The following is a 141,131-nucleotide window of genomic DNA, read 5'->3' on the forward strand; positions in this document are numbered from 1 at the left end:
TGCACCAGACTCCATAGAGCTTTCAGCAGGATTTAAGTGTGCCCAGCACTTGCGCTCCGCTGGAGCTTAATAATAGGGAAAGTCTTGTGTGTGACTCCTTGCCGTACGACCTGCTCGTATACGTACGGGCTTTCAAGTTATGGAAATGACCCATGGTTTATGAAATAACCTCTTCCTGTTTGCAACGATGTGGTGAAATATTGAGTCACCTCTAGCCCTTTAGCCTCCCCTGTACAGGCCCTTTGTTACTTGCTGCCTGTCCCCTAGGATTTGGGTTGATGATACTGGACAACAGCTTTGACTTGAACTTGTCTCAGTTTTATCAGTTGTGAATGAATTACAGCCTTTTTCCTAGAGAAAAGGGTTGAGCTACCTCACTGTTAATCTGAATTATAACAAGTTGCTAAAAAGCGAGCTGTGTGTAGTTTGGGTTAAATGAATGAATTCTTGATTTATGGGATTAATTACTTGCATTCACTTCAAGCTCTAGCTTTCGATTCCCCAAAGTGAGGTTAAATTGTGTCGGTGATTTAGCCCTTAACCTTTTCTCAGAGGAGGCAAACTCTGGTTTGCTTTTGTTTTTTCATGCGATGCCCATAAGATATATGTACATATATACATATACAATGGCCACAATACAGAGAGATGAGGTGTGGGAAGGTCATCCCCTAGTATCATCTTGATAAGAATATTTTTTTGCTTTGTTAAACGGAGCCAAGCTATAAAGAAAGTATGTCCTAAAGCTGTACCGCGGGTCTGTAATCAAGGCCAAATTCATTCACATCTGTGGTATTATATCCATTGATGCCCTTACTCTTACAGTCTAGTTCATAGAATCACAGAACCACAGAACCACAGGGGTGGGAAGGGCCCTCTGGAGATCACCCAGTCCCACCCCCTGCCAGAGCAGGGTCACCCAGAGCAGGTGGCACAGGAATGCCTCCAGGCGGGTTTGGGATGTCTCCAGAGACGGAGACTCCACCACCTAGCTCAACTCCTAACGTGGTTTTGGTTCCATCTGCTAAAATGAAGAATTTTATTTTTTGTGTAGTAACAAACCCCTGCCACCCAAAAGTCTATTTGCCTACGAAAATGTGCCTCACAGATCACGGTCCCCTATGAAGACCTTTTCTGCCACCTACACAAACCCTTCTGGCTTTGTAGGGCTTGCAGTGATTTGTTTGTATGCCCTAACTCGATGCCTGGAGTGTGTCCTGGCAGTAAATGCTCCTGTCCCCAACTTCTCCAGCATCTTGTAGGCAGCTTCCCACGTGGCGTATCGACTTAAAGTGGTGTCTTCCCTAAGAAGGAGACTGTTTTGTGTTGCATGTCAAGGCACCTAACTCTGCTCCCACAGCGTAATGAGCCCAGGGCCCCAAGAAGTTCTGGATCCAAGTTCTGGATTCAGCTGGAAGGTAGATGCTGCAGTGCTCCACCGGATCGTATTTCACTGCCTTTTGGAGCGAGCCCCTAATGCCACTGAAATCTCAGCAGTACGACATCTGAGCCTGGAGGGCTGAAATGGAGGAGGTGCCTGAAAACATAAATTCCTTCATCAGGTTCTTACAGTCAGATATTTTATCCTTTCTCTACAGAATATCGCAGGGCCTTAGGTAAAGTGGGATGGATGCTCCTTCCTATTCAGAGTGGCTGAGTTTAGTTTAACTTTGGCTCTGAAAACATAGCGTCTGGCTAAAGAGCTGCGTATTCCGGGGCTACACGGTCTGACGGGCGTGCTGACAAATAGCCGGGGAGCGCAGAGCTATGTTGTTGTTAATTCCTTTCTGCCAGCGAGACATTCCTGTCCGCCTCTCGGACAGTATTACAAGTCACTTACTGGTCTTGCCTGTCACTGGCCCCAGCTGATACAGCGTGAAACGGTGCGTAATCCATATACCAGTTGTATAGCCATCGTGCCTGCCTAGAACCGAGTCTTTTTTAGATCCTATCCCACACAGAAAGAGGAAAGAAGGTGGAAAGAAGGTAGAAAGAGCTAAATGACGTCAGTGGGGTAAAAGAGCCAATAATTTTCCAGATTTGAAGCGCGGTGCCTTTGGATAGTGACCATTTACATTCGCTTCGTCGAGGCACAGAATTTTGCAAAATCTTTGACAAAGAAAATATGTGTGCGACATGATGGGTTTTCCCGTGGAAGGTTTTAATGGCGATGCTCAGCTTTCCCAGGGGGATCTTACTTTCTCAGAGCAGAGATTTGTCAGCACTTACGTGATTTGGATGAACTTTCTGCCGGAATCAACGAGGAAGGAATTGAGAGGACGGGCTTCAGCAACAGGGAAATTGTGACATGCTTGAAGAGAACGCACGCTCGGAGGAGAGGCTACTCCTGTAATTCAAAAAGAAGTTTCTTATCAGCAACACGAGCTCTACTCTTTCTTGCGGCTGCCTTGTCTCTGCCTTGCAGCAGTGCTAAGGAGTTGTTTTGTCTTGTGAGAAGCCAAGGGAAAGAGATTTACTGTAGTAAGAACATCTACGCAAATGGCGTTTAAACCCCAGTCATTCTATTGAGTTGAAGTAAGACAAGCGTTAAAACCAGCGGGGACTGTAATGGTTAGAAGCCTTTGCAGTTATTGCAGGGTTTGTTTTTCTACTGACCACGTGCTGCAGCTTCTATGGCAAAGGAAGGAAGCACCTATTGGTACAGCAGCAAAAAACCGGAACGTTCATTCATTGCCCTTCTGCTGGCTGGTCACGGCTGGCTTGGGGCAGACATGTCGGTCTTCCAAGACACATCAACGGTGCAAAACCTGAGTGTATGAAAAATGCCGTTTTTTTAATACACGACGATCAATCTCAAAGCAGCGGAGGTGCTAAGCAGTGCACAGAGCGATTGTATCTTTCAGGAGTCTAACGAGCAGCCAGGAGCCCGAGAACTGACTTAAAGCAGTGATGACGCCACTTCTCTCCTTCTTCTCCTCACCCGTCCCTGAAACATCACAAGCAAAATTAAGAGCGTACCATGTATTCCCAAGCCTGAATATTCACTGACACACGAAGAGAAGAACATGGGAGGGTTTTTAAAGGCCCCTTGATAACTGGAACAAGAAAACTTGAATTGTTTAGCTGTGAGTGGAATGTCCTCTTATAAAATGCCAGACAGCCTTGTGGTTTTTAGGTCAAAAGATAACAAGGTGAACTCTTATTACTGCTTCTGTTCCTTCACAGTAAAAATCTGGAGTGCCTTAAAGATGCTGAGAACATGACAGTGATTGACAAGAAAAGAAGGGATGTAAGGAGATAGTGTGCTGGAGAAATTTTAGTTATTTTTATACAACAGAATTGATACTGATGTAGGCCTTGCGTTTGCAATCTCATCCAGAAGCCAGGGCTAAGTTTTCTCAACCGAGACCCTTACGCTCTCTGCCTTTCCCCCTGATGGAAGAACACCTAGTATGGGAAAACCCCAGAGTGACTTTAAGGAGACAGATGCTGAAAAATTAAACAGCTGCCTGAGCTTTTTATTTTTAACTTTTCCTCAGTGAAAGCACGTCTTATTTTTAGTGTGTGTGCACTGCTCGTGTGAGGCTGCTTCCGTCGTTTGTGTTACCGGATCCGTGCGCCAGCGGGTCCCCAAGCACAGGGGTTTGGATCCAGTTAGGTGTGGGCACGCCACCACATCTCCAGTGAATTATTAAGTACCCGTGGTATGGAGTTCAGAGGAGTTTTACAACAGCTGGTAGCTGATACCTGATCTGACAGAAGGTGACAACGGCACAGAGAGGCAGTAGCTGTAATCGCACTAAGTGTGTCAGTAAAAAATCAACCAAACTTATAAAGAAATTTTAACTGACAGCGTGAGTTAAAGCTGGATCTGCCTCTTGGAGAGTGGGTTAGGGCATATCTGCTCCAATGTCGTATTTATGGTGTCGTTAAGGCAGTCAGAGGAGGAGGGTGAACTGTATCTTTTACAGTGACTAAAACCGGAAAGCGCTCTGTCACGGGAGTGTTCTCCGTGAAACAGCCAGTGCTGTTTGAAAACCGCTGTCGGAGATGATTCAGCCGTCATCCGTCTACATGTTGGTTCTTCAAAAAGGTTCCGTGTGACTGCATAGTGCTGGCAAAGAACAACATCCAGGTGCTGCCGTGTATCAACAGGGAGATTTAAAGAAGATATGGCGCAGGCGTTTGTCTTACTGTACTTGGCGGAGCTGAGCACGGGTACAGTTCTTGTCTGCGTGCATCACTTAAATGGCCTAAGACCAAAATACACACTTAACATTCAACAGTCACCTATGCCCGGTAATGGCAGTGTGACGTTAACTATGTCAATAAACCATTAGCTAAATAGAAGCTGGGTTTTCTGGTTAAAAGAAAACTAGACCTTCATTAAATTCTAAGATAAGGGTAAAAAAAAGAACTACTTCTTTCATAATGTAAGCTGGTTATCTGCCGCGTTAACTTGGTGACTGGATAATTTGAATCTGCTGATCTATTGACTTGACTGAAATTGCAGCCTACGTCATATATAATATAGAGCATTGCTTTGTTCTTAATCAGTCTGGTGAAGTTGTGGGTAAATGAGGTCAGTAGTGTGCTTGATGAGATTCACGTTTGTGCACTCACCCTTTCTATGCGACACATACGTGGGACACAAGATGCGTTTACCCCATCAGACCACAACCTGGTCACAAACTCGGAAGGCAGAGGGAAGCTCTGGAGTGAGATCACCAGCCTCCTGTGTCTGTCTCCAGAGCGACCACCTACATCCCTTACATTGCCCAGGCTGGAACAACCCCCATAAAATGATCACAATAGATATCTATTCTGCAATACTGAGAACGTAGCTGTTCATAAATTATAAATAAGCTTACGGGCTATGGATTTGCTCATGTGCCTTCACTCACCTGTGTAAGTCAACACAAGACTGGCTGGAGCCCCTCTGCTATGGGGACAGGCTGAGAGCTGGGGGGGTTCAGCCTGGAGAAGAGAAGGCTCCGGGGAGACCTTCCAGCCCCTTCCAGGCCCTAAAGGGGGCTACAGGAAGGATGGGGAGGGACTCTGGATCAGGGCGTGTAACGACAGGACACGGGGTAAAGGTTTTAAACTGAAAAGAGGGCGATTTAGATTAGATATTAGGAAGAAATTCTTTGCTGTGAGGGTGGAGAGCCTGTGGCTGCCCCATCCCTGGAGGGGTTCAAGGCCAGGCTGGACGGGGCTTGGAGCAGCCTGGGCTGGTGGGAGGTGTCCCTGCCCAGGGCAGGGGGTGGGAACTGGATGATCTTTAAGGTCCCTTCCAACCCGAACCGTTCTGTGATTCTAAGACACACAATTGCCAAATACATTCAGCTGTAACGCACGCCTACCTGGACACACAGCCAGGCGGGAACAGGACAAAGCAGGCAATTACACAGAGGATGTAACCGGCTGCTGCAGGGCCAAACAGCCACAGCCATCGGGCTCACTTTTTCAGCCCGCAGGGGTAGTACCTGTTCTGCTTATTTTTCCTGTGTATCGTGTTCCCTGGAACATGATGTATGATAACACGCGGGGTGTTGTTTAGCACCAGGGCGGAAGGCTGCCTCCGTCTTGTCTTGGATGCTGCAGCCACAGTTGGGCCCGTGGAAGGGGACGAGACGCTTCTCTTTGGTGCAGTTCAGCACGATGAGTTGGGTGAACCATCTTAAGAGCAGGATGGGACAGAGAGAAACATTTGAAAGAAAGAACCTGCCCTACGAGGAGTTAGTTTAGAAAAATTCTGTTTCTCTTCTGTCTTACTTGAAGTGTTCCCTATTTTTTTAAGAAAGTATTCGTTTATGTTTTAACAAAAATTGATTTCTGAAGTTAAGAGCTTTGTGTTTTGGGACATCTGTTGCAAGGGAAAGCTGGAGGTGTGTCCACCTCAAAGATCTGCTGACTGTACCAGAGAGCCAGTATCACGATGTATGTTTATTACCTCCAAAATGAATTTGCCTGCCTTTAGGTATCTTGCAGAATTATAACGTGAATTCCTTAAGTTAATTGCCAAAAATGGCGTTCCGCTGCCCTATGCTTAATGCATTGATTTGCACACTTAAAAGGCAAGAGTAAGTTGCAGAACACAGCGATTTGAATTTAAACCCGTTGCTAAACTTTGGCCTGGAAGCATCAAGTTGCTCTCCTGATCAATCACATCTACGCGTGCTCAGTACAGAGGTAAAGAGCAATAAAAGGGCAAGGCAAAGGAGAAAGACTCGTGAAGCACGGCAGCAGAGCTAACTTGTTGGGCTAAATGAATTAATCTGATTTTTGCCCTTTTAAATGCTTGTCTCTTTTCGCAAAGTTTGCAGCATGGGCCCTTTATAACAGATGCAGAGCTTGAACAAGGCGTATTTGCCGCCCCTCTGCTTATTTACGTGCTAGTGGGCAATTTTTGCGGTATTTCACATAGTGCGAGTGAAACAAATCGGGACCTGTGTATTTCCTTATTCCTGCGATGGAAGCAGCGAGGGGGGAAAGGGCAAAAGGAGAAGCCAGAATTTCTGCTAACAGGAAGAGAAAGCAGCTAGAGAGAATTGAAAAAGATTTTATTTGGGCAACCTACTGATGTGCCCACGTACTGCTGAGTTCTGCTGCAGCTCGTCGGTATGTACACATTCGGGTTATCTGCTGTATTAAGTTGGTGACTGGATAGTCTGAACCTGCTAAGTTATTGACGTAACTGAAATTGCAGCCTTAATCATATAATATATAGAGCATCTATATACATACGGATTATCGACGGTTGATTTTATTATAAGGCTACATTCTGGCTCCTTTCACAGCACTGAAGTGGTTAATTAAACACAGAAATACACAACTTTCACCCTTTGTCTAAATATGTTTAAAATTATGCCAAACTACCCAACCACAGTATTGTCTCACAGAAACCCAACTCAGAGCAGGAACTGATGGTGACCGGGCCAGTAACCCGTCCCCGTTCCTGTCTCACTGGGCACATCTCCAGACGCTGATTCTCACACTATATCCCAATGTACCAGCTGCTCCCAAGGTAAAGAGAACAGTTTGTTAATTCATTACGGATTGTTTGTGATTGACAATATTTATTGTAAGTACTTTTTGGACAAACACGGTGCTGCAAGCTGACAGGGATATTAGGCAGCCGTATGTTCCTAAAGTGTGCAGATAAACTGTATTGGAGTTTTTTCCCTGCCGGCAACTTGGGCAAATGGATTGCAAAAGCACTTGGGAATTAGCCCAGGACTTTCATGATGGTCTTGAAGAAGAACATTGTGCATCCTTCTTTAAACATCCACGCTTAGGTCTGCCAGTGAATTGCTTTACTGTAGTGTCCATGGAGTCCTTTAGAAGTCCTCACTTCAGTTCGGCATTACTGGGGCTCAGCGGGAAAGGCGAGGGCCTTGGGCACCACCAGTAAGGGAAGAAGCCGTCGTGCTTTTATCATTTGGTCTTGCACCATCGGAGAGCGGGCTGTCAGGCACAAATCTGCCATAAGGCTCCTCTTTCAAGGCCATATTCTCTGCCCCCTGCCCCGTGTCACCCACAACAATGTGCCACCATTGCACTGATGTGATGAGCGGGGTCTACTCAAACCACCAATGAAGTGCTGGGTCACTTGTGCACGAGCCCTGAGGCAGGGTCTACCAGGGTGCCGCGGCTTCACATGCCTCACCCCACCCACCCCCCAGCCACTTTCCACCTCCTCAAAACCTCTGCCGCACAGCCAAGGTAGCTTTCCTCTTCATATATTGAAATAACTACCCTGCTACAACCAAAATAGGATGTTTTTTCCAAGAACTGTGGATGGTGGCATGTACCTGCCTCTACGAAGCTTTGGGGATGCTCTGGAGATGGATGCAGGCAGGGCATTCCAGCTTGGAAGTCCTCAAGAGCAGCATAAAAGGCGTATAATCGTGTCCTTCTGCTTATTCTGACCCTGCATAAGATGAAGCTACGTGTCATATGCTTAATATTAAATGGACTAAACAGGTCACTTGGTTTCTCTGTAATTCTTTTAATCTTCTTACAAGATACAAAATAGGCTTAAGTTAAAAACTGTTCCTTAATGTAGAGGCTGAGGGGGGCAGTTGCTCGCTTGGCTGTTTTGTGATGATGACAGGTGTCCCCTGGAGAGACTGGGTTGGCAGAGCACTGATACCGTCCTACCGGGCAGGCTTACACCTCCTTACTCAGTATCCATAAAGATTCCTGTGAGACAATTACAATCATAGCAGCAGGAAGAGTCAGACTGTAGTTAAACCTTCCAGCCCACACACAGTAACAGGAAAATCCTGTTTGAAGAATCAGGGAAGAGCCTACTCCGGGTAACAAGAGATAATGTGCTGATAATGCTGTGGTCCCCCCACCCTCTACGTGGTTACTCCGGTGTCAGTGGCTGCAAAGTCCTAGTGTTGGTCTTTACATTTTTTATATCCTTATATACAAGAGGGCTGCCCAGGGTGGGATAAGGAGAGGTGAGTTTCTTGGAAGCGTTTCTGCAGTTGAGCGAGCAACAATTTTATTCAATGACCACGCAAGCTCAGGTCACTGCAAAAATTATTGTTTTCTGACCCATGCATGGGTTTTCTTGTCCAGACGGAAAATAAGCGAGGGCAGAGATGTGTCGGCAGGGAGATGCACAGCCGCGCAAACCATCCAGCGTGGGAGTGGGAAAAGAGAGGGTGCTGGTTTAGCCCCAGTTCAAGGTCCCGTGAGCGCTAACGCTGATGGAACCCTGCTGTGTTCAGTAAGTAAGAGTTAAAATGCCATCCCGAGACCAGATTTTCTCTTCTCAAGAGAAATGCTGGGAACCTTTTGCAATACAGTACACACAAAGGTTTTTCACTGCAATATGAAGCTATCGTTGGGCTAGTCCTGTAAGCCGAACCCCCAAAACTCACACTTCCAGGCAAGTGAGAAGAGATTTTTAGCCAAGAACCACAACATTTCTTCCCAGAAAAATGCCCCGAGGAGCAGGATCGAGTTCCCTTCACAGAGCTTCCTTCTAATCTAACTGAAGAGCCAAAAAGAAAGAACACCACCCACCTTATCTACTGACTTCAGGGAAAACTACTTGCATCTCACAGTCAAACCATGCATTTTCTAATGGACAGCGTGTTTTTGTTAAAGAAAATCTGGAGCTTTGCTTTTAATTAAAAAAAACCACAAAATAAATATATATTTTTTAAATCCCTTGTAAATCTTTGCCAAAATTTCAGTTTCTTTTTTTTTTCCACAGTAGGTAACAAAACCATCAGTAATTGGCAACATCCATTTATATGAAAAAAATCTTATCAAACCAACAGAAATCCTTGTACGGGTAAGAAGATACTTGGAGAGGAAGAAAGCACTAAAGATGTCTGCTTCAGTAGGGCTTTTGTCTCACGTAACAGTCCCCTAAGCAAAGCAGCTGAAACTTCTATAGTGTTGGTGCAAAACTGGTTTTGTAACCGTGCTCCAAAAATGTTTATCGGTGATTCAGTGGCAGAACAGAGCGATGCCCCTGCAGCAGTCTGTCTCGGGCCTGCTTCCGTAACCACGTTAAGGAACAGCTCTTCCTTTTCAGAGCGTGATGTTCGCATTGCCTCTTCTTTTTTTTTTCCCCAATTGATTTTTAAAGTGCTGGTGCAAAGGTCAGATGTTTCTCTGTTAGGCAGATCCTCGCTCACTGTAAGGATGCAGTTGTGCAGGCTGTAAATTCATTATGTAAATCCCTTCCAGCATTTCTAGTGGGTTCATGTAAGATGTGTGACTCCAATACCATCAATAAGAAGCAGGATCTGATGGGCCTAGTCATCATTAACTAACAAATTAAAGACCAGCCATCTTCAGTTCCCTCAATTTGGAGCAGATAAGAAGCTATTTGTAAGCATTTGGAAAAGAACAAGAAGAGGAGTAGCAGCTACCATGGATTCATCCGGTAGAAATTATATCGGGTAGAAATTGCAATCAAATTTCTTTCTATGGTAGGCTAACAAGACTCATAAACAAGCAAAAAGCAGTAGATACCAGATATCTAGACTTCAGTGAAAATTTTGTCTCGTGGTGCATTCTCATAAACAAACTGGCTGAAACACCTACAGGGTCAGTACAAATTTGGTTTCACAAATTTTCAACGCAGAAAAGTGGCTACAGGGGTCTATCCTAATTTGTTCCATGTTTTCACTAATGATGCAGATGATGGAATAGAAAATACATGTACGAAATTTGCTGATAGTGCAAAACTGTAAAGGCTACAATATAACAGAGGATGGGATTAAAATTCAAAACAAATTTGACAATCGGAGCAACGTCTTGAAGACTGAAACTCAGTGGGGACCAGGGCAAAGTCGTACACTACGGCATGAACGATCCGACACACAGATACAGGATGAGGAGCAGTTGGCTTTCCCAAAAGGATCTGGGAAGTAAAATGGATCACAACATGCCTTCCACCCCCCCTCATGCCTTGCAACTGCCTTCTGTGGCAGAAACGGCAGTTGCGTGGCTGTGGCTGGAACAGGTCTTCACCCTGGTGTAGACCCATGTGCTGTTCAGAGTGGAGACCTAAACCAGAAGTCTAGAGCTTTTCAGTCTCTTTATAGTTTACTCCACAGAGCTGGCAGGCTAGCAACATTTCTAAAAAGAGATCTAGGAAAAGCAGATACATTCTCCCACACCAACTCCAAAACGTTTAGTAAGCTGGTGCAACGCACAGAAGCACCAAAATACAGAATATCCTGCAGCCAGACACAGCTGGGATGGGGACGGGGGAGGCAGGAGGGGCTGTAATTCGGGTGGCAGCACAGTGATCTGGCACCCACAACCTCCCCCAGATGCAGCTGACCACTAAAGAAGACGAATGACGAGTACGTGCTAAAGGACTTTTTTATTTTTACATGGATTACATACCATACAGTGTGCTTCTTATCAGACACACTGTAACGTAACAAAAAGGTCAGCCCATGACTTGAGCGGAGGCCAGGCTAGCTGCAGGCACGTTAAGCACAAATACAACCTAAATACTATTTAACTACAGGGAATTTACTAACAACGTTCTTGGGCGATTGACTTGCTAAAGGTGGCTTGCCCAAGCACTGCTGCAGACTCCCATCTATCCCATATTCGTTGATATTTGTCCCATACTTGTTGACATCCATCCCCTATTCGTTGACATCCATTCCATATTTGTTGAGAACAGTTGTGAAAGGGGATGCTGTTGTTGCAGAAGGAAGAGCTGAACTCCCAGCTCTGAAGAAGCGTGTCTGAGAGTGGGATGGATTAAATACTGAACTGGTAGTTTGCACAGTTGGGAAAAGTCAGATTGAGAAGGGTTTACAACTCGTACAGAGGGAATCCTCTCAAATTTGTGGGTAGAAGAAGTATCTTAGTAATTATACAGCTTAACGTCAAGTTTTAACGAGCCGTTCCAGCACCATGCATAAACAGAGCCTAAATGTTGTGAGTCCTTCACCGCTATGGTTACCCAGCGATATCTGTGCCAACGGCTGCTGCTACCCGGGGGTAGGGACGGCCAGGCAAATCTGAAACTCCGGGGGATATTTTCCAGGTTAATTGCACAGCGTTACGTGACTGCATGCTTTATCAGCCAGAGAGACAGCTGCCTCCTTGGAGGCTGTACTGCGGCGAGGGACAACTGGTGGAGCATGATGCGATGTGATAGGAGCGGGCTTGGTTAAACGAAGTGTCCTGCTATCTTTCTGAAAAACGGTAGACCAAGAGGCTTGGTGGTGTTGCTCCTCTCAAAAAAAAGACTGGGGTCTGAAGCACAATGTTTGAAAAATATAATATATTTTAGTAAACATACCTTTAACTCTCTAGGTATACGTTCAAGCTAATCACACTTGCTTTCCTTTGAGCCGCCAGCCTGCTTGTAGGGAAGGCACGGAGAGCAGGCCAGCAAAAACGTGAATTATTTATGTTCCTGCTGAAAGCACGAGTCTTGTCACCAGAACCTTGCTTGACTGAATGGATTTGCAGAGACGGTTTCTGTAGCAACCCAGAACTTTGCCCAGCAAAATGCCACCCAGTCACAGGTAACAAAGAACAGTAATAAATAACCACCTGGGTAGCTGAAGGTGACACAGAAGTGCCAGAGTAAAATATATCTGGGTTTTGAGTCCTTCAATCTCCCAAGACCCACCAAGATGTCATTTCAGAAGGTGAGTTGGTGACATGTCAACTCAGGTGGCAGTAAAAATCTAGCTGTGACAGCACAGGGTTTCGAAAGATTACATAAGCCTTTGTGGGAACTCGGCAAGTGCTCAGCACCAGGAACACAAAATGCTGCGGTCGGGCTCTGACCGGTAGCCCAGGTAGTTAGAGTCCGTGTAAATAAAGACGTGGTTCCCAAAAGCCTACTGTCACATCTGTGGGTGTTATATCCGCATACTGAATACTGCGTTTGATAATATTGTCCAAAATATTTCAGAGATCTTGTTTTTATGCCATGGTATTTAGTGTAGATTGACAGAAATATGTGGATTCAACAGTTTCTTCCCTATCGTTAGCCTTTGATCCTGGCTAGTTGCTGTTTGTAGTTCTTGTAAAGACGAACCCATCACAATGAAAATGTTAGAGAAATTACAAGCTGTCAGGACTATCTTGCAAAGCTTTGAAGGGCAATATAGGTTAGTACATTTGTCTAGACACTCTACACATATTTTTCAGTATGTCAGTATTTTAATTTTTCCTAATTATTCACCTATCAAATTATTTTTCCTAAATATATTCAGTTTGTCTTAAGAGTTTCTGAGGCTGTGAAACCCAAACCATATTATAGAAGTTACATTATGTGTAATTTCCTAAGTACAGAAATGTTAGTAGATGGTTCCTTCATCATGCATCTCCAGTTCAGCTCTGTTCACCGCCAGACACCCGAAGAGTAAACTGCAATATTCCGTGCTTTCCCCAGTCTGTAATTCCAGTGCTCTACACTTTGACCTTACGAACAAAACTAGGCTTTCTGCATTTGGAGTAACCTAGGTGCTTAGCTCTAAATATCTGGAGATAATCCAGTTATAAAAAGCTTACGGTTATTTGGTCAGAGGTCACCAAGGCACAACTCTAAATGCGAATACAAGTGAGGGAAGGTGCATGAGACCTGCATAACCACGGAGTAACATGACTGGCAGATGACAGAGGCCCGGTTTATATTTAAAAAGTTTTGCTGATTTAGCAATACCAGGACTATAACAACATTTAGCAATCAATACAGCTTTGCTGGGGAAAACCTGCAGAAGGAGTTTCAATGGCAGAACATCCTTTGCAGTTCTGACATAAGCAGTACATCGTTATTAAAGCAATTTAAACTGGATCCCGTCTCTAGGAGGGTTTACCAGCTCTTCTACATTGGCAAACTTTCTAGTCGAGGCTGTTCTACAAATCAGCTACTGAAGAGTGCGAGGCTGATGACAGCAGAGCTGCTTCGGAGGCTTGAGGAGAGCGTAAAGCTTTTCGCCCTTTGGGAGGAACCACAGAGAAACACTGTCTGCTTCCTTAAGTGAATCTCGGCTGGAGAACAAAGGACTTCAGCTCATATACAGAGGGGTAATTTACATCTCATTAAACCAATATTTAAAAATCTACACTGTGTTTTTTCTTTAGTGTCTGTGTTTTTCTTTTCCAAACATGCCAAAAAGGATGCATTTTCTATTATTTTTGTTCTTACTTTTGCAGAATGAAAAGCAGGAAGAACATTTCTGGTTGCCTAGAGATCCTTTTTTTTTTTTAATCCTTGCCTAGCTATAAAAGAGTTTAAAGGAATTTTATTAAACTTCCCAAGAAAATTCAGCTCAAGCACAAACAGAAGTATGAGTATTTTCAAGCAGATGCTTTGTAATGTAATAAGTTCTTGCAAGACTTCTTACCTTGATATATTTTCTCATGTAGCACTATAATTTCACAACTATCCCGCAAAACTTCTTTAATTATCGGTTGCTGGTGATTCTTGAGACAAGTGTGATACATGTAGGTTTAGTCTAGAGGCTTTTCAGTGGGTTTTATACCAGCAAAATCCCCAGCTGCATCTGTAAAAAAAAAAACCCAATTTTAACTGACAGCTATGTCAACTGGGATAAGAAGCAGTGGGACAGCGCTGCGCCAGAAACATTTCTAACTAATAATTTCAGCAAAACTATGATTTTGACAGGAGCTGGTTTCAAGAACACGTTTGAACTGCGCTTTTGCGAGCATACATAAACGCACACTCTGTATTGCTGGTACAACAAAATTCCTGTAATAATAGTCACCTTTTCATTTGAGAGCCCAAGGATAGACTCAATGGGCATTTCTGTGCCTCTCTTAATGAGCTGTTTCAAGAATTGCTTAGAGCGTGGAGTGTTCCCACAGCTCATCAGCGTGGGGGCCTCACGGGCAGCTTCTCGCTAACAGCCTGTAGACCTTGCTGAAGTACTTCTGGCTTCATACGAAGCCCAGTAAAGACAAACTCCTAATACACTAAAATACTGGATCTGCTCAGGCACGCAGGGTGTACACAGTCTGAGGGAGCTGCGTGTGTTCCGGATGGCAGCAAACTGCTTCGCCTCGTGTCAGGCTTGGTCCTCTGCTGATCAGTAAACAGCAAATCTGGTTTTGAGGGTGGCCTTGGACCACATGACATCCTCATCAAGGCAGTTTTGCTCGTATTATTGGTTTCGTTCCTGTAATTAGTATGAACGAGCATTCTAACTTACAAATATAGTTGTTTCAGGAGGAGCCAGATTTCCCCACTCCCATATTTCTCCCCTAGGAGCAGAACAATATGTACTGCTTTTGCCAAATAAACTGGGTTTACATTATGACTTGATTCCTGGTACATAATTAATATTCTTCACGGACAGTGTGTCTTCAAATAGCTGGCTAATATTTACACGGAGAAAAAGTCTTGCGGTCCCAGCTTCGGTCAGCCGGAGACAGAAACTTTAGTTTCATTTTCTTATCTTGTGGTGACACACTGTGAAGGCAAAGTGGTGCGTACAAAGTACAGCATTTCGAGGCTCACAGGAACAAACATGAACATAAAATCCAACGGACAACGAAAAGATGCTGTTGCATTTCCTGTCCCGTCTTCCCTGTTTTGAAAGCCACATTTTTCAGAAAGGGGATACGCACATGAATACAGAAACTAAAATACATTTTTATCCAGATAAAACGGCAAACAGCAGCTTTTACCAGAAATTTGCCAGGTCTCCATTTTTGCTATCTTTCTGCTATATTTACAGAATTTGCACTTTAAAAATTGTCTCACAGAATGTGTTTTTCAAGGTGGATTTTAACAAAGCATTCACCCCCGGCCTACTTTCAAATGCCAACAGTTGGCCACACTTAATAAGTAATATGCGGCAGGTAGGAAGGAATGGCTATACTCTAAAATGCTTTGCAAGCGAGTTAACTTCCAAGAGGTATCTTTGGGCAAACCTCATGACCAAGGGCTGGTTTTGTTACTTTTGACCGTACTAGCACGCTCCTGCCAGCGTAGTGAAAAGGAGAAACGCTGCTGCTGGCCCTGTTTAGACCTAAAAACACTGCTGTGAGGGGTGACCAGTTAAAAGGCACAAAACACACGGCCGTCAGAGAAGCAGGGAGGCCAGGGCCACTTGCTGAAGCAAATGAATTCGCGTCAGGTGGGGAAAATCCCGTGTCCTGGGTCAACTGGCACACCGGCCCTGCCGGCTCCTGCAGCACAACCCCCCCCGGGGGGAGGACAAGGCCGCTGAGGGGCCTCGGTGAGCACCGCAGCCTGTACCGGTGCGACTCGCTGGAACCGATTAGGACCGCTGTTTTCTCTGTGGTAGGGGGCCGCCGGCAGACGCCGCTCTCCCGGCGCCGAGAGCCCGTTCCCCGGGGATGGCGCTCCGTGAGGCGCTGAGGCGGCAGCCGGGCCCCAGGCCTGCCCGGGGAGGGGCGGTGGCGGGGGGGGGGGGGGGGGGGGGGCGGGCCACCGGCGTTGCCAGGCCAACGGCTCACCCAATAGCGAGCGAGGGGCGGGTGCACCGGCGTTGCCAGGCCGACGGCTGACCCAATAGTGAGCGAGGGGCGTGGCGGGGCTGCGGGCACAGGCGTTGCCAGGCCAACGGCTCAGCCAGTAGCGAACGGCGGGCAGGGACGCGCAGTCGCAGTTGAGGGCTTGGCGGAAAGGCGGGGGCCACCAATTAACGCTCAGGGCAGTGAGGGAAGGCGGTAGGAAGGGGCACAGCGGGTTAGGAGCAGGGGCGGAGAGAGCCGCAGCCAACGGCACGCCGAGGCGAGAGCGGGGCTTTAGGGTAGGAGCCAGTCAGAGGAGGAGGAGGGCGTGCCGAGCCAATCGCGGGCTGAGAGAGCAGGGGTGCCAGCCAATAAGGCCGCAGCCAGGGGACAAAAGGGGCTTTCCAAGCCGCCGGCCCCTTTCCCGAGAACAATTTCACATGACGCAACGGCTGGAGGAAGAGGTTTGCGAACCGTAGCCGCCGCCGCCATTTTGTGAGCGCCGAGACTCCAGCCGGCGGCGGCTGAAGAAGCGGCAGTACCGGCGGCAACAGCACCACAGCCCGCGGGAGCCGCAGCCCGGAGGATGCGGTAGAGGAGCCCAGCGGCAGCGGCGGGGGGGGCGGCATCGCTCGGCGGCGGCGGCGGCAGGGGATTCGCGGGGAGGGGGCTGTCGGTCGGTGGGTCGGGTCCTGGTGCGGGCCCCGGTCGGAGAAGCATGTCGGCCCCGGAGGGCAGCGCTGGTAGCAGCGAGGCCCGGGAGGACGCGTGCCGCGATTACCAGTCGTCGCTGGAGGACCTGACGTTCAACAGCAAGCCGCACATCAACATGCTGACCATCCTGGCCGAGGAGAACGTGCCCTTCGCCAAGGACATCGTCTCCCTGATCGAGGCGCAAATCGCCAAGGTTTTTATATTCCACCGACTACTACTCCTACCTATACTGCTGGGGGGACCGGCCGGGGCAGCGGGCTAGGGTGGCCTCGGGGGCTGAGGAAGGAAGGGCGTGGGGGAGACGGGCCCGCCGAGGGGCGCGGGCGGAGCCGGGCTGAGGAGGAGGAGGAAGGGGAGAGGGGGACAGGGAGAGACAGCGAAGGCCGGGGGGGGTGAGAAGGCCTTGAAGGGCCGGAAGGGGTGAGAGAGGGAGAGGCTCGGGGGGAGGCGGTGGTGAGGAAGGCAGCGGCGGGCGGGTATGGCTGGGCTGGGGCGGGGGGGGGAGGCAGGGGGTTCAGTGGAGGTTGAGGAGGGTGTTGGCTAATTAGGGGGCGAGCAGGGAGGGCAGGATTTGGACGGAGCAGAGGGTGTCGGGGTGTGGGGAGCGGCCCGGGGCCAGGAGGACTGGGGGAGCCGTGGGGGGGAGAAGAAGCAGGCGGAGGGAAGCGTGGCCCGGAGGGGAGCAAGGGAGCACCGGGGCGAGGCGTCGGGGGCTCCTCCTTCCATCGCGGAGCTTGAGGCTGCTGCTTCTTCTAAGCCTCCCCTCACACCCCATAGGGAGCAGGGGACTCGAGGGAGGGGGACGGCCCCCACACCACCCTGTTCGTAGTGAGGGGAGGGTTTGGGACTGCCCCCCCCCCACCCCCCCACCCCCCCCCCCCCCCCCAAAAAAAAAACAACCCAACAACAAAAAAAAGAAAAAAAAGCTGTGGGAGGGCAGCGTGGGTCGCGATTTAAACCCCGTGTAAATATGAGACACAACATGGCGGCCTGGCAGTGACTGGGCAGCGGCACCTCGCCCTTGTAGCTGGGTTTTCCCCCTACACGGAGCCAGGATTCAGTGTCTCGAATCTAGTGCCTAAACCCTTCGTATTTAGCGATTTCGACAGTAGGTGAATATTGCGACCATTAGGGATTTTGCGGAGGGTTGGGTGGGGTTTTTTTTGCGGGGGGGAGTAGTTTAAAGGAATGAAAACCAGGTTAAGTTTATAGCACGCAAATTGTCCACTTCTGAAGGGCTAAATATAATGAGTTTTAAGTACCAGTTAAGATAAGGCTATTTTCCCAGTGCGGTCCCTGTGAGATATTAATTTTTGGGGGGGTGGGCACCCTTACTTATAGAAAAGTTTGTGGGTGAAAGGTGATCATCCGCTCCGGATAGAGAAGCGTGTGTGGTGGTGATGGGGGTTGTTTTGCTCTGCCTGATTAGAGAAAATTCTGTGGGCTTGGGATAATCTGTTTGGATTTCAGGAGATCCGTGCCCTGAGTACTGCTAGCGTTGTGCGTGTGTGTTCAATTTATTTTGGCTAGAGAAGTTTATTGGTTGAGGATGGGGAAGAAGAAATTCTCCCTGACTGTAGAAACTGCAGCAGCCTGTAGGATCCTAACATGGCGTCTGAGAGGCACATGATATAAAAAGAAGGGAAAGAGGAGGCTCCCTCTGAGCCCAACCCAGGCAGTTGCTGACATCAGTCAGCCACAGCACATGGATGGGGGTTTACAGCACCTTTTTAACAGCAGCATTTTCTAGGAAAAGGGTTCTTTTTTCAGTCCCTCCCCCCTGTTCGTGCCAGTCACCCCTCCCCCGTTGTTTCCCTTGCTCCCTCTGATCTCAGGTGTTCAAAGGCTTTTTTCCTTTGGCTTTAAATCTTGTTTTATAATGGTGAGAATTGTACTATCTAATGATGGGGAGGGAAGGATCTCTTAAGTTATTTAATCTATCTTTCTATCAATGCAGGATGGCTTTTTAGTGTTCCACAGACCTCTTCCAGTCTAGTTTTAAATGCTGCCAGTGGCTGAGTTTCGCCATTCCTTGGGGAGGTGACCTCAATCTAATAGATCTCACCATTATATCTCCTAAAGGGCAGTGGATATGTATAAAATGATTTGTGATAAATATCAATGCTGTCAAATTTTTTTTTTTTCCATTTCTGGGTGATTTAGAACCTGCCCTGAAGTGTGTTTTTCTTTTTTTTAAGATGTCTTAAATCCTGTATCAATGGTTAGTTTTGCCTAGTTACTGTTTGTGACCGTGGTTTATTCAAGGCAAGTTTTTAGTTTCTGGGAAAGTGATCTCCTTTACAAAGCCACTTTTAAAAAGTGTTGCCTGGAGACAGCTTGTTTAGTGTAAAACTTGAGTGGTCTGCTTTACAATTTAATAAATGGTTCTGAAATGTGTGACTGGTATTATAAAATCTGTAAATAAAAAGTGTGAAATATGTATTTGTCTTTTTATTTACCATTGTATAGTGCAGAATTTGTTTCCAAGACCCATTTTGTATACAAGGTTGTTTTTTTAAAAAACAAATTTTTGCACAAGTTTGTGTCTTGGGGTTCAATTGCCAGATATGGTTTTAAACTTGAAATCTTTTAGGAAACTAATAAAAAAGAGCCACTCATTTCCAACAATAGCTTTCCTACATTATTTGAAGGAACAGTGGGAATTGTGTAATGAAGTCTTTAATGATGAGCTCAGAGTTAGCGTTCTTCTGTGTTCTGGTGATGATGCGGCGCCTCCTTGCCTTTTGGTTAGTGTCATGTGGGCCTCTTTCTTGCTAGGGGATGCTGTATAGACCCCCTGAAAACAAAATACATTCAAGTCTGGGGTTCCCTTTTGTGGTTATTGGAGTATGTCTTGACATAACAAACACTTCCAGAAGAGAAGGCTTAAATATTCCAACCATATTTAAGTCATGGTTCTTAAAATGTGACACCTGAGTAGCTTATATTTGAAGCAGGGTAGGCTGCTAAGCTTCTAATACTGCGCCGTAGTTTGAAGTAGGCTTCCCGACTAGATTACCATGCTTCCATGTATGATTACTTTTAACCATCTGATACATAATGAAAGTGAGCGTTAAACTTGTTACAGTGCCTTTGCTACTCAATAATTCCCCAGCGTCTCAAACTTGAAGCGTAGCTGAGCATAGTGAGCTACTTCCATACGTTGGTGAAATAGAAGACTATAACGTGCTATGTCAGGAGCTCTTGGGCATAGATACTTCTGAGACAGCTCTTTGTTTCCCTAACAGCTGACTTTAAAAGTCAGAAATGGTGCACTGTCACTTTTTATAAAGGAATGCATTCAGAACTTGGAGGAGTGTTTTTAATGTGCCATTGTGCAGACTGCTTTAAAGAAGAAACCAGTATGACACAGACATCTAATATTAAGTAGCTGTAGCCCCCACAGTCTTTGCTTTCTGAGACTAGAGAGATACCTTTTTTCTAACACCGTTGCATGTTAGCTTGTTTACAGCTCAGTATTACATCATAGTGTAAGATAGGCTTTTAATGTACTGCAATTAGTTTTAGCTAACTGAACTGCATTTTTCTGTCTTGTTATGTACAAAATACACCACCTGCCTGTTTTTACTTTTTTCAGTATGCTCAAAGGCAGTAATGTCTGTCCCCCTCCCCACTAACAAGGAATTCTGCCCTCTTCGATGCTGAGTTTCAGGTCATGGTAAATTAATACCCATTTAAGGGCAAGGAGACATTATGGTTCACCCATATAAAAGTATTGTTGACTCGGTGTCCTTCTGTGAACCACCTTAAAGGGGAAGGAATTAAACCTAAAGTTGTAAAGCAAAAGCACCTCCACACACTTGTCTGGACAATGGGGCTGTGAAGTAAGGTGTCTTAATTAACCTAGTAGCCTATCCTGTTTAAAATGGGCAGTGAGGGAAATTCTGGTTTTATCCTGAGATTTTACCGGATGGTGAATGGGACTTCTTATGAGTGGATGCTCTTCTAAGGGAATCACGGTCAACACACAGCTCGTGGTGGTGTCTTTCACGTTGTCCTCTTCAACGAGTCAGTGTACTTGCTGATGGTTTCTGGAACTTTGCCTTCTGCTTTGTGAAAGCTGATGGTGGGCATTAAAACCGCTTTGATTTGGGCCGGTAGTGCTTTGTGTACGTTTGAAGTTGCTGTAGTGGTCCAGCGTCACCACACTTCTACCACACAAACTTGCGACAAGTTTTGAAAATGGATTTAAAAGCAACCAACCAAAACCCAAACAACAAAACCCAAGCCTCCTCTTGTAGCAAAGATCTGTCCAGAGTTTGAAGACTCCCTTCGGTGAAAATCGTGGTTGCAGTTCCTGAGCTTGTCTGTGCGTTTTCCCCGTTGACTAGCTGATTGAGTTTTGTTTGGATTTTGAACTTTGTTCTGACTCGGCGTTTTTGCATGCAGTCTGGAAATCTGAACTGTCACTGTCAACAAGTGCCAAGAGAGAATGGGACTCCTTGCTCCGTCCGTTTGGATTACAATGAAATAGTTGCGACCTTTTCTGCGTGTAGTTTGTGAAAAGACTGATACGCGACGTACTGTCTACAGCTACAGAAGTTCACTGATTTGGGCTGTTTGCCAGAAGTCTCATTTGTGTTTTGTGAAATCCAGAAAAACAAATTCCTTGAAGTGCGAACGATGGTTTCTCGCTAACTTAAAGTTACTTTCTGAAGTGGGTCTTGGAAGGTTACGCTCGGTACGCTAGCGGCAATACTGTCTTGTGGGCTTCTTTTTTCTTCTTTTTTTTTTTTTCCCTTTTTCCAAAGCTTTGATAAGCAAACAAAATAACCTAAGGTGTTCCTTTTTTTGTGTGATAGACCCGCTGCGTTATACTTTGAACTGAGTATCGATTTTCCAGATTAAGTTTTTGTATACACAAAAAATCCCAAGCCAAATCCCTTGGTGTTTATAGTGGCAACCAAAAAGAGAGGTCTGTATTTCTGGGATTGGTAATCCCTTTATTTAAAAAGCTTAAAATATGTTTTTGTTTTACTAAACTTCTCAGTTTCTTCTTATTACTCCAGGCTCCTGCATCAGAGAAGCTCCCTGTTATGTACCTTATGGATTCCATTGTCAAGAATGTGGGAAGAGAATATCTTACTGCATTTACTAAAAACCTAGTTGCAACATTTATTTGTGTATTTGAAAAGGTATATACTCTTTCAGAAAAGTTCTGTATTCTAAACAAAATTTGTTCCTGGTAAAATAAATACATATTTTCACTTCTGGGTTTTCTTGGGTGGCGAACTATACAAATGGATTGTTTTTTATAAATCTCAGTACTGTATCTATACTGTGGAAGATTATTCCTGATGCTGTCAAGCATGTAAGCTACATGTCAGCTGAAAGATGCAAAGTCTCACTTAATTTGGTTCATAAAGGTCTGTAATTTTCCTATCCAGGCAAGATTTTACTAATGGTATTTTGGTTACCAAGTACTTACCTGGATGGACTTTTTGTAATGTATAGACCAACTAATTATGAATTGTAGGTTTATTTTTAAGATAGTAAATAGTCTTTATGCCAAGAATAGACTGGGAATCAGTTTCTTGCGGATTTCTCGGAGCTCCTTTCTCCTGTAGTTAGATTTGTCTGATTTACTTAATTCGCGATGTGCAAAATGAGTGCTTAAACTGTGAAGATTGAGTAGCACTGACACCTGATTCTCTCCTGGTGGTCTGTGATTTCAAAAAAATGTTGAGGGGGGGAGGGTCTTAGAATGTATTGCTATATTACATTACAAATATGTGTTTTAATTTCATTCTACGCTGAAAACGGCTGCCATATCTTCTAATTTTTGCTCTTAGTCTTTAAGCCCAGTGAGCTAATTGTGCTTATCCCTCAGTGAGAAAAATTAAAGTCCAGTTTTGGAAACGCTGGACTTGAATGGGTTTAAGTTGGATCAGAAAGGAAGGGTTAGCTTCTGTGGTTTCCTGTATGCTATAAGAAAGTGCATCTCATGTAAATGAGATGAATGGAGCTTTTGCGTATTTATCAGTATATATCAGTGAGGATCTGGGATCCCAGTATGCTTCATATGTGGTTTTCAGATGTAAAATGCATGATGAAACAAGGAATAGCTTGTAATAATGACCATAGAAGGCTTAAATCCTATATGTAGAGTAGATAGCTAGACACTTAACTTATTTTTCATTATTAAATTGCGACTATTTTACTGAGTTACATTTAGTGTTGCAGCTGAAGCTCTGGATAATAACAGATTTTCAGTTTTATAGGTTAATTGTGCACTAAGCTAACTAGAACTATTTAATTCATGTGTATTAATTAAACGTGTAAAGTGTCAGTCACTTCTAATAGCTTAATTGGTCGTGTTAAAAGATGCAAGTAGAATTCCAGCAGTGACACTGTTACAAATTTTGTTTTATCAGTAAATGGTCACTAAGGTATCTTCAGACACTTTATGATGTCAGAAAGTTTTGCCTAGCCATTTCTGCACCATTTGCGGTGAACTTCATGCCCTCTTATTGAAAAATGTATAGAGGCAACCCCCCAGTAGCTAGGTATGAATTATTTTTGTTGAAGTTCCTGCTCCTCCCCAAAAGAACCTCCAAACTTTGAGACTATTCTATGTCTTGCTGTAACATCTTAAAAATAAAACTGCAGCAAAACCCATCTACGCAGTCAGTACTTAATGATCGAATTGGCATATTGACATTAGGACAGCTGCATATATCTTGTCCTCAAATGTTTTTTGTTTATTGTTTAATTGAACAACCCAAGGTATGAACTAAATTTTGCTTTACTGTAAATTTCTAACTTACCTGTCATGAGGTAATCCAAGCTAATGGTTTGTGAGGAGATAAAGTGGGCACTGGCCGTACAAGTCTGCTTGATCTGTGGCTCACAAATGAGTCTGATTTTGCAGCTGAACTGAAATATAGTTGACTTCATTTTAGCTAATACCCTTTTTGTTGCATTTGTTGGAAAAAAAATCCTTCAGTGACTAAACAGCTGAGCAAAACACCTTTTCTGTTCACAAAGTTTGTTTCCTGATTTGTTTGTCATTGTTATACTCCCTTCAGCACAAAGACTTGAACAATGTATTGTCTCAGAGGCTGTTGCCTTTCAATATTTTTGTTACTGTATTTTTTCCACAGAAATTGAGCAAGTAAAATGAGAATTTTGGTAATGGAAAAGTTGAAAGAAAATTCTCAGAGAATGGTAATACACAATAAAACCTTCAAATGGCCTTGAAACTACAATTCCACATTTGACCTTCTGTTACTGATTCCGTTGGTATAGATGTGTGATCTGCACTGCTTATAAATGCTGTATAGCAAGTTCAATGCGTTGAAATGGCAAACTGTTGATAGAAATAGGAAATAAATTAAATCTTAAGTTCTACAGAAAAGTTTAAGAAATTGTTTTATATTAACTTATCAAGCCATAGAATTGTTTTATTGTTTTAGGTGGATGAAAATACTAGGAAAAGTTTATTTAAATTACGCTCCACATGGGATGATATTTTTCCTTTGAAGAAACTGTATGCACTTGATGTCAGAGTCAACTCATTAGATCCTGCTTGGCCAATTAAACCTCTGCCCCCAAATGTGAATACTTCTAGCATCCATGTGAATCCTAAATTTTTAAATAAATCGGTAAGTATTTATGCCTACTGTATGAACAGATGGTAATACGTGTGGTTTTCATTGTTTGTATGCTGCTTTTTGACAATTTAGTGTATTAAGAATGAAGTATCTGATCTTTGTAGACAGGTAAGAGGAGTTTCTGAATTCAGAATATTTGATGGGTTTGGGTTTTATATGTCAGAACCGTGTCCTAGATTTTGGAACATTGATGGATTAATATTAAGTGACATACACCTGTCATAGGAGGCAAATCCTAGTGGGGCAAAAGTTTTCTTATATTTTGCATTAAAATGCAATTTATAACCGCTATGCAGACTAAGTCCCAGTATTGGGTTGTGATAACAGTTAAAGGAGATGGAGTTAGTTGATTCCATCAGGATTTTAAATGTAACTTTTTTTATTCTGTTTTTAGCCAGAGGAATCTACTGCACCTACCTCTGCTGTCACTTCTGGTGCCTCTACTCCTCCAGCTGTTCCTGAAATACAAAAGAATTTGACACAGGAGCAACTGATAAGGCAGCAATTACTTGCAAAGCAAAAGCAGTTGTTAGAACTTCAGCAAAAAAAATTAGAGTTGGAGCTGGAGCAGACTAAAGCACAGTTGGTGAGTAGGATAGCTGGTGAAGCTTTTATAGTTGGGTCTCTCTTTCGGACAGGATTTGGCTATGCTGATAACTGCAGTGCATTATTCTTTTCCTCCTGTCAGGCAAGTTTAGCTATTTTAGGACTAGAGCAATGCCAGTCGATCTGTGGTTCCTGAACAGCGTTTGTTACCTAAAAAACTTAAGAATTACACTTAAAATAGAGGTAAAAAAGTGAAGTTCTTGGGTTTTTGTTTCTAACTTCTCTCCAAAACGATCCTTGTCTTCCACCTCTTCTTGGGGCTCACAGCAAGCCAGGCTTTTTCAAATAGATTTGCTGTAATAGAACAAGGAAGCCCGGTCGTTTGAAATCAAGTCAGTTTCCTTACTAGGTCAAGTTGCTTTGATGCCACCATCAGAATGCGGCGATTAAGCTGTGTTGTTTTACATCCCTAATGGAAAGTCTTGCTATGTTGACAGTTGGTCATACCAAGAGAAAGGATCTTTTAAGTGTAGAAATATGAAAATTGTATCACGTACTTAGCAGCTTAGTTGCCTTGAGCATGTGGAATATATAGAAAAACTAACACTGTAATGAGACCACGTGCCTAAGTTACGTATTGTGCAGCATTGACTTTGTAGTACTGATTTTGCATTATATTTCAACTTTTGTAACAGTACTGCATTATTTTAATGCTTGTAATTAGCAATTAATGGGTCACTTTCATTTCAATGGTTGAATCTCATAACTTTCAAGATATTTCTATTTATAGTTTTGGTTTCGAGACAAAATATGACCATCTTTGGGTAGGAGTTGTCATGCGGATTAATGCTGGATTTTTCGCTCTTTCAGGCCGTATCTCTTAGTGTTCAGCAAGGGTCATCTACTATAGCTTCAGTTCCAGCACCTTCCAAGCAACACATGTCTCCCACACCTCACATGACAGTTAAACCACCTCATCAGACTGCTGTGCAATCCGAAAAAAACAAACCATCCCCAAGTCCTCCACTTCATGATATGAAAATAGTAAATAGGGATCCTCGACTTAATCGGATGGCTCAACATTCTTCCCATGCTAAAGATCAATCTCATAGGAAAGAATTTCCACCAAACGCAACCAGTCAGTCTGATACCAAGGCAAACAAAACAACACAGGCTGAAAAGCAAAACTCAACAAAGCAAGAAAAATTGAAAGCAAGTGAAAAAACACAGAAGAAAGAACTTGACCAGTCAGAAGCAAAATCTAAATCACCATCCCCTTTGAAAAATAAGCTACCCAATACTAAAGATAGTAAAATCCAGGAATGTGAAAGCACAAAAGTGTCTGACATTAGTAAGCGGGATCCAAGACTGAAAAGACATCTTCAAGATAAGTCAGAGGGCAAAGAGGAAGAGGTGAAAGAAAAGAGGAGATGTACAGAGAAAAAAGAAAAAGAGGAACATAAGACATCTGAACATAGACCAGTAGGCAGCAGAAATAAAGTAATCAATGGTGCTGTTCAGAAACAAGATGCGACTACAGAGGAGTCAGAGAAACAGAGTGGAAAACAAGGGAGATCAAGTAATAGAAAACGGTCACGATCACGCTCTCCTAAGGCACGGTCGCCATCTACACATTCTCCAAAAAGACGAGAGAGGAGATCGCCCAAAAGAAGACTTAGGAGTTTATCTCCCACTTCATCAGCTCCTAAAATTGCAAAGATACGTCAGACAGGCCCTAAGCAATCTCATGTTGAAGAAGGCACACAAGCAGCAAGAGATGAAAGAAATTCTAATAAGAGAAATGCTAAACAAGAGGTGCGAGATCCAAGGAGAGTGAAAAAAGCCCAAGAAGACAGACCCCAAGAAACAGCAAGCCAGCATTCTACAAAAGCTTCTCCTGATCCAAAGGAGAATGCAGAAAACTGGCAAGGATCCAAATCAGGCAAGAGGTGGAAATCTGGTTGGGAAGAAAATAAAAAGTAAGTTACTATCTTTTAAACAACTTCTGTTTGAAGTCGGTGGAAATTCTACTGCTGACTTCAGAATAGTCAGCTTTAGGAGGCAATGTTCAGATTGTTAAAATTTCTAAGTTTAATTTATTTCTACTAGTGAGATACGGAAATTACGCATACTTAGATTCCAAGGTGATAGTGATGTTTTGCCATGATGAGTTCTAATAGGAATGTAACAGTTATGTCCTGAATAAAAACGTAATCTGTATTTTAAATGTATTCTTGCTTTCAGCTCACAGCAGAACGAAGAACACCAAGCGCTTGGTAAATCCCCTCACCAAAGACACCGGGAAAACTGGCCTGCTGGTAAAGGGATTTTATCACCCCGAGCACCAAAGCAGCAGCACCGGTTAAGTGTGGATGCTAATTTACAGATTCCCAAAGAACTGACATCTGCAAGCAAGAGAGAATTACTTAAGAAGGTAATATTAATGAATCTATCTTCATAGAAGTGTCCTGGGTATAGTTTTCTTTTCTTTTCTTTTTAGAAGTCTAAACTGTAACTTTATATTATAGGCCAATGAACGCTTAACATCTGGTGAAATAACACAAGATGAGTTCCTCATGGTAGCTCATCAGATACGACAGCTGTTCCAGTATCAGGAAGGAAAGCACAGATGTAATGTCTGGGATAGCCCTACAGAGGAAAAATGTGGTATGAAAAAGAAACCTCTTCTATCGGATGCAGAATTAACATACTATGAACATAAGGCTAAACTAAAAAGAACACAAGTTCAGCATTCATTGTCAAGGCTTGATCTGTTGGATCCTGATGATATTTTGGATTATCATTTGCCTGATTCATTGCTTTCTGGAATAGAATGTGAGCAAGGAAAAGCCAAACGTGGAGTACAGTTTGACAGAAAAGAACCATTTGGAGAAAGATCTAGGAGACATTCTCCTGTAAGTGGCACTAACAGACCTTTTGCTGATAACCTCTCACCACTTGAGAGTCGGCGAAGACTTGAGGAACAAAATGCTACCAAAGGAGCAAGAGGTTCTAAGAACTTCGATCCTTATGACAGCTGGGGAGAATCAGATGAATTTAGAGATGCTCTCAGACAACAGGGGAAAAGCACAACAGAGTTCCAGAAAATAGATGGTGACGCAATCTGCAGATTTGATAATCGTGAAGAAAGACAGCTTCTTGGGCAAGCTGGTATGTGGTTTTGCATTATTTTACAGCCATTAACCCCTCACTGGAATGCTGCCAATTATTCATCTGTTTGTTCTGGTTTGGTTTTTTTAGGTGTTCGAGAGGAACCAAGATCACCATTCACTGAACGTTTCAAAAGAGCTAGGTATGAAGATCCGGAGAAAGCACCGTTTCCGGAAAGCCCAGGATCAAGATTTGGAGGCATTGAAGCAAAGCAGAGGATAAGCGCACTAATGGAAGACAGACCTCTATTTGATGGCTCACCCAGACCGGCTGCTGCAAGGGTTGGGGTAGATGGACAAGGAAGTCCTTTTGTTGATGGTCCTGCTGCTGGCTCAAGTTCCCGAATTGATGGGCCACCTGGACAGGCTGCAATGAGATTTGAGGGGCCTTTGGTGGGGGCGGGTGCAGCTCAGTTTGATGGACCGTTGGCAGGAGCAGGGGCAGCTGGAGCCCTGAGATTTGATGGGCCACCAGGGCAGCTGGCAGGGGCCCTGAGGTTTGAAGGACCCCCAGGACAGGTTGGTGGAGGAGGTCCACTGAGGTTTGAGGGACCTCTTGGGCAGATAGGTGGGCCTCTGCGGTTTGACGGGCCTGCAGGGCAGCCTGTAGGTGGTCCTAGATTTGAAGGACCTGGAGTTGGTCTCAGGTTTGAGGGTCCCCGTGGTCAGCCTTCAGGTGGTCTCAGGTTTGAGGGACCTCATGGTCAACCTATGGGGCCTCGAGGTCAACCAGGGGGTGGTCTCAGGTTTGAGGGACCCCATGGTCAGCCCTTGGGGCCTCATGGTCAACCAGGGGGTGGCCTCAGGTTTGAGGGACCACATTTACAGCCATTGGGGCCCCATGGTCAACATGGAGGTGGCCTCAGATTTGAGGGGCCTCATGGTCAGCCAATGGGGCCACATGGGCCATCAGGTGGTGGGCTCAGATTTGAGGGGCCACATGGACCTTCAGGTGGTGGGCTCAGATTGGAAGGACCGCATGGTCAGCCAGGTGTAGGTCCTCGGTTGATTGATGGACCAGTACACCAGGGAGCTGGTGGACTTAGATTTGATGGTCCTCTGGGTCGGGCCGGTCCAAGATTCGATGGTTGTCATGCAGCTGGATTTGATGGTCAGCCTGGACAGCTATCTCTTTTGCAAAGATTTGATGGAATTCACGGACAGCCTGGTCCAAGATTTGAAAGGGCGCCTGGCCAACAGGCCCAACCACGATTTGATACAGCCATACCTCAAAGATTTGATGGACCTCACCAGCCAGCCTCTAGATTTGACTTGCCCCTTGGCCTTCAAGGTGCACGTTTCGAAAATGTAGCTAACCATCCTGCCTCAAGACTAGAAATGTCACCATACGGACAAGGTGGCCCGTTTGTCGAACAGGGCTACAATGGACCGTCTCATGGGATGCAGTTCCAGAGGCCTGATCTATTTGATGGTTCACCTGGACCAAATTTCAATGGGCCAGCTGGCCCAGGAGCACAGAATTTCCCACTGAGAGCAGCTGGACATTACTTTGATGAAAAAGGTCTTCAGGGTCCTCAATATGGGAACTTCAATAACATGCCAATGGGAAGTAATCAGGTAAGAATTGATTGTGTTAGACGATTTGCTTGCAGATCTGTTTTTGTGTAGAGAATTAGCAGGTTTTCTTCCTCTAAAAATGGAAGATTTTTCTGAAGAGCTGGCAGACCGGGAGCCAGTTTCAAGCTAAAAAAGTCATCCTTCTTCAGTAGTTTCTAGATAATTTAAGAAGGACATGCATTGCTGTTTTTTAAGAAGCTTTTTTTAAAGAATGAAACAAAATAGTGGATCTTTACAGTCACTTTGTAGCTCGGAATATGACAGTGAAATTAGTCTTTTTAACTTGAAAACAAAACTAGGTAATTGGAAGCCTGTGGTGTTTTCATTAAACTTGCACAGAAGTGAATTCTCTATAAAGCATGAAAAATAATGCAAGTGAATATACGTGATTAATTTTTCTAGGGGGTGTAGAATTAGAATGGGCCAAAATAATTCTGTTGTCTTTTCGCAGCTGTTAGTACTGGTGACAAGCCAGTTTTAAAGAGATATCCGTAACCTGGGGGAATTGTAAGAAAGATACGGACGTGGTTGAACTACAGTTTTTTAAAATTATCTTGACACCAGCATGCTCTACGAGTTTTGTTGTCTTTGCTGGTGCCTGTTGGAAATGCTCTTTTCAAAAGGGGAAAATGATACTGTACATCAGTGAAAACGTTGTCATTTCATTCAGTAGATTAGAGATTTTAGAGAGCATTTTTTCATTTGGGGGATAATAATTGAACATGAAGAGTTAACTGATTGTATGAAAGCGGGTAATGTGTCCTGCAAACCTCTAACAGGATAAAATTTTAAACAGTTTGAACTTTTTTTTATAGATCCAGAAAGCAGTCAATTAGGAAAAAAACCAACCATTTTTATTACAAGTGTGTTATAAAAACTGGTTTTCTATCTGAAGCTTAATGTAGCTTGTTTGCTGAAAAATCCTACTTTCAATGTGTTTTATATAGTGGATGCTGTTTCAGTTCTTAGATAAGAATTAATAGTGGCATTTGTTACTAGACATTTACCAGTTTCTCAAATTTCATAGAATCACAGAATGGTTCAGTTTGGAAGGAACCTTAAAGCCCACCCAGTGCCACCCCCTGCCCCGGGCAGGGACACCTCCCACCAGCCCAGGCTGCCCCCAGCCCCGTCCAACCTGGCCTTGAACCCCTCCAGGGATGGGGCAGCCACAGCTTCTCTGGGCAACCTGTTCCAAATTTCTTTTGATGAGCTCTGTTTCGGTGAACAGGAACAATTTAAAAGGAAGTACCGTGTTTGGAAAACGTGATTGAAGGCTTATTAGGTAGAAGAAATTTTTTTTTTTAATCATTTACCTGTTAGGCAAAATGAATATGTGTTCTGAAATTTTTCTAGTGGGAAATGAAAAAGGAGGAAACGCTACACAGTCATTTGTGGACCTTTCAATAACAAACTGACATCGGTCACTCCTGGGAGGACTTTAATACATATGAAATTATTGAGAAATGTTTAGTAGTAAATAACTTGAATGTCTGCTTTCACAGGTTTCTCTCATGTCTGCTCAACCAGGGCCTTATGGCCAAGGTCAACAGTATTTGCCAAATCCTGGAAGTTTTGTTCAGAACCCTGCAGGTGTGTAACGAAATGATTAACTTCCTCTTATTTCTTTTGGATTGTTCTGTTTGTTAGTAGCCACAAAAATTACCCTTTTTAAATGTCCTGGTGTACTGGGTCTGTGTGGACTAAGGGAAGCCTCTTCAGTGAGGTGGCCGTAGGTGTGGTTTCTGTAGTACCACCTTCTCTTTGGGGGTTTCACTCAGTGAAAACTAAAGAAAACCATCAACTGTTTAACCAGGTGGTTTTGCTATGTAGTTGTGCTGGGAAAAAAAAAAAAAAGTACTTTGCTCTGCTTTTCTGGAAGGTACCAGTCTGTAGGTCTGGTTTGTGCTTGCCAGAATGCGTAAACTTTCCCAGTAATGAAAAGCTTCTAAAAAGTGGTAGATGGTTAAAGTAGGTGATGAAGTAGATTGGTCCTGGTGAAATATTCAAGCATAAACCGAGGAAAATACTACATTTTAATAAACAGTATCCAGTAGAAATCTGTGTATGGGCAGCCAGCTTAGATAGCACTTCAGAATACAGCATGAAGGAAGCTGTTGCAAGGGAAAAAATTAGCCAGGGACTAGCCGTAAAGAGGGTTGATGCAGAAGGAAAAGAGTGTTGTGAAATATGCTGATAAAAGCAAAGTAAATTTCTGATGCTAACCTTTTGTCTCCTTGCATGTCCATGTTTTTTCCTAGGAGCCCTTCCACATTCATATCCTGATAACCACCTCGGGCAGGTCGATGTCAATGAGTTGTTTGCTAAACTGCTGAAAACAGGGATCCTCAAACTGTCAAAAACTGATGCCACTTCAGCACGTATGTAGATCCATTATGTTCTAACTACTCAGTTTCTGCACAGCTGAAGTGTAAAGCTAAGTGTAAGAACTTCTGTGAAATCCTGCATGTTTTTTTAAACTGAACTTTGTTTTGGGGGAGGAAATTAGCACATGTGATGGAGTAAATTCTTAGTATCTTGTTTAATTTGTACACTTCAGCTATCCAGAGTGGTCACTTTTGTCTTTGGTGCTGTGCGTCAGTAACTTGTTCGTGATTACAGTTAGATTCTTGTCGATTTCTGAAATACTCCTGTGTCTCTGAAGACTGAATTTTAATGCCAGAGACTGAGGTGAAGCACTGTTTTCCTAAATTGAAATTCTGAATGACTTACAGTATCTTGTATGGTTTTTTTAAATTATGTTAGAAGATGACTGGCTTAGCTATTGCACATTTGTATTTTAGCATAGTCAGATTGTATTTATTAATATTTCTTTCTGATGACGTACTGAAATTTTGATAAAACGATGTCTTTATGCTTTCTAGAAGTGAATGACACATCAGCCCAACCAGCTGCTGAAGAGGAAGATGATGACCAGAATGAAGATCAAAATGTCCCAGACCTCACTAACTTCACAGTTGAAGAACTCAGACAGTGCGTATAGTAGAACAAGCTTACAGTGCAGTAAGAATAACGACAGGGTAGTATCTAATGCTTAATCCAGGGCAGCTGAGAGCTTTGTACGTCACTTGGTGGCTCAGAGGGCCTGCAGTTTTTATGTTAGCTTTGGAGAATTTGAGGGAGGAAAAAGAGGGAAAATTAACCCGAGAAGACTATATCTTTGCACAAGTTGCATTTTGTTACTTAGTCAGCAAGGTTGTAGTATGGATTGAAGTCGGTGTTTCTTCCTTTATTACTACTAATTTTACCGCCTTTGCAGTAGTTTGCAAAGCTGAGCCAAATGCAAGCATTACCGTTTTATGCACTATCAGGTGATCGTGCGTGTATCGTGCTAGTAGGCATGAAACACAACACTGGCTGTTTCTCATGAATAGTTAATATGAGCCCATTGTTTGTTATTTGACTGTTTCAATTGATTGTCTTACGAAAAAGGGAAGAATTTAGCTATATTGTGTGCTTTAACCTTGCAGTAGATTCATGCTTTTCCTCTACTCTTGTGGGCATATGAAGCTACTTTTAAGAAACGTCTCACCTTTTTTTATTCGAAGAAATGTTAAGACTATTTTTTTTCCCTTTTGTAGGCGTTATGATAGTGTAATAAATCGATTGTACACTGGAATTCAGTGTTACTCATGTGGAATGAGATTCACTACTTCACAGACAGATGTTTATGCGGATCATTTAGATTGGCATTATCGTCAGAACCGGACAGAAAAAGATGTTAGCAGAAAAATTACACACAGAAGATGGTACTACAGTTTAACGGTAAGTAACACAGAGTGTGTCGTGATAGATTACAGTCCGGATTCTTTGGTTTACTTCTGTATATGCCGTAGGATTGCAGTTGAAATCTGCATCGTCACAGGAGTTGGCCTTTGGTAAACAACGATGTCTTAGATATTTCAAGTAGTTTTCAAATGCCCCTCAAAATACAAAAGGCAATTGTATGATGAACAGTAAACAATTTGAAGCTATTGGTACTGTTTTCATCGCACTGAGAATGGAATGGAAATTGAAGGATAGTTGTTTTTCTGGAAAAAGCTTTTTTGAAGTGTAGCATTGTGAGAAAGCATGCGCTGTGCTAATACTGCATGTGAGCAGCATTTCAGTTTTAATGAGGTAAGATTTATTAAATATTGCACTCTTGGACTGTCTTTTTCTTTCCCCGGGATTTTTTTTTTTTAAAAAACATTTCTGGATATTTGTCAGTGTCTGAGTGTAAATTATAACTTTTTCCTTAGGACTGGATTGAATTTGAAGAAATAGCCGACCTAGAGGAGCGTGCAAAAAGCCAGTTTTTTGAAAAAGCTCACGAAGAGGTTGTGTTGAAGACACAAGAGGCTGCAAAAGAGAAGGAGTTTCAGAGTGTCCCTGCTGGACCGGCTGGAGCAGTTGAGGTAAGTCGCAGCTTGCCTTTATTAGCCCAGATAGTGAGAATCGTCTAATACTTCACAGAGGTTTACAGCAGTCTTCCGTGCAGTGGGCTGTATGTAGCTGAAGTCTTGTTCTCGGACCTCTGTGCAGCCACCTCGTAGGTGGCGTGTTTGTGTATGTAATGGTTGTTTCCCAGGGGCAGATGATGGTATAAATCACCTGTAGTTCAAACAAAATTTAGACTCTTTGGCATTCCATCTTTTTAGCAGAATTGAAATAGGCAAAGTGTGTTAATTTACTGAATGTTTCCACCGAAAGCAAGTGAAAACAAACAGAGCAAGTGAATTGGAAACGGTCCTTTGTCATTCAAATAATGATTGGGTTTTCTGGGTGTTTGATACTTTTACACAGATATTTCTTTTTTTGTAGTAGATAGATATTGGGACAAAGATGTATCTCAATCTTGAGGTAACCAGTAGATCTGCATTTTGGTAGATGAATTGGTGTGGTAATCAAATACCGATGTTGGTAGAATTACAATTTAGTTTTACATGGTAAGCCTCTAAGAAATTAGATATCAAACCATAAAGGCCTTTGTTTTAATTTTAAAAAGTACCTTTTGTTCTTTGTTCTCCAAGGTGATTATTTTGCACAGAAGTAGTAAAAATGTTAATTCATCTAAAAGGTCTGCCTTTTTAATCTGCGACTCCAAGTTAAGGGGAAGAGTGAAGATAATGCCATAAATAAAATTAATTAAATCCCTGTACTGGATTGTCTTACATGACAAGTAAACCAGCATTAGATTGTTACAGTGTTGTGCAGAGTCTTCCTAGCTAAAAGGACACAGCTTACATTTCTGAAGTGAGAACAGTCGTCAAGGCCAGATGGTGATTGTTGCTCAATCTGCAAACTATACTCAAATGATTTGTAATTAAAGTTTTCTAAAATTATTTTTAAAGTGTGGAGGAAAGATCGTGTTGTAGTCTTAATGTACTTACCTTCATTTAAAAGAACCTTGTTTGACTGTTACTAGGTTCTTGAACTTCATGTGTTCAGTAAATTGTTGCAATAATTTATCTCTGTTACTCCAATAACTTTTCAGAGCTGTGAAATTTGCCAAGAGCAATTTGAACAGTATTGGGATGAGGAAGAGGAAGAGTGGCACCTGAAGAATGCTATCAGAGTAGATGAAAAGGTAATCTGATCTTGTTTACGTGTGATACTTAATTTATAGTAAAAAACCCAAAGAATTATAGCAAAAAAAAAAAAAAGGGAGGGCCATGTGCTTTTTTCTTTCCTGAAGAATTCCCGTGGTAGTTTTCCTGTCCGCTAGGTACATAAATCTCTCAACCTTTGGAAGTGCATGACGTCCTGGCATCATTAGTACAGGCTCACTAGCCTTCCCTTGTACTGCAGGGCTAAAAGAAAAACAAATGTTTATATGGGTGTAGATATTGGTTCCGTTATTTCTTTACGCAGCTGTACACAAGTAATACCAAGCACTTACCAGGCTTCTGTAATTCCCAGCACGTACCAGGCTTCTGTATGATAACTTTTCCCAAAGAAACATACACAAAATCTGTCACAGTCATATTTGACACCATACTTGGCCTTTTCATACCATTATTTTTCTAGACAAATTGTGAGATACGTGTGATTGACACTGCTCTGTTCATAACCAGCAATCCTGAGGAGTGGCTGAGGAAGCTGGGATAATTTAGCCTGGAGAAGAGGAGGCTGAGGGGAGACCTCACTCTCTGCAGCTCCCTGAAAGGAGGTTGTAGAGGGCGAGGGGTTGCTCTCTTCTTCCAAGTAACAGGCGATAGGACAAGAGGAAACGGCCTCAAGTTGTGCCAGGGCAGGTTTAGGATGGATATTAGGAAAAATTTTTGCACTGAAAGGGTCATCAAGCATTGGAACAGGCTGCCCAGGGAAGCGGTTGAGGCACCATCCCTGGAGGCATTTAAAAGATGGGTAGACGTTGTGCTTAGAGATACGGTTCAGTGATGGTTCTTGTCAGTTAGGTTGATGGTTGGACTCGATGATCTGAAAGGTCCCTTCCAACCTAGGTGACTCTATGATTCTGTGATTCTATGAATTGGTTTTAATGTATTTAAATGTATAACAATTCTTTTTCAGATTTACCATCCATCTTGCTATGAAGATTACCAAAACGTAAGTGAATCCTTCTTCATGTTTTTTGAAGCGTTTTGCTTTCAGTTTGTATGCTTGGTCTCCGACTTTGCGGGGAGCAGTTGTGTTCAGAACGTGCTACCCGTTTCTCTTGCCTGTGACTAGACAAAGACTCGAAGGCCATGGGCGTGGCGAGTTCGTAATACAGAATTAGCTAAGATGTACGTCGTGTTGTGGTGTACCGCGACAGCTTGTGTGTCATAAAAGCAAAACTATGGTTTGAAAACAGGTCATGCATTTATTGTGAGTAACTTGCATAATCTTAGGAATTTGCAAAAATGGTGTTGGTGTGTGTTACACTGGTAATGCTCCGGGAGTCTCAGTTCCCCTGGGGATGGCAGGGAATAGTCTATGGTAACGTGTTAAGCATTTCTTCACTGCTTGGATGATACCTTTTCAAAGTAATTGTGAAAAAGTAATGCTATTAAAGAATAAGCTTGTTTTCTTAGGATCTTGATAAAGTAGAAGTTTGGATTTTGACTGGCTGACTATCAGTGTATTTCATTTTGAAAAAGAGCAAAAGGGAAAAAAGCTAAAAATGTTTATTTTTAATGTGTGTTAATGCTACGTTGACTTTCGCTTTGCAGACATCATCATTTGATTGCACACCATCTCCCAGCAAGACTCCTGTGGAAAATCCACTAAATATAATGTTGAACATTGTTAAACAAGAAACACAGGAGTCCTGTGACTCACCACCTAAAATCAAAGAAGAACCTGATGACACCCCTACTGCCTGTGCAGAAGAGAGCGCACCTGCATCTACAGATATTAAAACAGAGCCTGATGAGTCTGTTTAAATTAACTGAGGTATGACTACAGGTTTTTTTTTTTACAGAAGAGCTGCTGTGTTAACTCTGGAAGGCAAATACTTTTTATATGAAATAAAAATGTTCAACTGAGGCAGGGCCTCAACTGCTGTTTGGTTAATAAATACATTTTTGTATTTGAATTTCTTAATGCCTGCACAGTTTCAGGTGTCATTGTGTGAAAGTTCTGTAGATGCGTGAAAATTTAATGAAATGAAACGGTATGTGTAAAAATGTACAATTTTCACTTGTGGAAATGTAAATTATAAATAAAAGATATTTTTGCTATATATGGAGTGTAATGTTTATGCACACCATCAGATGAAGACAGTGTTTCTGTACTTTTTTCAGTTTAAATGGAATTAAAAAGAACTTTTGCTCAATAAGGTTCAGAAACATTGAAAGCAAATAACTTCCTTCAGTTATCCTGTTATTACTCAGATAACCCAGGTGGGTTACCAAGGGAAGCAGTGCAAGAACTTCTCAGCCAGCCAGCCCTACGTTTCTTTTCTTTTTAAACTTTTTTGAACAAACTTACATATCCAGATATTAAAAAACAAAACAGAAAACAACAAAAAACCCACAAAACAACAAAAAAACACAAACAAAAAAAAAAACCCAAAAAGACAGTTCTGGGTAGAAGGGGAAAATTTAACAAACCAACCGGAATGCTTGATTGTGAACACAAGTGCCAACAAACAATTAACAAACCAGGATGCCTGGTAGTTAAGTCAGTTTTAATGATTTTTCTTTTTTTCATTAGTCAAACACATAGGAACTTAATACAGCTGAACAAATTTTCTTTACGTTACAGGGGGGAATGAATGTAAGAATGCTCATTTGAAACATGATTAACTTTTTTTTTCGTTGCTTATGACTGGACTTAGATGGTAAACCAGATATCCTGAGATGTTAATATTTCTTAAATGTACTAAATAAAATTAAGCATTTATTTGAGTGTGAGTCTCTTCCTTTCAGTATTGGGTGTGTGTGGCTGGCGTGTTTGTGGGATTGGAACCAATACAACTGTGTGTTTCAGGGCAATATGCATTTAATGTTTCATTCACTTTGCTGTGTGCGTGGTGCTTATTTTTAAAGCTGCTGGGAGCAAGCGAGAAGCACTAAAAGAGCAATGTCACAGTCCCGGTGTGGTACTCCTGCGGTGAGGATACTTAGGGAGATAAGAACTCGCCCTTAGTGTGCGATCTAAGTAGAAACAATAAGCTGTGAAGGTGGTTTTGCTGTTGGCTGCAACGCTTCTTCCCATGCTCACAACCAGCTTCAAGCAGTTTTTAAGATGTGAATAATTCCTTGACTCTCGCATGACGGCTGTAGCGTGAGCGTGCCCTGCTCTAGACACCAGCCTGAAGTCTACTTTGTGACTGGAGACAGCCTAGGGGAACAAAATTACTGTGGAGGTGGATGAGGGAGAGGTCAGCTGGTGGGGTGGTGTGTGGCTGGTGGCCACGGTGTGGGGTCGGTGGCCGTGCTGCGGGAGGTACCGCTCTGCTACTTGTTGGAACTCCTTCCTGGGACAGGGATGTGGGCCTGGCCCAAGTGACACTTTGTGTCCTGCAGCACCTTAAATGTCTCTGAAATCATACAAATCGAAATTCAGACGAGACTGAGCAGAGACTTGAGGTCTTTAAATATGTAGAAGGCTGTTATAAAAAGGGAACAAATCGTACTAGGGCTAGAACAAAGAGACCTGTAAGTTGCAGCAGGAGGATTTATGTCAGCTTTCTAATGATGAGGACAGTTCAGCTCTAAGTGGACCTTGCTGGGTCTCTGCAATTATCCATGCAGGCCTGTAGATCTGATAGGGAAGGGTTCATCCTGCCTGGAAACGCAGGGTGCTTTCTTTCACCCCATGAAAGGAACCTGGCTTCCCTCTGGCGATCCACCTGGTTTCGGCCAAGGGGAATGAGGAGCGGGACCGACTGCAGGAAAAGGGTTATCAAGCATCGGAACAGGCTGCCCAGGGAAGTGGTTGAGTCGCCATCCCTGAAGGTATTCAAAACTGTGAACCCTTGGTGCCAAGAGAGGGTTACACAAACAGGCAGAGCATAAATGGGTTAAATAGCTCCTGGTCAATACATCTTGGGCAATGGAAGGGCTACGAAGCTGGTGCGGGGTCTGGAGCACAAGTCTGGTGAGGAGCGGCTGAGGGAGCTGGGGGTGTTCAGCCTGGAGAAGAGGAGGCTGAGGGGAGACCTTCTCGCTCTCTGCAGCTCCCTGAAAGGAGGGGGGAGCCAGGGGGGTCGGGCTCTTCTCTCAAGGAACAGGCGATGGGACAAGAGGAAACGGCCTCAAATTGCACCAGGGGAGGTTTAGGATGGATATTAAGAAAAGTTTCTTCACTGAAAGGGTCATCAAGCATTGGACCAGGCTGCCCAGGGAAGTGGTGGAGTCGCCATCCCTGGAGGTATTCAAAAGACTTGTAGATGTGGTGCTGGGGGACATGGTTTAGTGGTGGTTTTTGTCAGCGTCAGGTTAATGGTTGGACTCGATGATCTGAAAGGTCCCTTCCAACCTAGGCAATTCTATGGTTCTGTGATCACTGATGGTCTCAGAGATCAGAATACGTGCTGATTTGTCACGCTTCTCCCTAAGGAGTGCATGAAGACACTTAGCCCAGGGCTGCCAGAAAGGTGCCACCCAGCAGTGCAAGTTCCCCCCTCCGCCATCCTTTCCTTGCTCTCCAACCCCTCCAGCCATCCACCCGAAACTTTATTGCAGCTCATACGGATGAACCCTGCCTCCAGCTATGCCGGAGGGCGAGCGGGCTCCCCGCGCCCACCGAGGCGCCATGGCCTCCCCTCGGGCTTCCCCCGGGCCGGCCACACGCCGCCTCTCCCGCCCTGCCCGCCATTTTCCTCCCGCCGCCGCCTCCCGGGCGCCGGGGCAGCGCACACTGTGCCCATAGCAACCGGAGGAGGAGGAGGAGGGCCCAGCGAGTGAGGCAGGCTCCCCGGTGAGAGCGGCGGGCTGCCGGCCGCTTCTGCTCTGAGGAGCCGCCATGCCGACGGCCGCCGCACCGCCTCCCCCTTCTCCGGCCGGTGAGATGGGTTCGCCCGCGCTCCTTCTTCCCCTTTTCCCTCCCCTAAGGGCTGGGGGCAGCCTCCGTAGCACCCCCCCCCCCCCCCCCCGCCCCGAGCCCGGCCGTGGCGGCACCGGGCGGTCGCTTCGCCCCCACAGCGGCGCTTCTCCCGCCCGGGCCGTGAGGGGAAAAGCGCCGCGGGCGGCGGCGCCACGGCGGGGAGCGGGTCGGGGTCCGCCCGCTGCCGCGCTCCCTCGTCCTCGGCTTTCCCTCATTTATTTTGCCCAAAATCCGCAGTTTGTGACACGGGGCTCCACCGGGACCCACTCAAAATAGCCCCACAGAGGCCTGGCGGCTTGGCCTTGGCCTGCAGCGGGACTTGGCCAGGGCCGACTCGTCCTTTGGAGCTGCTGCTAAGGAGTTCTGTGTAGGATTGGGTTTGTCTGTTACAGAAACTAACCTGAAATTGCCTCTTTTTCCCTGTTCTGAGCCTTATTTTTCTTCACTTAGAATCATAGATTGGTTTGGGTTGGAAGGGGCCTTAAAGTTCATCTAGTTTCAACCCCCTCCCCTGGGCAGGGACACCTCCCGATAGACCAGGTGACTTAATTTCTTTAATTGAATTCTGGGCAGGTACTCGTCTCAAAAACAGTATTCGTCTCATCTCCTTTCTCCAAAGGAGTTTCCTCTCAGAACGTCCAATGAGCATTTGATAACAGGTTTGATAAAAAAATTACACTGAAATGATGGAACCCCATCCTTCACTTTCAAAATCAACGCATTTTGTCCAGAATTCACGTTAACAGCTGTTTGCTGAACTGCAGTCCCAAGGCAGCTGCCTTCGGCTTGTGTGTGGTGGCCTGCGCCAAGAAGCAGCGCAGCAGCACTCGGTGTCCATCTCCGTGCAGTTGTGGGTCTCCAGAAGGAGAAGGGAGACAAAATTCACTCTGCTGGTGGGCCTTGTGTTTGCTTTTCTTCTAGATAAAAAAAAAAAAAAAAAAAAAGGATTACCTTGAACTTGTTGCAGTGGAACATTGTGTAAAACACATTAGTACTTTGGCAAGTTGTGTAATTGGCCAGATCTTCCTCTGATGTAAGTCTGTATAATTGCGCTGAAGTCTGTAACCCTCACTTGGCGTAATGAGAAATGGCTCCCCTGTGGGAAAATTATGTCCTGGTGATATCGTCTCCTTAAAAAAACAACTCAAACCACAAAACATACTTAAATATTCTCTGGAAACATGAACTAGATGACCTCCTGAGGTCTCCTCCAACCTGCATTATTCTGTGTTTGTCTGCTGCGGCTGTTTGTTCATACAGCATTTTGCAGGATGGAGTCCCGGTTCCTAACTGAAGCCGCGTTGTGCAGGGCAGCGATACAACCTGCTCCGCTGGGCGAGGTGGAAGTGCAGTGATACACAGCCACAAGATCAAGTGGTGTGTTACAGCACAGGGCGTGCCGCTGTCAGCTGGGATTATTGAAACAGTTTCAGCCCTCTTTCCCTCTCTGTGGCAACCCCAAATCTGCCTGAGCACTGCTATCACGCTACAGATTACATGAAAAAGGCACTGGTAAGATGTGAAGGCTGGTTTTCATCGTATTTACTGATTATTTTGTTTTACATGTATCATGAAGATTTTCACGCAACCTCTCATTTATATTCTTTAATATTTTTTATCTCAAATTGCGTAACAATTCTAACTACTACCATTTCTTCTCCACAGGTGGAGAAGCTGAGGCACTAATACCCTAAGACCTACATTTTCATGCTTGCTTGACTTGCAAAACAGCAGCCCACCTCTTCAAGACTTTTTCTAACAGCGTGAAATCTTATGAAACAGTGTTAGCGCATTTTGATACTGGAATGATGACTACTCAAGAAGGTGATTACTAATTGTTTGAGGTTCCTCTTATGCTTGGCTATCTGAAGTTAGCCCCCTCAGCCATTAGATCTACTTGCATCACATATTTCTGTTTGCAAGTTTTGGCAAGATATCAAGATGTTGCCACGGGGTTTGGATATGTAACTCCCATTGTTTCCAGTCACGTAGTTAGTCATTGGAAAGGCCTGAAGGAGAACACGGGTTATTTGATCCCACGGCCTGGTGAAGGGTTTTTTGTTTTTTGACCCCACTGCTTCTACGTGTAGAGTTTGATTCTGTGCCACTGAGGTCAGTGAAAATATTATTGACTTTGGTGGGATCAAAATATCAGGCTGCTAACAGGGAGATGTGACAGAGCAATGCCATAGTTCTAGCAAGAGAACAACACAGGATGAGTAGCACGTTGTGTAAAGAACTACTTTTCCACAGCAGCTTTAATTCTGACATCAGCTTGTCCTGAAACTGGTCTGTGTAGCTCAGTCAAGAGCAATTACAGGGTATGCTCATTTGGTGAAGGCTCTGGTGCCCTCCAGTGTGGTACACCATGCTATGCCAAGTCCTTAGGCAGCAGCAGCAGGAGCATGGCCATGTGGAGCACCTGGGGAGTGATGGCTGAGAGCTTGTTTGCCCAAATGAGAAGCCTCGCTGGTGTTGTACTTGAAAATGTGATTAATGTAAGAGTTTGTGGTGCCCACATCTTGGAATAGAGCCAGCGTTGGGGTGGACCTGCTCTAGCATTTGCATACATAGATGGAGTAGCTGTGCTTCTTGTTGTTTTTCTTCTGGGTCTTACTCTTTTGGGCCCTTTTCTGGGGCTGGAGGGAGCATGGCTGTCTCGGGTTTTTGTATATTGCTCTGTTTCTCACAAACGGGAGAAGTGATTTAGGATTAGTGGCACAGAGTCTAGGAGAGAAACCTTATGAAATTCAACAAGGGCAAGTGTAGGGTGCTGCACCTGGGGAGGAATAACCCCACGCACCAGGACAGGTTGGGGCTGACCTGCTGGAGAGCAGCTCAGTGGAAAGAGACCTGGGAGTCCTGGGGGACAACAGGATGACCATGAGCCAGCAATGTGCCCTTGTGGCCAAAAAGGCCAATGGCATCCTGGGGTGCATCAAGAAGAGTGTGGTCAGCAGGTGGAGGGAGGTCATCCTCCCCCTCTACTCTGCCCTGGTGAGGCCGCATCTGGAGTGCTGGGTCCAGTTCTGGGCTCCCCGGTTCCAGAGGGACAGGGAACTGCTGGAGAGGGGACAGCAAAGGGCTACCAAGATGCTGAGGGGACTGGAACAGCTCTCTGATGAAGAAAGGCTGAGGGATTTGGGTCTCTTCAGTCTGGAAAAAAGATGACTGAGGGGGGACCTTATCAACGCTTATAAATACTGAAAGGGTGGGTGTCAGGAGGATGGGGCCAGGCTCTTTTCAGTGGTGCCTGGGGACAGGACAAGAGGCACAAACTTGGACAAACCTAAACATGAGGAGGAACTTCTTTGCTGTGAGGGTGGCAGAGCCCTGGCACAGGCTGCCCAGAGAGGTGGTGGAGTCTCCGTCTCTGGAGACATCCCAACCCCGCCTGGAGGCGTTCCTGTGCCACCTGCTCTGGGTGACCCTGCTCTGGCAGGGGATGGGACTGGGTGATCTCCAGAGGGCCCTTCCCACCCCTACCACTCTGTGATTCTGTGATTCCTGCTGTTATGAATCGCAGTTTCATAGGTTACTCCGAACATTTTGGTTGATTCCTGTGAAGCTGACACCCTGATGTTTCTTTGACTCATCACTTATTTTATAGCTCTTAAATGTTGCTGAACTGACTAATGCCCTTTTATTATTCCTCACTAGCTGTCAAGAAGAAGCAAAACTATACTAGTGTACATGAGGCAGTGAAAGCTGGTGATGTAGAACAGCTTGTGTCAATGATAAAAAGTGGAGCTGGCATTAATGAGGTGGATTTAGTCCACAAATTCACACCGTTGCACTGTGCTGCACACTCTGGAAGTCTGGAGGTAAAACATTTTTATAGGTTAATGTTTTCCTTCTTTGGGAGAGGCTGGACACAAAATTGCTAGCTTTCATCAAGCTAAATCAATAACCTCTGCCTGTTTTTCTCATTAAATATATTCACTAAGAACAGAAGTACAGGGTTTTAGGTTTTCATTTTATCTTTCTGAAGCCCCAGGCAGTTTATATAGTCAACGTTGCCAGATTTTACAAAATCAGTGATTTTCTTACTCTGAGCAAAATGGGCCCCATGGCCTCATGTGCCCTTCCAGACTCATGACCTTCTTTTGTCCCTATTGTGTTTTTCCCTTCTCTTGGGACACCTAGAAAATCCTGTAAGATGTGTAAAATGTTCTGCAGGTGATTGAAACAGGAGAGAAGTGATGTGAAAACATGTTCATTGTGTTTACCAGTGTCCTGTCCTGTGCCTCCTTCTCTATACAAATAGTCCTGATGATTGATACATTTTATTTGAATAAATAAAACTGTTGAATATTGATGGAGGAATCAGCAGGTGCTGGCACAAATGTTTTGAACTGCCAGGAGGACGGAGCTGCTGCATTCAGCACAATATTCGCCTTCTTGTTGCAGCGTCCTTGTACAATCTTCATAGCAATCTAACCTCGAAGCAACGAGGCCACAAATAACCATATAAAAATTCATGTCCCAAAGGAAAGAATGTAAAGTTCTTGCTAAACTCAAGAAATAATAAGTGCAATGCTGTTACAGGAATGTACAGCAACTGTCAAGAAATGCTGATCATCATGTTGTCAACCTTAAAAACAAATTGCTTACCCACCCTTTTCAGCCTCTATAAATTCTGCCATTTTTCATTCGACTCTCCTACTTTGCAATCAATGTATCAGACTTTATTGAATTATCTGTCATCTATTTGCTGCTAAGCTCTTTCGTAGAAATATTGGAGGAACCGGAGCTGTAGGCTGCCTAAAAGAAGACAATAAATCATAATAATATATAACCAAAAGTTTTAACTGGTCCTCTAGGTGGTTTTGGATAGTCCATAAAGCTTTCTATTGCAAGCAATAATATCTGCTGGAAAAAGGTGAATAAGCAAAACCAAGCTGTGGAAGGATGAGAAGAGAGATGGAATTGCGTACACCTAAGGAGCCTAATAAATTAGAGGAGGCTTTAAATTGGGTGCATTGTATTTTTCCTGCCATTAATTTTAGCTGGAATTCAAGTGAGCGTGTTTGCATTGTTTTTTCCAATGCTTTTACCTCACGCTGTGTGAATACTCTCACAGATTACATTTTAAATTTGGGAGAGTAAAATTAAGAAGCCATACTGTAAATCAATGCTAGGGTCTGAATTAGTAGGTTATTTGCATTTTTTGTACTCTTGGGTGAAACCTGGAAAGTATAGCTTACCTGTAACTTCCTAATGCACAAGTCTCTGGCTAAGGCATGCCATGGGGTGTCATATTTCCGTAATGACGTATTCTGATACTGTTTTGAAATGTAACATTGACTGATAAATTAAAGCGTGCCTCAGATACAGGATAAGAATAGTTACATAAAACCCTTTGGTTCTGGTTGAGCAGTGCCTTCACTGGTTGCTCTGGCACGGAGCCGATACAGCGCAGGTGACTGTCAGAGGCTGGACAGCAGCTCACCTTGCGGCTATCCGAGGTCAGGATGCTTGCATGCAGGTACGTGTAAATCTTCACTCTCAAGAGAAAGTAAGTAGGGCAGAACTTCAGTTTGGACAAGTTCGCTATGAAGATCAGCTGAGAGCGCTCCTAATGGAGCTATGAGTATCTCATCTCGACGTCTTTACATCTGGAATCAAGTCACTCTTGTTAAAACCAGTGAACTCATTTGCGCTGTCCGTGCAAACAGATTTGTTTTGCGTAGTGTCATTGCCTTGAGGCCAGCCCAGCGTTGATCATCTGCTGATCATCTCAAGTCATCCTGTGTCATGGGTTAACCCCAGCTGGCAACTAGGGCCACGCAGCCGCCTGTGCATTTTTCCCCCTTCCCTGAGAAGGGCAGGGAGAAGAGGGAGAAAGAGAGGGGAAAGGGGAAAAAAACCTTGTGGGCTGAGATAAAGGCAGTTTAATAATAATAGAATATACAAGACACAAGTGACTTGCATTACCCAGTAAATTGGTGAACTGGCACCGTCCCGAGGAGAGATCGCGAGTACCCCCCTTCCCCTGGCTAACCCCATTTATATACTAAGCATGACGACTGCGGTGCGGAACATTCCGTTGGCCATTCCATCATACTATCCATACTCCTTATCAGCTTCTATGGGAAGCTGGAAAAAGTCCTTGAAAAATATAAACATCATCTGGCAACAACTGAAATGATATGCATTATTGACATTTCTTTCATACCAAATCTGAAACACAGCAACCATTAGAAAAAAAAAAAATTAACTATCCCAGCTGAAACCAGGACATCCTGCTTGGCAGTGTTTGCTTTTTCAGCTTGTGAACTGAACTTCGGCTTTGTGTTTCTTTTAGGCTTTGTTAAAAAATGGAGCAAACGCAGAAGCTCAAGATGATCGTGGATGCACTCCGTCCCACTTAGCTGCAGCCCACGGGCAGTCTTACACCTTACAGACCCTGCTGCGGAGTGGAGCGGTGAGAGACTTTTACCCACGGTTCCCTAGCGCAGGGCCAAAGTCTGACATCTTTTTCCAAACAAAACACTCCCTAGATTAAACTGAGATTTAGGACTATAGATTAATTACTGTTGGCACGTTCTTGTTGGTGAATTTATTTTTAGGGTAAATTTCCATTTTTTTATTGTAATGTACACTAGAGAAATGATCCAAAAATCTACAGAGAATCAATAACGTGAGTAAGCGACATCCACTGAGGATGTCATTAAGTGAAGATCAGGCCCTGCGGTGGTTGGGATTTTTTGCAATTGTACAAATCTTCTATAGTAAAGGAGATACAAACTTAAAAAAAAAGATGCATATTTAGGGAATAATGACTAATGCAGTGATAGAAGCGTGTCTAAAAATGCACCTTTTATATGTGTATCGTTTAAATAAGACCAAGAACCTGTGAAAAGTACCTGTCTTGGAATGCAAACTGCATACATGGCATGGACTTTGAAAAAAGTTATTTCATTTGATTTACATAACAACACAATGAACAGCTGATTCCTGTTTATAAAATTTTTCTTGTGTCTAAGATTCATACATGAATGAATGAACCTGCTGCTTTCGTTTTAGAATGTAAATGTTTCGGACAGGAATGACTGGAAGCCTGTTCATTACGCTGCTTTTCATGGTCGCTTGGGGTGTTTGCAGCTTCTTGTTAGATGGGGAGCCTGTATAGATGATGTGGATAACAATGGAAACCTTCCAGGTATATCAGGATAAATCATATTTTTTTTAACCTTTGATTTACAGTTGTGTGATGTGATAATTGTAGTAAATTATAAGCGATGCACACCAGCAGCATTTGCTATTTGGTTCCATGCAATCAACGTAGTTATTCCATTTTTGTAATGATGGGGGAGTTTATAAAACCCAAAGTATTTATCTGTTGGTGACTGTATCCTATTCACCTCCTGCTGCTGCTGCTGGCAGGGCTCTGAGCTGATGGGTGCTGGAATAGGGAGCAGAGCGCGCTGTGTAGGTGGGCAGCATCTCATATGCGTGTGATGGGGCGCCTGTGCCAGTGGCGGTGACAGGAGGAGAAGGGTAGGTGGAGCAGGAGGCAGTTTCAGCTGCTATATGCTTCTTTTTGAATTTGTGCCAGGCTTTAATGGCTGTGCCAGTGTGATCAGATTCTGGCACGTTCCTACGCAGGTTTTTGTATCCCACTGTTTCTTAACTGATTTGGTAAAACCCTTGCTGTCATTTACCTTCAATTTCTTCATCTTGATTTCTGGAATACTGGTATTCTGTATTGTCTGTAATCTGTACTGTTTTCATAATCATGAGTGTAGTCACTTCAGCACAAAAAACAGGCAGTGTTTATTCCTTGCTCTTCATATTTTCTGCAGTGTCCCTCTGCCTACCATGCCACTGCCTCAATATCCTCTGTAAATTGAACGGTATTTTCATACCCTGTGTTCTCACTGCATCCTTTCCCTTTTAGCATTTTCCTTCTTATGCTTTGCCACATTATTTGTTCCAAATAACGCATATTTTTTTTCTGTAACTTGTTTAGAGTTATCTTTTAAAATCCCGTCTTAAATTCTTCTACCCTCTGTTAAACATCACTTTTACCTCGTAAACTGATATCTATGTTCTGTTTTGCAAACCTGGGTCTTGTTAAAGGATGGGAGGCCCTTGCATCCCAGCAGGACATCTGGTGTGTGAGCCGTAAGGGGTCATGATGACAGGCACCCTGGTGGCAGTGCAGAAGGTAGCTTTATTTGCATTTGGGAACACTTCCCTTGTAACAGAGAACCTTCTCCCTTTTATGGAGAAGTGGCAAATGCCAGCATAGTTCTTCTTAAATGCTCTCTATATACTGGTTAGTAGAAAATTGGTTTTGTTGTTATTTTGACATATACAGAAGCTTGATCCTCCAGCCTTTTTTCTGTTTCATTTGATCATATTATCATCCAAAGGAAAGAAAATGCTTTGGAACATGGCTAGTAAAAGATTAATAAAGTGGTGTGATGTACAGACCAGCTTTTCCTCGGCTTCTGAAACAGCGAAGTGAACTTAAAGCATCTTTACATATTTCAGCTTCAAGATTAGCTGCACAGTGCTATCATTTTTCCTAACATTACACTGAAAGAAATTTACTGAGGTTGCGATGCCATACATCTAAAACTTGGCTGCACCTTTTGCATGTGTGTGTTGTAGTCGAGGCTTTGATTACCTATAGCATGGTAATTTTGGGGGAGAACTGTGTCTCATTCAGTGTACTGAATAGGCTGTGTCAACATTTTGTTTTCTCTCTGTATTTGTTTTTTGGCCATATCCGTGTTTCATTTATTGCTCAGTGGTTAAGCCTGTTCTAAATACAATATTAAGTTAATTGTAGTGCAACATCTGAATTTTTCACAGGCTGTTTTTTCACTCGCCACTTTGAGAAGGGCGAATAGTGTTAGCCTCATTTTATAAAAGGCGAGATGAAACACGGAGAAGTTGGGATACCAACACCAACTACCCACTGCCTATTTGTGATGCCCGAGACCAGGTTTTTCAAAGTTCTCAGCATCACAGTACTCTCAGTCTTCAGTTTCAGCTGCAAGTGCTCAGCGTGCCTGAGGCTCACCCGGCACAGTTACGTGTTGGGCACTAGCTACTGAGAAACACGCAGATTAAAAGCCACCGATGAAATGTTCCTTTATGTGCACAGGACAGACATCTGATTAAAAACAAAGTTTCATCCCCAAAGGTGAAGTTTTATCCTTGAGATTTTAGGTATCTGAAAGTGGATTCATAAGGCTTGAGTCAGTGTTTCACCAGCTGACTAGTAATCAGTACTTAATTTTAAGGTGGTACCTCTTCTTTTTACTTCTCCCTGAGTAACTAACTCAGGGAGAAGGGAAGAAAATTAAGACAATGGGAAAACCTGCCCTGATTTCAGTGAAGCTCAGATTTTGGAGCTTTAGATTTTAGCAATCATCTGTACCTAACTGTTGTCATCGTGCCATGAAACAAATATCCATCACCTTTTGGAGCAGTTATGCTCTGTAAAGCTGTGGGTGGTTTGCAATAGAGAACCTGATGCGCCAAAAATTACCTCTTAAGTGACATGGGTTTTTTTTGGTCCTGGTTACATTGTTTATTAACTATGAATACAATGAGATTCTTATTTGGAGACAAACTAATCTTTTTGCCTATAGAACATCAGCCAGCTTTTACAGAGCTTTTTCATGGAGTGATAACATGTAATAAGCATGTTTTTTGGCAACTTCTTCCCTTTAATGGGACTAGAGAATACTAATAATTTCAAAACAATGAGCATGTGTTGTGTACCTCTTAGTTTGTTATAGGCCCAGCACTTTAGTGGTATCCAATAACTAAACCTCAGCATAGCACAAAGGACAGGAAACACTTGACCCCCACAGGGAAGCAGTCACTGCCGTGGGGAGGCGGAGCAGCCCCGCACGCAGCAACCCTCTACAGCGGATGAAGGAAAGAAAAGTAGGGCAGAAGTACTGTGAACAGAAGTCTCTGTCACGGGGCGCACCTTCAAATATTTTACCCAGTAAAGCGAATGTCGCTGTCCTCAATTTATAGGTGGGGTAACGGAGATGCAGAGGTGTGATAAAACTTGTTTGTGGTGGTCCAGTAGAGGTGGGACTAAAGGAGAAACGACCTCAACTCCTAATCAAGGAAACCCCTTGCTGGCCTTCTGTAATGACAGCGAAGTCAGACAGCTGCCGAGGAGTGACTTTTGTGTTCGTGGGGAAGATGAGACCACAGCGGCGCACTCTCCTAGCTAGTGCTCAAAGGCGTCTTGGCAGTGTTGTGTTGTCTCTTGCAGTCAGCTCGACCAGGGAATCTTCTCTGCAGATCCTGTCATTGATTCTTTTACCTCCTTTGCGTAGAGCCAAACTCTGTCCTGGGTAGGAGCTGAGCATCCCCTGTCCAACTGAGGCTGCTCCTACTTGTTGTGCCGTGTTGGATGGCTCAAGTGCTGGTAGACGAGCTCGATCTGACTAGTGGTGAGAGCACTGCTTTCTTGGTGGGCATCAGTGCTCTGCTCTAACATGCTTTGTTTCACCCTGTGCTATAGCTCATCTGGCAGCAGTGGAAGGGCACTTGCATTGCTTCAAGTTCTTGGTCAGTAAAATGGCCAGTGTCATGCACACGCTGAAAGCCAGGAATGACCACGGAGAGACTCCAAGGGACTTGGCTGAACGGTTCTATAAAGATAATATTCTGCAGTATATTGACGGTGCAGAAAAAGAGGAAGGGCATCCAGAGACACAGGAAGGTGAGCGTGGATTAAAATACTGTTAAAATAGGCATTGTAATTCTATAGAAATGCTCGATTCTGAAAACTCGTGTGAGCAGAAGTATAACATTTAAATTCCCAACATAAGGAAGAGCTGTTCCTTTCAATACTGACTACACTTACTGATAGCTAAGGCTGGGATACTCAATGTGATTTTATAAATGTCTTCGGTTTACCCATTATTGAAATAAACCATGTCACACTATGTTGAACTATGAATACCAAGTTATTCGTGTTCTTAGACTCTGGTAGACATCCAGGCAAGCTGTATAATTTTTCTGAGTTTTCAGATTTGCCTGCTCAGAATCCCTTATTCGCATTGAATAGCAACTTAGCCTGAAAATGTCCCACTGAAATTAAGGTTACTTGCTAACGAGCAATAACTACTGCCGTCAGAACAGCCAAAGGATGCAAGAGTGGCAAGGTCTGTAAGGAGAACCTTCAGCAGAGCAAGGATATGGGAACTGCACCTTCACTTCTCTACTTTTTCCAGGCACTTACTGACCCTGTCTGCTAGTCTTTGGTCATTATACATATATGTATATGTGTCAGTACTCCCCGCCTATAAAAAATAACTAGAAAAAGCAAATTGCCTGGGTAGTTTTTAAGTAAAAATTAAAATAGTTTATATATTTGGTCAGACTATGAAATTCAAAATGAGCAAATGACTCCAGTTACAAGTAATGCAACATCAACTGTAAAACAAAGGTATACTTGTTATTTCAGGGTTTACGAAATTAATCTCTTAACTCTATAAGATGCCTGTAGCCATAACCAAGACATGTTTAATCAAGTCTATAATGAACAGTGCTGGTTATGCAGCTGCATTTTAAATGATTGAGGGTGCATTAACCTGGCTAACTATGGCTATAAAGTGTCTATGCATCAGTTGCTATCAGAGAGACAAGCGGTGAGAGACAACTAAGGACATGTTTGGTGGAATTACTGGCATCCGTTTGGAAATATTATATATATTTCATTTTCAGTTTTAGCTTTCCCAGCCCATGACGCTGTTTTCAAAGGGGACTTGTTAGAGCTTAGACGATTAGTGAGAAGTGGAGTAATCAATATTAATGAGCGGGATGATAAAGGATCCACTCTCATGCACAAAGGTGAGTAATTATGATCTGTGTTTCAGCTTGTTACTGTTTGTTGCTGACTTGTTGACTTAGTTTTTCAAGTGGCTGCTCATCAGATAAACTTCATGAACAACAGCATCTCATTTCCTAAGGGCTCAAAAGGGCAACCCTTAAAAAAGAGATTTTGTGATGTATGTGTGCGTAGGTGTCACTTTAAAAACAAAATAACCAAGCTGAAGTCAAGAAAGAAGAGTTTATGTTAAAGAGAAAACAACATCGCAACTGAAAACTAAATCGTAGGGGTTTTTTTATCAGGTGAGATGTGACTTTTAGACACGCTGGCTAGCTAGGTATAAGAATGTTTTTTTCGTGGCCTAGGCTTTTATTTACTGAGCATATCAGTACAGTGGAGATGTGTTGTAAAAACCACAACAAAGCAATTTGGTAGTACGCTGTGAAGGAAAGTAAACTGCTGGTACCTAACACCTTGAGATCTGGTGGAGTGCTCGCATTACAGGAAAATGGCCCTTTTGTGTTTGAGGGTTTCACAGTAATGTTTGAAAGAATAGGAGGGGAAAGAAAGAGAGAGATACTCTCGTAATATGCTTTTAACACTTCTTTTAAACACCTTTTTGAATAGATATAAATGGTAGAATTTTAAAAAACATAATTAAACTTCTCATGAAAATTGTGTATTGATTTTAAAAGTGTTTTTTACATTCTTTCCCACCCTCTTTTATTGGAATGTGCTCACCTACAACTGTTTCATGCACAGTCTTTACGTGCAATGTTGGTGTTATGGGGAAATACTATGTCTGATTGCCATTTCAGTTCCTTATCTCAGTAAGAAAACAAATACGGCAAACATCCAAAGGGGGTGCTGTCAAGAAATGGATTTATTCTTCCTTGTGAAAAACAGCTTACAGGTTTCAGCTACACGTGCCAAATACCATCTTCCATATGTGAGACCACGTGGGACGAGCAGTAGCCCTGCCAGATCGTATGATTAGGCAAGGCTGCAGTGGAGAAGTGTTGCCTTCAGTGCCTGGCCCAAGAAATGATGTATCTGTAGCTCCAGCACAAAGCCCTGGCTTCTCTCCTCCTTGAGACAGCACCAGATGGGGGCAACTGGCTGTGTCTGATGTATGGGAGCCCGGTGTTGGAGAGAGGTGGCACTGCTTTGCTGCAAATCTGTGTCATATACGCCTTACTGTAAGAGAGTGTGAGGCAGCATTATTTGTGTGGTCCACGCTCAGTGCGTAAGACTGGGCAAGTTTTGTTTAACTCGTGTCCAGGAAGAGTTGCCTGTAAATTTCTGGAGCAAGGAAGAGGCACAAAACCACATTGTGTGATCTTCCCCAAAACTGCATGTACTCGTGTGACTTGACCATCTTGAAGTACAGGCTTCTGCTAAAATAGTATGTCCCCTGTGGTGTGTTAGTGAACCCAACCCAACGAAATAATGACAAGACGGGGACATTTTAGGTTTGAAACACTTCAGCTGTATGTAACTGACTTGTGCGCACCTTCCTTCCCTTAGCTGCTGAACAGGGGCATATCCATTGCTTACAGTGGTTGATCGAAACGGGAGCCGACTGTGACATTACAAATGACGCTGGAGAGACTCCAAAGGATGTAGCCAAGAGGTAGCAGTACATACCTTGTAGCTTTGTGGTTTATTCGCTTACTGATTATATATCAATATCATGTCAGCTTTGTGGGAATTAATCCCGATTTTCAGTGATGGAGGAAGAACAGATCAGGACCATGAATTCCAGCTCTGAGTGATAAGCAAAGCTGTACTGTAACTATAAAAGTTTTTAATTTTCACTTAATTGAATTCATTTTTTAGCAAGGTCAGACACAAAAGATGAAAACTAGCTGATCTGCAAAAGGGAAGTTGTAAGCCAGTACGCTCCATCTGTACAAAGTAAATGAGAACTAGCAAAGGCCAACCGAATTTTGCTTTAATAAAAATAATACAGTTTCTGATGAGATTCAATTAAGAAAACCTGCAAAGGCAAAGATACCTCTGGTGTCGGAGTCATTGTCGTAAGATTTCATTGAGGCAGAGCTCATGCCATCAGAATGCTACAAAAAGCAGATTAGCTGCCCATAGGTTGTGTACCATCCTGAAACCCCCTCTGATAAATGGGAACACGAAGAGTTTCAGAGAGTTTCTGTCGCATGCAGGGAGCGTGGCTGCATTTTTCCAGGTAATGGGGGATATTTCAGTGTAGGTTAACTGTTCTCTGTGCAGATTTGCCCAACTGGCAGCTGTGGAACTTTTGACACAAACAGCTGGAGACAGTGCCTCTAGTGATGAAGAACTAGATGCAAACAACGTAAAGTTTTTTGAAAGACATGGTGTGGAGGGGAGTACAGATAGCAAAGAAGATTTAACCCTGGATAAAGCAGAGAAAAGGAACGCACGCAGTAAGCACTGTCTTTCCATCGCTCCTTATTTGAAAAAGTTGGTTTAGAGACATTATAGTCCTAGTTGCACAGTTTCTGCCGACTCCTGTGACTTTTTGTTGTAAGAATGGATAGTTGACAGGCCATCTGTACCACTGGGCATTCAAACAAATTGTGGAAAATTAGAAAGCATAGCAGAGGGCAATCACAACGTAACTGTTACTCTGTTTTAATCCGTGTTGGTGAAACCATGTTGGATTGCTGCTTGTTTTTGAGATCTGTCTGCTGTGTGGGTGTCAGGCGTAGCTCAGCATTTGCTGAGCAGTGTGATTTCTGCTCTGTGTCTGTGAGACTGTTTTTCGGACTATTGTATTCCAGCATGACTGTCTTCTCCATGCACTTTACCTACCTGGAGAACTCTGTCTTACAGTAAGGGCCTACCGCAAGATTCAAGAACTTCAACGCCACCTAGAAATTGCCTACAGCAACTACAGACAGCTGGGAGGAATAACTGAAGAGGAGAAGAAGATGAAAAAGGAAGAAAGGGAAGTTGAGAAGTAAGGTTAACTTGTCCTGCTAATGTTTAACTCCGTGAGGCCCATTTTAAAGCCTTATTTAAGTCTGACTTACACTCAGGTTGTTTTGGCCATTCTGTCCTTTCCACTCACCAACTTTAGCCAGGCCAAAAAGAAACAGACTTCGGCAATTTGTCTGACCATTTCTAGACTTCTACCACCAGGATCAGCCCCCCAGCACGACACAAGTGTTTGATGGGTCCATACTTCTTGTGCAGGATTTTCTGCTGGCCTGTCAGGTTTTCCTGCAGCGTATGTGCAGCAGGTCTGAGAAGTCCTGGCTGTTTTGTTTGCGTGGAGGATGCCAAATACATGTATGCACTTTAATGAATCTGAGAAAAGACATTAGTCTTAGCATGGCTTGGATGGAAGTGCATATACAGCAGAAATTATTCAATGACCTGCTACATTTCTGTGTCAAGGGCAATATTTCTGTGCTCAAGAAGGCATTAGCTTATATACAGACACAGAAAAAAAGAAATCTCAGCAAACCTGCCCTTGCACGTGAAGCACTTTTCATAATGTCTGTCTGATTCTCAGGGTCTCCATTAAATGAAAAGGTTCTGTTAGATCAGTCAGGTGATTTGATGGGCAGACTGTCTAAGTCAAAGAAAAGCCTTTCTGTCTATCAAAGATTGAGAGCCTAAACAGTAATGCGTCATCCAGAGGACAGCCCTGTCTCCACCTCTACCTGTCAAAGATTTGGCTGCCCACTGTTCTCAGTCTCTCTAGATAAACACGTCCATTATGTGTTTGGGCCACCCCAAACCACTGTCTCTATTTGGTCACTAAGAGGAGATTGTATCCCGAGGGCTTGCATGCCGTCGAGATGACAGCAGACTTCCCCGTCTGTGTAGATCTGGAGCAGGTGATAGCTGTCACAGATTGGAATTAATTAGTTCATTTTACAACCATATATGAGCCAAGAAGCTGAGGTCAGGACTTCTTGGTTGCGGATCATCCTTTGACTCAGCCCAGGCTGAAACTTCATCTTCCTTACCTTGATATGTCTCTAATGTCGATGTCTGCATCCAAGTTACTTACCTTGAGCTCCTTTTTAGACTCCTTGGAGAGAAGTAGCCACCTTCAGGGCATAATCAGACATGTCCTTCGGGATGAGATTCATCACTTCTGGGAGTATCTCTCCTGGCTTTAAAGGAGGAGGGTGACCAGCTCAGGTGTTGATGCCTGTGTTGGAAGGTCAGAGCAATCGGTTTGCAATGATGGAAGAGTCATTGTTGACTAATGGCAGAAGTGAGAGTTCATTTTGGATAGAGCAGCTACTCAAAATCTAACAGTGTCTTTAGAGGGCTCTGATAAGGCTCTAAGGAATTTTGCTTTCTGTGACATGTGCGGCTAAACTAGAAAAATAGTGAGGATCTCTGAAGGGTTTCTTTCATCTGTGGAGGCCAGGAAGCATCCCTAGCTCCACATTGGCCTTTTGAGATGGAAATACCACTTTTTAGCGTACCTACCTGCCCTTCTTAGGCCACCCACCTGTGGATAAACTCCAAGATGCTTGTATCATATGCCAGAAAACCTCATTATTTTAGAATATTTAATGACAACACCATTTTGCTAGATGAAAGGCAGGAGTTGCCACTTGGGAAGGTTGCCGTAGATTTTGAAGATTCCTTCTTTAGACCATGTTTTCTGGCTCTAAGAGGCCTGTTGTGAACCACTGCCCAGTGCTTTGACCAGGCTGCATTGCGTGCAAAAAATTGCCACCGTGTGTGTCCCACACAGTTTTAGAGCTGTGTGTTATTAATCTGAAGATTGCAAGAAGTCAGCCTGTCCCCCTGAGCACAGATTTCCTGGCATAAGCACGGGCCGTTCTTGCAGTGTCTGATACAGCCTGGAAGCTTTGGGCTGCATGAGTCAGAAATACTTCAGTCTGGGAAATGCGGTAACTCTTGCTGGGAGCTTTTCCTGCTGTGCTGTTTGAAGCCACGGGGCAAATGTCTCCCTTTTCCTTGTACCAATCATCCATCGTTGTAGCTGTGCTAGATCATCCTGATACAGAGAAGAGCCAGCTCAATTCAGATGACTCAGTTGCCGAGGTCAGTTGCTGTTATGATAAGAATATATGTGAATTATGTCTCAGCTAACCAGTTCCAGGAATCTCAATTAATTTAGGAGCCGTCGTGGGTGTGACCGATGAGATCTTGTGCAACTGTTTATCAGACAGTGCTTCAGTTTCCCTTTAGTAAGTGTCATGCAGGCTGGCATTTGAGTATTCCTCAGCCGTGGCTAAGCCAATCAACAGCAAAGATGTAGAGGCACCACATGTAAACGAAAAAGCTGGCCCTGACTCCTCCAGAATGAGAGTTTTGTGCTCTTTCTCAGTTTCATACTAAACCTTTTGCTCCTCGGGTGCTTCTCCCTCTTCTGCAGCTGGCCATGGAGCCGGGTTACAGCCTGCCCGAGACCCTGGCGTCTGGCTGGGTGTGTGGGGAGACGTCTCCATCTCGTGGCCAGATTGCGCTGGGCACAGATGGCGGAGAAGGGAAAAGCGGCTGTTCAGAGCGGCTCCAAAAGGTCTTGAGCCAGGAGCACACGGGAGCGCACCCGGCCCAGCTGGGGTGAAGGGTGCTGCACTGCTTTCTGCTGGGTCTCAGCAAAGGCACAGGACGGTGTGGAGCAGCCAGGGCAGGTTCGGGTGTGCTTCGTGCTCTGCTCGTCTCCTCTGTTTTTGGCAGGGCTGTGAGGGAGCTGGAGGCCCAGCTGGAATATGAGCGGGTCAGGCGGGAGAAGCTGGAAAGCCAGCTGGATGATTACCGTGCTGAGATAAGCCACCTTAGAGAGAGCCTGGAGAAAACGCGCGTCCCCCCTGCTGTCCCCCTGGTGAGTGCCACACGAACTCCCCCAACGTGCGGGACAGAGGCCACTGCCCGTTGCTTGTGCATCTTTGTTCTCGCTAAGATTCCCAGGCACGGTGCTAGGAACTGCTGGAGTAAACGGCCTAGCAGCTTTTAGCTTGGGACACTGAAGTGAGCCGTAGCCTTCGTCGTGTCCTGTCAGTGTCTCTGCCGTGGAAGGGTATCAGTCTCCCTTTGTATCCTGGCAGAGAAGCACCGATATTCTTCATCTTCATATTAACAAAACCGGGAGTGGACTGATCCCCAAGTACTTCCACGCTGCATACGCAGCGACTGCCAGTTGATCTGGGCTGGTAGCTGGTATTTGGGACTGGGCTGGTGCTTCAGGAGAGGTGTGGGCACCACCTAAAGGGTTACCTGGCCTGCGGGTGTGTAGAGATCGCAACCGTGGCTTTGTGGGAGTCTGTAATACGCAAGGACACAGAGGCTTTTATCCTCTACAGTATTCTGCTTTATTACAGATTACCACAAATACCACAAAAATCACCACCAGCAAGCATACCTATGATTAATGTAGCGAATATAAATACATATATGTCAAACTACTACAAAATACTGTTAGCAATCAATAATAGAGTAGCAATCAATAATACGGTAGCAATCAACAGTAAAGCAACAGCTGATGGTATAGCCATAACCAAGTAGGTACATGCTATTACAGGGTACTACAGACTTAGCATTAGTGAAGCCAACTGATGGACAGCCTGACAGCTGACGTACTTCGGATTGCTTGCCTGTAAGGGAACGTGATGTCGGTATGAAGTGATTTAGACAGATTTCAGAAGGGGCTAAACCATCCCAAAGGGGAGGACAAACTGATCCCGGAGGGGGACACAACCATCCCCAAAAGAGGGAAGACAAACTGAACCCCAAAAGTGGGCCCAGAGAGGGACCAAGAAAATAACAGTCTCACTTGAAAGATGATCCACGTCACAGAGCGTGGAGTCAGCCAGGCGGCCCTGGTGAGAGGAAAAAAGTCGTAGAAAGTTTGTGCGGAGAATTCAGCCTCTTTAGGAAGGTATGTGCAGCACGGGAGGTTCTCGGAGAGAGGGGCCCGATTTTGGATTAAATATTAAGCCCTTTTTGTATCATAGGAGGGTGGCTAACACCACCACTGCAAGCAAACAATGGATGCTGATGTTTCTATTTCTAATTTTCTACTTTCCACCCGTAACAGCCGATAGATGATGAGGTTCCTATTATTTCAGACCATTTTTTCTTTTTTTCCAGACTATTTTCCACCTTTTCAGACAGTAAGTTGCCTTAACAGTCCCTTGGTTTTGCACTTACTGGTGGTGTCCCAGGATGCCTCTGGTTCTCAGGTACCACAGCTGTGGTTTAAAGCGGCCAGCTGCCCTTTTCAAGGATGTTTCTTGTTCCAGGCTCACAGTTCCCAGGCCGGCCGACTTACTCTCTCAGTATTTTTCGGCAGGCAGTTCCTGCTGTTCAGGTTTTCCCCTTGTAACCGGGCCGCCTTTCTGGCTGCTCACATCAGGTATCAACCCGACGTGTCAGCCCCTCGCCCCCAGCTGGCGTGGTTTGTAGCAACTGCAGCAGGGCTGGTAGGGTGTTTCTTTTGCTTCAGAACTCGCTGTTAGAACTGGTTTGTTTTCCTGCCTTTGTCCCCAGCGGGGGCAGTGAGTTGGTGGAGTACTGCAGTACAATGCTGTACTGCTGGGTGCAGCGGCTGGTTTCGGTGGGTGTTCTTGTGTGTCGTCTGCTGTCATCTTAATTAACAAGCCCGCTGACAGCAAAGATGACGCAGATACGAACTATTGATTGGCTTAGTAAGCAAAGACAGAAAAATTGTATCTTTTTAAAAAATCGAATCGTGAGGGTAGATCAGAGGTTCCCATGCTAACTCTGGGGACAGGAGAGCTGGCATTTCAGACCTTTCCCTGCTACGTGACGCCCACAAGCTGATGGGACTGCTGAGACCCTCGGGCCAGCCGGGGGCCTCCACCTTTGAAAGAAAAGCCACTTTCTGCTTCCACAGCTCAGTTTAAGACATTACCCGTTCTCCTTCCCTGGCGGGTTTAAATGGAGGCATAGAGTGCCCCATTTCTAGGGTGAAATAGTGGCTGTGGTTAGTTTTTTCACCGGTGGCAACCTTAAAAGGTCCAGTTGGGCATTAGGTTTAGTAGCTGGGACTGGAGACAACTTCTATTGAGGCAGGTTTGTTTTCAAAAACTTCTGCTCCGAGTGACTGCTACACCCAAGGGGCCTTCAAATCTTACCTCACTGTGCCTGCCCTCCCGTGCTGGCACTGCGCTCTGCCTCAGCTGCAGTTTGAGCACAATATTCTGGGGTTACTCAAAGCCATGTATTTTACATCCTGTCTTATGAGGTAGCAGGTTTCAGCGATTGCTATTTAATGGCTGCGATATCCTTTGTTTCAGGAAGCTGAGAGCGTCTCCAAGTCTTGCAAAGAGAAAAAGAAAGCAAAGAAGAAGCCAGCGGGCAGCCCTGGAGGAGTGTTTGTGAGACTGCGCTGAGGAATAAACCTCCGAGGAGGGACAGGCAGACGGAGGAGGGAGAACGGCAATATCCCAGACAACGCAAAGCGTTTGCGTACCCAGCTCCACAGATGAGCCGCGGTTCATTGTTCTATTCATTGCTCTATAGTTCGCTGAACTATTTTTTTAGTTCTCTGGGACAGAAAATATTTTTAAATCACAGCAGCAGCATTTTTTTATTTAAAAATAGAAAAAGCAGAAGGATGTCTCTTCCTGTCCAGGTAGTAGTTTAGCAACAGCTTTGCAGGCTATAAGGTGACATTTCAAGAGGTAACTGCAGCACCGGCATAGGCCCTCCCAGGCCTGAGAACAGTGTCCCCGTTTGACTAGTGCCTTAGGAGGGAAAAAAAGCACCTTAACAATCGGATAGAACCTTCAGCGTGCAACCGGAACACAGTCTGGGAGAAGCACTTCTCAGCAGCCAAGTGCCAGGTCCCTTGATTTCCATCATCAAATCATTCCTAAATGAGCCAGGAGGTAACTCCTTCATGAGGTGGCAGATGAACTGCGGCTGTGGACTTCCCAGTCCAACTCGGGGCTGAAGAGTTCATTAGGATACGGGGCATGTTGCAGGTAGAAACGGCAATACTGACCTCCCTTCCGTGCCAAGGACACAGGCCATGACTTTACGTATCAAGATTTTTCTCTCATCTGTGTGCTACTGTGAAACTCTTTTCCCTTTGAAACCCTCACCGGGCATAATATTTTGAGAGTTTTGATTTCAGTACAAAATCCTTCCATTATAAAGTTAATTTGCTCGTGCTTGAATCCTGATCTGCCCTCTCCTTAGTTACCAAAGGAAACTCAGTCTCTGAGAATTGCAAAGGTACTGAAAAAAAAAAATCACTTTGTTTTGTGTGCCCAGGCTGAGGAAGAGGCACACCAAGTGACAGCATGAGCCTTGTACCAGAGCTAAGGAGGAGAAATCCAGTCTCCAGAGCCTGCCTCGGTGCCTAGGGGAGGATGGTAGCGAGACGCTGCAGCAGATGAGGTACTTCCTACATCACCGTTGGTGCTAAATTCTCACGTAGGAACAGTGCAAAAAAGATCAACCCGAGTCATTCTGCATCCAGGGAAGGGCAACGGAGCTGGTGAGGGGTCTGGAGCACAAGTCTGGTGAGGAGCGGCTGAGGGAGCTGGGGGTGTTCAGCCTGGAGAAGAGGAGGCTGAGGGGAGACCTTCTCGCTCTCTGCAGCTCCCTGAAAGGAGGGGGGAGCTAGGGGGGTCGGGCTCTTCTCCCAAGTAGCAAGTGTTAGGATGAGAGGAAACAGCCTTAAGTTGTGCCAGGGGAGGTTTAAATTGGATATTAGGAAGAAATTTTACACTGAAAGGGTTGTCAAGCATTGGACCAGGCTGCCCAGGGCAGTGGTGGAGTCGCCCTCCCTGGAGGGATTTAAAAGACGCGTAGGTGTGGTGCTGGGGGACAGGGTGGAGTGCTGGGCTGGGGAGTGTCAGGTGAACAGTTGGACTCGATGATCTCAGGGGTCTTCTCCAACCTAAATGATTCTGTGATTTGGAGAACTTCAGAAATGGTTGTAGCTTACAAGATGGATTTGTACGTGCACCAGTTACAGCAGACACAAGTGGCTGCCGAGGAGCCGCTGAGCTCCTTGCTGCCAGCACCATCGCCTCTTGGGCACACACAGACAACCCGAAAAGCGGCCTCAGCATCCACTGTAAACACACTGTGCCTGTTTGGTCCGGTAATCTGTATTCAAGTCTCTCAGTCAGATAGCAAATAGAAGAAATTAATTTTATTTTCTTGAACAAAGATGATAAATATTTTAATGCACAGAATATAAGAATTAGCAGGATACCAGCAGGTTCAACTGTAAACGGAATAAAACTGCAATAAAAAAAAAAAATTGCCACTAATCAGTACTAAATACTCTTTACCCCATAAAGGGCCTACTCTTACTTAGAAGTTTAATCCAGGAAGATTTTTAACTCTTATTTTATTAAAAGACTCAAACCAAGCATATGCATTTGTACTCGACAACATGTAACTGCTTCCGTTTTGAAAGGCATCCGCCTGCTACGGCCCATCTCTGCAATGAGTTGTGAGGTCCTCGCAAAAACGTAGAGGGGTCATCACCAGAAGCCGGGGGGGGGGTCAGCGTGTCCCCCAGCATTACAGAACAGTCCCGAGGAGCGTGGAGATGGTAGGGAGATGACCACCACCCCGCTGGCACCACTAAGATGCTGAGTATTTCCACGTTACAAGCCAGATCCTATACCCAGAGACCCTGGGAGGGTTTATTGGCAATACTCTGCCCTGCTCGGAGGCGCTAAGAGCACTTTCTGCCCCAGGGCTGTAACGCACAGCTGGGAGCGGAGGCGTTTTCCCTTGGAAAGACAGAGTTCTCCCATTCTGTTTACCTCAGGGGTTACAGAAATTGCAAGAGATACTTAAAAAAATAAATAAATAATAAAAGTATATGGAGACATTTTAGTTCTACATGAGATTTTAAATTTATGTAAACCAGTTTTCAAGAAAAACAAGGATTCTTTAGTAAAGGCCTTGGAGTGTGCGTTTATACATAAATAAAAACCCCAAAGGGCCAGGCTTCAATCCATCAGAAAGGAGAGGAACGGACTGAAGGCGAAAATCCAGATCCTATATTTAAGACTAATTTTCTTAGATCAGAGTAGGTCTGTTGGAATCTGGCGTTATTATTCCCATAGTGGGAATACTAACTTGGGAACAGTATTCTCATTTCGAAGGCCTATCACATGTTTAATATTTCCATTTCAAGAGGAGCCGAGAGTGAGAACGTTCAATTGAGAATGTTCCGTAAGAAAACAAAACTAATTCTGAACCACTTCCTGATTTAGCATAAGGAGTGCTTTGAAATAAATACAGTATTCAGTGGAGGACAATGAAATATTACTATTTGCCTACTTTCCCCCAACGGTTTTGATCTTTAGTGTTACATATCCAGAAAACATTTTTAGCGCACAGTAAGAATATCAAAACAAGAAGGTACCACGGTTATCTACAGCGCAAACACGATCATCGGACTGATGTTGCCTGGGTGGCCTTTTCTCCATCTGTATTTGATGCAGTTATTCCGGTTAGAGCTACTTCCAGAACCTGTAAAATCCCAGTGCTATCGCTAAGCAAGTGAATACCGAAGCTGTTAAAAAAAAAATAATAAAATAATTAGCTGAATGCTAATTGTATCACCTTCTACATACAGGAAATTAACTGCAAACAGATGGAAGGACGACTGTAGAGCAGAGCCTCCTAAACTTCCCGAATTGCTGCAGGTGCGATAGAATAATTTTAGGAGACAATGACTTGTCTTAAATGTAAGATCCTGCAGCGTAGCACTGCCCAGGTGTGAGACGGGACGCGACATGCAGCAGCCCAAGGAACTGTGTTCTCAGGGACACCTCTGAACGGCTACAATGGGCTACAGGAGCTCTCCCTATTGTCACCACCTACTGGGACCGGTATCACGGGAGAGACGGCTGTGCCAGCTCTTGCAGTAGATGTGATTAAGATGATTTCCCACTGAACGAAAAGGCAATGAACTAACAATACACCCGTCTGACACGACATTAAGGCATCCAGGCAGCGCCTCTGGAGCCTGTGAGCTTTCGGATCTGTTGAGTTGCTGCTTCAGCTGGTGTCAGAATAAAGCTCATTACGTTTCCCTTTGCACTTGCTCTCACTTCCAAATATAACACGTGACTCTCTTTTCGTCCAGCTCCAATACCATAAAGATTTCAGTGGTTACATATATATTGAGAAGACAACCCCAAATCAGACTGAAGTTCGTTTGGGGGAGAGTACCAGTACCGCCACACCGGAACCGTGTGCCTGTGGAGGACTGAGTGGGAGGCAGGACTGGCCGCCAAATACCAGTCCCAAATACCAGCAGACTTTCAGGGTAACTTAAATCCGTGCCGGAGAACCGTGGGAACAACTCTGCCACGCGAATGGCTGCCCTGCAGCAAGCAGAGGTACAGTGAGACTAGATAAGGTATTCAGACTTCTTTCCTAACCTTTAAAAAAAAAAAAAAAAAATCACGTCCACGTTCCTCCTGGTGTTCTGTGCACAATCCTAGTCCAGCTGCTGCAGTGTCTGCAGGTTCCCACCTCTTCCGTGTTCTCTGTCACGTTTCTTTCACTGGGGAGGATCGGCCCCCGCCCAATCCCAGTTATCTGCTGCTACACAACCGAATTCACTTTGCACGCATTCTTGAACAAAATTCTATACACCCAAAATACAACACTGATACTCACCTCCTTGCCTGTTACGTACCTGCCAAATAACGTATCGTATCGAGTTTATTTGATTCCATGAGTGTTTTTAAGGAAGCTATTTCAGTGTCAATTTTATTACTGATTTCTGAGATAACACTGTTGGTACTTGAATCCTGGAACATTGAAAGAGAGCATGTATTTGACAATGATCTCTAGCCCTTTCACCTTTGAAAAGCCACACAAGAATACCGCGCCACCTTTCCAGCCTGTCGCTGATGTAAAATATGGAACTGGCGAGACCTCAGAATACAGAGAGCAGCATTTAATACGACCCAGAAAGAACGTTGAAGAGGGAGACAGGAAAAGAGAAAACCGAGATCGCGCAGGCTTTTGTCTCTGATATGCCAGCGCCTCCTAAAGGAGGCACTCTACGGCGCATAGACAGTACCCCTACATTTCTGCAAAAGAAAGGTGGCATTCACGAGCCACATCCAGAAAAGGGGTACAATGAGACACGTCCGTCTTTGCCTTCAGCGCCCGCTAGCAGCTTCGAGGACTTCCAGCCCTTGAACTATCTGCTTGGCTGCCGGCCCCTGACCCATCCCTCTGGAGCAGCCGATCGGCTCGTCTGTTAGTATTTGGAAGGGCAGTGTGACAGCGCCCACCCCGCCGGTAACAGCCTGCACTTAGGATACTCCGGGAGCAGGAGACAAGGCTCACGTACCTCTCTCTGCCCGAACAGTGCTCAGCGCAAATCCCACAGACCTCGGCAAGACACACGTCCAACAGACACGGGTGATGCAGCCCAGCCTTTTGCTTTACCATAGTCAAAAATCTACCGACTTTCACGACAGTTTGGGGTTTGTGTAACACGCAGCACGTAACTGTATCCCGCTCAGGAGAAGATGAGCTTTGTTTAGTACTTACTTTCTTATGAAACTCTGTCGTTGCTTCCATCAGTTTCCTCTCCTGATCCGTAAACTGTGGATGAACGATAAATCACAACTGTAGTAACGGAAAACACGACACAGCACTGACGAGGGTGTCTTCGTAGACCAGCTTACCATATCTGTCACTCTGCTCCTTTCCAGGTTTATGTCTAGCTTGCTGTCAGCTCGGATTTTACCGGTTTCATTCTTTAAAGCAAATAAAGATTATGAAAATAACTATTTACTTTCCCCAATGGGAGCGTGTAGGTACTTGCTGTTTACTTACCATTAGCTGCTGTTTCACTTGATCTAATTCAATTTTCATTTTCTAGGTGCAAAGGAGGAAAAGAAAAAACAATTTTACAAATTCAGAAAACTGCTGACCAAGTGAGTCAGTCATGCAAGCGTTACCACCGCGAGCACGCAATTACTCTTCCATAATTTTTCTCCCAGCGGAGCAATTAAGTATCCTAACTAGTGTACTCAGTCTCTACGGCCACATATAAACTGCTGGGAATTCTCCTCAAAACAAAGGAATTATTTTGTAACGATGATGATTGTGTTATTCTGAGACTAAAGACAGCAGAAAAATACCAAAATGCTATCACGTAAAAGCAAAATGTGTCTAAATCACCGATTTATTATTATTATCACCAGTTTATTACTATTATTATTAAATTGTTGCAAAGAAATGGCTGACTGCTCTCCCTGCATTGTATGGTTAACAGTGACCAGACTCTACCAGAATCCCCTTAAATAAAAATACAGAAGACAATTCTAAGATGTGTAGATTATTTTTTTCTTTATAGCAGAACTGAGCAAGTCTCATCACGTGAAACATATCTTTTACGTGATCACAGAAGTTGTAATCTACAAACACTTCAAACTCTGATAAAAGTAGCCATGATTACTTTTACATTCGTATTTTGTTCCACAAAAATGTACAACTGGTATAACCCAACATACATTACGATTGAACTTCATTAAAGCTTAATTAAAAATATTTATTAGTACCTCATTCTCTGCTCTCAAGTTTGCAAATTCGCTTTTCTCCAGGATGACCATATCTTTTCGAATGGAGTCCAGATGTGCCATGATCTGCTGTAAAGTTATTTCCTTTGAAGCAATAAAACACGTCAGTGATTAAGGTGCCCTCTTTCTGCTAAGTACAGGACAGTTAAAGATTTTTAGGTCTGAAATTATGACATTAGCTACGGCAAAGGACAAAACCAGGAAGACTCTCGCAACAAGAAAGTTACAGAAAACACAGGATTTTATAGCTGAAATTTGTTTGAAAGACTCAGGAGGTTTTGGTTTTGTACTTTTTCTGGTGCTTTAATACACTAACTCTGAATTTAAGCAAAAAAGCCAGAGTATTAGTCCAAGTAGCTATGAAATGAAATAGACCCGAAACTTCAGGTTAGTCCTTCATTCTCTTGGATTTTCAAGGAGCGTTCAGTAGCCTGTGAAACAGTAACTGTTGGTTTGAATCCAGTTCCGAAGGCAGCACTTCCATTTCTTGCCCACAAAGTCATCAAAAGCCAAGGATTCAGTGATACAAATATCACACCGTCCTCTCAGCGCTGTGAGGCAGACTCGTAAAAGACTGCTGAAAAGCAACGAAAAAAGCCTTCCTGGTGTTTGGACTTCAACTGCTATTTATAAACTACAGAGCGAAAAAAGAGAAAAGAAAATAAAGGGAGAACCTTTGTATTTCAGAATCTCAAAAGCAGTACTCCTTTAGCAAGGAGGAGGAGGTTATCCTCCTATTTAGCACAGGAAGCGACATATCTCTGCGGGATTCTGCTTTTAAAGCTGAGCGCCAGCAAAACGAAGAGCTCTCATTCAGAGCACAGTCAAACAGTATTTCTCAGATCCTATGTTGAACTGAATTTGTTAAAACGTGCCCTGATCCAGCTCCCACTGAAGTCTGACTACTTCGCTGAACACAATGATGTTTTCACAGTTCCTGGGAGAACCCCAGTTGTATTTACACTGAGGAGCCAACTTGCCTCATCCCTTCTTAAAACATCCAGCGTCAACACTGACTACACTGTGAAAACCAGGGTTTCTGCCTAACCCAACTCCATGCAAATTATATTCGGGATACTGACTTTCTTTACATATAATAGGGTCTCCAAACAGGAAGATTTCCACTTCGATGAAAAAATTAGAGGGACAAAAGTTCTCTTCTTCTGAGATTCACAGAAAAAAGTTCAATAACTTTTATTAAGAATAAATGCCAGTAAGATAAAAATGTGTTGGAAGTAAGGCTCAGCAGTTTAAAAAACCAGCAACGAATGCGCAATTGCATTAACTCGTTGAAGAAGAATGGCATGTAATTTCAGCTTGCGCAGCCTTCCTGGGTAATTATTAAAACCATTACTGTGCATCAGAGCTTTATTATCCCGGCCCAGATGTCTGGCCCACGAGAAAAACTGAAGTTCTTTTTATTTTGGCAATTTGTTAAAAGCGAAACTCGTCACCACCTCTATTACCAACAGAAAAACCAGCCGTGCTGCTTCACTGATTCACTGCCTCCAGACACGGCCACAAACGTGAACTTGAGTCTCCAACGGAAGGAGACGCCTCGATGCTTTGCTGGAGTGCAGGCTGAGGGGCTGAGCTGAGCAGCACGAACTGCGAGGTTTATACCAACGATGAAATAATTCGCTTCTGTCCCCAAGGGCACACGACACACCACAGATTACATCCAGCCGGCTAAAATCCCGTCCTCCTAAATCAAGGTGGCTCTGCCCACTCTGCCTGCTGGGAACAGTTCCTGGCTCTGTACTTTCATATAAATTGTGCCCGGGTCAGGGACACGGAGCTGGCACAAGGCAAAAAAATCAAACCAAGGCACCGCAACGGCTCTGGACAACCGTGTGGTGGTGTGTGCCCTCACCCTGACCATGTTTAGCTTTTACTACAGATGTAGCTTTGGAGACTGAAACGCAGAATAAAATAATGGAAAAGTTTTAATAGTTTTTAGTTTAAGAATAGGAAAACAGAAAAAATACGCTGTATCTCAGACCTGAGTTGACATTTTTAGTAAAGACAGACACTGACGGGTGGGTTCGTTATCTCTCAGGAACCCCACCTTGAGCATCTCTTCTGCCCTCTGCTGTAAAGCACAGTTAAAAGTGTGGCGTCACCTCAGAGCTTTTCAGCAGCAAACGAAGCAATCTCTGCCCTGCATTTATACATTGGGGCTGCATTTGGAAAACACTCCTGTGAGATGAAAGGTGTAAGGTATTACTATTCTTAATACCACCTTGAAACTTAGGGAACCTATCTCAGTGAAGCGCTTATAGTACTACAGAGCTGCTCACTCGTCTTGTAAATACACGACTATGAGCCGTTATAGCTAGACAATGCTGCGTACGTACACCATACATTACTTCTTACCTGCTGAGCCTGCGTAACCATATCCTTATAGACTGTGTCTAAGCTGACATTCGACAGGGTTATCAATGCTGACACGATGGTCTCCGCTTGCTCCTTCCCAAAGCCTAGAAGACAGTTGAAGGATTACAAGTTAAAGTACTATTAGAAAGCTGGATGAAGAGATGAGCAAGAGGCACACGATTAACTAGGACGCTCAAGTGCCACTACAGTGGCAACGGGAGTCAGACGGCTACTGAAAACTGTCAGCGAGGAGCCAGTCACTGTGACTTTGAACTAGAAAAAACAGACGTAACGCTGCAGAAATCTGAAGCACGTTAACTTTCAATACACTGAAATAGTCCAAGCATGCAGCTGACAGGAGGACCAAATTTCTGCACATTGTTTAACCTTGTTGCCTTATAAAAATAATTCAGCAAAATTTTACTTTATAATGAACTTTTGCAAGTTCCGTTAAAACCAAACTTACCTCGAGCTACGTAGCATGCATCCTAGAGAAGAAAATGAAAAGCTGTGCATATACTGAAATGGTTCTGCACAGGTATGAACACACGCAAAACTGACTGTAAAAACTGCTGCATCCATTGCCTGCAGAATGAATGCAAACTGGGATTTTTGCTTTCTGATGATAAAAATTACACTTTGTCCACTTCACCCCACAAGTTCTAAAGGAACTCGAAGAAGAAATAGCTGAATTAGTACCGGGGACAAGTAACGTCTCACAGACAACCTCGGTTACCCAAGGACTGGAAACTGGCAAATAGAATGCTAGTTTTTAAAAACAGTTGCAGAAGGGACGCAGGGAACTACCAGCTGACAAGTCTGACGCGCATGAAAAGAAACAAACATTGTTAGTGGACTATTAGGAGTCTTCCAACTATTAATACGTATTATTATTAGACCCAAATAGTGAAAAAAATCCTAACCTCAGATTGTATAAAGCTCCTACTGTCACTCAGAAGAAAGATCTTGCGATTTTACAAGATAGTTGCTAGCGTGATGAAGCTATCAGCTCAATGCTTAGTAGGGATCATAAAGCAAACCAAAGCCTTAGGAATTACTAAGGAAAGGAGCGGAGGACAAAACAGATGCAACATTATGTCACTGTCCAAAGGCACAGGACAGTCAGTTGCCAAACAGTGCCGGCAGCTCTGTTCCCTCCCCTTTGAAACAGGTTGTGATAGACGTGGAAAAGATTCACAGAAGGGCATCAGGAATGATCAAAAGCGTGGAAAAGTTAGTGGTCAAGGAAAAATTCAGCTAGGACTCTTCTGTTTGGAAAAGAATCACGGAGGTATATGACGGAAGTTTACATAGTCATGAGTGGCATGAGAGATCAGATGGTCATTCCCTCTTCCCACAAAAGCGCTGAGCGGGCATCAAATTAACCTCATGGAAGCCAAGTTCTGCCTAAACAAAAGGAATGGATACCCGTAACTCCATGAGAAAGGACGCTCTGCGTACTAATCAGGCTATAGTGGTTCAGGGACTGAATAAGCTTATGAAAAGAATTCCACTGAAGGTTATTAAAAACTCACACCTGATCCAAAATACCTTGAGGGTGAGAACAGTTGGAGGCTTGCTTGGCAAGTACAAGAGTATGTGTCACAGGCATCTGCCCCATTTTAACACTCTTCTGCAGGCACTGACTCACAGCTGCTGCCAGGAGACAGAACCCAGGGCCACACGGACCTTTCATCGGACTTCAGACAGCCCCGCTCACAAACTAAAAGCGCAGTATGCTACTGCAAGTATTTCTAGTTAGAGACAAACACCTTAAGTTACTATTAGCAGGCTAGCAGAAGGAACTTCTACTAAAGCTTCATTTTTGCTAGAAAACAGTTCTTTAACTGGTATTGTTACTTTAAATTTCTTGAGTATATTATATTCCTTGGCGGGAAGACACTACATAAACTTGCCTTACAAATAAGGTTAAGTTGACCTATCAGTTTATTTGTACTGAAGCATCAAACTATCAGATGCCTCTCCTTCGCCAGCCACCTCAAGAGGCTGCCAAAACATTTTATAGCACAGCGTTTTGGTACTTCGAGAAAATTGATAGCACTCAAAATTTTTGTACTTTTAACTAAAAGTTTTCCTTTTAATTATTTATCAGGTATCACTTACCATGGGCTTCCAGATCCTGGACTAATGCGTGGGTATCAAAAGTCACCTTCCTCTGCTCCAGGGGAGTGATATCAACTCTTCTGACATCATATGACTTCCTAATGAGCGTGGCAGCAAAACCTGGAAGGGACAACATGTGACTTAAACTTAACTGGATTCGTTCATCATGCGATACGATAATTTTTATTTCTTTCATCACAGCAAAGCTGCATGGATGTTGCAACAAAGAGCTGGATCCTTTTGATAGCTTGGTTACAGCACACGTCAGAAACCATCAGTCCCTTTTCTGTAGGAAACCTATACTAACTAGGACTTGTATATCAATCTTAAGTACATTTGTAAACTAGGAAGCTGTACGTCCTGATACACTAAAATTAAAACCACCATAACCAATTGTTTTGTAATATTTGAGAAACATAACTTAAATCACGTTCCTACTTTTAAAACATCAGCAGTTCTAACACACAGCTAATTTCTGCTGGTTACAGCTAACATCATTCATCTGGTTCTTCACAGAATCCCTCCACCACGTTCTTCTTACACTTTCTTCTATCACGACCCCTTCCAGCAAGGAGAGTGCCACCTGTAAAGATAAAGCTACAGAGTTGGGTTTTTTTTTTTTTTTAGAAAGTTATGCAAATGTAATGTTCAGAATGAATTTGTTTGTTCACCAGAAAAGTAATGGGGAAACAAAGCAATACGATGTTTGTACCCAGTACTGCAGAGGGAGGTATTAGTTAAAGATCCACCCTATTTATTACAGGAATGCCTTCCCACCAGATGTTTCGCCACTTCTCCTACTTTATTTGAAATATATTTTCCCTTCATCATATCTTTGTGGGGCCTTGCATGTTATAGATTCTGTTCTGATAGATTCTTTGTTATCTAAAAAGCCCTGTTACTTCTAAATCCATGCTTATTTGAAACCTTTCTGTAGGCTCTCTGCCTCAACCAAAATGTTGTTCTGTATCTTATCTAGACCTTTACACAAAAGCTTTATATCATTTGAACAACAGGGAAGTCATATTGTGCCACTGCTAGACAAATCAAATTATGTGCTACCTTGTATCTACTCTAAAGAAATGACTGTAACTAAGACAGCTGTAGTATCCAAACCAAAGTCTGTATAAGAAATTAGATTAAAGAGTCAAAGGAAAGATCTGTATTTAAGTGCATGAACATTGAATACTATGCACAAATAATTTAAAATAATTCTAAAACTTATGGTGGAAGAAAATGTTCTTTTTTGGCTGAGCCACGACAGCTTTTAAACACAGAGCTTTCTGTCCTCCAAATGCGTTAGTGTTTTTTTTTTTTCCCACTGGATTGAACATATATATCGCCAATATTATAGCATGAAGCTTTTGGTTGTCTAGCCATGCTGCTCTTCCTCCTATTGCGTCACTCCTGTATTCACTCCATCATAAAATCCTTTACATTGGAAAAGATCTTTAAGAGCATTGAGTCCAACCATTAACCTAACAAGCACTGCCAAGTTACCACCAAACCATGTCCCTCAGCACCACACCTAGAGGTCTTTTAAATACTTTCAGGGATGGCGACTCCACCACTGCCCTGGGCAGCCTGGTCCAATGCTTGACAACCCTTGCAGTGAAGAAACTTTTCCTAATATCCATCCTAAACCTCCCCTGGTGCAACTTAAGGCCGTTCCCTCTTGTCCCATCACCTGTCACTTGGGAGAAGAGCCCGACCCCCACCTCTCTACCCCCTCCTTTCAGGGAGCTGCAGAGAGCGAGAAGGTCTCCCCTCAGCCTCCTCTTCTCCAGGCTGAACACCCCCAGCTCCCTCAGCCGCTCCTCACCAGACTTGTGCTCCAGACCCCTCACCAGCCTCGCTGCACGGCTCTCAGCCCAAAGCTGTTCTTAAAACTGACTGATGTTTCCACAGGCCGTAACTGAGACACCATTCTGTGATGATTTTCTGCACCCCTTGGCTGACTCCCGTTGCTCCTCCCGTCTCACACGCCGTCAGTCCTCACAACCGCCCTTGCCCATGCAGCACACCCCCTCCCGGGGACTCGCCGCAGCCCCACGGGAGGTGTTTTGCCTCACACAACCCACCGGCAACAGGCCCCCAGGATCGCTCTCAGGCATCCGGCCCAGCCCGCCAAACGCCCTGTGCAGCCGCGGCCGAGATTACCCCACCGCAGCGGCAGCCGGGTGCCCCCTCCCGCCGCTTTCCTCCTCGCCCCCCAGAGGGGCCGGGGGCCGCCTGCCTCCCCTGTGCTCGCACAGCCCGGCAGACTCGCCGGCTCCCTCCGGCGCCTCTCACCTCTCCGCGGGACCGGAGGCAGCAGAGCCCGGAGCGGGCCCGAGCAGCAGCCCCAGGCGAAGAGCGCGGCGCCGGGCCCCGCTCCCCTCATGGCGGCACCACCCCTCCGCTTCCGGCCCGCACTCCCTCCCCACTGCGCAAGCGCGGCCGCCATCCGCTTCCGGTCGTTCCGCGCAGGGCATGCTGGGCACTGTAGTCCCCGGCCGCAGGGTGAGGGCGGCGGCGCTGCGCCCCCGTGCGGAGGGGAGGAGTCACAGCGCCGGCTGCGCATGCGCGGACAGCGGCCTCTGCCGGCGGGAGGGCGCCGGCCGCCATGTTCCCCCTCAGCGAGGGGTCCCGCATCCGTACTCGTTTATAAGCTCAAGTTGCCGTCAGCAGCCTGGCTGCTCCAGACCACTGGCGTTTCTCATTGCTCGTCCAAGGCTTGGAGACATGCAAGAGGCTGATTTGTGGCAAATCAGCGTCTGGGTCGGTTGGGGTTTTAGGCCCTTGATGGTAGGGAGCAGCCTGGCGTCTGGCACTATGGAGTGTGCGGAAGGTGTTGATGCCTGTTGAGAGCCGAGATGAACAGGCAGAGCTGAAACACCCTCAGGGCACAGCGGGTAGAGGAGGGGATAGGAAAATCTGCCGACTGCCCTTGCTTGGAAAATGCACAGGGAAGGGATGTCCAGAGGGAGGCCTGCGTGGGTCAGTGCGCTGGTCCAAGGGCGCCAGGGGTGGGCAGTGCTCTGACAGCCCAGAAGTGGAAGCACATCCCGGGTGTCATGCTGCAAGTTAGAAAAAAGAACATCTTAAAGGACACCTCACTTTACTGCCAGACAGCGTGTGCGCTTGGGGAGGTTTGTTGTAACGGATCTGGCCAAAACGCCTTGTGAGGATGCGGTGGCCATATCTGTGCTACGCTGCGGGGCAGCGGGTAGGCAGCCTCGGGCCAGCTGAGTTGCGTGTGTGTGTTGTCAGCCTGACGGAGCATCCTTGAGGTGTACGTGGGACTCAAGGATGGTGTTCCCAGGGCTTTGGGCATTCCCCAGAGAGTGCTTAAGCCGAAGTTTGAGTAAGACAGACTTGTTAATGTTGTCAAGCGCAGCAGAGCTTGTCAAAGACCTTCTTTGTAAGAGCCCAGACATTGCTTGCTTTTAGGATAGAATGATTTCTGGGCTGGCAGAGCCCCGAGAAAAAGCAGGTGGCCTACAATAGGCCGTACAGAATTCAGAGCAGTTCAGAGCTGTATAGGTGCAGGCGTGGAGCATCCATGCAAACAGTCTGAACGGGCAAATTCCGCTCTGGAGGCCACAAACCTATAGACCAAAAATGCAGGATCTAGTGACGCGAGGGCTGAACATTCACTGCACACGCACACAATCCCAATTCAGACTTTTGGAAAAGAAAACAACTCTGAATTTCTTTTACGTATGAGCTTTCATGCCTGTGTACAGAGTTAGATTTGTGATGGAGAGGACTGTGCAGAGTCTAAGGGGCCTTATTTTCTGCCAGCTCTATTTGGGTGATGTGAACTGCTCCTGATTTAGACTTGTTTCCCCTTATTCTCTCTCCTGAACTTCCTCTGGGCTCAGACAACTGCCATAGGTGAACCTCTCTGAGCCTGTGTCCAAATATCCCCAACTTTAAATATAAAACCAGCCCTGTCTCCCGTTCTGAAAGATGAAACTAACTGGATCCGTGGGATTTTGGAAGTCAAGCTTTCAAACTGCAACCTGTTTTCATGTTATTCCCTATCAGAGCAAAAAACAGATTTTATAGCCTCAGAATATTTTTGCAAAATTGAATTGTTTTTCAGTTTGTGCTAGTAACAATAAAATACATTAGGCTCTCTCAGACATCTGTTTCACTGTAGAAGTCCAGGGATGCTGAAGTTGCATCTTAAAATAAAAGTGCAGACCAAAAAAAAAGGATTGCTAGTGGTACTTTTAAGAAAAAGTTCTAACTGAAACAGTAAAGTTTGAGAGCCATGATGTAAGACATCGGTGAGTAAAAAAGATGCATTTTTCAGCAGTTCTTAGCAGCTGCAGGTTGTCTGAACTCACCCCGTTGTGCTCTTCCGACAGACCTGCTTCTCTCACAGCTAGTACGCTGCAACGCTTTAAGCCGAGCACATTAAAATTCAGGCTTTCAGAGCAGAAATGTCTCCTTGTTAATATAAATCCTTTGATTTTCAGTTACTTGAAGGTCCCTTCAAGTTGGCTTCAGCCTTCATGAACTGCTCATCTCCATTCAGTGCGAGGGGCTGTCGTTTCAGTGGACTCGCTTACGTGGCACTTTGGTCCTGCCTTGTTTCCTTCCTGGGGGAATCTTTAATTTTTCAGAGGCATTTCCTCGTTCGGGGCATGCCTTTCATTGAGAGGACTTTGAGGATGAAAACAAAGGTGAAGTAAGGTGTGTACGGGGTGTCTGGGGGAAAAAGCACTGCTACCGGTGGCAGTTTTCGGAACCAGGGGGATGAAGCTGCCAAGCAGTCGAGGAACTCACTGGGAGGGCCGTTAGCAGGAAAGCAAACGCCTGGTACCTGTGCTGAGGTTTAACTTCGCAGTCCTGCCATGGTAACAGATGCAGGATTCGTCAGAAACGCTCGCACAAGCCTAGCCTTATTTAAAGCGCTGAGTTTCCAAGTCAACAACTCCGGTGTTGCCAAGATACAGACATTAGAAAAAAACCCCCAACAATAGCAACAAAAAGCTGTCACTAAGGGAGAAGAGCCCCGAATCCGCGCCCTCTCTGTGGGGACATCATTGTTCAGTGCTAACAGTGTCACACGCAGGCTCAGGACGGCAGTTGCTCCTTCAGCAGCACGAAGTCCTTTCCAACCACAAAGGCTTCCCTCGCAGGGCAGAAAGGCTGGGTGCCGCAGGGTGCTCATTTTCGACTTCAGACGGCCAGCGAGCCGGCACGCTGGGTGTTTTGGAAGCTGTAATTTCTGGCAGCTGGTACCAGCAACTGAACTCGGTTCATCTTAGTAACAGAGAGAGCTGCTCTGGAGATAAGGGCAGCTGTCGCCGCTTGCCGTAGGAGGGCAGCAGCCTACAGCCAGACGGGCTCTGTTGGTGGGAGCGTGTCTTCTGATCAACTCACCCTTCTGCTCTGTTTTATTTATTGTCATTTATACAAATACGGCGGAGGGCAGTAGGTGGTGGAGTCTCCTTCAAGTGGTGGAGTCTCCTTTTAGGTGGTGGAGTCTCCTTCTCTGGAGACATCCCAAACCCGCCTGGATGCGTTCCTGTGCCACCTGCTCTGGGTGACCCTGCTCTGGCGGGGGGTTGGACTCGGTGATCTCCAGAGGGCCCTTCCCACCCCTATGATTGTATGATTCTGTGATTCCTGTGCTCTCAGCCAGCCATCCTACAGCTTTTGCACGCACACGAGTAACACATCTCTGTATTGTCTGTTCATCCATCTGGACGAGGGCCCGCAGCAGGGATTGCTCGTGCTGCCGTACTCTGCAAAGGTGCTGTAGGGGAGAAGGCACTCCTCTCAAACAGATGAAAATAAGGAGGGCAAGCAGATGTGGATCCCCAGCAGAAAAATGTTGAAACCAATGAGGTGGTCGGAAAGAGGGAAACTAATGAGACAAGCTAACTCATTTTTTAACCTTCCCCCCTGTTTTTTATACAGTATATATTTTTCGCTATCTGGCGTCCTTCATGGGAGCTCCCAGCTGTCTGTCTCGGCTTCAGGATACAGATCAAAGGTTTGGCATTGTGGATGGTGGTGCCATCTAGTCAGTGGTGTGTGGGGCTGGAGAGGACCATCTGTCTTGAGTCTACTCCTGCAAACCACGAGCACACGTACCTCCTTTTGTCTTCCTGTTTTCTTTGAGATCTTTCCCAGCCTACAGCTGATTTTCCCACTGAATCACTAGCAAGTTCCTTTCCTGAGTTTATGTGAACCAAAGATTTTCAAAGCTAGGTATCCCCTGAACTGCATTTAGAAACCTAAACTGCTGCTGGATTTTTGGAGATATTGAGTACGAATGCCCTTTCTCTCTGCTCTCTAGTTTCTGAATATTTCTGAGCTTCCCACCCTCAGAAGAAGTCTAGGCTGGGCTATGGCAGTCTCTGTATTGGCCGTGTTAGTGGGCACAGGTTCCTGAATTCAGCCCTTGCACACCTCTTCTGGGTGTCAAACAGAGTACAAACGGCTACAGCAAAGCAAGATACTATTTAATCTCAACAAATGGAACAGAGCATAAGAGAACGAGGAGTTTAAAATGGTAAAAGTGTCCAAGTGGTTGTTTACACGCCGTAAGTCGTGCCTCCCTGTCAAAGCCGGGGCTGCTGGGCAGGGGCCTCAGGTAGATTTTATTTCCATGGATGCTCAGGCAGAATCCATCCCTTGTTAGTCCGTTCTCTGCTGTCAGCCTCCTGTCAGTCTCTGGTGATCAGATACTGGTCACACAGCTTATATTGAAGTCTGGAAGCATCACGCTGTCCGCTAAAAGATTGTCTTTTCATGGTGCCCACCCTGCTCCTCTGGAGCTCTTTCTGGTCATTTGGGTGGTTCTGTAGCCATCCCGCTGCTAAGTGAACCAGCGTGGAAAGGGAGAGTCAAGGAGACAGGGAACTTTGGTAGCAGTGGTAGGTGATGCCTGTCTCCTTGAGTCTTTCTGGACTCCACCTCAGTCCTGAAACGGGAAAAAGGGAGCATCATGCCACCACCAAGTGTTGCAGCACCACCGAGACTTGGGGGAAAGAGGGAAGATGGGGACTTTTGGAGAAGGTTGCCTTCATACGTGCTAAAATCTCTGCTGGGACTCAACCTGTGAAATTTGCCATGATACAAAGTGGCCAAACGTCTTGAGTGCAGCACAAGCCCCTTATCCTTTCCCAGTTCATCCTCTACCTGGTGTTGGGATCATCCATCTTTCATCCCTGCCCCAATGGACACCTGCATACCCCTCCTCCCAACCCCGTTCTCCTGTTGCTGGGGCTTGTGCCACGGGAAGCAGAACTGGTTCTGATGTCTCCGTCACCACACCGCTGAAACAAAGCCAAAGTGCAAGGTACAGCTTGGGAGGCAACGGCGAGTGGGGCCGAACAGCCTGGAGTGGGACAGGAGACAGCTGGTGTCTAGAAGACACTTGCTATTAATCATAGTAAGGTCCTCTCATCATTTCAGCACTGGTTGGGTTGTCTGTATTTAGGAACATGAGACGTCTGCAGCGTAAGTCTCGTTTCCCATCGCTGCTCAGGTCAGAGTGTCGTGCTCTGGCTCTCTTTGGTGTTACAAAGGCAGGCTCTACCACTGCTGGCTACTCAACAGGCTGGTGTGCTTCAGCGTTTTGCTAGCAAACATCTGGCAGGATTTCACTCTCCTTTGCCAAAGGTGCCTTGCAGGCAGCATGTTGTTACCCAGAAGCTCTCCAGAGCTGCTTAAGCTCTTTACGGAAAACCCAGAGGAAAGGGCCGGTGCGTTCCACTCCATTTTGAACTGATTGGAGTTTAGGAGCGTAACTGTGCTTCAGAAACACACTGAGACAAAGAGCAGGGAGCGGGTGACTGATTCCAGTGCAGATCAACAACAAAATAGCTTCTATATTCCTCATAGAAAGGAATTCACCGAGCCGTGCTTTCTGGAAAGCTTTCTTCCTTCTGGAGTACCTATCACAGTCTGCTTTCCAGCTAGATGAGCACATTTGCAGTAAATTAGATTACCTTTGAAATAAACATGCAGGATGGGGCACAGGAGCCTGTGGTAGGATAGGTCAGTGCTCAGCATGATTAATTTAGTTACATCAGGCTCAGATAAATCTTACCAAATTTAATTTAGATGGAGTATGGGCAGTGGACAGGCAGACTTTGAAGCTGTGGTTGGTATTAATGACACTCTGTTGACTTTCGTCCTTGTCAATGTTTTGAGTAACATTGTTTGAGACCCCAGTGGGGAAGGAAAAAATAGGATAGTGAAATAAAATGCGTGATCGCAGATGTATTCGATTAAGTCTCATCTAAGTCAGTGAGGTTGCTGTAGTCAATGGAGCCGTGCTGACTTGTGTCAGCAGAAGCTATTGCTTGTTCTTTGTAATCCGGTAGTACTGAGAAGCCCGAATCCTGTGTCAGCGTGTTGCCATTGTGAAATTTCAAGGTGTAGGTTCTGCATGTGGCTGAAGGCAATAGAGTTCTAGTATGGAGATTGGTTAGGGAAAGGAGACTTCAGTCCTGGGTTGCCTGATACTCCTCTTGCCTGTCTTTCTGAATTATCTTCTCTGCCCTCCATAGCTCTGCCGCCTACCACCTGTGTGATATCTTCAGTGGTCAGGTCCACCCCTCGATCATGAGTCCAGTCTGTATGTTGCATCTCTGCCTAGATGTCCTGATGTTTCCTGAACTCACCAAGCTTACGTTCCCAGTCTAGGCCACTCCAGAGATCTAGATGGTTTCTGCTCCCTTGTACTCTGATGGCATTAGGGTACACTGTTCACTGGTCTCCATAAAAGCTGCCTACTCCTGTGGATCCCACGTGCCAGGCCATCCAATCCACACTGTCCAGTAAATCTGGTTGTCCCTTTCCTCTGCCTGACCAGAGATAGGAACCCTTATTCCTTGTTGGTGTGTTCGCTCTCTTGAGTCCTGTGGTCTCAGACCAGAAGTTCCTTCACCAAGGCCAGGAGGAGGAGTGTTCTCAGCTCTTCTTCTGTGTCTGGGGCATTGCTGGTTGTCTTCCACTATCTTGGTGGAAACTGGAGTGTCAGCCTTCTTGGATGGGTGCTTCTTGGCGGTCTTCCTTGCAGTTCATGTATGTGGGCTTCTAGATTTGAGGTGGGCACATTGTCCCGCTTCTTCATGTCCTCCTCCTGGTCATTCAGGAGGAACCGCAGGGTGGCATGGTGTGCACCTGGCTCCCCCTTTCCCTCTGGCAGGGTGAAGCTGATTCCATGGGGTGTCCCTGACAGCTGAGACATAGGCCCATGACAGGGAGGGAGGAGGGGAAGTTCTCTTTGAACCTCTGGAGCCATTGAAACAGCCACTCCACAATTGGTGGTTCAGAGTCCAGCCAGTGTGTCAGCACCAGGGTGTTGGCACACGACACTGGTGAGTTACGTACCACCTTCTGCCACATGGACTGGGTGCAGTCCCAGTTCCCTCAAGCAGTTCCCTCAAGCGTTGGATACCTTCCTCAGTGGTGGTCCTCTTGCCAGGCAGCCTACCAGATGGTCCTTGAGGGGGTAACTGGCTTTCATAGTCAACAGGAACCATGTCCAAAGGCTGTGGGTTCCAGATCCCTTTCCAATCACTTTGTCAGTCCCAGCGTCTTAGTGATCCCAGCTGCCTGGCTTGCCTGCTGTCTGACTCCCGGCAGCAATCCAGTATCCCAACATCAGAGCAACAAGGCAGGAGTCCACTCACCTGGCTTGTGGCTGTAATTTTTCCACAGATTTTGCAGCTCCTTTAAAACCTCGGGGTTTAGGGCCTGAGTGATTTCCCTCTCCTTGGTGACTTTGTCACTTCCTCATCCTTCTCCTCTGATGGTGCTGGGCAGAGGCTCAGTGGGCACAGGCCGAGCCCCAAAACATTGCTAGAAGTTCCTGGATCTCACTGGGTTAGGCAAGGCGCCCTTCCTTCAAATGGCGTGCCAATTCAGCGCGTTTATGTGCCTGTTCAGGGGTAAAACCTCAGGCTATCAGAGGTGATAACCGCCGTAGGCACCTGCCCAAATGCTCTCACAAACCTGATGGACCACCTTGGGGCACAATTCTTTGTCACCTCACCAACACGTTATTTACTCTTCTGCCAGGACCAAGCAGGGTTCCACACACCCAACAACCGACGACGTTAGATAGTATGATCAAACAGGATGTGTGAAGAAGTCCAAGAAACTTGGGAGCCCGTGGATGCATCCATCCCGGAGGAGCTGAGGGAGGTGTAGTCCCTCATGCTCTTGGCAAGGTAGCTCACACAGCAGAGGAACGGCAGGGCCATATGCCAGCCCTGGCGCGTGGCCATTTCTTTTATCAAAATGTGTCCAGGCACAGTGGAGTAAAGTGATAAGCACCACAGCAAACAGCAAAAGCAGCCGCTGACAAGCCCTGGACTCTGCAGTAAAGCAGGCGAGCACCGTGACCAGCACAGGACCTGCCGGTTAGCAGCTATAACTGCTGATAGCACGCTCAAATCAAAACTGTTGTTATCTCAAGCCCCATCCTGCGCCTGAAAAAGACCGTTGTGGGTTGACCCTGGCTAACAGTTGCACTCTCACCCCCTCGCTTGGGGGCTGGGGGGAAAACAGAAGGAAGGTGAGGAGACTTGTGGTTTGAGGTAAGGACAGAGCAAAAGCTGCATGCTCAGGCAAAGCGGAAAAAGAAAAGGGGACATATCCGCTAGTTCCCGTTGGTGGGCAGATGTTTAGCCACTTCTTGGCAAGGAGGACCTCAGCATTCGTAACACCTGCTTGGGAGCACAAACGCCATAACTATGATCATGCCTCATTCTTCCTCCTTTCCCTGAGCTTTTCTCGCTGCGCAGGACTTCATATGGTATGGAATGTCCCTTGGGGTCAGCTGGGTCCCCTCCCAGCCCCTCACCTGCCCCCTGCCTACTTGCTGTGTGGGATGGGCAGAGTAGGAAAGAGAGAAGGCCTTGATGCTGTGTGAGCTCTGTTGAGCAATAGCCGAAACTTTGGTGTGTTACCGACATCGTTTCAGCCACAGATCCAAAGCATAGATCCATACGTGAGGTTAGGAAGGAAGTTAACTCCGTCCCAGCCAGCGCCTGTCTAGCAAAGATCCTGAAGGACCCAGATGTACTGGAGAAGCTGGCACAAGTTCATAAACAAGTTCATAAAAGTCACTGCGATCTGGTCTGACGGCTCCCAGGGAGACGGTTATTCATGGCTCTTGAAGTTGCTCAGAAATTCTGATGGAGTCCAAAATACTTTGCCTTGGATTACACAGTGCACTTTCAGTGTTTTGAGGCCACACGGGCGTTGATGCATTTCCACGTAGGCACAAACAGCACCCACTTAACCGCGGTGCTCTGCATCATGGGAACAGCTTGCAGACCATTGTTTCCACAGATGTTCTTGCTTGAATAGGTTATACCAGGACTAAGAGCTTTTCACAAAGCGGTCAAGTATTTATGAGCCTGGAAACAGAGCAAATATATTTCTTTGCAAGTTAATATAAATCCAGCTGGGATCTTAAAAAATTCAAGAGATGAGCTTCAGAAAGGTATACTGCTTGCTTCGAGACAAGTGGGGATGTGAGGACATCTCCATTTAGAGCTCCCCCAACACGCAGAGGGTACAGTCGTCCTGGATTGGCGAGGCTGTGTCAAGGGAGACGTGTCACTGTAGCAGCTGCTCATTTCTAGACGCGCGTTTCATCCATCTGCCCTGCGAGCCATCGTGCTGTTAACTACATTTGCCTGTAAGGACATTTGTCTTCCCAGCAGTGCCACAATGGTTTGATACGCTGCAGCCAACTGCGAAATGCCACAGACCTTCAGAAATGGCAGCAGCAAGTCGTATGTGCCGTTGCGTAACAGAGTTAAATGAGGTCGATTTTCTCCCCTGTTCCAGGTACAGCAGTTTACACCGAAGAGCTCTGTCATCTTACACAAATGTTAATTAAACATGAAGCCTCTAAACCACCAAAATAAGAGAGCCCACGCCTGACCTTCGGTCCCCCGGAGCCAGTCTTACCCAGTAGCTGACTGAATGGTGGAGTTGCTGACTTTATGATGAGAACACACGCGCATTTAGGTAAATTCAGTTCCCATTAGCGTGGCTGTAAATTAGGTGTGGATTTACTGCAAAACTATTAGACTCGTTTGGCGGCAATCTCCAAAGTGCTTTATGCTAGTTGAAATTTGGTGGCAACCAAATCTCTGCTGATGTCATTCAAGTTCTGATTCTACTCCCCAACAGGAAATTTGGTCCCTGTTTTATTACAGTGCATGAACAAAAAGTCTTTTGTTCCTGGCCACGAGCGCACAAACCGTGCGAGCAAAGGCTTTCTGCATCGGTGACCTCCAGGTTGGTTTGCTGCAGTGACTGTAAATGGGGATGAATAAGCAAATACCGTAGACTTGGTTTTTATTCTGCTAAGGGAGCAGAAGTTCATCGCTCCGATGTTAGGCTGATTCCCCAGCAATCAATCCAATTTAAGGTTATAATGCTCCTTTTTGACAGTTTTACTGACTAGGTAACAGATACGCAGAAAATGTGAGCCATCTCCCTGATGAGGTTGTTCCACTGTTGCTCACGTTAGGGGCACTAGGTTTGCCCCAGAAGGGGTAAGATTTATGGGAGCTAATGATAGGTCTTTTTAACAACCAGGTTTTGGCTGTTTTAGCTTCCTTCTCCAGGCCAAATTAAAACTTGACAGTTAGAAATTCAGATGTACAGTTATCTGCCCTTTCTGTTTCTTGGAGTTGTGTGATGCGTTTGCAATCATCTCAGCTCCTTCTAAAATGAAAAAATACAGTTTTTGGGGTTGTGAAGAAGAGCTTGAAGCTATGAAGCACATGGTAACTGCTGTCTCAATTTACCGAATGTATGAAGTGGTTATCGAGAAAGGCGCACAACAAATTCCATATCAACACCGTCTGTGTGAGTGCAAGGACATGAGGAGCACATCCAAAGACGAAGAAACAGACGTCCCAGCCACCAGTACGAGGTTGGAGCTGAGTCAGAGTTTCAAACTCCCTTAAGATATCTCTGTTCCCTTCCTCAGAAATTAAATGCTCTCAGTATCTACAGGTGACCTACAAAACTGAACTCTCTCCCCCCCCAATAGACAATTCTAATTAAAATTTACAAAAGGTGTAACATAACACCTCAAGGTGCTCATCATGGCCGAAGTATGTACCTTTGTGGGTCACAGTAGCGTGGGTTAACCCTCCACCTGCAGAACTGTGATGAACTTGCAGCATCTTCCAGTCTCTCCGTCATACAATACAGAGAGAATGGAGAAAGCAAAGGGTTTGACCCAGGCCAACGCCCTGCCAAATTTTCTCGCCCATTTTCTTAAGGAAAATAGCGTGTGATCATGCCGTTCACAACTGAGTCATAGCACATGCACAACACGAGCACGGGTAACCTTAAATCTGGCATTATGACTTGCATATGCTTTGTTTTGCCGTTTTAATAGTATATGTGTAGTATATATTTATGCGTATGCGTCTGCATACACACAGCGTATATAGTTAAGCTGCGCTGTTGAAAAGCAGCCAACCTCTGTTTCAATAGCTGTTGGAAACAAATTGTACAGAACACTGAAATAAAGCTGAAGAAGGGATTGTTTTGATCCAAGATATTATTTCTGTTCTGATTCCCCTTTTCTTTTCCTCCTTTGCTTTAATCAAAACTATTAACCCGAGATCATACCTCAGAGCTAAGACAAGCCCATGGGGAATTTCTGAAATATCCACAAGGAGTGCAAAGAAGCAGTTTTGCTTTATTTTGCTGCGATTGTAGATGTTCTGTGCCAGGTCTAGTCTCTCCTGGATGCTCAGGAAAATTACTTACACAGTCCTAATTGACAAACACCAATTAACTGGCACAGGTAAAGGAGCATTAGCGTGCCATTCCCTCCGCGTATGGGACGAACCACCCCCTGGAACAGACGCCACCTAGAAGTTGTGCTGCTCTAGGAGTTGTAATAAAATGATTTGAATTTCCACATTTTAAAGAAACTCTTCATTTCAGTGCTGATGTGTGGACGCGGCTAGCAGCCACAGCCCTGGGTGTAATGGGATTAAATTAAGGAGTAACAGGCTTAAGTTAAGGAATGGAAAATGAAACTTCTATAACAAATTTCCTGATGATGAGACTTGGATAACCGGACAAGTAAAGCTCATCACCTGACATGGAATCACTTAGGAAATATACAGGACAGAAATTTGATATGGGAAGGGATTAAATCTAATGCCTCTTCTCCATCTCAGAGTTTTAATGATTCCTGTTTTTGCAGATTTGTGTAATTTAGCATGAGGAAAACAGTTACAAAGAACAAACACCGTTGCAAGTTCACTTTTTTGAATCACCCCTCTGGAGACAAAGTGGGCTTCTCCTGTCCTTGACTCTGAAGAGAATGATCGTGATTTAAAAGAGTGGTTGGAGCAAAGCATGGTCCGAATTCTCGTGTGAGTCACTCACATTTACGAAGGTGAGAAGAAGAGGTCCGGGACTTCCAAGGATTTTAGGCTGTTATTCTGTAAATCTGCTTTCAACCGAGGCAAATCCTTTTTATTTATTTCAAATACTTTTGAAATACCTTTAGTTATTTGCACATTGCTTCTTTGAAAAACAGAAAAAGTACGTGTATGTGGATGATTCAGCTGAAAAAAAAAAAATCTTTTAAATGGCCTTTCTTGTCTTCCTGATACCGAGAGAGCATTTTGTTGCTATTTGTTTGCATTACTGAAGTTCCAGCTGAAATTATCTCCCTCGGTAGCTAGACAAGATAATTGCTCAGGAAAAGGTTAATCCGGGTCTAGGAATGTAAGTCCTAAACCAGAATTGTACCCAGCTGGCAGTGCATGGGATATTTCCCTCCCGGCTGCCAACCTTCTCCCTAGAGGAGACAAAGACGAGGTTTACAGGCAGCAAACACAGATGGAGAAGTTGAACAATTCCTTTTGTCCTCGGAAACACCTGGAGAGCAGGATAAGAAGTAGGGCGCATCCCCACCCGGGCACCGTGCTGTCTGCTTTGCCTGCGTCTCACATAATGCCTAGGGCAAAACGCCTCTAGACGTGGAACGAATTTGCTTGGCTAAATGGTGAATGTTGTAAAGGTCGATTTGAAATTGTGGTGGAAAAGGAGGGAGTGGAAAATCAGAAAGCATTAAAAAAACCCAGCAGCAACAACAAAACACTAAAGGCATACTCCCAAACGTGTAACTGTGATGGAAAGCATGAAGCACGTCTTCAGTGTTGCTGGGTGTGATTTTCTTTCACTTTCTTTTATTTGGGGCTACCAGAGATATTCAGCTCCCCAGTAGGACGTGCGTGGGCTTTCACTAACAAATAGACCATGCTGAACCTCTTATTTTTTTAGAATGTGCTCGAAACCGATACCTGAGAGTGAATTTCATATCGAAAGAGTTTGGATTCAAGGAGAGCGTGGGCTCAGGCTATCAGTTAGACACAACCAGGATGGTTATGTGGCTTGAACTGAAATCTCTTAAAACCTGGACCAGTATCGTAACCAGAGACCCTGTTTCCCATTTGGGTTGACGGGATTTTATCCACCAGGGCCAAGAATCACATTATTCAATGGTGGATGTATAAGCAGAACCTACTACTGCAGTTTTTACTAGACTTTTTCCCTCCTTGGAATTGGGTTGGTGATGGGAGGGAGCACAGCACTTACAGTTTTAGCTTTCTTCTTCCCTGCCTTCTCTCTTTGGGAGGAAAGGAAGGGCCTTTTCTTTTTGTGGGCTGAAATTACCACCTGCCTTCTTCAGGAAGCCTTTGACACACGGGGGGCAGGAGGAGAGACATGTGGACATCGTTGTTTCTGCGGACGCGTTTGTGAGGCTGGGTGTGAGAGCTGCTGCCTGGTCCCAGGGCAGATCAGCCACCCGGGTGGATCGGCTGTGAGTTTGATCGGCAGCAGCAAGGAGGCAGCCTTAGGAGACAGCGAGCAAGTCAAAAGGATGCGATGAACATCCTTGCGCTGCTTTAGAGCCAAACATTTATTTAGCGTCTCCTGTGTTGGGCACAGATAATAGGTTTGAATAGGTGATGCAACATGGGCAAAATCGGTGCAAAACTTCCATTTCTCCATGAATCTGTCAGAAAACACTTTCCGAAGTGTTTCCTAGCCTAGGAGGTCTCGGTACCCTCTGGTCTCTGAGACCAGTACGTCAGCAGAGCCCTGTCTGCTTGACAAAAAGACCTCGTGTTATCTCAGTTTCTATCAATGGAAGGGCAGATGTGCGTGTTCTGCCTTTGCGGATCTGAAGGCCAGGTAGGTTGCTCGCTCAAATCAGAACAGCTCTGAAGGCAGAATCGTAAGTGTTGCATCATAAAACAATTTCCTAAGTCACTGATAGCAGCGAAATTCGAACAGCCAAGCAAACCCAGGAAAGTAACATGGCAAGGCAGTGTAGCGAGAGAAAAATCAATTTTCATTTAACTCTGGTAGGAGTTAACTGGAGTGGGAAAATCTGGTGGTCAATTGCTGCTATAGAAGGAAACCGTTCTCATTGTCCTGAGGGGCAGAATTGTGGAAACAGCTGGTTTTTCGTATTCATGGCCTGAATGAAAAACACTAAAATAAATTTATTTGGCCGTGATCCAAAGCAAAAACACCCCCAACAGTAAAGCCAAACAGATTTCATGTCAATTGGAACAGTTAATTTTGGTTTTTTAACAGTTGAAAAACTATATTTAGGTAAAACATAGGTCTCAAAACTTTGTTTCCATAACAGAAAACTACAAATGTTCCATTAAAAAAAAGAGTGGAAACCGGACTTGACACTTTTGGTAGCTGAGAGTATCTGAATTCGGAATTTATGACAGTGAGACTATCTGACCAAAACATTTCATGCCAGTCTGCTCAGGGAAGTCTGGTGGCAGAGCTACAAGCTGAACACGGGCAGGTTTCTGTAAGCCAGGGCAGACACAGTTAAACAATCCTTCCACCCCACAGGAGGAAAAAGAAAATGTTCATGCAAGCGAAAGCTCCAGTAGGAAGGAGACAGGGGCCTATAAAAGATGAATGAGCGCTGGCAGCGTGGTGCTTTCCTCCCGACGCAGGTCGTCCATGCAGCGGTGCTTGCAGGGAGGACTGAAGAGCAAGAGGGTGTCAGGTTTTCAGGCTTTGCTTTCATGTTTAAAGCAAGCTGACGTGAGTGGAGGGGCTCTCCTGGGTGTGGAGCTGGGCTGCATGAATCCCTAACGGAGCCAGCTCTCGGGAAGGGAGGAGCCGGCAGGCGGTTCTCGGTCTGAGCGATCGCCCACCTGCCTGGCCTTGCTTTTATTAAAAAGTGCAGCAAGAACTTCTCGTGCAAACGTCCTTCCTGTTTAACAGTGGAAGTGATGAATAGAGTTGTTTCCTTGTGAGAAAATCCTATGATAGCTCAAATGACCAAAATGGGAGAGTGTCTTTTTATGGATGGGATCTGCACAGTGTGCTGTGCATGGATTGGAGGATGGTTCGATGTTTTACTGCTCGGGCTTCCCAGCATCTAAAAGGGTGTAAGGTTATCTATACGACTCTTTCTTTATAGTCTTAGCTCTAATAAATAACATCTTAACTGATACTTTACTGCCTCTGAATGCCCCACAATTTAAGAAGGGTATTAAGGTACTTGAGCGTCCAGAGAAGGGCAGCCAAGCTGGTGAGAGGGCTGGAGGGCATGTCCTACGAGGAGCAGCTGAGGACTTTGGGCTTGTCTGGTTTGGAGAAAAGGAGGCTGAGGGGAGACCTCATTGCTCCTACAGCTCCTCGAGGAGGGGACGTGGAGAGGGAGGCGCTGAGCTCTTCTCCCTGGGATCCAGTGACGGGACATGTGGGAATGGTTCAAAGCTGCACCAGGTGGTCAAACACTGGAACAGGCTTCGTAGAAAGGTGGTCAATGTCCCAAGCCTGTCAGTGTTTCAGAGGCACTTGGACAATGACCTTAACAACATGCTTTAACTTTTGGTCAGGCAGTTGGACTAGATGATCCTTTTAAATGAACTCCTCTCCTCTCCTCTCCTCTCCTCTCCTCGCCTCGCCTCGCCTCGCCTCGCCTCTTCTTTTCCTACTAGGATCATAATGGACCATCACCTCCTGGTGCAAAACAGTGTATAGGTTGTTTCAGTGTGGGAGCTGGTGGTTTCAAACCAGGAGGTAGCAAGAAGGACTTACCCACCGTGAGACTCAAACAAGGCTCGAAGAGGCTTTGACAAGTTGAGTTCTGTGATGAGGGTGGTGAGACGCTGGAACAGATGGCCCAGAGAAGTTGCGGGTACCCGATCATCGAAATGCTCAAGATCAGGTTGGATAGGACTTTGGGCAACCTGATCTAGTGGAAGATGTCCCTGCCCATGGTGGGGGGGTTGGAACTGGATGATCTTTAAGGTCGCTTCCAACCCAAACCATTCTGTGATTCTGTGATCTGGGTACTTCTGTACACATTGCTGCCTTTTAGCTTCAAAATACTGTCACTGTCATTTGTAGAAGAACAAATTATGGAGCTTCATTGTCACCACCATCCCCAGTCCATCCCGAGCATGAGCTTATATGCAAAGTTTGTGTGCAGCTGTCCCCACACCTTCTGCCTGCTTAGCCCCCCTGGGAGCTCTGGCATTGGATCTACACCTGCACAAGAGCATGTCCTGCAGAAACAGCATGGAGAGTAGAAGATGAAGTAGGTGCACTGGACTCCTGAGCAGGCTGTCATAAAGATAAATAATTTACGGGGAGATTGCGGGTGTGCTTGCAATGATGTTTTCACCTGGAGAAGGACCTGGGGGTCCTAGTAGACAGCAAATTATCCATGAGCCAGCAGTGTGCCCTTGTCGCCAAGAAGGCCAATGGCATCCTGGGCTGCATAGGGAAGACTGTGGCCAGTAGGTCGAGGGAGGTCATTCTCCCCCTCTACTCTGCACTGGTGAGGCCACAACTGGAGTACTGTGTCCAGTTTTGGGCTCCCCAGTTCAAGAGGGACAGGGAACTACTGGAGCGAGTCCAGCGTAGGGCAACCAAGATGATTATGGGACTGGAGCACCTCCCTCATGAGGAAAGGCTGAAAGAGCTGGGACTCCTTAGCCTGGAGAAGAGAAGGTTGAGGGGGGACCTGATTAATGTTTACAAGTATCTAAAGGGTGGGTTTAAGGAGGACGGAGCCAGACTCTTTTCAATGGTTCCCAGTGACAGGACGAGGGGCAACGGGCACAAGTTGGAACATAGGAAGCTCCGTTCAAATACACGGAAAAACTTCTTTACGGTGAGGGTGACAGAGCACTGGAACAGGCTGCCCAGGGAGGGTGTGGAGTCCCCTTCTCTGGAGATTTTCAAGACCCGCCTGGATGCAGCCCTGAGGGATGTGCTTTAGGTAATCCTGCTCTAGCAGGGGAGTTGGACTAGATGATCTCTAGAGCTCCCTTCCAACTCTGAAGATTCCGTGATTCCGTGATTCCGTGATTGGCTGAGAGTCCTCAAGCTGCTGTTCTGCTGAATTCCTGTATTCCTATATCCGCTTCGTTAATGGTCCTGTGGGACCACTCCAGCACAAGAAAGATCCCTTACTACTGATCGTCTTAAACTATGTACAAAATATCTCTGAACTGTCTTAACTATGCACAGAAGATTGTCCCAGGGAACTGCTGGAGAGGGTGCAGCAAAGGGCTACCGAGATGCTGAGGGGACTGGAACAGCTCTCTGATGAAGAAAGGCTGAGGGATTTGGGTCTCTTCAGTCTGGAAAAAAGACAACTGAGGGGGGATCTTATCAACACTTATAAATACTTCAAGGGTGGGTGCCAGGAGGATGGGGCCAGGCTCTTCTCAGTGGTGCCCGGGGACAGCACAAGAGGTAACAGGCACAAACTTGAGCATAGGAAGTTCCACCTAAACATGAGGAGGAACTTCTTTGCTGTGAGGGTGGCAGAGCCCTGGCACAGGCTGCCCAGAGAGGTGGTGGAGTCTCCGTCTCTGGAGACATTCCAAACCTGCCTGGAGGCGTTCCTGTGCCACCTGCTGTGGGTTACCCTGCTCTGGCAGGGGGTTGGACTGGGTGATCTCCAGAGGGCCCTTCCAACCCCGGCCATTCTGTGATTCTAAGTGGTCATTTTTGCACCTGCAGGCATAGTTACTACTATACACTGAAGTATCTTATCTACGTACAGTTAGGTGAGCTGTAGCAGGAACTGCCTGGGAAATCTCTTGGAATGGCCAGATTCACCACCCCAGGGTATGACTTGGCACATTGCGACAAACAAGTTGGTCGAGGCACAGGCAGGAGCTGCCGAGAAGAGTCTCTGAAATTGAGGTAGTCAAGAGTTTAGTTGCAGGGGTCGCTAGGAGGGCAGTAAATCACCTTGTCTCAGGTTGGACTGTTGTCTCAAGCCAGTCCATTGTCTCATCCCTGAAGATGAGCTCAGGAGTTTCTGGACACCCAGGAAATTAATGACTCAAGTGCAGTAGGTATGTACGTAGGCAGAGCCTTGCTACCCAGTTACACCACGGTTAGAACTGTAGGACAAACTTGGGTTTCACACTTAGGACTTACACGCTCTAGCTCTTGCCAAAATGTCTGTGCTCCAGGTGGCTCTAACTCATGTGCTGCCAACACTGGGCTGCTGAGAGGTCTGCTTGGTGACTTTGCTGCCATTTATCACACAGATCTCATGAGGAGGGGGCTGCTGATTGGGCTGTCTGTTGACATCATATTTAACATTTGCAAGAAACTTCTCCTGGCTGGCCTCTATTCCCTTGCAGTAGCCAGCAGGGCTTCTTGCATCTTCCTCAGAAGCCTGTGAATATTTGGAAAAAGATCCTGGACTAGGTAAATAGTTAGTCTGGTGAAATATGGAAGTTCCAGTATTCCTTGTCTATACCTACAGTATGTGAGTTATCGCAGCGTCACAGAGTAACGGAAGCTGGAAGGAACCTCAGGAGTTCTCTAGTTGAACCTCCTGCTCACAGCATGGTCAGTTATGAGATCAGACTAGGTTGCTCATGGCTTTATCCAGTTGGATCTTGAAAACCTCAAAGAACCGGTCCCAGTACTTGACTTTCCTCAGGGGGAAAGTTTATCCTTACATCTGATGCAAACTTCTCTTCCTTCAATTTACATCCATTGTCTGTCATCCTCCTGCCGTACACCACTGTGAAGAGCTCAGCTCTGTCTCCTTCATGACCTCCCATTAAGCACTGGGGGCTGCTGTTAGAACCCCTGAAGCCTTCCCTCAACAAGCCCAGCTCCCCCATCTTCTTCTCACAGGCAAGTGCTCCAGCCCCAACCATCTTGGTGGCCCTCCACTGAACTTGCTCCATGTTATCAGTGTCTTCCCTGTATTACCCCCAAACTGGATGCAGCACCTACATGTTGTCCAATGAGTGCTGAGCAGAGGGCGATAATCACCTCCCTGGATCTCCTGTCTCTGCTTCTGTTTGGCCCAGGAGACTGTTGGTCTGTTTTGTGCCAGGACACATGGCTGGCCCATGCCCAGCTTGCTGTCTGCCAGAACCCCCAGGGACTTCTCTGCAGAGCTGCCGGCCTGCTAGTCCTCTGCCTGTGTTGTTGCCAGGGGCTCTTCCTCCCACAGGCAGGACTTTGTATTTGTCCTTGTTGAATTTCATGACGTTCCTGTTGTTCCTTTCCTCCAGCCGGTTCAGGTCCCTCTGAGTAGCAGCCCTGCTTCATATTGACTTGCTCCCCAGCGTGGTGTCATCTGCAAACTTGGTGAGGTACACTTTGTTTCATCCTCTAGATCATTAATAAAGGTATTAAATAGGATAAGTCCCAGGATAGACACCTGAGGAGCTCCACTTGTAACTGGCATCCAGGTAGAGTACAACCCATGAACCCTCTAATTCTGATGATGCTCCTCCTTTGTAGCCTGTCCTTACACCCGCCTCCCATATACGTCCTTTTTGCATTGGAGCTCAGTTATGAGTTCCCTGATTAGCCAGGCTGGTCTCCTGATCCACCTACGTGTCTTCCCGTCCTTGGATGGACCATTCTGCCCAGAGGAGGTTATCCGTAAAGACTTGTCAGCACTCTTAAAGCATCTTTGCCCTTCATTGGAGGGCCTATTGCAGAAGGACGTTGACACTGTAGTAAAGTCATTTAAAGTGAGCAAAATGCTTCCAGCACTTCTTCTAGTGAATAATTAGAGAGGCCAGTGTATTAGTCTAAAGTTAATGGAATCTCCTTTATTGAATTTGTAGGTCACGTATAAACATTTTTTATGTGGTGATGTCAGAAATAAAAAGCCCTCCTGGACCTAGGCAGTTCAGAGAGTTTTCTACTGATCCCGTTGAAAGAAGGTATTTATCTCTCCTGCGTGTCCAAAAGGAACTGGATGGCTAATTTGAAGTGAGGCCTAGAATGGAGATTACCACCTCTGAAGCAACGGGCAGGGCCTGCTCTGAAGCTGCTCTGGCACAGTGGTAACCAGAAGAGCAACGTGCAGTGACAGAATTAAATCCTGCCCAACTTTTTAATTTCTCAGACGGAAGAGTCACTGTATCCGTGTATCTGTGCTAACGTGGGTTAACATGACCTGTGCCACGTCTTATCCGGATATGGGGAGTCATCATCAGGTCCTTTCCAGACATGGTTGGAGACCGCTAAAGAGCTCTGAAGAGCTCACCAGGAGCAGCGCAAGGCAGGAGCTGAGGGAAGGCACAGTTAAAGTACACAGCACTGTACTCACACCACTTTTCTTCAGCCTTGTCTCCCCATCCTCCCTAGACACTGCTGAGATGGGCCCCCCCAGGTTTTTTGCTACTCGGCATCAGTATCTTCCTACTTGCCTGTGAAGGGGGAGACGGGGCCAGCTGCCTGAGCTGTGCTCCTCTGCAGAGCTCACCCCGAGGAATCTGATGGTGAAGGGCGTGAAGGAAGAAAGGGAAGATGTTAGCATCCAAGGAAAGGCAGGGAGCTTGGTAAAATAAACTGCGTCTGTCCCCACTGCCTTCCCCTGGACTCCCTGCTTCTCCTGCTGTTTGGGGTTAAACGCAGCAGATTCAGAAGGTCTCAAGGCAGCACTAGAACAAGAGAAGAAAGGACTAGAGTGCACTCACTGAGCGCAGGGGTCCTTTCCCTTTCCATGCAGGTTCTTCACCACTGGCTTCCATAAGAGATGGTTGGCAAAATTGTCCGTGGGGAGTTTCTAGCCAATTCTGGGAAAACCTTGAGAAAAATGCAACTTCAGTCATGATCAGCACCTTGCAGTTGTCTGCTCTGTTGTGATTATCAGACAATCATTATTTGCCACTTAATGTATGTCAAAAAATGTTGGGGCATAACTTTCTCCATAAAGAACTCAAGCCACCATACAGGACATTACTGTTCATTCTGCTTCTAATTTACTGTATATCCAAAGCAATTGCTGTAGCAAATAATTGTGAAGAAATAGGGATGTTGGTGTTTCTACCTCTCCCTTTTGTTCTTTCAGCTGCAAAGAGGTTCGTCTGGGGGACAAAATCAAGAAGCATATACTAAAAAATGATAATCCAAGAGAAAATGGATCAGAAAGCTCCACTCTAGTAAGTAGATAAGCAACAATAAATCTGGGTTTAAAAAGTCAGCAAGCTGGGCAATGAAAGCCTGGGAAGGTTAGATGATCCCAGCTCTGGACAGGAAAAAAAGGATGCAACATTTTAAAAAGCTTTCGTTGAATCTAAAACAATGGCATCCTTCCATAAAAAGTTATTCAATTTGTGAATTCCTTTTTTTTTTTTAGAAAAAAAATCACAATCTAAACATGATGGACATTTGGACCAAGGCCTGTTTTCTCCCATCAGAACCTGAGCAGAGCTGCGCAGCGCCCAGGAGTGATGAGATTGGTGTCCCTGGCTCGCTTGATGCAGAATTACACTAAACCAGCGAACCAAATAAAGGCAGAGAGTTCTGATTTCAAAAGCCCTAAACCTGGCTAATTTTAACAGCCTGACACGAGCAGGCGGTTGCTCTTCCCTGAAGATATGCGAGTGCCTACGAGTCGTCTCATTTTGGGTTGTCTGAACTCGGGCAGAGGCTGCTCCAAGCTGACTCTGAGATGGGTGCGGAGCAGAATGAACGAACTCGGCAGCGGTTAAGCTCACACTTGACGGGATCAATTATGGCATGACGGCGTTCAGCTCCTGCGATGGGAAAGACTGGCGTTTCGCAGTAGGGAACACGTGTTGCATCTTTTTTCCAAAGCCATCACTTTGGGACAAATGCGCTTTGAATGTCGACTTGGTAAGAATCAGCAATATCCATTCATAAACCGTTCCAGCGCAGGTCTTACTACGTGTGGGAGGGGGAAGAAACCTGTGCTTCTCCAGCAGAGGATCTGTTTCTTTCTATTGGAATAGAAGGCTCTCCCCCACTCCCGTGAGACTAGTCTTCTCAGATCCACTTTACGTCAGGATAAATAACCGCACAAGAATTCTTAAACACTGCAAAAGGGACAGGCAGGCTCAAGGACTTCGAATCTGAATATTTGGCCATATTTGGACTTTATTTCTGAATAGATCTGAACAGAGCAAACCACGCCTTTTCATGTGAAATAGCCGTTTTGCACTGTTCTGCTCAGCAGACTTGACCACCGGACCCGTGTGCCTGGCTCTGAGGCGCCAACGTAGGGTGCACATCCGAAAAGACAGCAAGGCTGTCCTCAGACGTCCCAGCACAACGAGCTGGCTTCTGCCGCAGAGGAAGACTCTCTTCCCCGTGCTTCACCATTCCCACTTCTTTTTGCTTCTTTGGAGCTACTGGATGCTGTAATTTATAGGAGTTTTCAGCCTTCAGTAGATGAACTGAGTGCGCATCTGGCCTATAATCATAGTATTGCAAAAGTGACATTTATACAACTTTGATTGTGCTCTTCTTGGAATAAAGCTGAAGACGGGGTCTGCAGGCTCTCCTCCTCTGAGCCTGTGGCGACAACGTGACAATACACCCCTTACTTTCTGCTGGAGCCATCACCACTGGTAGATAATGTGGTGTCAAACACAGCTTAAGCCTATGCGCTGATGGCATCGGTGGCTTTCAAGGAGCAATTCTAAGATCAGCTGATATCCTCATTAGCTCACCCAGCCATTTTCAGCAGGGGCAGCTCAGCAGCCTTTGTAACCATTGACTGGAAGGTTTCTTCCTGCTTGCAGGGAAGAATATAAAATAATGTGTTATTTTCCAATTTAAAAGCTAGATTTTTTTTTTTCTTCCACATTACGAAGCTGTAAGTGGGACATGATTTAAGTCAGCCTCAGGAATGCTGATGAAATGCAAATAAAGGAGAGAGGGATATATTCTGTGCAACCGCTACTTATATATATATTTCTAATAGAGTTTGTGTTGAGAATTTCAATGCCAGTAGCGATGGCTCATCTACCAACCGTAACTTTAACTGTGACTGCAACTGTCTCCTTGCAAATCTGTATATTGCTCATAAGCTGGAAGCATCTATGCTAAAGAGCATTAAATTGATGTGCCGATATACACACACAAAAGGTGCAAATTCCAGTTGCTGCATAATTGAAATACTCATTATACATATACAGTCACAGTTAGATTTAACAGCAAGGACTGCATTTGTTGATATATAACCATCATATTACTATTCAACTTACGCTCTGACTCTGGGAGAAGCCTATAGATGTGGAACAAATTTGCTTGACTAAATGGTTGGTGGTGTAAAGGTCGATTTGAAATTGAGGTGGAGGAGAAGGGAAAGGAAAAAAAAAAAAACGTTAAAAAAATCCAGCAGCAACAACAAAACACAGAACACACAGTCACGAATGTGTAACTGTGGTGGGGAGCATAAAGCACATCTTCGGTGTCGTGATTCTCTTTCTTTTGTTTGGCGATGGCTCATGGCTACCGAAGATATTCAGCTCCCCAGTAGAAGAGCAGTCTGGGAAAAAGGATGGAAAGAGCTGAGACAAATCATAATATGCATGAATTTATCATCACTGTTGTGGGTAGTCTGTATGATGTGTGTCATTTGAGGTTCTCTCTATCTCATTCGAATCACAAAATCATTCAGGGTGGGAGAGATGGGAAATCTCTAGTTCAACCTCCTGCTCAAAGCATGGTCACCCAGGTGTCAGGCCAGGTTTCTCGAGGCTTTTTCCATTTGGGATTCCAAGGACCTGACTGCACAGCCTCTCTGGGCAGCCTCTCCCCTGGGGAAATTATTTTTTTCTTTATCATTTTCTTTCTTGTATTTGGGATGTGTGAATGTGCAAAAGTGGACACTGTGTTTTAGATATGATCTACAAATGCTCTCTACAAGAGGGATGATCACTTCCCTGGATCTTCTGGCTCTGCTCCTGTTCATTCAGCCCAGGAGGCTGTTGGTCTATTTGCTTTTCACCTGCCGGGAGCCCTAAGGCCTTTTCAGCCGAGCTGCTCCCCAACCCCTTGATCTCCAATTCAACCTTCAAGGGGCAGGACTTAGGCTTTGTGATTTTGTTTTTTTTGAATTTCATAAGGTTCTTGTGCACCCCTTCCTCCAACCTGTCTGGGTTTCTCTGGAAGACAGCCCTGCCCTCAAGAGTTTCAATGGCTTCTCCCAATGAGTATCAGACTGTTGTGGGAGAAAGTGATGAAAGCCTTGCTAAAGTTGCCTGTACGTGGCTTCCAAGGAGCCTTTCTCCTGAAGGACTTGGTCTGTGAATTTCCCAGGGTTCGAAGTTAAGCTGGCTGTCCTGCTGTTCCCTGAATCATCCTTTTGGTGTGTTCTGAAGACAGATGTGATATATTTGCTGTTCCCCAGTCATCAGGGACTTCTCCTAATCTGTAGAAACTTTCAAAGATGACTGCTACTGTGGCTGTGGCATCGGCCAGTTCTCTCAGCCCTCTTGAACAAAGCCTGTCAGGTCTCTGCTGTCTCATGGTAACTAGAGCCAGGCATGCCAATGATCATTGCATCTCCAACCAGTCCTTCCATGGTAGTGAGCAACAGGTCAAGCTGTGTATCGCCCTTGACTGGCGAGGACCCATCCAGTACCTCTATGAAGAAGGGCAACAAAGCTGGTGGGAGGTCTAGAGGACAAGTCTTATGAGGACCATCTGAGGCAACTGGAGTTATTTAGTCTGGAGAAAAGGAGGCTGAGGGGAGACCTTATCGCTCTTTACAACTACCTGAAAGGAAGTTTTAGTGAGGTGGCGTTTGGTCTCTTTTCAAAGTTAACAAGCGATAGCACAAGAGGAAGTGGCCTCAATTGTGCCAGGGGAGGTTTAGATTAGATATTAGGCAAAATTTTTACACCAAAAGGGTTATCAAGCACTAGAACAGGCTGCCTAGGGAAGTGGTTGAGTTACCGTCCCTGAAGGCATTTAAAAGACATGTAGATGTGGTGCTGAGGGACATGGTTTAGTGGTGGTTTTGGCAGCACTAGGTTGATGGTTGGACTTGAGGATCTTGATGGTCTCTTCCAACCAAAATGATTCTATGATTCTATGATCTGATTCTGTGATTCTACGTTATCCCCGACGCACTCCAGAAATCTCCTGAACTGCTTGCACCATGCTGCTCTTCCAGTAGATATCAAGGAGGTTAAAGTCCCCGATGGGAACAAGGGCATGTGATCCAGAGCTGGTTAGAGAAGGCTTGCCCACTTCCTTACTGCGATAGGTTGGTTCGTAACACACTCCCACCACAACGTTCCTCTTAGTGTCTTCGTTTCCACACCTGACCCATAAGCTCCCAACCTGACTGTTGTCCGTCCTGTAGAGAAGCTCCCTGCATGTATGTGAGCTGCTCCTTCACATGGCAACCCCCATTCTCATTCTCCTGCCCGTCCTTTCTGAAGAGCTTTTATCCATCCCTGGCAGTAGGCCAGCGTGTGAGCAGTCTCACCAAGTCTCTGTTGTTCTCGCGATGACATAGTTTTGTGACCACATGTGGAGCTTTAGATGTTTTGTTTACCAAAGCCACAGTGAAGCTTTGTGCACATCGATATCTTGACAATTTTTTCCTTTTCTTAAAAACATATAACTACTTTTTCTCCAGGTGACTGATTCTGATCTATTCAGGTCATCTCCATTTTAGATGAGGATCCCACTTAAGCTGAGGCTCTGGGCCATGCTGGGAATTAAAGGGTTTAGTAGCAGAGAAAGAACAAAAAAAGTGAAATAAACAACCAAAAAAATCCCACTCTAGTCCTGCAAATATAAAAGGGCGCAAGGGGGTTTTTGTTGATTCCCCCAGACCACGAACTTTATAGCATGTGTGAAAAGAAGTTCTTTCTAAATGGTCATTACTGCCATTTTTCTTCATTGACAGCCAAAATGAGCAAGAGAAGCTTCTATATTTATATGTTGGCCGTAGCGTGGGTGTTATTGGGAAGGCACACTGAGACATCTATGCATATAAATGACTTTCAGTGTAAGAGTTATTGCAAGGATGGTCCTCCAGTAGCGATAAACAGATTAGCTTATCTCATATATTATGGAAGCAAGACACTGAGTAAGAACAATCAGACTCACTAGAACAGGAGATTGAAGTATTAGTCATATTTCTTTTCCCATAATGAACAAAGTCTAGGCAGTATTATCGAGGCTCCAGTTTTCCTTTTCTTCTTGACCACTTTGTTAGAAATTATTAGATAATAGATAAGTGATAGGATAATAATTTTTTTTAAAATTAGGTTTGTTCTTAGCAGTCCAACGGCAATATGCGAAAAATAGGCGCAGTAGAATCTCGATACAGGTTTAGCACTAGCATTAAGTAAGCACATAAACCAAGTGAAATCGTTGCAGTTATTATATTCACACTCCCAAATGATGAATACCAGAGATCTCAACTTGGCCAATCAGTTCTCTCTTTCTGAGCTTTTAAGAGTATTGTTTTTATTCCTAAACCATACATTTTTTCCGTATATATTTGTGGGGTACAGGCAATAGCGATATCATAGAATCACAGAATGGTTTGGGTTGGAAGGGACCTTAAAAGACCATCTCGTTCCACCCCCTGCCCTGGGCAGGGACACCTCCCACCAGCCCAGGCTGCTCCAAGCCCCGTCCAGCCTGGCCTTGAACCCCTCCAGGGATGGGGCAGCCACAGCTTCTCTGGGCAACCTGGCCCAGCGTCTCACCACCCTCACAGGAAAGAAATTCTTCCTAATATCTAATCTAAATCTACCCTTTTTCAGTCTAAAACCGTTACCCCACGTCCTATCGCTACACTCCCTGATAAAGAGTCCCTCCCCGTCCCTCCTGTAGGCCCTGTAGGTACTGGAAGGGGCTCTAAGGTCTCCCCGGAGCCTTCTCTTCTCCAGGCTGAACAACCCCAGCTCCCTCAGCCTGTCCCCATAGCAGAGGGGCTCCAGCCCTCGGGTCATATACTCCATTGTATAGTGTAGTCTGTTCTCTGAATATCGTATTGTGATAGCTCTTAGTATACTTACATTCATCCTTTCTTACAATCCCTAGCAGCAGTCACAAGTGCAAGTAGTTGTAAGATTTACAACTGTGCGTCTGGTGAGCACATCTTAATCTAAAATACCCTTGTGATTTAGTATAGAGACATTTTAAATCCTAATGTCTACAGTAATGCTCTTATTAACACTAATGATCCTATTACTCAATTAAGAAAAATATACGCTTTCTTATTACGCACTTATGTTCAAGGTCTTACATTTATTTCTGTTCTGCCAGAGTTTAGTGCACGCGATGTATATCTCCAAAATCAGTAATGGGAAAAGAACTGGTCTTGTTAAAGAAGAGACGTTGATGACGTTTCTTAGCACAGCTGAAGGGTCAATGAGGTTGCCCAGGATGTGGGAGATCTGTGTTCAGGTCAAAGGGACTGAAAAACACACCTCTTGAGAGTGGTTTCAGGTGTTTTGGGGTCTCTCACCCCCCAGGTGAATGCAGTAACACGAAGCTGCTATATAAAAGGTGAGCGATACTCTGACGTCGGCTTTCTTTCCTCCTGTGTTTTAAGGAGTTACACCTGTATTTTATGAGTAGGCGGCTGGAGTGTTAGGCATGCTGTGAGAGCACGTGCTGATCTGATCAGGCGTTCCAGGGGGTCTGTGTGCTCCTTCGCCTAATTTTTGGGTCTGGCTTGAGTAGAAATAGGTGCCAAACTACTGACAGGGGGCGTAGGCAGAACTCTGTGCACCTGGGGAACTTCACAATCCAAACAGACCAGATGAGTCACATCACTCCCATACAGTCATAAGGAGAACTGCCCTGTTGGGAATTATAAGATGATTTGGGGAAAGACAGCACTAACGCTGGTTGTAAACTGTTTCTCACTTTAGCTTTACAGTGGGGATAGTCATTGTACAATATTGCTCACCACTGGAACATTGACATTTGCATTTATGGAATTCGACTGGAGTATCTCTTCCTTTGGAAGACATCTAAATGCCTCTTTTCAACACTCAGGAACATAACGCAGAAGAGCGATCAAGGAGAAATAAGTTTATTGTCCAATAGTTGGTGGGAAAAGGCATGTGTTTGTCCACCCTGAACATTTCCAGAGACATCAAGAGCAATTCTGAGGTGGAAAAACGTCTCTGCTGCTGTCCCGCGCTCTAGATACCTGCTGAAGGCTCTGTGTTACACAGCAAGTCCTCCTTGGGGAGGCTCTGGTGACAGGGAGCTCCCAAATCGAGCTCTTGGGGATTGCCTGGTAGCCCAGCATACAGTGAAAGGGTATGAGGGTTGTCTTGACGCAAGCTAGCTTGGGCTGGAGTCAGTCAGAAGTCCAGGATCTAGGGCATCATGGTCTTTAGAGTCATGTATAAATTATGGGAGTCTGGTGTGATGGGCAGGGAAGGACACTCCAAAGCCATTCTTCAAACTAAAATATCTCCTCACCACTGTGCACAGCCCATAAATCATCACAGCTTTCACCAGCTATGCATGGCCCGAAGAGGTCCACTAGCTTTTTAGGGGAAATGCTGTTAAAGAGGTTCTCCACACCAGCAGCACTGTGTCCAGGCCTTAGCTAGGAACCTTCTAACTATGATGGATGTGTTGTCTTGTATCCGCTCCCCTCCTAGGGAAAAATCCAAAAGGCTTTCTACTATACGAGATGATCCAGAAACCACATAAGAACGCCTTTTCGAGATCAAGGGCTGGCTGGCCGTGGTCAAAAGCAAGTTGGGGGCTGTGCCAACGTGTGTAGGTGATGTCGTTGCACTGCCCACAGCCTACGTGGTCTTTACCAACACAGAATACCTGAAGATAAGCAGAGATGTCCTGACTCTGAGACCGGACCAGAGCCCGCGCAGTGTAGCTAACCCCACCAGGGTGGCCAGGTTGTCTGCACATCACAGAGGTGCTTACGCCACAGCGTTTGCCTGAGGTGAAAGTTAAAATAACTCCTGCTTTCGCAGTAAGGGCACCTTTTCCATTTTGCAAGATATGTAACGAAAGAAAGATCTTGTTGCTTCCATTTAAGGTTCTTGCTGAATCAAGCACTCCGTTGCACCCACAAAGGTTAAAAAGGTAGTACTGGTTGCCAAGATTAATAGTAAAGGGGAGATGAAATGTTTTACAGAATTATGGGGTAAGTCAGTGCAGGTATCTAGTTTTCATTGAGAACAAGAGCCGTTACGAGTTTACAGCTTCACCTGTGAAAATTCTGTCCTTAAATTTTAGCTGAATGTATTTTTCAGGCATTCATAATACGCTTTAACTGGAATGCAGAGTTGTTGGACAAGCAGTTCATTCAATAATTGTTCCTTTTAGCCCCGTTACAGATAAAGAAAGCCCAACCCACCCCCTTGCTGACTCAGCAGATCTGTCCCCCTTTACTGACATATTTTAAATTAGTAAAGCAGATCCTGAAGTTCAATTCTATTAATTTCCATGGAAAATTCATATGCTACAGGAGAATGCATTGCAATCTATTTTAGTTTTTGTATCACAAAATCCTTATTACTAGTGGGTGATTTGCAAGTCAATAAAAACCAACCAATTCGACTTCCTGATCCTCTGCTGGATATGCTGTCAGTTAGGAACAAGACCCGATCGATTTTACTTGCAAATTGGACGAATTTGATGTGGAGCCATTGATCAGGTAGAGAGGCTCCAAGAGCTGGCTTTTTTTTTTTTTTTTTGAGAGGAATTATATTTGAAAGTTAATTATGGCTTTTAAAAGGTGCACTCGTCGTTGCATTCCAAATAGATAAGCAGCAGTAATGTCACCTGGATGTTTCTCCTCTGAACACTTGGTAAGTAAAAGGTGGAAGAAGTGATTTTAAGAAGCTCTTAGCACATATTCTGTGTTACAGCCTGGACCGCGTGCAACACGCAGCTGCTTATTTTCTGTGGCTCACGCATTTTTGTACAGCAAGGGCCGTGTCTTTGTTGCAAGCGCGTTATCTAGAAATCTGGCTTCCAGGTTGCTGCTGGCAGCAAGCTCCTGTTCTGTCTGGGAGCTGGTAGTTTACGAGGCTGGGCTTAGTGAAAAACAACGGTGCTTATCTGCACTGCGGACTCCAGGGGACTCTTAACATTAAGGCTTTCGTTGCTGGCAGCACAGAAGGGGTTGCTTTAATGAGCTTTAAAATCACATTAGAATGCAATAAAAACCAAAGTTCTCGCAAAGCATTCTTAGCAAGATCTGCTCCCTGGGTAGACCCATGGTTAAGAAACTCCAAAATGGCTTTCAAGTAAAAAATCCTTTATCCTAAAGTTCTTCACTAATTATTTCCAATTTCCGACAACTCATCCCTGGCACTATAATAGTGCTGAGCAAGAAATTAATCGGGAGTGATTTATTCAGTGGACTTCACTGGTTTTCGATGCTGGTTGCTCACAATTTTCTCAGAGTTCATTCCTGATTTAAAATTGGTAGATGAGTAATTCCAGAGTGATATTTGGTCTGTAATTAGTTGGCAAAGAGCTCATTTTGCCTCCTGGACGTGACTGATGGATGAGAGTTTAAACAGATGTGTATGGCATGTGCTTGGTTTATTCTTTCATTGGATGTATTTAATAGGGTGATTGTGTTCCGGTGTAAAAAATTGCATTTAATTTAAAGATTATAGCTTGAATCTTAGCTACAATAAGAAACGTCCATGTCAGTGGGGATGTCTCATGCGTGATTAAATTTGACTGTGCTACAAGTAAATAGCCCCCTGGTTTCACATTTTCTGTTGCCTTCACTTCAGGTGGGTCGAGACTTCACCGTCGGTCTTAAAATCGGCTATTTGGAAAGTGCAGCCCTAGTCTAGTTAAAGGGAAGAGGCCAATGAAAGACAGAGTCCTCCAGAGAGGGTGTCAGGGCGCTGCCCTTCCTGCCTCTTGCTCAGGAGGAGGAAAGCAAGAGTGGAGGTCGCTGGCAGAGGGAGCTGAACCTGCACCCACGCCTTGCGGGCATGGCGGCGTGCTGGGGGAACTGCAGGAGAAACTTCATTTCAGAAGGCTTTTACAATCATAGAATCGTAGAATCCTCATGGTTGGAAAGAACCTTTGAGATGATCGAGTCCAACTATACAAACACAAAAAAACCCAAACCCCTACAATCTCTGCCACTAGAGCATGCCCTGAAGTGCCACATCTAGACGTTTCTTAAACACCTCTAGGGATGGTGACTCAACCCCCTCCCTGGGCAGGCTGTTCCAGTGCCTGACCACTCTTGCAGTCAAGTAATTCTTCCTAATATCTAATCTAAACCTCCCCTGCCGCAACATCCACAGAACTTTAGCATCCACAGAATCTTCAGAGTTGGAAGGGAGCTCTAGAGATCATCTAGTCCAACTCCCCTGCTAAAGCAGGATTGCCCAGAGCACATCCCTCAGGACTGCATCCAGGTGGGTCTTGAAAATCTCCAGAGAAGGGGACTCCACACCCTCCCTGGGCAGCCTGTTCCAGTGCTCTGTCACCCTCACCGTAAAGAAGTTTTTCCATGTATTTGAACGGAACTTCCTATGTTCCAACTTGTGCCTGTTGCCCCTCGTCCTGTCACTGGGAACCATTGAAAAGAGTCTGGCACCATCCTCCTTAAACCCACCCTTTAGATACTTGTATGCCATAATAAGGTCTCCCCTCAGCCTTCTCTTCTCCAGGCTAAAGAGTCCCAGCTCTCTCAGCCTTTCCTCGTAAGGGAGGTGCTCCAGTCCCTCAATCATCTTAGTTGCCCTACGCTGGACCCACTCCAGCAGTTCCCTGTCCCTCTTGAACTGGGGAGGCCAAAACTGGACGTAGTATTCCAGTTGTGGCCTCTCCAGTGCAGAGTAGAGGGGGAGAATGACCTCCTTCGACCTACTGGCCACACTCTTCCCTATGCAGCCCAGGATTCCACTGGCCTTTTTGGCAACAAGGGCACATTGTTGGCTCATGGATAATTTACTGTCTACCAGGACCCCCAGGTCCTTCTCCTCAGAGCTGCTTCCCAGCACGTCCACCCCTAACCTGTACTGGTGCTTAGCATTCTTCCTCCCCAGGTGCAGGACCCTGCACTTGCTTTTGTTGAACCTCATTAGGTTCTTCTCTGCCCAGCTCTCCAGCCTGTCCAGGTCATGCTGGATGACAGCACGGCCCTCTGGAGTGTCAGCCACCCCTCCCAGTTTGGTATCATCAGTGAACTTGCTGAGGATACACTCTGTCCCATCATCCAGGTCATTAATGAATATACTGAACAAAACTGGACCGAGTCTTGACCCCTGGGGGACACCACTGGTTATAGGCCTCCAACTGGACTCTGTGCTGCTGATCACAACCCTCTGAGTTCTGTCACACACCCAGCTCTCAATCCACCTCACTGTCACCTCATCTAGCCCATACCTCCTCAGCTTCCTAATGAGGATGTTATGGGAGACGGTATCAAAAGCCTTGCTAAAGTCAAGGTAGATGACATCTACGGCTCTCCCCTCATCCAGCCAACCCGTTATAACATCATAGAAAGCTGTCAGATTGGTCAAGTGTGATTTACCCTTTGTAAATCCATGTTGACCACTTCCAATAACTTCCTGTTCCTCTATGTGTTTGGAGACGACATCCAGAATGAGTCGCTCCATTACCTTCCTAGGGACAGAGGTGAGACTAACCGGTCTGTAGTTCCCTGGGTCCTCCTTCTTGCCTTTTTTGAAGATTGGAGTGATGTCAGCCTTCCTCCAGTCCTCAGGCACCTCTCCTGTTCCCCATGACCTTTCAAAGACGATGAAGACTTCAGACCATTTCCTCTGGTCCTGTCATTATTCACCTGGGAGAAGAGGTCAACACCCACCTCTCTACACCCTCTTTTCAGGGAGTTGTAGAGGGCAATGAGGTCTCCCCTCAGCCTCCTCTTCTCCAAGCTAAACATGCCCAGCTCCCTCAGCCTCTCCTCAGGTGACCTGCTCTCCAGACCCCTCACCAGCCTGGTGGCTCTCCTCTGGACACGCTCCAGCACCTCAACGTCCCTCTTGTACAGAGGGGCCCAGAACTGAACACAGCACTCGAGGTGAGGCCTCACCAGTGCCGAGTACAGAGGCACCATCACTTCCCTGCTCCTGCTGGCCACGCTATTCCTGATACAAGCCAGAATGCTGTTGGCCGCCTTGGCCACCTGGGCACACTGCTGGCTCATGTCAAGCTGGCTCCACCAGCACCCCCACGTCCTTTTCTGCCGGGCAACTTTCCAGCCACTCTTCCACAAGCCTGTAGCGCTGCTTGGGGTTGTTGTGACCGAAATGCAGGACCCAGCACTTGGCCTCGTTAAACCTCCTACAGTTGGCCTTGGCCCATCGGTCCAGCCTATCCAGGTCCCTCTGTAGAGCCTTCCTACCCTCAAGCAGATCAACACTCCCACCTAGTCTGGTGTCATCTGCAAACTTACTGAGGGTGCACTCAATCCCCTCATCCACATCATTGATAAAGATATTAAACAAAACTGGTCCCAAAACTGAGCCCTGAGGGACACCACTGGTGACCGGCCGCCAAGAGGATTTCACCCCATTAATCACAACTCTCTGGGCACAGCCATCCAGCCAGTTTTTAACCCAGCAAAGAGTACACTTGTCTATGCCATGATTCGCCATCTTCTCCAGGAGAATGCTGCGGGGGACGGTGTCAAAGGCCTTACCAAAGTCCAGATAGACAACGTCCACAGCCTTGCCCGCATCCAGAAGGCGGGTCACATGGTCATAGAAAGAGATCAGGTTGGTTAAGCAGGACCTCCCCTTCCTAAACCCATGCTGGCTGGCCCTGATCCCTTGACTGCCCTGCACTTGCTGTGAGAGCTCACTCAAGATGATCATCTCCATGATCTTTCCTGGTCCCGAGGTCAGGCTGACAGGCCTGTAGTTCCCCGGATCCTGAGCTGACCTGCCTTTCCGTAGTGAGTGGTGTGTGGGTGAATGGTGCATGGGCAGAAATGCCTCCCATGAGAATACACAGCTTGCGGCTGGTGTTTTTGGAACAGTCAGAAACCGTCGAGGAAGCGTCTCCTCCCAGCTGCTCCCCGGGCTGTTATTTTACATCCCATAATGCACTGAGAAACCAGCTGCAGGGAGGCTGCAGACACCTCCAAGGTGGAAGAAATGAACATTTTTGGCTTTTTGAATAATAGAGTAGGAAAGATAACACAACATTTCAATTCTTTTTAAGAGGCCAGGACATGTCCCCCCATCTTGAAGCCACTATTCATGTAAGCAACACTGCTGATGCCGGGTTGCTGACATTGCACATGGAGTAGAGGCGCTTGTTTTCCCTTGGACTCTACGTAGTCTCCCTGCCTCCCCTTCTCCCGTGCTGTTTCCCCATCCATCACACACATTCCTTGTCCATACGCAGAGCAAATCAGCCAATAATACCTGACTCGTAGGCTTGGCAAGTTATTAAAAATAAGAGTCATCCCGGCACCGAGGCCCAGGACAACGTACAAACCTCTTAAATTGTGTTTCAAGGATCTCAGATGGTGCATGGTTTTCCTGAGCTTCCTCCTGTGGAACAGACCTAGAGTGACCCAATGGGGCAGCCCCGTACCATGCACCACACGGGCTGAACTGGTGACCTGTTGTCCTGGGTCTGTGACAATCCAGACTTTCAGGTGGCTGCTGGGAGAGCGAGGCGATGCCAAGGGAGAAGGAAGGTCCAAGTGATAACCTTGGGGCCGCAGAGCCGTGTCGTGAACCGCTGCTGCTTCCCCAGCGCTCTTGCAGATGACGTCACATAGATGTCATGCTCCTAATTCACATTAGTACATCGTACCAGGCACAGTGCACCTCATGTCATGAATGCTGAGAGCCGGCCCGTCTTCTGCTGTACTTCACAGCCTGCTGATTTCGGCAGAGCCCAGTGAGCGCCGGGCAGCCTGGCCTGGCTGATACCGGAGCCTGAGATGTCAGGGATGCCGTGTTCAGCAAGAGGACCACTTGCCGTGCTGGGAAGAGGTGAGTTTGCTGCTGAGGGGCTGCCTTGCCTGGGCTTGCCAAGGAGCGTTGTGCCGAGTTCCTCCTCCAGACAGGAGTGGAGGAGATGGTGGGTGCAGGCAGCAGCCAGGAACTCACGTTAGATAGGAAAAGAAGAAGAAGGGTATTGAACCCCCTGTAGAAAGAACATGAGCTGGGGCAAGTAAGGGACAGGTAAAAAAGAAAAAAAGTATTTAGGTGTCTAAATATGTAGATTGATGGCAAATAGTGTTCTCAAGAACCCAATTCAGCGTTACTGAGTATAGTAGAAATTGGGACTTTCTATCTGTCATTATCTAAATACCTTAAAAACTCATTAACTAATCGAGTTGCCACTGTGCGTCAGGGTTGAATTCAATTCTTCGCCCTGAGGTAAGTTTTCCTCCTGTTGTTTATGTGAGTGAAAACATTCAGCTCAACATGACATCAGCTCTTGTTCCGCAACGACTGCACTAAGATTTATGACAGTGTTTCCAGCAGCATGTTTCTCCTGCTATTAAAGAAGAGACAGAGAAGATGAGCACATCGAAGACATGCCCTCATCTAGCACAAGGCAACGAACTTTCCATAAAGCAGCACATCATTTCTGTCTTCCATTTGCTGCTGATGTGTTCAGTAATGCGGCAGCAGCTGTGACAGGAGCAGTGAAGGTTCCTGACCCGTAACCTCCAGTCAGTGCTCGTGAAGGCAGCAGCGGGACAATGGACATGCCGTCTCTTCGGGCAAAAAGTTATGCTCTGGAAAACCATACTTACAGGGTTTAATTTGGCTGCATAGGCAAGGGACTTCCAGGTTGCTGGGGTACTGCCAGCTCTCCTTCCTCTCACTTGGGTGAAGGAGCCTCATTTACTTTGACAATGGTATCTGCTTCTCTGGTGTATCTCCCTCGTGTTTTAGCTCATGCTGCCCCGCAGTGGCTTGCTGATGCTCTCCTTTGTCTTACCCTCTGCACCAGATACCTGCAAGTTAAGTGACTTCACGTACGGATCTTTTCATGTGTACGTGAAATGTAAAACCCACGTTCCCAGATAGGAGATGAGATCACTGCAGTAGAGAACCCATTTGTCCCAAATCGTGACTCTAGATAAAGAAAAAAGTATTCAAATTTGGCGTTACGGGAATCAGAAAATAAGGATGGATGAGAGAGTTTAGTGCAAAGTCAACTCCTAGTCATGGTGGGGTTCATAATTAAGTGAAGTCAAAGCAAACAAAGAGGCGGTCAAGAAAAACCTCCAACCTCCAACAGCTTGAAGGCTATCAAGTGAAGGGTATGGCAAATGAGAGGAGGGAAGGAGGTGTTTGAAGACAGTAAATAGAGATCAGAGGGGAAGTTCAGAGACAGACTTCACACCCTGCTGAAATACGGGCAGAGGAATTGCTCCCGTTGGAAGAGGGCTGATCACCATGACTTGGTGGGGCTAACAAATGATCACTATTTCTTCTTATCTTCAGGAAAGCACGAGACCGCCTCAGCACAAAGCTGAGGCATTTGTAGGAGCGAGGGAAGAATGCCGTCTTTCAAATCTAAACTACTGCTTCCACTAAATAGGTCTTCTGTCCAGCTCCTGGTAAGATAATGATTTCAATTTGCTAAGCTCCTAAGCTATAAAAAAGATGACACTCTAACATGATATGGGTTCACATGCAAGGAATAGTTGGAGCTACGCTCTTAATCAGCACCCCACACGGGGCAGAGCTGTGGAATTCCCCAGTGACTGCCAGGGATCAAAGGCATCCAAACATACTTATTTTGTGTTTCTTTTCGTTCTTTTAGTTCTTTTACTTATTTACAGTGTTCTTTATATCAAAGTCATCAGTTATTTCCACACACATGTCGAAAAAGCCTATCCGCATTTAAATGCTGTGTCATCAACCATCTTTCAGTTTACTCTGTTTTGGAAATAATGAAAAAGAAACACATCACACTTCAATATTAGGCATGTTATGACACATATATTCTTTCTTCCATGTTCCCTCTGACAGCTCTTCAGGCAAGCATCAATCAACAGATGTTTTCCAACTTCAAAAGCAGTGTTTGGCTTATGACACCTCAGAGTTGCTCATCAGTCAAGATATATTTGAGAGACAAGGTAGCATTTAGGTACTGTGACTGCCCGGTTAAGCATACTTGTTCAATAAACAATACAATAAGTAGCGTCGTGCTTGGAGCTTCCAAAACGCCCAAACTATGAATTACTAGTAACCTTTGGCAAAGCCTAATTTATGCATTCCCATTCATGCAACGATCATGTCTGACTGGATCTGTTTACAAGTGATCTCAGACTAATTTCTTCCTTAATTCCACTGATGCATGCAGTAATACTTTATATTTTCGCTAGTGAATCAGCTCCACATTATTCTCAGTCTTCCCTCCCACCCTTGGGTTAATTATGTACTAGAGGGAGATGAAGGTAGGAACTGGGACTGAACCGAAGCATTTTGTTCCCGACTTTAGGTAGGGACAGTCTGATATATTCCTTGAAAAGCAAATTTCTACCACTTTATCCTCACAAAGTTGCAAAAGATCAAAATAGTGAAGGAAGCTTGAGATGAAGAAGAGAACTAATCACCCGTGTTACTTACTCCCATGTTGTCTTTTCTGTGGAAAATCAATGGTTAGGGCTTTTTAGAAAGGAAAAATTAATGGAAGTTGGAGGCCCCTGACAAGTTAAGCAGCTGGAGATCTTGGTGTCTACCTCCACAGTAGATAAGAGACATCCAGATAACAGTAAAAACAAGACATATATCTAAGAACCTTCCAGTGTGGGTCACACAGGACTTTTCCTGTACAACTCTTCCAATTATCTCAATTTTAATCCATTTTAATCTTCTCGTTAATGGAATAAGATGCCTCCTTTGACCCTAAATCTTACCTGAATAAAATGTAGGGACCTGGATAAAATAAGGGAGCACCATTCCTAGCAAGAGGTGAACATTGTTAGCAGCAGTGGGACTGCTCTGGGTGCGTTGTGTTTACCGTTCTTTGCATTTGCTGGATGCTCTTCAACAGCACAGCAAGGGCCAGGCTGTAGGTCACTGACCCGGTGCCAGATCTGGGGCAAGAGTTTTCCTTTGTCATTTCTCATCTGTAACTCTTAGCTGGAGGCTAGGGTGAAGAGCTGGAACTCTGGGATCACTCTTAACATGTCACACTGTGCCGTATATTTGAACAGGGGAAGCCTACAGAAAATTTCTAAGAGTTGTAAAATTTTGTCCTCTGCTGGTAATACGGTTGTCTTAAGCACCCTGGTTATAGCTGTGCAAGCCATTAAGGGGGTGATAATTTATAACTAACACATCGTAGAAACCCATGAAAAAAAGCCTAAAATAGATATTCCATCTACAATGCCATGTTTTTAGTGTCAAAGTGTTAGAAGGAATTGATCATTTCCCTGCTGGAGAGCTGGAATCTCATTTTTCTAGTCCAGTGGAATCACGAGATATCAAACCTTATGTTGTCACTGATGCGGGACTTCTCCCAACATCCATTTCTCCAGGACTGTGTAAGAGGTGGTTGAGCCGGATGTTTGAGGCTACTCAGTAGTTTTATACGGTGGCCATCAAAATCCTGAGAGCGTGCTTTTGTATACATGGGAAGTACCTGAAGCTACACGCTCATCACTGACTTACCCACTGAATTGAATTTCTGAACTGTTTTAGGATTTGTAATTCTTTGGTCTTGGCTATTCTTGACCCTGGAATGGAATTGAGGAGGATGGAGCAAACCTGCCTTGCATCTTATATTAGCATCTTGCCAGCTCTGTATTGTAAGTGAGGCAGCAGATACGTATGCCTGCAGAAGTCAAATGGTGGGTTGGGGGAACAGACTGTCCAAAACTCCTTGTTTTTGTAGAGAAATATTTCGACTGGTGCTTCCTGGTGAAGGACAACTTAGATTGCTCCCCATGCTAATGAGTGAGTCAGTGCTATAGATTCAAACAAGTTTGCTACTTCTCCACATTCCCCTTTCAAAAATAATATTAGAAGGTGGGCCTCATCTGACCAAACGGAGACACCTACACATATGATCTCATCATCTAATCGACTTTAGTAGTCGGTGGGAGAGTAATGGACACTTCAGCTCGTTCTAACATAGATACTGAAAATATGCCAGATGTGTCACAACTTACAAGTGCCTGTTTCTCCCTGTTGAGTAGAAAGAGAGCCTACAGGGACTATTTTACATATAGATATCGATAACTGTGGAAGTTTAAGGCTAGATTAAGACCCTAGGATCCTGGCAATGTTTGGCAAGACCTTTGGAATTGGGATTTGCTGCTTAGGTTTCTTTTCATGTTTTTCTTATGCCCTCTGAAATTACTATCATGAACTTTTCATAAGGGGATGCATTTTTTTTCCAAAGGCAAAAGAATTTAAAAAACTTTCAGCACAAAAGTTGCATAATACTGGTATACTAATGGCTATAATTGTTTATAAGTAATTTCTCCTCTATGTGCTTTCAATAATATCTACTGTATTCATCGTGGTGCAGGCAACAGAGGCACCACCAGCTAAATAGTGTCTATAGGCATATTTCCTTCACTACCTTCTTGTGATTTGGCAGTCTTTGCAAAACAACGTGGGACATGGCAGGTAACATTCTCCTCATAATTTGCTTGATGCTGGTGTACACTGAGTAAGGGATAACAAGAATTAAATGGATAGAATTATGCCAATACAAAACTGCAGGTTCAAGATCAGAATTAGGCTCTTTTTATTTCTTCTGAACTGATGGGCCCCTAGTTAGGCAGGTTCTTTTGCAGTGATACTAGTGGGAACAGTAATGAGGATTGGCTGAATTACTTGGTAGCTTTCTTACCAGCACCCTTACTTCTTGGATCTACTGAAGATAATGCTAATCAATATACTTTCCTGCATTTACTTTAATAACCCTTTTATACCAAAAAATTCTTACTCATAAATGTCAGCAGATAATAATGTCCATTAGTGAGCTAAATCTCTGAAAACCGAGAGGAGAGCTTAACAACACAACAGAGCAGATAAGGGACTTTGAATAAAATCCAACTTTTCCTTCCAAGCTAATGTTCTGTTTATTATCTGGAGCAGCGAGTCCTTAGAAATCTTTTGCAGACATCCAAACTGAAAAGCAGAAGAATGATTCAGACATGAGAGGACGCGCAATACAACAGCGCACGCTGATACACTAATTGCTGTGCTGCTCTTGGGTTAATTGAAAAAAATCTGTCACTATTTATTCTCCTAAGACTAACATCTAGTTTACAGGCAAACTCTGTTAGTGGCTGCTTTAAAAATTAATTGACCATATCACAGTATTGAGAAAATCTGCACTCAAAAGAGTTGCATGAAATCTCTCATTGTATTTCTCTGCAAAACCAACAAGGATAAGTCCCTAAAGGACTCTTAAGCCTCTTCACAAGTCAACTGCATTTGGAGTAGAAATACATAGCAACACAATACCAATTAATGCGGTGACACGCTGTTCGTACAAATTCTTACAACACAATTAGCTACAGCGTTTTATGTCCATAAAAGTCGTAGTCAGAACGGGAACCAAAATGTTGGGTGATCTGAAGATCCATAGGAAAACAGTCCCTCCCTTTCGCACCCTTCATCGGCCAGGCCTGACATGGTTATGTATAAATGATGCCTTCTTTTGCAGAAGAAGTGCTTCTGACTGGCTCAGGTAGATGTTGCTTCTTCCATCCCCTTCTTTTTTAGGTATTTCCTTCATGGTTTGAAGGACCTCTTGGCTCCTGCTACCCAAAGGCTGGGATAGCGAAGCCCAGCCCTCCTGCTCCTGCTGAGCCCTCTGCAATTCATCAGGCTGCAAGGGCGTTAGGGGAGGCGTTGTGCAAACCAGTAAATTCCCGGTACTGGCAAAGATGTGAATGTAAGGTCTAACCTAGCCTTGCCCCCGGGCTCTAGCGCCGAAGCGTTGTGCTTTTTCATAGAGGAATCTGGATTCTCCTGGAACTCAGAGAGCGAAGCAAATGGGAAAACATACAGAATCATAACAAACAAAACTCGGAGGACCACAACAGGAGAGCAGTTAAAGTCGTCTATGAAGGTTATTATCCTGCTGCTTCTTCTTCGTGCTGCTCACTCAAGTATGCAGCAAATAGAAGGCATCCCGTTAATTCTGGGTTTACACCAGCAAATACAGCGACTTCTGGGAGATTTTCAAAGATGCTTATGTTATGGGTCCCTCCACCAGTAAAAGTCAAGTGTTTGAGTTTGTGTATATTTTATGTCACTGAAAGTTTGCGGTGCTGATTTTTCGTGTTTAAGGTAGACTTTCATCCAGCAAACTCCTCCAGCTCCCTCTGAGGTGCAAACAAAATTAGGAACATGCAAGTTACAGATGGACTCTCGATAGTTCAAGAAAAATCAATTGTTGTATCAAAAAGAAATCAGCCATTTGGATGGTTTCGTCTCTGTTAATGTTTCTCTAATCTAAGCCATAATTGCTATCTCCTAAGTAGCTCAATACCAGAGAAAGCAGAGCCAAATGCTTTCAGGTCTACCTCGCATATTACACTGATCCAGTTCAAAAGCAGTTGTTCTCATTACCAGAAATAAAATTATTAATTTGAGTGCTTTCTGTGTCCTTGTAAAATATCCCTTCTGATGTATCCCAGTCTTCATCTATAGGAAAGGAAAAAAAATAATATTGTTTTCCTCATTAAAGTGGCCTGGTCAGAACAGAGTCAGTAGCAAAAGTCCAGTTAACGGCAAGAGAGGTGATACTGGATTAAGGCCCTTTGAGAGACCAATAGATTCAGCAGAAATTCAGGTCATGTCGCCCCCTCATTCCTACCAGTCTGTTTTGGAATTTTTAAGCAATCACTCTCATTCTTTTACTGATTAGATAACACATTTAAAGAAAAAATAGAAGTCTCTGTGATATCCAGTTAATGGAGGGAATTGTGTGCGTATTAAAGCAGGAGAGTTAAGACTCGTCCTGTTTTGGAGTTTCCAGATGCCCTTTTGCTGTCCTTGCTCTGCTTCAGCTTTTCTACCTTTACTGTGGGCATAATATTTAGTCACCTTTCAGGGGTGTTGTGCTCTCCAGCCAGTTGGCCTCCAACAGGTACTGGTGCCTGGGACTATCCCACCCCAGGGACGGGACTTTCTGTTTTCCTGTGTTAAACTTCATGAGGTGTCTGTCGTCCCATTTCCCCAGCCTGTCAAGGTTCCTCTATGAATGGCGGTGCAACTGTTGGTGTTATCAACAACTCCTCCCACTTTATCAACTGCAAACTTGCTCAGGGTGCAGCCTGTCCCATCATCCAGGTCTTATCTCCAGTGCCAGTCCCTGGGGTGCACCACTAGTGACTGGCCTCCAGTTGGACTTCGTGATTCTGAGCCCAGTTGTTCAGCCAGTTTTCAGTCCGCCTCACCGTCCATTTATCTAGCCTGTACTTCATCTCTTTGTCTATGAGGACGTTATGAGAGACACTGTCGAAAGTCTAACTAAAGAACAGCTCATTCTGGGCGTTGTCTCAAGGCATGTGGAGGAAAAGAAAGCTATCAGAAGTACTCAACATGGATTCACCAAGGGGAAATCATGTCTGACTAATCTGATAGCCTTCTATGATGGCAGGACTGGATGGACAGATGAGGGGAGGGCGGTAGATGTGGTCTACCTTGACTTCAGCGAGGCGTTCGACACGGTCTCCCACAGCATCCTCATAGGGAAGCTTAGGAAGTATAGGCTAGAAGAATGGACAGTGGGGTGGATAGAAAACTGGCTGAAAGACAGAGCTCAGAGGGTCATGATTAGGGGCACAGAGTCCAGTTGGAGGTCAGTGACGAGTGGTGTTCCCCAGGGGTCAGTACTGGGTCCAGTTCCATTCAATATATTCATCAATGACCTGGATGAGGGGACAGAGTGCACCCTCAGCAAGTTTGCTGATGACACAAAGCTGGGGGGTGGCTGACACACCGTAAGGCTGTGCCACCATCCAGAGAGACCTGGACAGGCTGGAGATCTGGGCAAAGAGGAACCTTATGAAATTCAACAAGGGCAAGTGTAGGGTGCTGCACCTGGGGAGGAACAACCCCACGCACCAGGACACGTTGGGGCTGACCTGCTGGAGAGCAGCTCGGTGAAAAGAGACCTGGGAGTCCTGGTGGACAACAGGATGCCCACGAGCCAGCAATGTGCCCTTGTGGCCAAAAAGGCCAATGACATCCTGGGGTACATCAAGAAAAGTGTGGCCAGCAGGTGGAGGGAGGTCATCCTCCCCCTCTGCTCTGCCCTGGTGAGGCCACATCTGGAGTGCTGGGTCCAGTTCTGGGCTCCCCGGTTCAAGAGGGACAAGGCAACTGGTGGAGACGGGACAGCAAAGGGCTACCAAGATGCTGAGGGGACTGGAACACCTCTCTTATGAAGAAAGGCTGAGGGATTTGGGTCTCTTCAGTCTGGAAAAAAGACGGCTGAGGGGGGACCTTATCAACACTTATAAATACTTAAAGGGTGGGTGTCAGGAGGATGGGGCCAGGCTCTTTTCAGTGGTGCCCGGGGACAGGACAAGAGGTAACGGGCACAAACTTGAGCATAGGAAGTTCCACCTAAACGTGAGGAAGAACTTCTTTGCTGTGAGGGTGGCAGAGCCCTGGCACAGGCTGCCCAGAGAGGTGGGGGAGTCTCCATCTCTGGAGACATTCCAAACCCGCCTGGAGGCGTTCCTGTGCCACCTGCTGTGGGTGACCCTGCTCTGGCAGGGGGTTGGACTGGGTGATCTCCAGAGGGCCCTTCCAACCCCCACCACTCTGTGATTCTGTGATTCTGTAAAGTCAAGATTAAACAACGTCAACTTCTCCCCATCCACCAAGCTAGTTGTTTCATCTTAGAAGGCTGTCAGATTTGTCAAGCACCATTTCCTTTTCCTAAATCCATGCTGACTACTCCCAGTCACATTCCTGTCATTCGTATATATGTTGGAAGTGGTTTCCAGGAATACGCTGTCCTTGTTACTATTCCATCACAGTACTTGCATGATGAATGTGAAGTTTGCCTCTAAAAAAGGGTGGGCATGCATATACACATGTATGTACACATATATATCAGCACACACAAATCTGCAAAGCCGTAGGTGGTAAAAAAAATACAAAATAGTCACAGAAAGAGTTTGAAAGTAGGAATTTGTAAGAGGAAAATTGCTGATGCACACACAGGGCTATAAGGTGCTATATATATAATTAGTCTCCTGTTAAAATTTACACGGCTCTATTTGTTCTATATTCTGTTGTGTTAGACAAACTTAAGGAAGAGTTTGAGAGTCATCTCCTAAGAACAGCTTTCAGTTCTCTGGAGAGGTTCGTGGCTGAAAACTACCCTGCTCGCATATCTTGACACTGTATTATTTGTACTTAAAGGAGAGAATAATAGCTGCAAGGTCTGTCTGTCCTCCTCTCCTCAGCACAAGAAAGGATTCCTTCAGTGGTGTATTTTTTCCCCTTGTCTGATCGATGACCTCCCCTATCTGTTATCCGTGGTCTTTCCCCATTAATCCGCTATCTAGTAAATCAGTTTGATTTTGACATTCTCTGTCTTTTGAACAAATCCTCCAGGGTGGAATCAGAGCTTTGCTTTCTAATTCTGGAAATCAGTCAAACAGAAAGGTTCCTTTAACTTGTACGACGATTTTGGGACTGTCTCCATAGAACTTCTTTATTCTTTTGGACATAGGGGATTTTTTTCCATGTCTGTGTCATGCTGCGTAGCTCCATTTGGTGCACAGGGCTGTCTGTGCCCTCAGACCGCCTATGCTGGGCCGAAACTCCAAGGAATTGCAAACTTAATAATCTTCTGTATGTGAAAGGCAGAAATTTGACACTTTGGACTTAACAAGGTGGTAACTCAGCAGCATATCTCCTGGTGGATTTCAAATTTAAATTTAGTCGTGTCCAACTGGTTGATGGGATGGTTGTGTCACATTTCGGTGTGGCACACAGAGTGCAGTGTACGAGGGTATTCCTGAAAAGCATGAAAGGAGCATTTGATCTCTCAGGTGCTATTGCTACTACAGATTTCTGAGCTGCCACGCGAGCTGGAGGAGCTCTTGCCCCCGGCCTCACCTCTGCATCGTGTTGCCAATTATTTGTGGGGCCACAAAACCTGAGTGGTGGGAGCTCAGCTCACTGGCTGGATTTCCCGGACCACCCTTGCTTGGTGTATCGACACAAGTGAAGGCATGTGTTGGAGACGTGAATGAGCAGTCGGGGTCAGACTGTGCTTAGACCAGCAATGACACCGAGGGAAAAAGTGACGTGGGATTGTCTCCACTAAGGCGTCAAGAGGCAAAACAAATATCTCACTCTGCGCAGCGTGCGGTCTTTTTAAAGGTCACCAGATCACAGCTTGAGTGGAGGCAACTCCCAAATAGGAAAAAAAGTCCCAAATAAACAAAATCAAACCAACCTCCTTAGTGCAAGGCTGCACTTTAGAAAAATCAATCGGCTCCAGAAATTCACTGAGTCAGAAGGAAGGGTGACCTTGTGAGCAAGGCATGAAAACCGAACATGTCAAATCGCGGTCTCCTTGTACAATAGCAGACAAGTGGTAGCCACGACTTCCATCCGTGAAGGGTGACCATAGAATCATAGAGTCTTCATGGTTGGAAAGGACCTTTGAGATCATGGAGTCCAACCATACACACACGCAAAAAAACCCAAACAAACAAAAAAAACCCCAAAAAACAAAACAAAAAACCACAAAACCACAAACCACCACAACCAAACAACCTACAATCTCTGCCACTAGAGCATGCCCTGAAGTGCCACATCTAGACGTTTCTTAAACACCTCTAGGGATGGTGACTCAACCCCCTCCCTGGGCAGGCTGTTCCAGTGCCTGACCACTCTTGCAGTAAAGTGTCCCATCCCGTGTCCCAGCTATTTGTGTCTGGGCGGTGGGCTGTGACACCTCTGCTGATCACCCAGTGGCATGATTAACACTTAAAGGAACTCCCCGGGCAAGTGGTATGTAGCTAAACAAATCTCCAAATACCCGAAGTCACTCCTCATAGAACTTTGGGGTTAGATAAGTGGCTTTCTGGTTTTCAGAGAGTGGCATGAGTCTGTCTCCTCCTGTTCTGGTGCCGTCCCAGCTGGGGCAGTCGGAGAGCAGCAGCACTCCCTCCCTGTCAGAGGGAAGCAGCAATGGCACTGCTGATTCCTTACAGAAACCTTCCAAAAGTGGAGTCAACCCATTTCCTACACGCGATGTGATCAGTAAACCCGGCACCGTTTTTGATAGCACTCGTAACTCGTGTTGCCTGCCCGGCTGTGAAGCTGCCCTGTCCCAAGAGCTGCTGTATGGCTGGAGCCCACCCCTGGTAGTGATGTAGTGAGCTGGAACACCTGAATCCACGTGCACCAGCCTTTATTTTTGTTGGTCTCTTGTGATCTCTCCCCTGGCTGCTCCCACCTTGCCCAAAGCGAGATGGCGTGGGCTGTGTTTTTTGGGAACATTTCTCCCCTGGGGTGGTTGTCCTCTCCTGACTCTTTGTTTCCAGTATTTCTCAGCTGTGTGCACATGTGCACAACTGGAGAAACAATGGTGTCTATACAAATTAAATCTCTCTCATATTTATTCTTCTAGAATAATATATTTATAGCTACCTGAGCTGTTTCTGACGTTGCGGGCTAGCGTGAAGTCAATCACTCGCTGCCGCCTTTCATCATGCTGTTTTATCAGCGGATTGCTTCAAATGCACTTATCTTGCAAATTGCACAGCAAGAATTCACTCTTCCTTAAGGGTCATTTTAAAAATAGTTTCCAAGAAAGCATTTTCTAGTCTAAATAGCCTCTATTCTTTTTCAAATAAAGGAATACTGCCTACAATGGATGAGCGTGCATGAAAATCCTGAATCCAAACATGCTTGGATTTCAGGTTGTTTGAAGTCTGGATCCAGACTAGCTGGCTAGAGCTTCTTTTTCATTTTCCTTCACTACCTTTAAGATTCGTACGTTTTCCTGAGGCTTATTCGCTGGCAGTAAGCAGACGAGAAAGTGTACTCTCATGCCAGGGAGGGAACCTTTTAGTGAGTAATTCGCTTTGGGAATAATCCAGTTATAAGAATTATTTGAAAAAAATAATGGATTCTGAGCTACCTTTTTGCACAGCCAGTGATTAACTTTGAAGAAATAGAGAAATCTGTGTAACTCATAAATCTGTTGCGTTCCACGGCTGGTGTTTAGCATGCTGCGCAACAGATGTCATTTATTTAAGCACAAAACAGGTGAGTCCTTTTCTTACCAAAAATAAAACTATCTGTATAAGCAACAAGCCAGTTCCAAGAGAAAATTGCCCCACAGGAAGAAAGCATGAGGAGCGCTCACCCCCACCTACTAATTATGGAGATGATTAGCAGATGATAGCTGATGGTCGGTGCCTTATGATGCGCTGGAGACTGATGGACAGTGAGCTCACGCTCCTGCTGAGCTCTGCCTTCTCCGTGGGCTTCACAAGCTCACGGTGGCTCTTTGGTAAGCCTGGAGGGCGACATCTCTGCTGAATACAGTCGCCGAGGTTTTGAACTTCTGTGTTCATGACGGAATCCGTTGTTAAGGTGAGCCAGCAGGAAAGCTCGCTCGTCTCCAGGACCCACTGTGCCAAGATAGCTCTGCCGGTGCAGACCTTTCAATTTTCACACCGCAATTCACCTTGCAGAATAGGAAACATAAAGCTGTTGTTCTGCCTCCCTTTCCCTCGCCCTGAACACTAGATAAAATCCCACTTGAGATTAATCATAGCTGTTTCTAAGCAGTTCAGCCTTTCTAGCTCGGTCTGGCAGCTGAATTTGCTGCCAGAGCTGAAGGACTCCAGTAAGTGATTTGAGAAGTAGCTCATAGTTCATTAGCAGTCTTCCATCTTCATAGCTCTTCACGCTATTTCCAAACCATTTCATTTATTTTTATAGGACACAAACAACCCCAAACTGCACATCTTGTTTAGCAGATACATTTATTTATTCCTTATTATCGTCCATACTGTTTTGCAGAGACGGGTACCATCTACACGGCAGTCGCAGCCTAAACTTCTACCAGTCCTTGTAATAACCTTCTTCTTCCACCTCATCAGTCAGCCTGTATTCACTGGGGGCTTTTTATGCTTCCTACATGCCACTGCGTAGCACAAAACAAAATACATCAAATGAGAGAGGAAGGGGTGACAAAGGAAATGAATCATGGTAATAGTCCAGTGTAATGTGTACGCATTGAGCAACAGACAGTGCAGAATGGGATTTTGCATTGTTTCTTACTTCATGCCATGCTGGAAGAGAGGCGTTAAGATTAATAGTCTCTTGAAAACTCTCAGTCTTGTATTTTTAGCTCTGAAATATCTGCAAAATGTATCTTTGGTGGTCTTAGTGACCACTGGAGACCTCAAAGGCCAGGAAGACCTTTGAATCACCATCCCTGGAGGTATTTAAAAGATGTGTAGACATGGTGCTCAGGGACATGGTTTAGTGGTGGGTTTGGCAGTGTTAGGTTGATGGTTGGACTCAATGATCTTAAAGGTCACTTCCAACCTAAATGATTCTATGATTCCACGATCCTAGGATGAGCCCAGAGCTCCAGGATTACTGGATCTGAAATGCAAGGATGTGTTACAGCCAACAGCTGACTCCACCTCGGCTGCCTGCACCATGACCCCAGTTTCAAAAGCCAAGGAGCCCTGTGAGAGACCAGCTTGGGTCCAACGGGTGTATTAATGCCAACCATGCACCACAACGAATCAGATGCACCAAAACCGGTCTTTATTTCTGTGGAGCACTCTCTGAGCTAATACATACTCTTCAACATACCCAGGCTTGGTATCTGTGGCATGGATAACATGCAGCCCCGATGGTCCAATGATGGGTAATTCAGGAATGCCTCTATAAGTGCAAACAGCTCCAGAACTGGTCAGTGTTGCTCAAGGAACGAAAGCGAGGGGAGCAGTGTGGGGGACACTAGGAAGAAATTCTTTGCTGTGAGGGTGGTGAGCCCCTGGCCCAGGTTGCCCAGAGAAGCTGTGGCTACCCCATCCCTGGAGGGGTTCAAGGCCAGGCTGGACGGGGCTTGGAGCAGCCTGGGTTGGTGGGAGGTGTCCCTGCCCAGGGCAGGGGGGTGGAACTAGATGATCATTAAGGTCCCTTCCAACCCGAACCATTCTGTGATTCTATGACTCAGTGGCAATGTGTTGCACATATTGCCAAAACAGGCAGGAACCTCCTGGAGGAGGCCGTACTAAAATTTCCACCACACGTAGTTCAATCTGTTATGTAGTCGAGTAACATGAAAACATGTAGACCATAAATACGATCCTCTTTTCCCTTCCCATCCTGAAAAAATATGCTCTGTTTTTCTCCTAGGCTCCCAGAAGTGTTGCTGGCTTCACATGGTTTCATTCACATCAAGTTCTTTCTGAAACATCTTTAAGTGAAACCAAACTGATTAATCTGCCTTGGCACTTCTGGTGTTTTTTTGGAAAAAGCTGCTCATGACCCGATCAATCTGCTGTAATTATTTATGCTTTTGTTACTCTGATAAGCAGAGATCTTTCACCCTCTCTTTCTCATCCAAACTGCTGAATATTTCCTACAGGCTGTTAAAATAGATAGCACCATGCTATTGCTAATCCAGAGCGTCTGAGTTCTTCGGAGCACATAGGAGATTTGCCACAGCCTTCAGAAAGAATGGGGTTGCCAGCCGATGTTTATGCATTTACTCTGATACTGCGTGGATAGTGTGATGCAAAGTTTATGAATTTCCTAATTCTTCTGGTTCTAGTAGCCCCTGCAACGAGCTAAAGATAGGTACTGCAGTCAGATGTGATCTGATTTGTGCTATTATCTCCCTCAGACGGCAGCTGCGTGCGTTCGAAGGCAGGAGCTTTAAAGCAGTGTCCCCACTGTCTGGTGACAATGACAGCACATCACAGAAAAGGTTGTGCTGAATGAGGAGCTCTGCTAGCATAAGAAACGTCTTGTCGTCGTAATAGCCACTTTGCGAGTGTCTGCCTCCATGCAGAGGTTTTGCCTGGAGTCTTCTCCAATCATTTGCATACAAATTTAAATGAATATAACCTGTTTGTTTAAGCCTAGACCTGTAATTTGCCCATCCCCACTGCATATTCTCACTCCTTGAGGACTCGCGGCTCCCAGGAGGACACACTGGCTGAGTAAAGGCATCCTGAGGAAGAACCAGGTTATAAAACAGGCTCAGAATTTTAGCGTCTGTTTACAGGAGATAGGTTTTGGAGGCAGCAAGGATGGTCCAAAACAGGGCCAGGGACAGAGGCAATAGCTGGGCAGTGGGGAGGATCCATGGTCCAGTGTTTGGGTTGTCTCCCTGACCCTTTTTTATTTAGCATTTGTGAGGAACTGTATGTTTTTCACCGGTTGACGCAGTGTTTAATCACAACTATGTCTCAAGAGCCTTCCTAAGATCAGGCAGTCCTTGCTAGGCAGCACATTCCGATGGCAAGTCTCAACCCCCGAAGGCCTTACATCTAAAAAGGCAAGGCATCGGAAGAGATAGGAGAGGGAGAGGGGCATTGCCAAGGAGAAGGTTAGATCACCTGAAAGGGAAAGAAATAAGGTCAAGCTAGACTTCACTTTGTGTATTTTCTTGTACTCAATGCGGTGTGCAGCAGCTCTGAAAAGGCCGATAAGCTGAAAGGAAAGTGCTCCTCTGTGCACTGCCGTGCCTCGCTTCACGGCCGGACCAGAAAAGGTGACGCTGGTTTCAGCCCCTGGGACTCAGCACTGTCTCCGTGAGGTGATGAATGCGGGAGATGCCACAGAGGTTAACACAGCAAAAAGCAGTTTTTGAAGGCTCTGGCATAACAATTAACTACTCAACCACCTGAAGATGTAGGACAGCGAGAGAGGAGGTCACCGAGAGGCCGTGATTAGATTATCTAAAGGAGAAGAAGAGGAAACAAGGATGAACCAGGCTATGGAGGTGCTTGGGAGGTAAGATTAAACTCTCTAAGTTGTGGTTTGGGAGTCCAGAACATCACACGTGAGCAGACTACTGAACCTTGGTACCCTCTTATTTGTAGAAGGGATTTTATGGTGTGCGTGCATGGTTATGCAGTGGAGCAAAGGTAGATAAACAACAGAACCAATTAAGGAGAGGAGCCAGGCTAGGTACTGTTCTGCCCACAGAACTGTGTTTTTCCATGATGATGAGAGAAGGACCCTCAAAAAGCAGGAGGTTGGGTGAGGCGTGTGTCCAAGGGGAGAGGAACTGGGAGTGCAGAAGAGGAGCTGAGATGGCCAGGTGAGAGAAGACATGAAGGCTGGGGGGGACTGGTTTGCCCAGGATGAGGGGAAGAGCACTGGAGCTCAGAAAGCCTCCTCAGCCCCCAAAATGCTGCGCAAAGAGCTGCGCAGCCAACCTGGTGGCTCCCAGTGAAGTAAGAAGAGCACTGGTGGAAAGGCCACCCTACTCCTGGAGCTGTGGTTAACTCCCACAGCAGAGCCCCAGATAACATCTCTCACTGTGTTGCTTGCCCTATCTCAGAAAGATCAAGTTTGGGGTTTCCAGCCAAGGTTGTTGACTTCCAAGCATTCATAGGCCATCCCTTCCTGAAAGGCCTGTGGCACAGGGTGGGTGGGATGGGACTTTTCTCCCCACTGCAGCCTCTGCTGGCACAGAGCTGCATGATCAGTTAAAGCAGTGGACTTCAGAGAGGAACTGTTCTTTGGGTGCCTTTCTGGTCTATAACACAAAATTCAGTGATTAAAACAAAAAAAGGAACTTCTTTGTTTCATCATTTGATCGGAGCTACGCTTGCTTCCTGCCAGCTTGTCAAAGCTTAGTGACAGCAGAAGGATCCTGCCAGTCTTGCTGCCAGTTCCTCTAATAGCAGCTCTCGATAAATCCTTCCTTATGTTTTCTCCCAAATGGACCTGAACCAGAATTCTGGATCTGAGCATCTCCAAAGGCGATGAGAGAGGAACGTCAGTTGAAATCAGAACTGAGTTCTGCTTGATTTTGGGTTGGAAGTAGTCTCAAAATGGAGAGTGAGCCATCAGGGGACTTTGGGATGTCCAAGACGCGGAGCCAGGTCTAGACAGTGTGCCTAGGCTGTCACAAGGCACTGGGTGACTCCGATTTGCCAAGATATTGCTCATCTGATTAGCTACAGAAAACGTGTACTCTCAGGCCACTGCGAATGTGAAGTAAATTCCGCCAGCACGAACCTCCTGCTTTTATGTAAGAAAACACTTTTACAGGGGTGGAAACAAGCACTTTTCACTTCTTGTTTTCTAATGGGCCGAGCGCCTTCCATCAGCCTGCGGCTGAGTCATGAGCAGCAGCTCGTTATGCATCGGTATCTTGATTGCTGGTTGCTTTGATGGGTGTTGCTGCTTGGCCTTTGGTACACTGACGGGCTGTGTTTGCAACGGCAATGGCTTTTAGGTTTCTTACTGTTATTGCTACTGTTCACTGCAGTCTGGTGGCTCTGTGAAGTGGCCCCATCCCGAAAGTCATAACGACGTTACCTGGGAGCTGGATCCTAAGGAACGGTGCTGCTCATCCACCACATCTGTGCACGGAAGTAGGGTGACATGGGTCACGGCTTGGAAGCACGGCCAGGCTGATGGACGTTGTTCTGTCCGTAGGGCGAGCAGCGCTGTCACTACGTGAGAAGCAACTGCGATTCGCAGGGGCAGCAACGTGAGGTCTTTAGGAGTCCCGGTGCCCTGGGAAGGAGGAGTGCGGGCAGATTTGCTCTTGCTGAGCTTCCAGATAGCGGGGCAGAACTACAAAGCAGTTGTTTTGAGCACATTTCATCGCAATTGGAGAAATCACCTTGGATGAGGGGCTCTTTTCTGTGCCCGTGCGGGTATCCTGCGTCCAGCTGATTTTGCACAGAAAAGGATTGTACTCAGAGAGTCTCGGGCAGCAAAAGCAGAAGAATGACCGCTGCAAATCACAGCCTCTAATAACACCGCACCACAGCTAACTACCCAGTGTTGTCTTCTACAGCCAAGCTTGATGGTGCATTTTAATAGGACTGACCCTGCACATTGTAATTACTTTCTTCTGGCAGAAAAATTCTTCCAAAGTTTATCACTGAAATACATTATTGGAAAACATGGAAATAATTGCTCAGTACCCTGATTTCCACCTAATCTTTTCGTGCTGAGGGAGGCTTGTACCCTAATTGGGTAAGATTTCTTTTCTTCTTTTTATTTTATTATTTATTTTCACTTTTACTTCCTTTTAGTTTATTTCTATTTTTATCTTCTATCCTTCTATTTTTAATTTTATAATTTAACAGAAGCGGTTGATAGCATATGAAAAACCTGACGAGCTGTTTCTCCTGGGATATTTAGCGTTAACTAATTTTGCTTTGTACCGCTAGCAGCCCATTCCTCAGATGTGCTCCATAAACGTCATCAGCCGTTCCCTTGTTCCAGTTTATGGCACTCTGGAGATAAATTTACCTGCTCGAGTCTGAGTCATCATTTCATCTACATCATGTTGTGTACACATTGTCTTCTCCCTAACCCAGCCATCCCAATCTTCTCAGCCCTTCCTACGTGCCATTAAGCATTTGCGTTGCTTGTCCCCGGTTGCTCTGCTTTCCACTGCATTCTCTTCAATAGCAGAGCTGGAAAAGAACAGGGTGTTTCAGGTGAGGGTGTGCATCAGGTTATATAAAGGAACTTACAGATTTTTCTGCTATTTTTTGACTCAGCTGAATACTTTGTTTCCCTTTTTCTATTTTTTTATTTTGATAACAGCAGGGCACTAGGCAAAGTGTCTGCAGCAATCTGCTTCCAAGTGAAACTGGAAACGTGACTGAGTAATAACCCAGCAGTATAACTCATATCACTCGTTTGCTTTTGAAGTCCCCAGCCGTCGTCAGCATTGTGCTTTGGCTGCGCATGCCCAGCACTCCCTGCCCGTCCGTTCAGCGGGATGTTTAATTGCTCTGCTCCTGAGCTGTCTGGTTCCTGCCCCCGAGCCTGTCGCCCATGGCCGGCCGGAGTCTTCAAGCTCTCCCCTCACTGCTGTATGAGCAGTTTGCTGACAGCCACCATCCTCCGCTGGATGGAAGGGCCTCGTTTCTCATGAAGTTCAGCCAGGCCAAGTGCAAGGTCCTGCACCTGGGTCATGGCAACCCCAGGCACAAATACAGGTTGGACGGAGAATGGCTTGAGAGCAGCCCTGAGGAGAAGGACCTGGGGGTGCTGGTGGACGAGAAGCTAAACGTGAGCCAGCAATGTGCACTCACAGCCCAGAAAGCCAACCGCATCCTGGGCTGCATCAAAAGCAGCGTGGGCAGCAGGGCGAGGGAGGGGATTCTGCCCCTCTGCTCTGCTCTGGTGAGACCCCACCTGGGGTTCTGCGTCCAGCTCTGGGGCCTCAGCACAGGAAAGACATGGACCTGTTGGAGCGGGTCCAGAGGAGGCCATGAAGATGCTCAGAGGGCTGGAGCCCCTCTGCTGTGGGGACAGGCTGAGACAGTTGGGGGTGTTCAGCCTGGAGAAGAGAAGGCTCCAGGGAGACCTTAGAGCCCCTTCCAGTACCTGAAGGGGGCCTACAGGGAAGCTGGGGAAGGACTCTGGATCAGGGAGTGTAATGATAGGACATAGGGTAACGGTTTCAAACTGGAAGAGGGTAGATTTAGATTGGATATTAGGAAGAAATTCTTTGCTGTGAGGGTGGTGAGCCCCTGGCCCAGGTTGCCCAGAGAAGCTGTGGCTGCCCCATCCCTGGAGGGGTTCAAGGCCAGGCTGGACGGGGCTTGGAGCAGCCTGGGCTGGTGGGAGGTGTCCCTGCCCAGGGCGGGGGGTGGAATGAGATGGTCTTTAAGGTCCCTTCCAACCTGAACCATTCTGTGATTCTATGATTTCATCCCAACTCAGTGTCATATCTCCGAACCATGAGGGGACCGAAGAATGAAGGTGACTTGTAGCCCCCCAGGCAACACCTCCCAGCTTCCCACCTCATGGCCATTGCCATGACACTCATCCCCGGTTTCATGCAGTTATTCTGTTAGATCCTCCTTTTTTCTTGCAACGAGACTATAACATCAAGTCTCATTATCCTTTTACCCAGAGGAGGAAGGGCCAGACTGTTTCAAAAGCAAACAATTTACAGCAGTGGGCAGGTGCTCACAGTATCCAATTTACAATTCGTTAACACCAGTAGAGTTTTACTGGGAGGTTATTTCACCTTCCTACAGCTACCGCCTCTCTGACAATAATTATTAAAAACTCCTTTTGGTTAGAACGGTATAATTTCCTTGCCAGCACAGGGAGGCTTTATATTTGAGGTTAATAAAATGTAACATTTCATTCCAGAGATCACAGTTTGTGTCTCACGCTGTAGCACTCTTTGCTTGGACACATTTTCCTCTGGGGTGGGAAATGGCTAGGCGAAGGCGTTAACACAGAAACACTACTTTAGAGCTGTCTGTGCCTATATTTGCTTTCATGCAGAGCCAAAAAGGGGACTCCGAGGCTTAGCAAGCTGCAGAGCTTTAGGAATTACAATGAGCTAATACAACTGGACAAAAACTGTCAGAAAGAAAAAATATATATTTTTCCAAAAGTGGCAAAAGAAAGTTTCTTTTGCTCTTACAAAAGTTGCTTCTAGTTCAGAGAGATTCTGATTTCAGTGCAGGGGCAGATGCACTGTGGCATCCACTCTGCTGTGAGCTTTAAAGCATTGATTGAAGGAGTCGGTTTTGCTGTCTGAGTCCTTACCCGAAAAAGCAGGGAACTCCTTGACTGCAGTTAGGTGAGCACAGAAAATATGGACACGCAGAGAAATCTTCCACCCCATGGGGAGGGTGAGACTGATAGCAGTAAAATGAGTTTTTCTCCCAGCTCAGGAGGAAAATAAGGGGGAATGTGGGCAAAATTTTTACCCTGAAAGGGTTATCAAGCATTGGAACAGGCTGCCCAGGGAAGTGTTTGAGGCACCATCCCTGGAGGGATTTAAAAGATGGGTAGACGTGGTGCTTAGAGATATGGTTTAGTGATGGTTCTTGTCAGAGTTAGGTTGATGGTTGGACTCGATGATCTGAAAGGAGAGCGACCAGGCTGGTGAGGGGTCTGCAGAGCAGGTCATCTGAGGAGAGGCTGAGGGAGCTGGGCATGTTTAGCTTGGAGAAGAGGAGGCTGAGGGGAGACCTCATTGCCCTCTACAACTCCCTGAAAGGAGGGTGCAGAGAGGTGGGTGTTGGCCTCTTCTCCCGGGTGAATAATGACAGGACCAGAGGAAATGGTCTGAAGCTGCGGCAGGGGAGGTTTAGATTAGATATTCGGAAGAATTACTTTACTGCAGGAGTGGTCAGGCACTGGAACAGCCTGCCCAGGGAGGGGGTTGAGTCACCGTCCCTAGAGGTGTTTAAGAAACGTCTAGATGTGGCACTTCAGGGCATGCTCTAGTGGCAGAGATCGTAGGTTGTTTGGTTGGACTCGATGATATTAAGGGTCCTTTCCAACCATGGAGATTCTGTGATTCTGTGAAAGGTCCGTCCCAACCTGGGCGATTCTATGATTCTATGATAATGGAGGCAACGGTGAGCAGCTCAGAGGTCCAGCTTGGAGATAATATGGAAAAAACAGCTACACCTTTGTCTGATTCTTTTACTGCTTTTAAGATTCTTTTACTGCTTTTAGAATGTGCAAGGCAGCTCTCCTTAGTAAACAGAAATAGAATGGAAGAAACCAAGATGTAGAAAGAAAGTAAGGATTTTTGGCATTAGATGTCTAAAAGTGTAGCATTTGTAGCCAGCAGCAGCAACAGGAATTCAATTTTCTAGTGCTGAAATTTGGTCCAGCTTTGTTACCATCTCGTGGTCTCATCAACTGACAGTTTGGCAGCTGAGGTTCTCCCTGGTAACCACATACAAGAACAATGCTGTACCTTGAGAAAAAAACCCCAGCTGCACGAAACCTTTGCTGTTCCAGTTCATGCGAGGGATCATAGTGTTTCTCCTACGCACATGGTAAAGAGGACAGTTCTTTACGTTCTTGCTCAACAAAATCACCTTTGTTTGCATGAGACACCATTAACTGCCCATAGGGCTTTGGAGCAGACCCGTGCTCGCAGAGGGGACCTCTGTGTTGCTCAGGTACAAGGTGGAAGAAGAGAAACTCAGTGAAGAAAGAGAGGCAGCCCACACTGAGATTGCTTTTGTTTCAGCCTGATGACATTGTTTTCATCTCGTCCTCCTTGTGGAGTTGAGAGTGATGGGGCCTCCATGGTGCTCAGGTGTGACAATCCTCAGGTCAATGCAGATCTCCAGCAGGCGCCTGAATGCCCTGGAAGAAACTGGCTGTGACATGAGCTGTTGTGATCTTTTATGTCTCGCAGCACTGGAAGGTCACAGACATTGCAATCCAGAGTTCAGGATCCCAACCTTTTTTGACGTATGGGATGACTCTGCACTAAGACCCGAGGCAGGTACTCTTTCTTGTCTTCTTTTGACTTACACCAATCTCTGAGTGATGTTTTTTTTTATTTCCTGGTCTTTTTTTGCCAGCAGCTCATTTTATCGTGTCACGTGAAATGTTTCCTAATCAGGCTGACCAGGTCTTTCTTATATGATGCTCTCGCCTTCCCACATTTTGGCAATGAGGCGAGGCTATAATTTTTGCTTTGCCATTGATCATACGCCCACATCTTCACCGCCCTCATCTCGCTTCCGAGAACTGAGCCTTATAAGGGCATTTGGGATGATCTCCCTGAGCCAGTAAGTGGTAAGAGCTCAGGTCATGGGATGGGTAACACAGGGAGCAGAAGCCATCTCGGAGTCATAACCTGGGGAAGGAGGAAGGCTGCTGCTGGAGTCAAGGCTGGGTACCTTAGTTGTTGTGCATGCCACAAATTTTCACATGGGGCAAGTCATCTTTGTTCCCTGCAGTTTGAAGGTGGTGTAGATGGCACATCCCCTCCAGTGCTGGGTGGGCATTGATGTCTGGAAGATGGTGGTATTAATAAGGACCGTTGTTGGAGCTTGTGTCCTATGCAGAGTGTCCCTGAGAAGAGGGTGCGTGGTGGAACTGAGCACGTGCTCGTGAAACCATCAGCCACCCTTGGGAAGACCAATAACTCAAAGACAGATTCGCTTACCTTCCACTGCTCTTTCTTGGTAGAAGCTTGAGTTTGTCCCAAGAGCAAGTGCATGGTGGAGTCAGGTCTCCTCTGGCCTGGAGTGTCAAGGGTAATAGGACTGTAGCCAGACTTGCAAGCTGGGGCAGAGGGAGCCTGGCTGCTGCGTACAGTGCCAGAGGGTGGCCCATGGCTGAGCACAGGAGATGTAGATGAGCTCGTGATTTGTCCCTGCAGGCTGTCAGCGCCAGGGGACCCTTCCGGATGGGGGTCTCACAGCCTGCCCTTGCAGGAAGGCTGCTCATTGCTGGTTTACCTGACCAGGAGAATGGTACAGCACTCCTTCCTCTTCATGAAGGATTCCTGCAGTGTCCTTACAGACATAGCTGTTGCTGGTGCTCTGCCTGAACTGTATTCTGCACATCCTCTACTCTGTCCGTACATAGAAGAAGTGCATAACTGCCCTCTGAGTCCAACATGCTCCAGAGGTGACAAACCATGGACTTACAATGGTGGCACCATCCTCTATGTCGGGAGGCTGAGCGTTGTGCAGTTCTGAGGAGGAGCCTTGTGGGGGCTGTGGGGTGAGGATGCAGGCTGTGATCTGGCATTGTCTGTCTGTGTGGAGGGGCTCAGCAGGGGCTGGCCAGGTAAGGATGACCATTGCTGATGCTTTGCTTGGTGGTCCAGCTGGAGTACGTGCAGGAGACGGGCGCAGCTGGACCCAAGAGCCAAGTGGTGAAAATGGCTGGGGAATTCAAGCTTGAAGTCATCACCATGGGCATGGTATCAGGACAAGTTCAGATGCAGCCTACATGTCTCTCCAGATACTGAATGTACCATCTGAGTCTTTGATTACAGAAATAATCTTTCTTCATGCTCTTTTGGTTTTTGCGTTTTAGCCTTTGGGAGAAAAATACCTCTACTAGATTACAGGAATGAGTGTCTGTGTGTATGCAGATGGCTATGATCCACAGTGAAAACTTATGCTGGAAGAGTTGGCAACACAAGAGCTTTGCCTTCTATTTTAGATCCACAGAGATGTTATGAATGGTTGAATAGTTCCAGAGCTGGTCAGCATTGGGATGGAACAACCAAGGAAAACACTGGGTTAGCCAGGTGAGAGTGTGATTTGTAGTGGTATGTCCTGCACAGGACCAGGGTGAAGCCAGCTTTTTCTTTAAAATATGGTTTAAAGCTGTTGTCCCACCCACCTGCTGGCCAGTTACTGACTGGTCCTTGGTCTTTTCCATGAAATGATGGATGTTGGGACCTCACTGCTGTGTCCTTGTTCCTGTCAATCTCCTTGAATTTCTTCTTTCTGTTGGAGGGCAATTTTTGTTCTCCTCTTCTGGATCCTACAGGAGGTGGGTGGCTCCACCACCCAAAACCCTACACAAGCTCTGAGCTCCAGTAAAAGAGTGGGCAGTGGGGGAGGTAGAAGCAAAGGCTTATTTTTGTGGAGTGCCGCTCTAGGTGGTATATTTTAGACAGATAAAGTGTGTTGCTCTGCCAAATGCAAACTTAAATGTACACCCCCCCCCACCCCTCACAAAGTGATATTTGTATTTTTTTTTCTTTAAAATTACCATAGTCTCCATCTGGTAGCATCCTGCAGGAGTGAGCTGTGTTTGTGAGGATGTTGGGATCAGCACACAGAGTACAGCCTCTTCTTGCGCGTCCCGTTTTGGGGTTTGTTTTCTGTTTACGCAGTAGAAAGAAATGAATTCACGCCATCTGCCCTCACTTCCAAATGAAACACATCTGTGAGAGACAGGGGCAGAGGGACGCGTGGAGCTGGGGAGTTTTCCAGCACAGACGCGGCGGTGTCAGCGTGCTGCATCCCTGCACATCCCGGGGAGAGCGGACAGGGTCCCCTGCGCTTCCAAAGAGGTGCCAAATGGTGGATGTGGGAGCCAAACTGCGGGCACCAAGTTTGGAAAATCTTGCAGGAATCTTGGCACTCGCCTCCTAGCCTTGCCTGGATATAAACAGCAGTTTTTGTCAGAAATCTGTCTACAGATTCCCCCTCTTCGTTTTCTCTCCTGACTGCATCTCCAGATGAGAGCTTCAGTGCTTCGCAGTATTACAGGTTGTTTTTAATTCCAAATACCAGTAAGAGGTCTCCCTAACATATAGTGCATATATAAATAATATATATACGGCTTTGGATGGTTATAAAATTAGGTGGGTCATACCTCCTTTCTTGTGTAACACTTTTCCTCCTAAAAAATCAAGTATGATTTTCCTTTCATAGCCAAAGGAAAGGAGACCAGATCGCTGGACGCCTGTACCACCAAGTCTCTTTTTGAGGTTTCCTGAAACATCAGCGCTACAGTTGTTTTTGAGTTTTGCATAAGAAAGAAGGAGAGCAAATGCCCCTGTGCACATTTTAAAATCTGGCACCGGAGCATTTCCTCTCATCTTCAACTCCATATTTGTCTTTCCTGCTCCCTGCTGCACTCAATGTGTTTCTTCTGCTGTGACGGTTCTCACATAACCTCTTTGGTGGCCACAGAAGTTCTCACAGCTCAGACCGCGTCGGCACTTAGGCCCCTTGAAACACCAGCCACTGCACCTGACTTAATGAAGCACATTCAACAAAAAGGGGGTGAAGCTGTTTGCCCCCTTGTGCAGGTGGTTCTAGGTTGTATCTAAGCTGTCGGTGCCCAAGAGCACTTCCCTGCTTCAAGGTCCTGGGATGGTCTCCAGACTGCAAGTCGGGCCAAGATCCAGGGATGTCATATCCCTTTTCTTTCTTTGGAAGAAAGCGCTGGTGGGTGGAGGGAGCAGGAGATGCTCTGGTCTGTCCTCAGTCGTAGGGGGAAACAGATGTGTGGGTGTCCTGGTCTGTCAGAGACGTTGTGTCTCCTTTAGGGCTAAGCCAGGTGCATTGTAGGGACAGGGAGAGGGAGATAGGGCCAAAGGAGAAGAGCGGTTCATGGGTTAGTGGCTGGTGACCCAAATGCAGGACCCAGCTCGGATACGCTGAGAACTTAGGGCTGCTCTCCAGCTCACTTCCTTGTAGGTAAATTGGAAAGAAAATTGTTTTCTTCTTCCCAGATGCGTTGTGAGATGCCCGAAGACTGCAGAAATAGTGCTATATAAGATAGGTCGATGTGCTGTTGGGTAACTTGGTGCAGAAAACAACAGGAAATAAAGACAAGCATTATGTTTTCTTTGTGCATCTTAGAGCCCTTTAGAGGCTCTAAGGTCTGATTTATACAAGAAACATCCATGAACCTAATAAAGGCATGTTTTTAATAGGAACGAACTCATTAAAAGAAGAACAGCTCACATTCATTTCAGGCAAATCCTTACTGACTCAAATTAAAACAATATATCCCACTGCTTAGCCAAAAATAAGAACACTAAGTTGTTTTTAAATGGCTTTAATGTAAACCATTGCAATTCTCATGGGGAGATAAGCCTCAAGACCGGGATTTTCAGAGGAGTTGATCTCTAAGCAAGTCGGTTTTGGGGTGGCAGCGGGAGATACTCGGTGCTTCTGAAAATGGGTTCCTAATTAGCCTTTTCTCATGGAATCAAAGAAAAACAGGTCTGGAAAAGATCTTCAGAACTGCTCTGGTTCTACCACCGACAAGTATGTATACATAGATGATGGTCGTATACGTGGATACGCACGCATGCATGTATAAATCATTGCCGGGTTTTGTGCCTTTGAGGACCATTTAACTGTAAAAAAATGCTTCCTCAGAGTGGGAAATGATTGACGTGGATACACACTCAAGGGGAAATGTTTGCATTTAAGCCAATGAGAGGTTCAGATTTTTAACTAGGAGCTATTTATTTACTCAGTCTTTTACTTTTTTTATATAATCCCTTTGCCATTACCAGAGTTATTTGTGCATGGACTGTGCATAATCTGGGGTTTCAGAAACTACTTATCAACGCTGTGAAAATTGAAAATTGAAGTCATGCCTTGTAAGAATACTTTACAACTAGAAAATGGGCATGAAGAAGGCAAAATCTGTTGAAAGGCAAAGGATTTGGAACTGACCTGCCTATCCTTGCAAGATGTCTTTGGCTTTATTCAACATTTATTGTTACCTTATTGTGTGGCAGGGGGAAGAGGCTTACAATATCAAGACTGTTCATCAGCTGTGGGCACTTTCTAGGCTTGGTCTAGAATAGGGACCACAATTTGGAGATGCCCGGGGAGATTAAGAGATGGGGCAGTGGCTGAGAGGTGTAGGCTCCCAGAAAGAAAGACGTGGTGATGAGTATCGTCATCAAGGTACCTTGTTTGTCTCCATCTTCACGTTCCTTTCTCAGATCCTACCGCCCCATCTGGTGAAGTTCACCTGTTCATTCTTCTTTTCCAAAGGGGTATGAGCAGTTCTCTCTAAGGAAAAAAACAACCCCGACTCCCATTGAAACGCCATGGCTTTGCTTTGATTATTTGTCAGCCTACTATTTCATGTCCCAGTTGGCCCGAGCATTTCATGTTTGGATGTCAGTGGCAGTCAGGAACGGGTTCTTCGTTCAGCTCCCTAAGATGTGTCCCTTCTGCTCTGGGGACAGCAGGGGCATTGCGGCAAGTCAGCTGCGTTCAACCAGCCTTTCTCATGTATTTTCCAGCGTAGTCCCTCCAGTTACTCTGACGTGGAAAAGGGGTGTAATGGCTCGAGGATTAATGGTGACCACCTGTGGAAAGTCTGGCTGGGTACAAACAACTGGCAACACTTTTCTTGTTAGGAAAGAAAGGTACCTGTAGCCAGTCTGTGTCCCTGCTGTATGCAGGGATGCATTGCCCAGTTCTGACCCGTTGCTGGTTTAAAACAGGTTTTCACCTTTTAAAATCGGAGCCTTCGTGCAGATATACCCTGCAAGTGTATTTTCTCCAGATGAACAAAACTCTGCACTCCTCCATGCCGGTGGTTTGCAGTGAACATCATAGAATGGTTCGGGTTGGAAGGGACCATACAGATCACCTAGTTCCAAACCCCCTGCCATGGGCAAGGACATCTCCCACTAGACCAGGTTGCTCAAAGCCCCGTCCAGCCTGGTTTTTGCTGTAATCTTTTCTCTGTGCCCAGAAAATATCAGTCCAAACATATATGAAGCCTGTTGTCCCCTATTGCAAAGGCGTGAGGAAAGGGAAAGAGGCTCCATGCAGAGGCAAAGTCAGGCCACTGAAGGGGCTTTCACTTTCTCCATGAGCACTTTTAGGAGAGGACAGGCCTGTCCCTGAGTGAAATCAGGCAGTGGGGAAAGCCCCGTGAATACCGTCTGTCAGAGGCTGGATGAAAACAGCTTGTGTTTTGCAGGTAGGAAGGTGGCCAAGCTGGTTTCTTGGGAGAGATTTAAGTATCACAGGTGTGGAGGATAGACAAGAAGATCCGGGAGGTGATTCCAAGCCACTGATGCAGCAGAAAAGTAGATGGAGCGATGACGGTGAGAGGAGGCAATGAACCAGCGGGGAGGATAATGTCATTGCCAGGGCCGAGGGGAAGAGACGGTGGTAGAAGGCTTAACAAATTAAAGTATGTAGTCTTCCCTTGCAGCGCTGGGCAACTGAATGCAGGAAGTTTGCCTGTCACTCAAGAACTGTGTTTGTGACACTTAATAAAGGTGGGGGTGAGGCTGGCTGAGATTAGTCTGAATTTCCATACTGTTCGTCATGCAGGTGAGCATCAGGGATTTCAGCAAGACCGTGCCTCTGCCCTTGCCTGCCCATGTGGTACATGCGTATGCAAAAAAGCACGTTGCCTAGAGAATTCACAAAGCAGATAAAAGAGAGAAGAAAAACTGTGGTTTTTTCTTTTTTTATTTTTTTTTTTCTTTCACAGTGCTAATCACCATGGTATCCAAGTGCCTATTTGTTAGGCTTGCATAAATCATCATTGCTTTTGTAACAGCCTCCTGGGGGAAGTTTTGTCTAATGTATTGGGGCTCTCATAGAGGGAGTAACACCGGGTGGGCAGGAGCCGTGGCTGCTGTGCTCCAATAATCCCCACTGCCCCCCAAAGCCCCCCCAGCCCATGGTAGGGGTGGGTGAGGGGTGCGTGCCTTGGCACACGTTGCCCCCAACTTTGGTGGGAGAGCTGAGAATCGCCGCCCGCTGTGTCCCCCCTCCCGGGCTGCGGCACTGCGTGGCCCGATGGTTTTAGGGAAATGCGGCGTGATGGGACCGTCACAGTGCCCAGCTCCGGCACAAAGCTCCCTGGACCTACGAGCGGATGAGGAGCAGCAAAGGGAGAGCGGCAGAACGAGAAGGATGCAAAGAGGAGACAGGGCACGACGGGGACATGGGGAACGATCCCTGTGAATGCACGGCGTGAGCCTTTAATCCTTCCTGAATGAGACATGAGCCTGGCTAGCGGCAGGCATAGCTAGAAACAGCATTCCTTATCCTCGTACAAACCCAACAGCCTAACTTCCCTTTGCTGACTTGATGCCTTACTTTAGTCAGACTCTTCCTTTTGGGTAACTACCACTTATTTTGCTTCCTGCGTCTTTGCCTCTATGCCTCTTGTAACCTCTCTGCCAGAGGAATTGATAGAAGGGCCTTGTGCTGTTCATGCCCGCTTTACTTTTAAATTATTTTCTGGAGTCTGGGAGCAAAATTATGGTGTGTTTGGAGCTACAAACAAAGTGTCCAGGTGTCAAGGGATTTAAGGATTTGAAAATATATGGGCTACCTCGAAGGTAATCCTTTGAATATTAAAAGCAGAAACCCTGCCAGGCCACTTTGCATAACACGCTATATAATATGTGAAGTAATTCCAAGGTGCCTGTTACCATGGCACCTCTTGGAAAAACTTAACAATATTAACAGGAAAAACAGTGGTGCTGGGTTAAAGCAAGAATTGCGGCTCCGGGCTCAGGCACGCAGTTGCTATACCTCAGCAGACCATGTACTGGGGTGCCCACCGCTATGATTCTTACTCCATCACAAATGCATGTTACAACTCATCATCTTAACCTCTTGCACTGAAGTTTTAGTTTGATCTTGCCTCATAACTAAAAACCAGCCACCGGCAGTTGTGCTGCTTGACTGGGGCTCGCAGTGGTCCACCAAACCTTGGTGACTTGGCCGTGTCTCTGCAGCGGGTCTGAACTGACACTGGAGCTCCCTTTGTGGGTTGGGTAAATCCTGAGAGGTGAGGCTCGGTTGACCGAGTGTACGTGTCTGCTTCTGAGCTAGTCCCCTTCCATTAATTAAGAATGGAGAGAAATTGGCTCCTCTGGGTATGGTCTGTCTCATTCTGAAGTAAATCTTTAATATAAGCCAACCAACATGTATCCTAAAATCAATTTTTCCTCCACTGGCTATAAAGAAGACCTCGAATCAGTAGCTCTGTTAGTGTAGGCAACCATATTACAGACATTTCCACAGCTCAATTAACCAGATGGAGGCTTTTAGTGTAATTTGGGATGCTCTAGGGACCTGAGACAGCTGCATGGGGTTGGCAGGGATGACATGAGGCCAGTAGGAGACACGTGTCTTTCAGGAGCGGCAGCTGGAGGCCAGGTTGCTGAGAGTGTCTCAAATGGCACTGAGTGCTGTTGCTGGAAACTAAATAGGGTCCTATCTGAGACATCTGCATGGGGGTGGCCAATCTGGTGCATACCCTATGGGAGACCTGTGTCCTTCTGAACCAGCAGCTGAAGATAACCAGCAGGTAAGGTCCCTTAAGGTGTCTCAAATGACTCTAGACACATATCTGCAAACAACTGCGTAAGTATAGCCACCTAAATAGGGAAGTCTGAGTGTCTAATTGGATCCTTCCCTTAAAGTCATGCAACAAATCTCACTTTACACTTTTATTTCCTTATTTATAATGGGCTTCCTTTAAATGATGCTCACTCTAATTGAGAACTTGTTCTTGGTTGAAGCCTTTCAGCACTGCAATGACGACAAAAATAATGCCATAGTGGAGGCAGTCTGCTCCGGTGGATATCCCCCAGACTCTGTACCGTGCTCCTCAGCGTGGAGAATGCCTTTCCAATAGGGCCTAAGCCTGGTGGGACTCCTCAGCCACCACTAAGACAGACTGAGTTAACTTCAGCTCTCAGTGCAGTTACACTTGGAGACGTGTAACGTTTTTATCTGAGCAATGAGAGAGCACGAATTAATTAGGTATAGGATCTTTCAGACTCCCAGTTGTACAGCTTTTTAAAAAAATAGTACTGTGTTGTTTGTAAACTACTTTGATATACTTGGAAACAGTGCCTCAGCTGCTAGAGCCCAAACTTCCTCGTGCACTTGTCTTTCATCCCAAGAGAGAGCACATGCTGCATATCCCTGGGGCTGCAGTAAAAGCACTGCTGTTTCCATGGAGTGAGATTCATTTTAGCTGACTTCTGCTGTCTAAAACCCACCCAGAGCTTGTCCAAATTCCCTTACAACCACTGTAGCTGGAAAACATTGATCATCTCACTCTCAGCCCTAGCTACTCCCTTGTGGAATGAAAGCAGAAACATTTACTGTTGTCTCTGTGGTTTGTTCTGTGGCATAAACCAGTAAAGTTTGTAAAACTATATATGACCAATATATTGCTATGACGGTTCATGAGACAAGTTGGAAAGATTCGGTTCTTGCCAACTCATTTACACTTTTTTGACATAGCTAGCGACACAAGTTTTGCCAAAATGTACAAAGGACAACATCCTTGGGTCTGTCAGAGGTGGAGACAACACATCAAATATCCGCTCGGGTGGGGCCACAGCTCACTGTCTGTGCGATTACCTCCTGTGACCATTTGTGGTTATTGCCCAGTCTTGATTTGCTGCCAACTCTCTCCTTTATCTCAGACTCATTCAGCTTTATTTCATCACCTTCCAAAGAAAAGGCTTTGATCACAGTTTGGACACTGAAGAAGAAAAAGCAGCTGCATCAGGCTCTCCTCTGCCACATTGGCTTCATAATATTCCCCTGACCCATGGCATCTCCTCCTTGGTCAGTCGGCAAGGGGACCTGCTCCGGAGCTTTCCTGACCCACAACCGAGCAGCAGAGCTTGGCACACAGGGGTTTTTCCTGAGGTGGGGAAATGCTGGGGCAGCAGAGAGACCCACCAGGAGCCAGCAGCTCTTGCGGTAGACACTGAGGAGGCCTGGGCATTGCCAGAACAACCATGACATCTGACATCCCGCCTCCCCACCCCGCTGATAAAAACCAGCCTGGGAAGAGCAAGCGACCAGGACCACAGGGACCAGAGCCGGCAAACAGGGCATGGGGGGACAGTTTGTGTGGCGGTTGGCATGGAAAAGTGCACAGGAAGGGCATCATTACCCTACCAGCTCAAGAGGTGAGTTCAGTGGTCGTCGCCCTCTCAGAAGGACCTTAGCTATGGTATCCACCCATCAGAAAGCCATGTCCTTTGCACTCGGCAGAGTGGAGGTGGCAACCCAGATGGAGCTCCCAGGAAAACTTGCAGCCATCCAGGTCTCGGGCTGAAGGCCGTGCCAGAGCCTTTCGCTGGTGATGGAAGGCAGCAGTGAGAACAGCAGTGTGAGGTGTGACCACATGGATGATCTGCTCAGCCTGGTGGAAGAGCTATGAGAGGAAGCAGAAAGGTTAAGGAGCATCAGGGAGTCTGAGAAAAAGATAGGCTGGTGGAACCGTGCTCTGGCCTCACTGAGACAGAAACAGCCACCAGAAATAAAACAAGATGAAGGGGACCCTGTATCCTCCCCCTGATGGGATGAAGGCAGTAGCCTAAAGGAAAGGAGCAAATGGAGGCAAGTCCACACTTGAGGTGGCAGGCAAATCCCCTCTTTGCCCACCTCACCTTCCTAGGTGCCTCTGTACAACAGGTATGAGGCTCTGGATGTGGAAGACCAGTCAATGGATGATGTGGATGACAGTCCATCTTCACCAGAGGTGTTGACAAGGTCAGAAAGGCCTACCCCTTA

At 45.7% G+C, this 141,131-nt stretch overlaps 3 protein-coding genes and 3 long non-coding RNA genes across 24 annotated transcripts in view; 4 read left to right on the forward strand and 2 right to left on the reverse strand.

Moving 5' to 3' along the window:
* The window catches only part of LOC128904504 (uncharacterized), an 8,484-nt gene extending 4,998 nt beyond the window's left edge, over positions 1-3,486 (forward strand). The window contains exon 2 of the long non-coding RNA XR_008464520.1: positions 1-3,486. This exon is cut by the window's left edge and continues 359 nt beyond it. This is a non-coding gene — a long non-coding RNA (uncharacterized LOC128904504).
* A 7,317-nt stretch (positions 3,487-10,803) lies between these two features.
* On the reverse strand, positions 10,804-15,845 carry LOC128904505 (uncharacterized). Its single transcript, XR_008464521.1, has 2 exons — positions 14,205-15,845; positions 10,804-13,982 (listed from the first exon to the last, which is right to left on the reverse strand). It is a non-coding gene; the product is annotated as an uncharacterized LOC128904505 (long non-coding RNA).
* A 195-nt stretch (positions 15,846-16,040) lies between these two features.
* Positions 16,041-37,914, forward strand: PCF11 (PCF11 cleavage and polyadenylation factor subunit). Of its 4 annotated transcripts, XM_054188035.1 has the most exons (17): positions 16,041-16,825; positions 21,663-21,788; positions 24,069-24,257; positions 24,661-24,852; positions 25,683-26,791; positions 27,057-27,246; positions 27,341-27,983; positions 28,074-28,691; positions 28,773-29,560; positions 31,066-31,153; positions 31,822-31,941; positions 32,446-32,554; positions 33,163-33,346; positions 33,823-33,978; positions 35,058-35,150; positions 36,095-36,130; positions 36,736-37,914. In XM_054188035.1, the coding sequence occupies exons 1-17, from the start codon at positions 16,637-16,639 to the stop codon at positions 36,946-36,948; spliced, it is 5,043 nt and encodes a 1,680-aa protein (XP_054044010.1). In that variant the 5' UTR covers positions 16,041-16,636; the 3' UTR covers positions 36,949-37,914. The 4 variants fall into 4 exon arrangements, with proteins under 4 accessions (XP_054044010.1, XP_054044008.1, XP_054044009.1 ...); XM_054188033.1 differs by having other exon boundaries at positions 28,074-29,560; XM_054188034.1 differs by having other exon boundaries at positions 28,074-29,560; positions 32,449-32,554.
* Positions 37,915-39,854: 1,940 nt separating this feature from the next.
* ANKRD42 (ankyrin repeat domain 42) lies at positions 39,855-61,455 on the forward strand. 10 transcript variants are annotated; one of them, XM_054188040.1, is made up of 14 exons: positions 39,855-40,016; positions 40,631-40,716; positions 41,318-41,569; positions 41,723-41,881; positions 43,718-43,881; positions 45,438-45,545; positions 46,365-46,484; positions 47,087-47,222; positions 50,565-50,765; positions 51,773-51,898; positions 53,406-53,511; positions 54,126-54,301; positions 54,711-54,837; positions 57,555-57,831. In XM_054188040.1, exons 4-14 carry the CDS (start codon positions 41,863-41,865, stop codon positions 57,829-57,831), a joined length of 1,560 nt encoding a protein of 519 aa, XP_054044015.1. In that variant the 5' UTR covers positions 39,855-40,016; positions 40,631-40,716; positions 41,318-41,569; positions 41,723-41,862. The 10 variants fall into 10 exon arrangements, with proteins under 10 accessions (XP_054044015.1, XP_054044013.1, XP_054044016.1 ...); XM_054188038.1 differs by having other exon boundaries at positions 40,631-41,569; XM_054188043.1 differs by lacking the exon at positions 39,855-40,016 and adding an exon at positions 60,134-61,455 and having other exon boundaries at positions 40,087-41,569; positions 57,555-57,699.
* A 529-nt stretch (positions 61,456-61,984) lies between these two features.
* Positions 61,985-73,340, reverse strand: CCDC90B (coiled-coil domain containing 90B). 4 transcript variants are annotated; one of them, XM_054188049.1, is made up of 9 exons: positions 73,217-73,338; positions 70,925-71,044; positions 68,801-68,904; positions 66,407-66,508; positions 65,679-65,720; positions 65,528-65,599; positions 65,391-65,444; positions 64,522-64,636; positions 61,985-63,387 (listed from the first exon to the last, which is right to left on the reverse strand). In XM_054188049.1, the coding sequence occupies exons 1-9, from the start codon at positions 73,305-73,307 to the stop codon at positions 63,332-63,334; spliced, it is 756 nt and encodes a 251-aa protein (XP_054044024.1). In that variant the 5' UTR covers positions 73,308-73,338; the 3' UTR covers positions 61,985-63,331. The 4 variants fall into 4 exon arrangements, with proteins under 4 accessions (XP_054044024.1, XP_054044026.1, XP_054044023.1 ...); XM_054188051.1 differs by lacking the exons at positions 61,985-63,387; positions 64,522-64,636 and adding an exon at positions 71,363-71,507 and having other exon boundaries at positions 64,652-65,444; positions 73,217-73,332; XM_054188048.1 differs by lacking the exons at positions 61,985-63,387; positions 64,522-64,636 and having other exon boundaries at positions 64,652-65,444; positions 73,217-73,340.
* A 7,935-nt stretch (positions 73,341-81,275) lies between these two features.
* Positions 81,276-96,865, forward strand: LOC128904232 (uncharacterized). Of its 4 annotated transcripts, XR_008464445.1 has the most exons (6): positions 81,276-81,483; positions 82,745-82,927; positions 85,140-85,334; positions 92,494-92,569; positions 94,290-94,380; positions 94,578-96,865. It is a non-coding gene; the product is annotated as an uncharacterized LOC128904232 (long non-coding RNA). The 4 variants fall into 4 exon arrangements; XR_008464446.1 differs by lacking the exon at positions 92,494-92,569; XR_008464448.1 differs by lacking the exons at positions 94,290-94,380; positions 94,578-96,865 and adding an exon at positions 93,058-94,255.
* The last annotated feature ends 44,266 nt before the right edge of the window (positions 96,866-141,131 follow it).

The sequence above is a fragment of the Rissa tridactyla genome, chromosome 1, assembly GCF_028500815.1.
Source record: "Rissa tridactyla isolate bRisTri1 chromosome 1, bRisTri1.patW.cur.20221130, whole genome shotgun sequence".
Lineage (NCBI taxonomy): Eukaryota > Metazoa > Chordata > Aves > Charadriiformes > Laridae > Rissa > Rissa tridactyla.

What these genes read in the sequence shown, in the direction of transcription:
- PCF11 (XM_054188033.1), top strand. Translation starts at nt 16,637, where the DNA reads ATGTCGGCCCCGGAGGGCAGCGCTGGTAGCAGCGAGGCCCGGGAGGAC. An exon ending in TTATTTGTGTATTTGAAAAG is followed by an intron (nt 21,789 to 24,068) that starts GTATATACTCTT and finishes TTATTGTTTTAG; the next exon opens with GTGGATGAAAATACTAGGAA. An exon ending in CTAAATTTTTAAATAAATCG is followed by an intron (nt 24,258 to 24,660) that starts GTAAGTATTTAT and finishes TTCTGTTTTTAG; the next exon opens with CCAGAGGAATCTACTGCACC.
- ANKRD42 (XM_054188037.1), top strand. Translation starts at nt 43,693, where the DNA reads ATGCCCTTTTATTATTCCTCACTAGCTGTCAAGAAGAAGCAAAACTAT. An exon ending in CCCTGCTGCGGAGTGGAGCG is followed by an intron (nt 46,485 to 47,086) that starts GTGAGAGACTTT and finishes CTTTCGTTTTAG; the next exon opens with AATGTAAATGTTTCGGACAG. An exon ending in ATCCACTCTCATGCACAAAG is followed by an intron (nt 51,899 to 53,405) that starts GTGAGTAATTAT and finishes TCCTTCCCTTAG; the next exon opens with CTGCTGAACAGGGGCATATC.
- CCDC90B (XM_054188048.1), bottom strand. Translation starts at nt 73,307, where the DNA reads ATGAGGGGAGCGGGGCCCGGCGCCGCGCTCTTCGCCTGGGGCTGCTGC. An exon ending in ACTTGAGAGCAGAGAATGAG is followed by an intron (nt 65,721 to 66,406) that starts GTACTAATAAAT and finishes CTTTGCACCTAG; the next exon opens with AAAATGAAAATTGAATTAGA. An exon ending in AAGTGAAACAGCAGCTAATG is followed by an intron (nt 65,600 to 65,678) that starts GTAAGTAAACAG and finishes TTTGCTTTAAAG; the next exon opens with AATGAAACCGGTAAAATCCG.